Genomic DNA, 133,353 nt, shown 5'->3' with positions numbered 1-133,353 from the left:
TGCGCTGGCTCTGCACACGGGAGCGTGTTCCTCGCCGCCACCCCACCTCCACCCCTCGGCATCCAGCGCGGGGGTGTTTCTGTTCGCCCAACCGTCTTTTCTCTACGTTGGCGCGCTTTACGGTAGCGCAGTCTCAGCAGCACAGGTGCACGTCACGTTGCATTCTCGAGGGGAACGCGTTGCGCGGATGGGGGGCCCAAGCTTTGTTGCGCCGATGAACAACGCTACCAGCCCGACGCGAGAATAAGTATGGCACGAATTAACGGCGGGGCGCTCGTTAACGGATGCTTCGGCGAATTATGTCGCGGGGCTGGGACAGACTTTCTGAAACCCGGTCGAAAAGAAAATGTAGTCCGCGTAAGAATCGCAGTAGCGTGAATTTAATTAACTTGAAAAATAATAGGATCTCGCGATGCGAGCTTAGGTTCATTTAAGAAGAGAATAAAGACGCCACCCTCTTAGTAGATTTATTTACACTGTTTGTCCAAAAAGAAACCGAACTTTTGCTATAGAAAGAAAAAGGTACAAGTAAAGTTTTTACACACTCGCTTATTTACTCAAAATAATCTCCCTCTGCGTCAATACAGCGTGTAGACTGCGTAATTAACATTTCGAAGGATCTTTGCAGCCCTGTTTTGGTACCCCGTTTAGTACGGCGGTTACAGCGGCCTGAATCTCCGAAATATTGCTATAATGTGTCCCTTTCATTGGAATTGGCATTGTTACCTTGGATCATTCACCCTACCCGCCTGATCTGTCTCCCTGCGATTATTTTCTTTTCCCAAAATTGAAAATTCCAATGAAAGGGACACATTATAGCAACATTTCGGAGATTCAGGCTGCTGTAACCGTCGTACTAAACGGGGTAACAAAAGAGGAGCTGCAAAGGTCCTTCGAAATGTTAATTACGCGGTCTACAAGCTGTATTGACGCAGAGGGAGATTATTTTGAGTAAATAAATGTGTGTGTAAAAACTTTACTTGTACTTTTTTCTTTTTATAGCAAAAGTTCGGTTTCCTTTTAGACAGTCCGTGTATATTTATGTTTATTGAACATTGAGGTCGGACTAATGTTTATTAAAAAAGAAGAAAAGTAACGTACGTTATCTTTAGGTGCGGGCATCGCCGGATACTTCGACGAATCATATTACTCGGATGGCATGCGCGAGCCCCGTTTCCGCGGGAAAGACGCCTCCCGCTCGGGCAAAAACTGTCGGGGGATAATTGTTTCGATCCTTTCGTGCCTCCGCGCGCCGTAGTTACGTTTCCGGGCTTCCCCCAGCTTCGATACTGTTGCGCGTTGATTTACGGGGTGTCTCGAAGTTACTAATAGGGCAAAAAGTCGCACAGATACCCGGAGCGTACGAACTTCGCTGGTTAATAGAACTCGCGGACCGAAACAAAAACTACTAGTAAGTAATGCAGTTGGCAAGATCTGGTATGGAGATGAATATATAGATGCGGAGGTTGTTTCGGAATTACGGACGCGGGCTTAAGGAACCGTGTACTATTAGAGCTTTTATAAATTTCTTTCTGGTTCGACTATTATTTTTTTTCAAATTCTTTTTGACTAGTGGAAACAGTGATGGGCAAAAGCCTAGGCTTCGAATAAATCTGAAGTTTGTCGACATGTTTGTCCCGTTTCCTTATTTGGAAAATGTTCAAAAGAGGAAATGAGACAAACATGTCGGCAAACTTCAGATTTATTCGAAGCCTAGGGTCTTGTCCATCACTGAGTGGAAAGTACGTTTCAGAAGGAAGGTGAAAATTGAATTGCCACTACGTTGCGCTATATAAAAAATTATTAATCCATCAAACTTTGTGAATTGCATCAACTATGTCCATCAAGAGTTTTAGCAAAAAATTCTGAAATTTAATTTTTAGATCTAAATACGTATCAAATACACAGAGTTTATCAGAGGAAAGGGCCGAAACAGAAATATCGACGAAAGGGATGCTTCGTCCTCTTTGATTTTAATGGATTACAATACACTATAGAAATTCCGAGCGACCTTTAAAAATGGTGTAGTTTGCGCGTCAGCTTGAATACTCGTACGCATTATCACCGAAGACGGGGTTATTCCGTGGAAAGCAAAATCCAGGGGAAAAATGCGAAGGAACCAGCTGAGGTAGTGGAAAGTCGAGATGGTAACTTGAGAGTGGATGGCGCGTAGATATAGGTTTCCCTGCCCGTGGCGAGAAAAATGTGAAGCAGAGAGGTCTGCGTAGAGTCGAGTTCGTACTATTACGTGAAACTCGTATAAACGTGTTTTAAGGGGGATAGCCACGATTTTTGACCAAAACTCGGCAATTTTTGTCGCATGTTTTTCATAACTTTAACTATCCGAAAACTTATTCCCATAGTTCTATCCTAAAATTTGAAAAATCTAGAAAGTTGCAAAATATTTTCAATACTATACTAATAGTAAATTCTCGGATGTACTGTTCATCGTCCAAACGTGGCTTCTCTCCAAATTACAAACTCAATACCGTGGTTATCTTTAAAAGGATCTGGTTCCTTCAATGGTCTTTAATTTACAAGAAAACGTGAGTCGTTGTGTGTAAGGATGGAAAATACCGTAAACCCCTTTCTGTAACTTTAAAAATTTAATAAACAAAGTATGTGTTCCGTGGAAGATTTGAATTTTTAATTAAAGAATACAAAATTAACGAAAATGAAATACAACGAATACTAGATTTGAAATGCACCGACTTAAACTGGAATTCTGATTCGCGGAATACCTTACGTTCTCCTTTAACACGATAAGAGGAAAATTTAATATTACTTCCCCGTTATCGTAATACGATCTCTAAAACACTGGGTTTTTCAGTTTTACATCTTTGTTGCCCGTGTTCCGCGATATTCCGTGATTAGGGCAAAAGTTGGACGAATATTTTTTAGCCCACGGTGCGGCAAGAAGTCTAGTAAATACTAATAAGGGAGGTGTGTGCTCGGTTCCCGCGGTAGTTAATGCAAAAAGCAAAATTAAAGCAGAATTTTCAGTTCAAGATACTTGTGCGACGAGTAGTTGGTAATTATAGTATGCAGGAAAACTTTCGTTCTATTTAGCGAGCAATTCAAAACTCAAATTCACAAGAGAGTTATGCGAATTGCGGTACTAAACGTGCACACGGTTCCTTTTTCAAAACCACTAATGGCGTCGCAAATTTAGAAACAATTATCACGAGTACACATTGTTGTACTACAATCACATGTATGTATCTGTAAGTAATATTTTTCTAAATCAGAAAAATGGATGTTTATTTAGTTGGATTATCCTTGGGTTAAATCACTTGATAATAAATATATTTAATAATTAAACGCCTACGCAAATATCGAGGATGAGTACTACTGTCCAGTGCTTTATCGATTCGCGTTATCTTAAAATTAGTGAATTGCTATTTCGTCATAAGAAATTTTACGTGTTGCGTTTCTTCCGTTACCTTTCTTCTCTATACCGTGTCTCCCAGAAGCGTTAGGACGTCAGCGAGGAAGATTTTATCTTCGCAGACGAAGATGGAAGGAACTTACGAACGTGAAAGAGTATGGCTTCATCTCTTAATAAATATGGTTTCCCCGGCGTGTAGCATTGCAAACGCTTTGACACACGCAAGGCACAAATGAGAGTCACAAAGGTTGCTCAATATTCCCTTCGTGCAATCAGTCGAATCTCTGCGAAATAAAAATTCGGTGAGCCTTAAATTTATTTGAAAATTATCTGGTAATCAACACTTATTGGTTGGAGACTTATTGGTTCTCGAAACCAGATTTTTAAGTATTTGGAATAAACGAAACAATTGTTTGGATGTTAGACGAAGTCATTTAAGACAATATCCGGGAGTTTCGAGTAAATCCTCCGAGCTTGTCAAAACGTGCAACATTATGTAGATCATCCCCCTCTGTGCCAGCGGGCGAAGTGAAATTAGCAAAAGTGAAAAGTAAAGACACCCTCTGGTATCGCTAATGCCGCGGTCCAAGGGAGAGCATTCCATCGCACAAGGGGTAGCCAAGATAAATTACATAACAATATAAGTAGGCGTCGAGAGTACGAGCCTAGAGGGGTGAAACACCCCCGAAGGAGAAAGAATAAAGCCCCGTGCAAACAGTCCTCGTGGAATCCACTCGCCCCTGACAAAAGTTGCTTCGAAAAAAGGTCGCGTTTGTTTAAACGTGTTCCATGCGGGACAATTTGGAGAAACTTGGTGCTATTTGAGAGAGAAGAGTTTTAAACAATAACCTTCTTCATTGTTGGACAAGATACCACAGATATTGCAAAATAGTCGCTGAATGAAATGAAAAATATTGTTAGCAGCAAGAAGAAATATTAATTAATTATTTGTATATCTAATATAGAACACAATTAATTATTGGATAGTTTTTTAATTATTTCATTTAAGAGTCGTCTCAACGTATTTATATCTAGCAATGTCAGAAGATTTTTTCTATTAGAATAAGTATTGAAAGAGTATTCTGTTAACTGTTCATATTAGTTGCAAAAATAAATACTATTATTATTTCTTCTTATTGCTAGAACTATTTTACATACTAGTACAGATTCAGGCATAAACTAACGCATTATTGATTACTATAGAGAACGAATAGAATAATTGTTGGAAAAAAAATATAATAGAATTTGAAAAATGTTAAAGCTGCACTAAGAAGTATGAAATAATCTCCTTTATATTAAATTATATTAAATAACCTTTCGAAGGCGGCGCAAAACTTAAAATTACAAATGCTCTCAGACAGTATTTCCACGTAGACAGTATACATGTACACCGCCCCCACCAGAAACTAACTCGAGCAGGAATTTAGAACCTTTAATTTTTCGAAATTGTTTAAAAAGTGCTGCACCTTGTACATTTTCATTCCTCCAACAAAAATTTCCGAAACGTCGCTTCATTTACGAAGACTGTGATTTTCGCGGACTTTCGTCTTATAATAGCAAAAAAATGTCCACCTTCGTGGACACGTAAATGCAAAGCAGGGTCGCGGCGGAGAAGTAGCGAGGAAAAGAAGAAGAATCTTTGGGAAATAAATGCGTGACAAATAACCGCGACGTTTTAACAACGGCGGGGCGCTCACGGGAAGCAAAGGACCATTCATTTCAGCCGCATTGTTTCGGTTAATGCGTGACATGTGGTTGAAAAAACACAGTAAAAGTCCAACGGCGCACCAAGTGCCGACCCCTTTATCGCCCGGTGAGGGGTTAGCGATTCATCCCTTCATTATTCGGGAATTAGTAACCCCATTTCGTTTCCCCCCTTCCCGCCCCGCTGCCTCGCCCACCCTCTTGCCGATTTCGCTGCTCCCTGACCCTGTTATCTCGCTGGCCGCGTCCGCCTTTTCTATCGCTGCATTGTGTAAAATAACGCAGAAGGGACATTAAACTGATTTTTACCCCCATTTATGTTCATCGTCATCCTTGACGCGTACTTCGCTTTCTTATTCAAACGAAAGCTCTGAAACAAGAGCCGTCAAACTTCTTCCGAGAAAAGCTTAATGCTAACGGAATTTTGGGTTTTGCCGGTCAGAGTAACAATGTCGTGTAACAGAAAATGTTGGACGCTTCTTCAGGTTCGATTCTTCTCGTGATTATAGATCGAAAAGTCCATTTTCTATTTTAAATGACGCTTCGAGGGAATCACAGAAGTAATGTTTAACTGCTTGTATCTTTGTAACGAAGCTTCAGGCAAGCAACTTTTATCGAAAAGAAAAAGTTTACGGAATCAATCATTAACAATGACGGGTCTCTCCATAAAGTTCAGTTCAGCCATTAGAAATGATACTGACAATGGTAGTTACAAGTTAGCAGAGTATCTCTACCGCCTGCAATTTGTACATTTAACACTACCCAAATTGAATTCCGCAAATCTGTGATCTCTTTGTTACAGGACCCCTCGGAGTCCCTAATTGTCCCTCAATTAAACGCCCAATTATTTACACACAGTATCAATTTAAATGACAAACGAGGACGTCGGGTCTTCGTCTTCCGACTAGAAGCTTTTAGCAAGCTTAACCTACCAATTCAGAGGGCCTAATTTCGAATTCGTAGCGACATTCTACGTTTCTCGATGTCCCATCGACCTGACGTCGAACTGTATAGGCAGTTTGGTCAATGTACTCAAAGATATTAGTGCATGTCATGGATCAGCCAATTATAACCTATGAATTTGAATATAGATCCACAGGATGTGATGTGAACGATCCCTGATGGTAAGAGGACTAATGACCGCAAACGGCCTACCTAGTGAAACAGCTCGTGTATTTAGTCAGACGAGGTGAAAGTAACCGTATGGAGTCAGACAAGGGGAATAGTCATCTGTGTAGACAGACAAGGGGAATAGGAGTGTACACAAACGGACAATGGGAATAGAGGGAATATTTAATCAGATCAAAAGACTAGATATTGTACGTGGTTAGATAACATTCTACTTGTCTGACCGGTTATGGCCCTATTCTACTTGGTCTGACCAGAGCGAACACAGCGCATGCGAGATCTCTTCAATTGATGTATCTAGATAGCGGGCTCTCGTATTACAAAATGAAAAAAGACCGGAAAGGTGAAAGTAACCGTATGTGGTCAGGCAAGGAGAAAGCTGCCGTATATGGTCAGACAAGGGGAATAGTCATCTGTGTAGACAGGCAAAGGGGAATAGGAGTGTACATAAACGTACAATGGGAATAGAGGCAATATCAAATTAGATCTGAAGACTAGATATTGTATGTGGTTAGATAAGATTCTACTTGCCTGACCGGTCATGGCCCTATTCTACTTATTGGTCTGACCAGCGCGAACACAGCGCATGCGAGATCTCTTCAATTGATGTATCTAGAATTTACATGGTGTTATTAATTCTGAAGAAGGGTCCTGTTCCGTTTTTAGAATAAAGCAAAATAATGAATTTCTCATGCCTTAAATAAATTTGATCGAATAATATAATTTGTATCATTATTTATGATATCTTGCCAGCGTGATTGCAATTTCTATATCATTTTTAACGAACATGCGCATACTCGTTGAAACTTGTAATCGAAACGGACAGAACTTTCCGGTAGACCTAATATTTCTCGTTTATTATTCACACTATAATTGTACAAATTTTGTGTTCCATCTTCTAGATAAGTACATACGTAAACTTCATAGGAATTCAAGTAATACATACCCAGATGATAATCGAAATTCCTAGTAAATTCATTTTTGACTCCGTTCGAAACATTTCAATTTGAGATAATGTCAAAAGTGGTCGAAATTAGGTATTATTCACCGACGGTGATATTGCACGTCGAAACGATGGGAGCGAAGATTTCTCAACTAGGTCGTGAACATTTTGGTTATTGACACAGGGGTTAAAGTTACACGAGTCAAATCCCCGAACGCGTCTATCCGCTGCGGATGCCGGTGTCAAAGAGACGCGTTGCCTAAACCCGAGCAGCATCGCGCCGATCAGCGAGATTAACGTCACGCCGAGGCACGACCGAAATTATTTATTTAGATTTAAACAAGCCAGTCGCGGAGCCTGGCGCACATACCGTACATACGTACCCCGTACATAGAGGCAGAGAGAAAGGCCGACACCTCGGCGCCGAACTCACCCTCCTGAGACTCTGCAGACTCACCTCCATCCCCCTTCCATGCACCCTTTCAGCCACCCCGCGGGCGAAGCATCCCAATGGCAGCCCCCGTTTCGCAAACCTACACCCTCCTCCACATCCTCCCAACCTCCTTTCCTCCTCTCTTCTACTCCCTCCTCTGTCTATCTCCCTCTATCCGTCTCCCTTTCTCCCGTCTATAGCACCGTTCCCCGTCTCTCTCGTTCTCCACGCTACTCGTCTCGACCCCGACCCATCCCGCCCGTCCAACCACCCATCCACCAACCTACAACTCCTACGTACCGAGCGACCCTCGAGCTATCTCCAAAATCATCCCTTACATTCTAGAGCTCGGCGCGCTATCCTCCATAGAGGATAGAAGCGAGTGGAGTCGGACGTCGTCGACGAGGCTGAAAGGGGGAGCCGGTGGGAGGGGGAGGGTAGGTTGAAACGAGGGTAGACACTAGCCGGGATATAGGTAGGTATACTGGATACTACCGGGAAAATAAGAGATCTTCCCGCACGACTCGCGATACGAATTACAATGGCCGGCGGGGGTGGCGGCGACCTCGCCGCTCCTGGACGGTTTCGCTCGCCACGGTTATGCTTTCTTACACGATTTCAGACTCCCGATTGCCGGAATTTTAAGCCTGGGAACCCTTTGCTGCGTCACCATCGACCACGCTCAGTTGGGGAATGTCTGTTTCGAATAACGAGTGAATTGTCGACACAGATTTAAAGTATGTAATGGTAGCGCACTCCCTTAGTTGGATAGATGGCTGCATTTGTACAAAATTTTATACAAATTTGTCCAACCGTTCTCGATTTATAGTGAAATAAGTATACGATAGATACGTGGGAACAGAAATTCCATAAAATACAGATGTTGAAGTAATTTTGACTTCTTTTAACTTCCACAAGGAATTTTGCAAAAGTGCTAAGAGCGAGTTGAATTTAGATTTTGATCTTAAAATAATTTAGCTTAAGGCTAACATTTAGCGTGAGGTGAGTCGATAAACATTATTTCTGCTTTTTTGATTTCGTGTATATATGTGTAAACTTTTTGGTGTCCCTACTCTGAATGCGAAAAACATGGATTTCCTAAATTTAATCCGGGAACGCGTAGTAAACGTCAAAAAAGCAGTGCAATACTAGCAACTTTCGTAAACCTAGTGTTAAAAAAAATCATTGAGGCGTCAAGTTGTATTCCATTCGCTTTCTTCGATCGTCCCTTTTGAGTCTGACCAATTCCCAGAACTAGAGATGAGTAAAACCTTAGGCTTCGAATAAATCTGAAGTTTGCTGATATGTTTGTCTCGTTTCCTCTTTCGAACATTTTCCAAAGAAGGAAACGAGACAAACACATCGGCAAACTTCAGATTTATTCGATGCCTAGGGTTTTGCCCATCTCTGCCTAGAACAAAATGTCGGCTGTGCCTTCCTTATTAACCCTTTGCACTCGAGGCCTTTTTTTCTGGTATCTGCCAGCAACTCGAGATGTTTATTAGCATTCTATTGCCCAGAATTACTAAGCTTAGATTTACTTTGAAAATGAGATCTCTAATTTGAGATTTGAAAATCAGGTCACCATTGCCTCAACGACAATCATTTTATTGACACTTCGAGTTCCAAAGAAATTAAACCTAAAGGAAACCTAATGGTGACAGAGTCACCTCTCGAGAGCAAAGGGTTAATATGCGACGGTTTCAATTTGTTTCTAAGAAATGGTTTTCAAGGCAGTGGTTAAGATTTTAAAGTCCCTCGAAATGATCGCTATCGGCTCCTCCGCGCGATCACCCGTAATGGAGTTGCGCGATACGCGGATGCCCGGATATTTGTTAATAACTAGATTTACACCCGGAGAGTGCATTAGCTTTGAGCTTGAGGTCGGAGTTTGTACACGGAACTTCCGTCTGATTCCGTGCTACGAATATACAGGGTGTTGATAATTTTTCCGCGTGAACTGGATCAATGGGTTCTGTCGGCTTCTTCAAAAAGTATTGTATGCTTCATAACTTTTAATTCAACAAATTCACAACACAACACAAAATTTACAAGAGCACAAACTTCAACTAAAGTAACGATTTGTGCTCTTTTGTTGTCGTTGTGAGTGCTAGCGTGTACGTATTATTTAATTTCTTAATTTTAGCTGCGTCGTATAAAATAATATTTTTCCTCATTAATTTTCTCTACGCGTTGGACAGTTTGGTTTCTAAAGGACTCAAATAACAATACCCTTGTATAGGTAAAGTGAAGAAGGCAAAAACGACATCCTAACAAAATGGCCGCTTCCACCCCTCCACTGTTCTCGACTTCCTCTCGGCCTTCCGTAATTTGCGAAATCAATAATTCTACCAAAATAGACTTTATCTACGAGGTTTACTAATCGCTTCCAAATTTCTTAACTTTAGAATAGCCATTGTCTACATCTTTTCGTCCTTTAAATTAGAAATTTATTCAAAATGTCTTCCCCTCGTAAAAAAACACTTAACCCTCAGCTTTTATATTTCCAAGGACAAAATTCGTCGCTCTTTGACGATAACTAAGAAACCGTCGATCAAAGCCAGAGTAGAAGCTCGACGAAACCACACGAAAAGAAAAACAAATTCATTGTGTGGTTACATCCGTGCCATCCCCGAACTTCAATTTGTCATGATCCGTGATGGTGGATCGATGTCGTCGCTTAAACGCCGTCGAAGCCTAATAGATATCCGCGGTGACGAACGAATCGAGCCAGGGTATTGTCGAGCGGCCGAACAATTTGCTTCTTCTTTTTTTTTTTCCACCCGGAGGAAGCCTGACACGGAGATCACGAGGAGCTCCCCGAAGAACAATGGACGTCACGCACGGCTCGCGAGCGGGTCGCGCGAGGGGAAAATGTTAAATCGCCGTTCGATCGAGTTACGCCACTTAAGCCCCGATAATATGGTCACCGGTTGGGGGGACGCCTTAATCAGCGAGTCGAATCGTTGAAAACGAAAGTCAAGAGCCCGAACGCGAAGAATAAACGGTGGAACGGGGCGACCAAGCTAATTGCACCGATAGTCGGCAGTGCGTGGGTGCTGGACACTTTTTTTTAGAGAAATACCACTATTAGCGATTGGTTTCGTAACAAAATACCGTCTGGTGATTGTTAGTATAATTATGGGTTGACACAACCTTACAAATTCAATTTGAAAAAAATACAATTTTGGGATAGGTTCAATCTTGGGATTTTCAACTGTATTTCTGTCACTCGAAAGGGAAAGACTTGGATCTACTATTTAAAAGTGCGTCATAGGAATAAATGATAACTTATCATGCCACTGTTCAATTTTCCAGTCGATCTCTCAGACTTTTTTCCTGTCTATGAACATTTGAAATACCTAAAGTAATTGCAACAGAAGTTTACAAAAAAGGTGTTCTCTACAGGTGCTTTTATTTTACGTTGCAATGGATTCTACATGTATAAATATGCGTACTGCGTGCCGCGAGGAAAGCGTAGCCATTCGTTGAAATCTCCAGTCAAGTTTTGGCGCTTCTTAACGCATCGACTGTCGACCATGAGCGTCAATATCGGATATCCTACTTGGCACGATGCTGCCTTTATAATACTTCGTATTTATGGTTTTCCTTCTATTTCGGAAAATCGATTCGATCATGACTATTTTATTTCGAGATCCGTCGATGTACTAATCCCACGTAAAGTGGTGGATAAATGAACAAGAGAAATCTATCCGTTCGTTAAAATCTCCTCTGAATTTCGATACTTGTTCCCAATCAATCGCATCGCCGTCGGCGAACTCGGCGGTATTACAATCGCGAACTTTACCAGTTCTATAATAGCTTTTAGAATACGTACTCCTACCGACCATAACCATCTGGGCATTTAGGAACTCGAGGAAAGTACTAACTACCTAATCCGTGAAAAATCTCAGCCTGAAGGGATGTTTAATAAAATTAAATATCCAAATTGAAAAACGTTGAAATCATTCATGGATCCAGACCTTGTTTCGCCAGCATTCAAATTGACCATTCAAAAATTGCTGTGATAAGAAGGCAGCTCGACTTTTTTATGGTTTCGAGGTTAGACAGAGCAGGAAGAATTTTGCACTAATTTTACGATTCTTTGTATTCTGCATTTTTCGTTTGCGTTGCCAAATGTTTTAAGAATAAAATAAACATGTGTTTTAAAGAAAATTTTAAGGAAATAAGGCAGCTTGAAAAAAAAATGGAATTGCCTCCTTATTGATGCACCCCCCTCGATTGTTTATCTGGAGATTACTTTGGCATCTGTCCCCAACATATCTCGAATAAAGAAATAGAAGGATCACGATGAGTGAAAGACACATTGTCTTCTGTAACCCAGGCGTTACCTCGACACTCGTCACCCAAACCTCGAAGCCAAAAATAACCAGCGTATTCGGTGCCCCGGGTTACCAAAAAAGCTCTTCGGACGTCGTAGGGGAAAAATAGTGGGTGCACGGCTGTAAACGGAAAGGAAGAGGAGAGACACTCCGGTTTCTTAGAATCCTCGTTATTCCAGATGAGCGAAGCCGCCCGTAGCTGGGGAAAGCCACGAAATATCCGAAGAAAAACACGTTTCCAGGGCCGAATCGATAGCAACAATGCCATGGCAAAAGCTCGGAGTCTCGCAAAAGGACGTTGGCCACCGCGGCGCGGAGGAGAGGAGAGTGCTTCACGGGGGTGCTAGAGGGGTAGAGGGAGTCAACGAACGAGGGTGAGAGGACGAAGAGACCGAGAGTGGAAGCGAGAACTGAGGGAACAGTAACGGGCAGAAAGAGAGAGGGTGGAAAGCGTGGTACGGAGGCAGCCTTATTGGAATCGCGGAGAGGGAGGTTTTCCTAAGGGCAGAGGGAGAGGCACGAAGAAGACAGGTGGAGCGGGTGGAGTGAAGAATAAAGGGTACCGGAGAGGATAGACAGAGAGAAAAGTGGACTTAGAGAGAGAGAAAGAGAGAGAGAGAGAGCACCAGTTGATAGAACGAGGCCGCTACAACGCTGGCAACAGCCAGATGGGTAAAGGTTGCATTACCTATGGTGCCTCGAAGAAACGATCCTTACTGTGAGAGCAGGTAACTTGCCTCCGCTTTCTCCTTCGTTAAAGGGAACTCGATGATTCCGTCCTCTTTGTTCGTGATATTAAAGTACACCGTGGCGCCAGGACGACCGACTCTCAACCCCCGTGGCCGTAGAGCTAGAAGTGTCAATTGCGTTCATTGTTCGTTCATAGAGCGAAGGATCGACCGATCTTTCCACGGTCTTTCTCGTTTTCCGCCATGGACGGCTATATCGAACGACGAATATCCCATTTCGATGCGAAGCTTGTCCTAGGTGCTAGGGTGGTACTCTACTCTCACACTTTTGATGGGACTTCAAAGATAGGAAGATAGAGCTTGAAACAACGAAGCTAATCATGGTTTTATAATCGAGTGAAATTTTCTTTATTTCCATCGTTTACCAATGTATCAACGTTTCAAACCAGGCTACAATCATTAAAATATCAATCAAATGTGAAGATAGGGGTAGAGAAATGAAGCCAAGACCGTACAGATTTTGTGATCTCATATATTTTCCCATCTGATTCGTGTGCAGTTTTAATATAATAAAATAATAATTAATAATAATTATATAGATAACTGTCACAGTGATCATAATAATAATATTAATAATAATAATATTAATAAAAATAATAATAATAATAGTAAATATTATTCGTAATAATATAGTCGCGCGTTTTACCCTTAATAACTAACTGCGCTATGTTACAACGATTTTATGTACAAAATAATAGGGTTCGGTGCTATTCGAAACTCTCACGAGTGTTCTCAACATCTGCGGCTACTTTCACAACGATTATCAAACTTCTAATAGTACAAACACGTCCGTGTGATCACACCTTAAGGGCTATTATGTACCTTGTTGTCCTTGAGGTTCACCGGCTAACGACATGCTATATGATACACGAAAAACTACCTCTAGGTTTAATATCATACACAAGGCTAGACTACACGGTCAAATACGAAAAAGTTTGTCGACGGAACGAGCGCGGCACGTTCGCGACGATAGCTCGAACATCGATAAAACGATACGGTCAGGTTCCGAAAATATGGTCGTCGCGAGAATTTTGTGCCTCGCAATGCCTTTGGTATAATAACATTCGTATCGAACGAGGCCCCACTTATTTGGAAACGTTTGTTCAACGTCGAACAACAACGTACTGTTCAGACACCGGTATCGTTGCATCGGAATACCCAACACGACGCCGTAAAAAATCAATTCCGCAATCGGGATTAAGCGTAATTGTGCGCACAGCGATCGCGACGCAGGAGTAACGAAGTCCTAGGAAGTATAAAGTATAGCAAGTCCCGGTTTCCAAGCGAGAAAATCGGGGCCAGTTCAACATGGAAGCGAGGAAGCAACTTTTCTCTCGAACCGAGATTCATCTTCATTCATATTACGTACACGCAAAGTTGGGTGGTCCTGGCTCTTGAATCGGGGGCAAAAATTCAATCTTGAAAGCGAGAACTATAGCCCAACAAGGTAAACAAGGTTCCTGGACTCAGAGCCCCTTTTAACTTCTCCATGATCTTCTAACCTTCTTCAAATGGCGCTACTTTATAGGCCTAGACTTCTCTCATTCAAATCACCACCTCAGAGATCTTATCGAACTTGTTGAGCTACGTCCACGAATACATCTGGACCGCGATCGAAATTAAATTTACAAAAACCAACGGGCCAATCCTAAACATAGATCCGATAATTACTTGTTTTCTGGGCATCGCACGCAAATTGAAAAAAAAATAAATGACCTTTCGCGACCTATCAGTCAATGATCGAGAATCCACAATGGCCGCGGGTCACGAGGCAATGCGCTGGGCTAAAATCTTGCCCGTTCTATTCAGGAGCTGTCCTGGCACAACGATCGCCTTTGTCGAACCCGTCGTCCATTTCAGAGCCCGTCTCGCGACCGAATCTCTAAATATCGAACGCTCCCCGGTTTGCGGTTGCAGCGCTCCTTTGCAAATCGGTGACGTGCGACGGTCGACCCATATTTTGACAGACTCACGAATAATTCGTTTCGTTTCACCGTCTATATCGGGAGCGCGCAACGATCCGAACCGGCGCGGTCGGTTAACTGACGTGACGCCAGGACGCCGCTGAAGTAATTGATCTTATCCGGTTTAATAGATGATAGCGTTACCCGATAACACGAATGGCAGCTCGGATCGGATATTGGCCGCGCTATCGTTGCCTTCGAAGACCGTGGTCGAGGTTCGCAGTCGGGACCGAATTTCATTATCCTCCAGAGTCTCGAGTAAAAGTTCCAACGATATTTGAGAAAGGAGTAATTTATTAAATATCAAAAATTAAGGTAGACGCGGTCTAGATAGTTCTGTTCCCCGCAGAGTCCCCCGTCGAAAAACGTTGGGAACTTGCTGCGTTAGGGTCAAAGTACATCCAGTATGCCACAGTTTAGTCCGATTTTTTTAAAGCAACAGGTCAGGACGTTGCGTCCACCCGTGTGTCCGTTCTTGTTAGAAGCAAGCATATCCGCGACACGCGTTCTCAAACAGGAGTCAATTGGTCGTTCCGATCTTCTGGTACTCTTCGTAGAGTAACGTCTTTCACGTGTGATGTTCCCCGGTCTGCACTGACACCTCCGAGCCCATCAATATGCCGTTCGAGAGTACGTTGGTCATCGAAGGCAGAACGAGGGGGCTTGGCATCGTCATGGAGGGTCTCAGCCTCTCGGTGAGAGCCAGCATCACTTGGCAGTGCAGGTGCTGAATGGTGGCCAGTAGATTGAGATTGGTGTCGATCAATCCGGTGGCTGGCGAGTATCTGTCCCTCTCGACTGTGTCGATGTCCTCCGCGGGCAAGACGGTGACTTTCTGCTCGTACTCAGCCTCCTTGAGCGCGGCGGCCTTGTTTTTTTCCGCCTGCAGTAGCCTCTGCTGATGCTTCAGGTACGAGGTAGTGATGGGAAGACTGTAGTCGATGGGCGTGTTCTTGGGATCGAGTCCAGGACTCCACGGCCTTGGCAACGGCTGGCTGGGCTGAGGGGATGGCGTTCGCCCCTCTGGCAACATCCTTTTCCTCTTCGACGAGGCCGAACTTCTCGAGCTCGCTCGATCCGACTCCGGGGTTCGCCTGGACTCGGGTAGGGTTTCCGTGCTCGGTAAAAAACTCCCTGCGACTGGCTCCTTCTTCAGCAGATTCGTGATACTCAAGGGATTGTACTTCTCCTCCTTCTCCTTATCGGTTTTATCTATCGACCCGCTACCCTTGTGATGCTTGTGATGCCTGTAGCTGTACAGACCCTTGCTGTCACCGGGCTGATGTCCCTCGCGCGGCTTAGAACTACTTTGCACTGACGCCGTCGTCGTCGTCGTGAGGGCGGCGCCCGCGTTAGGGCTCAACGACGTCGTCGTCGTCGTCGTCGTCGTCGTTATCGGAGTCGTCGTCGTAGACTGCGCCTGGGTGGATAAATTCGTCGGGCTCGGGGTCCGCGGGCGTCGTTGGCATTCCGTGCAGCCCAGCAGAAATCGCGTTACCGCCTCGCGTGGAAGAAAGCCGTACGTTTCCGTGATCTGGAACAAAACATGAGTCTCCCGTTAGAATGGGAATTCGTTCGCCAGTCTGTTCTTCGTTTCATGATTTCCTCTACACCCCTGGAATACCTATTCGTTCGTTACTACTGCGATGCTTCAGCACGGAGATAATGGAACCAGCTACTTTTATTCGGCAACAAGTTTAAAAGAGACCAATTGGGAGGGATAGATCAAGGATGATCCGTAATTCGTGAACGGATTTTTCAACTAGAGGGGCAAGTACTTAACACCTGATTCCTGATAGACTTGTAGCTAAAAGCATCGAACGGAATCATCCTTAAGGTTATTGCCGATCGCTATTAAGTCGAGCCGAAACATTTTCGGTATCCCCTACAATTTTCAATCTGACCCATATCACGAAGGACTCGAGACCACAATTTCCACTTTGATGGAAATGGCATCCGAGTCCCAAGTACCGGGTACGTTCCTCGAGAGGGATTAGAAAGCGCAGAGTGCGACTCAACAGCAAACAGCATGGGTGACCCCTTTTCTTCCGTTGTCAAACGTCAGCGTCACGTGGAGCCGTTTCACGCGGAACGCCCACTGGGGAAAATTCATGAGCAGTAACGGAACTTTGATGTCTTTGCGAGGAGGTATTTAGCCGGAGGGATGTTCTCTGCCTCTTAATAGGAAACGTTTCTCTCTAAGGAGGTGGAGGAGCGGCATAACTTAATCAAGGATGGGAGCCTCCTAGCTGAGAAAGGCAAAGGTTGATGTGGGTGTACGTATACGTCCGTGTGCGTGTGCGTGTGCGTGTATAGCTGCACGGTACAGTGAGGTAATTTGATAAGATTTACTTGAGGCTTGCCTGCAAAACGAAGAAAAGAGCTGTAGGTAAGAAACTGAGATAATGGATTTTGGATCAACGTGACACAGTGGCAAACTTGTGCACGCCGCGAACGACATTCTCGTTCCGAACTTTAATGAAGAAACCATCGGATGATTGGGAAGCGTTAGTATTGTTTCGCTTTCGAATCTGAACGATATAGCGCAAGGTAGAGGTGTAGACTTATTACACGCAGTTGACTTATTTAATGAGCAATGCGATCCAATTCACCGATTCGTTAAAAATGTTACGGCGAAATTTAAAGTTTTCTATTACCTTCCGCTTTAGGAAACTGATACCCCAAGTACCTAAGTATCAATTAACCGCAACTCAGCACCCTCTTGTGTGCGACGCAACCCTCACATTTCACGAGCTCCTTGGGCTACCCTACACCCTAAACTTTGCGAAGACTTCGCACACGCAGCCACTCTAAATCATGTCAAGCCCTCGTTCGCGCCACGAACCTGAATTTTGCGAATACCAACGGGGACGCTTTGTACGAGACCTCGTATTTTCTAGACATATCCGATTTTAAACAAGTATTCTAATCATACTGGCCTATACCTTCGTGGGCGGTGCCCGGCGAAACTGTCGAGTTGCCCAGTATGCCAGCGCCATATCTGTGAACGATGTCGATGATTTTAAAACATTGATTCTCTCGGTCATGCTCCCTTGACTCCTCCCACCAATGCTAACTCGCTCGTTCGATCCGCAGAGGGTCGACATACCCCAAAAACAGATCATCGCGTACAAATAAACGCGGAATGCCAACACGGTTGTAATGTACCAACCCTACTGTTTAAATATTTTCACTCCAACTGAACCTTTCCCTGGGTCATGCAAATACTTCGTTATATGAACCCCGTGGCAACCTAGTCCTTGCTTTACCGAATCTTGATGTAGCACTGTTAATATTTCCATCTGTCTCTATGGATTTCTGTTTGCTTGGGCATGGCGACGATTTTTTTTCACAAACGAAGTCTACGGCTGGGTTTAAATTAAACCTTTATTCTCCACCCCCAGAGAATGAACATTCCAACTCAGGACCATTACGAGTTTGTTTCTAGTTAGCACCGCTGTCGGTTCGTGTCTACAATGTAGACACTATGTACCCACACCCAGCCAGTGAATCCATCACTTTGTTCCTAGTTCAACACCGTTGCTAGTTCTACAGCATAGACCCTGCTTTCATCCTCGACCACTGAATCTACCAGCTAGTTTCTGATTCCATACCGCTATCTTCTTGTGTTTACGGTCTATATCCACACGCAATCACCGAACATACCAGTTAGTTTTTTATCAGCTTTCTCTTGTTCTATGATAGTCGGAACATGCCTCCAAACTTATATTACGACCTAGCATGCGACATAAGACTACAATCCATTTTGTTCAATGTTATCAGTACCGTAACTTCGAAACCCGTCCGTTCTACATCAAATAAATTTACCATCGCGCAACGTCCCAGGGCGGCGGGATACGGGGGTGGGTTGCTCCCGCGAACCGATGAATTGCGACTTGTAATGTCGACTTAAACGTAAAACAGTTTCACGGCCGCACGAACGTATGCGTGCGTGCGTGTGCGCGCCAGTTCTGCGCGCGTGTGTGCGAGTGTACGAGTAAGCAGGCAATGCAACAAGTGTCCTGAGGTTTTGAATCACAAGCAGATCGCGGCGGTTGAGAGAGGAAGAGGACGACGCGGTTTGGGGCGGTGGCGAGGGGGGGGGGGCCCCCCCCGCGGCGAAAGAGCGAGGCGGGAAACAGGGGTGGGAAGGTCGGCGGGGTTGCGAACGGGAGAAAGAGGAACGGACAAGCGGAGAAAGAAGGCGAACCGATCAGCCCGTGAGGGAGGAGGGCGTTGGAGAACAGATATGATACCCCGGAGAGAGCTTTACGCCAACGCGCGGCGGAACACGTGAGATGACGTGTGGTATCGAGTGTTCGACGCTTGAATGGCTCAATGCCTTCCCCTGGGAACGGTAAATATCGTGTGTCGCGGCTGGCCATGCAAGAATTTGGCGTGCTGACGACACCGAACGAATTCGGGGTCATCGATGCGCCGATATATCTTCCCTAGGGAGCTCGTTGTCGGCATCGATTGAATTCAGATGACACCAGATACGTTCTGGAACCATTGTTTTTTTAGGGGAACCAGTATTAATGTTGGCATGTTGGGATCTACGGTTCGAATAGTGGCGGCGCTTCCCGTATTCGTCATTATGGAATAACTGACTGATCCCTTTCATGATTCCTGCTTGTTAGGTACTTTTATTAACGAGGCCACCAGTAGACCCAGAACGAAACACGCATCGTTCTTTTTAAAAGGCAGGAGTGACTATGATTCTCTCAAGGCGGTCGACTGGGGTGTCGGATCCGTCCACAGATCTAGTACCCGGATTAGCACTTGAGAGAGTCATAGTTGAGCAAGTAGTCACCTCCAAGTGGTTCCTGCCGTGAGTACCCACATCTGTGGGGAAACTAAGAACTGCCACTGCGAACCAGGAGTATATCTCCTGGTGTTTAGTGCTGTGCTCCGTGCTACGATGTGCTCCGTGCAACGATGTGACCTGTGCTACGATATCATCTGTGATTGTGCGGTGGTTTGTGCTACAGCATAGCACGAACCATCAAGGTGACCTGTGCTACGATGTCATCTGTGGTGGCGCGGTGGTTTGTGCTACAGCATAGCACGAACCACCAAGATGACCTGTGCTACGATGTCAACTGTGGTTGCGCGGTGGTTTGTGCTACAGCATAGCACGAACCACCAAGGTGACCTGTGCTACGATGTGATCTGTGCTTGCGCTGTGGTTTATCTATGCTATGCTTATTCTGTGATCTGTCTGGTGTTGTGTGTTCTGTAGTATCCGTGATCAATCTTTGGCATATGAAGAGTACAAGTGTCCAAGGGTCCCAGCATTCAGTGTTCGCATACATGTCAGAGGAATGGAGATATTCGTGGCAACAAGGAATAATACAGAAAAGTGGAAAGTGGTTCCGGTCTTGGGCAGATCCTGCAGTCTAATAAGGAATGTGTTTTGGTTTTTCGTGGGAAACTTGAAAATTCCCTTCCTCGCAATCATCTACCAGGTCTACCAATGTTTACGGTAATTGAAGATTTCAGATATGACTTAGAAGTGCTACTATGAGAATTTTTGTCAGCGCCGCTGTATTTTAATATTACAGGAATTTAACTTGAGACTTACCGTCCTGTACGTCCTCTTCTGACCTGCATGCTTTCCTGGACGACCCTCGAGATCAACGTGGACAGCATGGATGATGTCGAAAAAGTTCTCCACGATTGCAACCTTCTTGTACACTCTTCCGGGTGGAACCGTGCCCTCGGCGCCATTTAATGCCTGAAATCAAGGCAAGATTCAATTTAAAATTCAGTTCAGAGTTCAGTTAGACGGGTTAAATGCAGGGAAAGACGATCCGGCTCTGGAAAAATGGGAATACGTCGCGTTATTTATTCAAGTCCATTCAATTTGCAAAATTATTATACCTCAGTCACATTGCTACAGTTAACAATTAATTTTATTGATTTCGCACTTTTATTATCTATCTTTGAGAAGGCTGTATGTACTCGCTTCAGTGACATCTAGGTAGTCACATAGAACTAGCATTGCAGGCAAGAAGGTTCCTATTTTTCCACCAGGTATTACCAGATTCCTGCAATTCTGTTACCGACAACTACTTATGTTATACGCTGTCGGCAATCTAGAACTCTCCGAATCTGTACCTCCTGTCGGTAACGTAGGCCGCTGCCAGGCAAAATACCAACGCAATTTCAAACTTTTCGCTCACTATTACCCGCACATGTTACTACATCAAAATAATTTAAAAAAAACAACAGATGGAAACGCTACATTTTCAAACGCTCGAATATAAAGCGCAAAATTCATATGCTTTCAATTAGTTTAAGAAATAGAAGTTAGATATTGCTATAAGCAATATGATCAACCGCGTGGATGGACTGCAAGGTCGGTTGCAGTCCTCTACCTAGTCTTTTTCGAGAGAAAGAGAAGTATCTCCGGATCAGAACCCTCTCCTGTAAGATATACTTGTTGGCGGAGTCATAGGTCCCAACACAACGCAACTGAGGGTAATACCTCATCGGTTAGACGTTGGCTAGTTGGGTCCGAGATTAGCTTTGTCAACGGAATGCAGAGAGTAGAGGACTGACACGGAAACGTCGATCGTCTTCTTCTTGCATTAGACTAGCCAAGAGGAAACGGGACTGACCCAGTAAGTCCATCTGCACGGTCGCGTTCTCACTTTAGCTTCACTCTCCCCTTTAAAATAATTGCTTGGCATAGTCAGATCAGGAAATCGAAGGAGCTTTGCTTTCTTCTATTTCCTTCTTTTCGTACTTAGTATTAATATTGTAGCTTTGTACAAACTCCAATATCGAATTATCTAGAACATAGTAAAATTCATATTTCTTTGCGATTTATGTGCGAAATAAGTCACGGCGCTCTTTCGTGGGCATCTACATAAAGTTTCCGTCACAGTAGTTCGTCTCGTGGAAAAAATTCAACTTCCTCAGAAACTCAATTAACTCCGGCGCGAATACTGTCACGGTCCATAGGTATGGCCGCGGTCAGATTGTTCGGACGAACTTTGCGACCTTAAGAAGTTTCGAGCGCATGCGCGACATTATTGTCTTTCCCTGAACACCTGTTGAAGGGTAAAGTTGAACTCGTGGGGGCTTACAACTCGGTTAAGTGGCTGCGGTCAGGCAGGATAACAATGCTGATATCTAGGTGACCGCCGCCTTAAGATAATACGGTCCGATCAAACGACCGGGTCCTGTAATTAAACGGAATGTGGGCGACGGTGCCGATACTGCATCTTCGTCGCCAGCAAACGGAATTTGATAAAATGCATTCAAAACCAGGAGGATAGAATCCTAAGTTACCTTGTATGGGCTGTGAAATGATCGCGAATATAAATAAAAAATCGAATTCCAATTTATGATCAATAGATGTCCAGGTTTAGTGGCGATCGTCCCAAGTCTAGTATATTCGTGAAATAGAAAGTTTTAGAGCGGAAACGTATGCATCCCTAAAATCAAAGGTAACGATCGTGACCTCGATCACTCGAACCCGAGGTAATCGTCGACGTTCCAAGAGTTCTCAGTATCAGGCGACGTCCACCCTTCCGAGATAACCGGTTCGATCGAAACAGGTGGAGATTAACCTACTTGGGGGTGTGTGTGTCTTCTCGTGTGCTTACGTAAACGCGTTGGGGTGCGTTTCACGGTTGAATACGCCCAAGCATTGAGCCCGGCATTCTGTCACCTACGGATGGCCGTGTCACGCAATGCGTATTGACATATAACGAGCATATAGTCTAGCCGCATAGCTGTGCGAGACGGGATCTGTCTATACCCGTGTCAAGCTCAAACACCTATACCGGTTTAAGATTCCATTCTATGACAACTAGCATCTCAGGTTCGGTTTGGTACTCCGCTTCACACGACTTTTTACTTGACGAGAGACGTTTGCCGGGTTAATTACTCCAAGTTGCTTGGTACGCGGTGTAGAAGCTGATTACTAGTAAATGGAGAAGCACATAAAGTTAATAAATTGGCAATCTATGATGAGCCAATCAGCGACTGCATAATCAGGAGCCCAAGTGAGGAGTGTCCCAATAGCCTACGGCTTATTATGGAGGGACTGAAATTCTTCTAAGTAATAGCTCCTTAATGAGTAACCACCTAGAAACATTTCTCTGTTATTAACCCCTATTTGAATTATGATAGTTAATCAGATACAGTCTGTCGCCAAAATCTGACCCACCCTAATGATAAATGCCCATAGCTTCAAGGGCCCTTAGTCAAGCGCACGAAACTTGAGATCTGTAATGATCTCTGGCCATCCAGTCCGCAGTACCGAATAAGGATCGACACCGGGGATGACATACGAGAATTCTGGCCACCTTTCGCTTGGAACGGCCGGTCGACAAATGGGACGCGGAATCCCGGACAAGGCGCGTGCGGTTGGCGCGGTTCGTTTGCTCGAGGCGGCCACCTTTTCCTCGACCCCTCGCACACTCGGTGCTTCGTTTCGAACGACCAAGCGGCGATAAATATTCATACTTGACGCGGCGACTTTTGCTCCGTAAATAGATTAAACGAACTGGCGGAATTCTGGGACGTACTCGCGAATCCCTCCAGAGGGTGAAGAGCTTGACCAAAGGACTCCTCAAGGATCCGACTGCTGGCAAAGGAGTTGGAGATAATGAAGAGTCGTATCAAAGAATATCGCTACGAATAGAAGAGTGGTCTTGACTGTGAAGAACGGAGAAAGGAACGAGTGTCCTATAGAACGTCACGTGCGTCGGTGCTAAACGCACAAAAGGCCAGATTTTATGGTATCAAGAAGGGAGATCGGCTTCATCCATAGTCAAATCAAAACTCAATTGGCGTAATAAGGCCACTTACCCGCTACGAATAACGCCAGATAGGACTTCTGCTTTTATCATCAGTATACTGACTTGTTTTTCTGCGAGACGCAGAGGACGCAGAGACTGAAGAAGTAGAGCTTGACCATAAAATTCGCTAGACTTACCAAAACTACACAAGGAGATGGAATGAAGAAATAAATATCATAAAATCGAAAAGCAGTAATTACCTTACGTCATTCATTAGAACGTTGTTTCAGTCATGAAACCAATATTGTACTCTGGTATTCGTCGCACGAACGTATAAAAATACGCAGAAAAAATGAACGGGACATCGCGCGAATTTTCGAGAAAATTAAGATACATTGCCCAGTCGAATCGTGACATTTTTCCGCGCTCCGACGCGTTCGAAACAAGAAAATGTCGACAACGCATAGTCGAACGTTCTTTCTCTCTTCACTTAATTCCGTCCCAACACGATTTTCAAAAAGCCACGACGAAAACAGAGGGAGCAGGCGAGGGTGAAAGGAGAGGTGCGCCGGAAAATCTCCGGCGATGAGCTCCAGAATAGAAGCACGTCAGCGGTGCCATAAATCCGTATGAGGCACGGGACGGGCCAAGTTTGCGGCGCAACGAAATCCGGGTATAGCGGGTGTTTTAAAACCCCGCGGACCGCGAGTTTGCATTTTAAACGAACAACCGGGTCGCGGAGACGAAGGGCGGGGTGAAGGGAGAGGAGCGGCGGCGGAAAACAACGCGGCAGCCACGCAAACGCGCCGGCGAATCGGATTAAAAAAATTCACGAGGGAGTTGCCGTTCCACGAGCGTCGAGGCGCGCGTGAACCGCGTGGGAGGGTGTTAGAGGAATCACGTACCGGGTGGTTCGCTTCGAGCTGGCTGTTCGATTACTCCTGCCGCGAACAGGAAATTTGATCAAGCTTAAATTACGTGGATCTGTAGGAAATGGAAAGAGACTTCGATAGTAACTGCGGCTATAGGATTAAATTGACTGTACAGTAAAATTTGTCAACTTGTAGGCATCTAGATAACTCCTCGTAAATGTAGGTTTCTTGGTTAACGATCGGCATTGGTAGATGCCGATGAGAAACAGGAACAGAACAGAGCAATCTAGAAACGCGTGGGATCAGACGAAAGACCAGGAGACCTAGGGTTAACGAAGCAGCGACAAGAAAGTTAGTCTCAAGTATCGTAACTGCGCCGCCTTTTCGGTAATTTAGGGTTTCGTAACTTGGTGTTCAGGCATCAAGTGTCTCCTTTGCTCTTGCATGTGTGTCTATCAATGTCTGTGATGACTGTGAATATACGGCGCTTGTAGTTCTTTCGCAGCTGTTCTTATTGAGTGGCGAACGGTGAGGACTTCGAAGGAAACTGATAGGAATAAACGCGAAAGACTACACAACTGTTTAAGTGGAGAACAATATAGCGCGTCTCAGCACTCGACCGAAAATTTAGGACTTTAGCAATTGCGAATTTATATTCCTAGTGTTAAGATCTCATTATCGATCAAACTTGAATATTCACGTCTGAATGTTTGTAATTCTGGGACCTACTGCGATTAAACACAGGAGGCTACATACAGACATTAGCTAATATCTTTTGCAAACTCGATTAAAAAATTCCGCGATTTCGAAGGTACTCGGCTTCGTGTGCAATCAAAGCAGTCGTAGCGCGGTCATCTATCAGACTTGTCTACTCCTCGGTGACGCAACGGGGCGACCGCTGACGTCAAAAATCGGGAAGCATTCTGAAAATAGTCGCGTCGTCGGGACGCGTTGTGGGCTGTCCTGGCACGCGGCGCAGACAGGGTTTCTAGGCGACGCGAGACGGGATCTAACGGCTCGTTGCAGTCATTGAAACAGTCCCGAGGTGGCGGCGTGTCATTGCATAACAACGATACTAGGAAGTGTCGCGAAAGTGGCACGGTATCATTGCGGCCAGCCGTTAAATATTCTCAACGAGGTCGGATTACTTCCATTACGCGAAGGAACGACAACTAGGCGGCCAGGAACGAGCCCATGGAGTACTCGGAACTGGTCTGTTCGTCTCGGGACCTACGCGCCGCGCATCGGAACGCGTACACCTCAATCTATCCGGGGGCCGGCTATCAACGTTTGTTTTTCGGGTTCCTTTCTTCTGGTCGACGGCCGCTCGCAGCCCCGTGTGATTGGGTTAGTTTTGGTTTGTTGGGACAGGACACTGCCAGACCCGGGCCACCCAGTAGCCATTTAGATAAATGACCCGGCCCCTGTTGAGTGCTGCGGGATGCCGGTAGGGAGAAACAGAATGAGAGAACGCGACGGAGGAATGAATACCCGTGCGAGAGAAACGGATGTAGGTGACGTACAGGGAAAGGGAGAAAGACTGACATGGTTGTAAACAGCGGAGGTGGCCGCGGATGGGGGAGGGGGTGGCGAGGGAGACGAAGGCAGGAACACCGAGGTCATACTCGCCGCAGACATAAAAAGTGTTTGGGTTTCGGTGACGGAACAAAGAGTCTCTCAGCCGCGGATCCTCCTTTCACGTTCTCGTTTATTTGACGAACCTCTATCCCACCCTCTCGCCAGCCGCCGATATTTGTTGATCTTGCCTCGGAATCCACCACCGTCTGTCGCCGATAACTCCCTGATTCTTTCCCGGAAATTCAACGAGACGCGTTGGTTCGACGCATCGGCTCATGTCGCTCGTAGAAAACTACTTTTGGACTGTTGGAAAAAGATACTTTGCCGATTTTTTTCGACCAGCTTGAAGCGATCTTATTCCGCATAGCAGTGTTCCTTTTACGAACCGATCGGGGGGAAGTTCAAGGTATCGACTTTCCTCCAGGCTCACAGCACTTACGGACCTTCGGATGCGAGAGCATCCGCAAACCGCTGGAGCTACGAGCAGGAATTTTCTCGTAAACCGGCCCCGCTACCATGAAAGGCTCTTCGTGTTATGCGCGAGATTGCTTTCTTCGTTAATTAGACAGTTTTTGGAGGAACGTCTCGTCTTCGTAGTAGATTTGAAAGATTTGTTAAGATCTTAAATTAGTAAAATCGTTGCCCACTAAATTTACTCTAAACAATTACTTCTACCGATCGATAAACTGGTATACCTACTGATCTATCGATCAGGAGTTTGCCAAGAATTACATAGAACCTGGATCAAAAATCCCTAGACGATCTGCAAGTTTTTAAGGAAGTCGTTATAGTCTGGCTCCGACGTCTGGCGCTAATTCGGTGCAGGTTTCTAGCATTTTTCGCAGCCCGTCTCACGACCGACTCTTGTTTTATTTATAGCTGAACGCGCTTCGTTACCTTTTCGTCCGATTATCGATCCCTGAGACGCTAGATACTCGACATACTTCGCCGCTCTCTCCTTCCGTCTCTCGCACGAGCTCCATCTCTCTCTCTTTCTCTTTCCGTTACTTACGGCATTACTTAACATTTTACCTCGATCGCTTGAAACAAAAAGAGGAGTAGGAATTCTTTCCTGTCGTCCAGCCTGTGGTACACGATCCGTCCCCTCGCAGACCACGCTGAGAAAACACGACGAAAAAAGGCGTCTGCGCCAGGGTCGAATTTACCATCGGTTCCCATGGATTTTTTGCGCGTCGGGTCCGCTCGAGCTGCAAATCGCATGGTTTTATCGGGAGCAAGGTCGTCGTGGTCGACACATCCTCGCGCTGAGTACTTAAGAAACCTCGAACGATGTGGATACCCCCTGCAGGAACTGGGCAACTTGTTTATTTCTTCTATCGGTGACCCTAAGCGACTCCTTTCCCGTCACCACCTCTGTTATCCATCGCTCGAGCGCTGTCGGTTCTCAGATCGCTAACGACTAGGCGCGAATCTACTTATGAAGCCTCGAATGACGCAGATCCCCTCTGCAGGAACCGCGCGACTCGTTTTTCCCTCGTCGGTAATCCTAAGTGACTCCTTTCCCGTCACCACGCTTAGTGTCCGTCGCTCGAGTACTGTTGGTTCTCAGATCCCTAACGACTGGGCACGAATTGATAAAGGACCGTTCGTTCCATTCACGGCAGGCAAGGCGACGACCTGGAATTCGGCGTCCCGTGACCGGAAACCGATCGTGTCGGCTGTACTGGTCAGCCAATCATCCGAAAAGCCGCGTCCGGCATGTCTGCAACGCCGATCCCGGAAAACCGGAACCTCCAGCTACTCCCACTACGCTGGACTGCCCCGCCCTACGTCCGCGCCGGTATCAAGATACCACATGAACGTATTCTGGCCTGTCCGCGTTCATTATCGATGCGACGAACGTTTTACGGCATTTCTACTCGCGCTTCCGGGTTGATATCGAGATTTACATCACGGATTTCAGCAACCCAGCTTGATTCGTTCTTGGAACGATCGCGCCCGATCGGTCGATTTCGAGGATGGGTGTCGACGCTCAAGACGCTTCCGCAGAATGGAAGTTACGAAACATATAGATTATATTCAGAGATAGGTTAAACTTTCTCTCTTAGAATTCGCGCAATAACAAATTTTTGTGATCTGTAATCGGTTTAACTTGTGCTAGAATACAACCGTTGCGGATTATCTCAAATAGAACTAATAATAGTGAATTGGGATACGGTTTCTAAAAACATCGTAGATATCTAAGATAAGATATGTCGTAAACCAAGACTGACTAGTTTCGGATTCAGTATCATCCACTTCATCCAACATAATTTCATTTAATGTGTACTAGGGTCACTGTTTTATCAATTTATTTGTGCGCCCTTCCGTTACAAAGATCGATTTCGCGCGAAGGCCAACTTTCATTTCATCTATTGACTAAGAACTAAGCCTGCACTCTCATCTATACCTTTTTGTAAAGAGAGATTCGGTCCGAATTCTGCGAATGCTTAGTTCACGCCACGTTCCGCAGTTTCTCGACTATTCACCTAAGAATTCTTGTTGCGAAACGTGTAGTGCTTAGAAACTACCGTAGAAATAGTATACTGTTAATACACCAACGAGTTTCGTATCCGGACTTCAACAACAGACTCTACTTGACGGGTCTCAGAATTGGCCCTATTAATGTCCTAAAGTCTTGGAAGCTTTACGGCTCATTCTTGCAACACTAAATATATCTAACTTACCAGTAACGATCACCTACAGTGCAGTGGATTCGAAGAAATGAGCCAACCATGAAGAAGAACAAAGAAATCAGCAACTCTTGGAAGTTTCTACATGTCCCTTCTTCAAAGAAATACTTGCCTCGGACTTGGCCGATTATCGAATAACCGTGGTACCCGTTTCCGGTTGGCAACGTCTATTAGAACATCCACCTAGCATCTTTAAGACTACGTTGACCATCGTCTATGAACATGATACAACGTTTAAGACCGAAACTCAAGGGAGATAGGTCCAAGGAGCATACAGAAATGCTTCCACTTGGTGTCCCCCACGTGCGTGATCGGTACCGGGCGACGGCAGCAGTGTATTTACAGTGTGTTCGTCCTTGGCGAACCACGGATACCGAAGCCGCGGCGCACACGCACGCTTACGAAGGGAGCCTGATCCGCCGTCGAAGAGACCCGACAGCGAAACTAAACCGAATAAATTATTACGCAGGCTCCTCCGTCGTCGTCGCCGTCTCTCACCCTCCCTCGCTCGAGGATGGATGCCCCCCTGCAGTTAACCGTCGAGCGCGGGCCGCCCTCCGGGCACAAAGATTCATATCTGACTCGAAGCCTTGCAAGTCTTCCCTCAGCCATGGCTTCGAACGGGACCCCTGAGCCCGGAGCGGGACGGGATTCGGACAACACTTGTCCCGTCCACGATCCAGACAAAACTTCGGCATCCTCTGACTCCCTCTTCGGAGCCAAGCGTCCCTCTCACTCCTCCACCCGTACGGGTGTCCCGTTCCCTCGTGGCGGGTCGAAGTCGCCTGCGGTGCCCGAGAGAGCCCACGGGGGGAAGAGAAGAACAGCCGCATACGTGCGGCCAATGAGACCGACGGAGACGACGTCTGCGTCAAACTGGAAGCCGGCAGAGATACGGTGGGGCCCGTGAGCAAGAGAGAGGGCAGAATGCGTGGGACGAGGAGGTACCCGGCCGATCGCGTGGTGTTGGAGTCAACGGTGGGAAGGGTAAGGGTGAGATTGAGGAGCAGAAGCAGGGAGAGGAGGAATCTCCGGAGATTCCACGCATGGAGAGTCGTGGAGCGGGCCAGACCAGGCTTGTTGGTTGCACGGAAGGCAGCTGCCAGCCGGCTTACTGCCGGCGCGCATTATACCAGACGAGGAAGAGAGAAAGGAAGAGGCGAGATAGAGCACCACGCGGGAAGAACGGGGACGAAGAAAGAGGTAGCGCGTGCAGAGAACCACTAGAGGTGGGGAGCGGGACGCGGATGCCGACTATCCCGTAAAGATCAGCGCTAAAAAGTACACGATAGAAGCCAAGCAGCCAAGCTGAACGGCTGGACTCACTGACGTGGAATCACTGACGGCCAACCTGCGTATCGCGACTAACAGCCACCGAACTCCGCGCAAAACCCGGTAGCGTTTTCCTACAGAATGAGGCCCGATATCAAACCTGACCCACACAGATAGAGCTCGAAACGTAGAGCATAGGCAAGGAGAAAGTGGTGGCCGGATTTTAATTTCCGATCGACGCTAGAGCAAACGTAATTTTGTCGGCTCGAGGCGATTAAGCCCGAAGGGTTTCGATCTTGCCAAAGAGGAAAGGCAAGAGTGCTCAAACGAGCGATCCGCGGCAGTCGGCAGGGTCATCTCGTAGCGGAAAAGGTCGCGAACTCTTAAACCAATGCTGGCAAGGAACGGTTCATGATCTTGGAAGAATACCAGGAACGGCTGAGAAAAGAGAAAACGTGGTTGCCACGATTTCATTCGCGACGTAGTTTCTGGGATCCACTGTCGAAACCCGTCAAAGAAAACTTTCAAATTTCTAATCCGTACCCTCACTATCCTGTCGATTAAACTAATTTGCCGTGTTTTTGACATTTCTAATTTCGTCCATAGAAAATTAGTGATTAATATAATAAATTATTAGGATATTTTTATAGCTGTAAATAGACAAAGCTTTTGGTAGAGCGTTTCAGGGTCTCTCCTTTTTCCTTTCACTAGGATTTGATCATCGTCATTTGGTGTAATTACAGTCTTGATTTGTTAGAAGGGATTCGAAATTATTGATGTCCTGTTCGTAATGATAGACAAGTAAGGATGTGACTAGAAATTTGTGGTTAGAGATCAGGCCTCTGTTCTTTGAGTCTTACAAGGATAAACGAACTACCGTTCAAGAACACGTACGAAATTGTTATCGTAAACACTACGCGTTCACCATAATTATTTTAAGAAATAAAAAAAGATGGTGTTACACCATGTTCATAATGAACGACTGGTATACAGACAAATACCTGAGTTCATCCGAACCCATCACTAGAGGAAACCTCACGATGCAACAAAACTGACCGCGGTTCGGTCCTCCGTGAATTTGTCCTCTGTCGCGCGCGTATACCGTCGCGTATTTCCCTGTTCGGTAAAAAAGGCTTCCATTGTGGGACGAGCTCGCGTTTCCACCCTCGTACGGTGACATGAGAAGTCAGGGGTCACGGGGTTTACCCCCGCGCGCGATCCACAGTCAACACGAACGGCGTAAGCCCACCCCTGTTCCGGCCCGGTCGGTCCTGTCCACCCCCTCGGTGTCTCTCCGACCTCTCTGTCTGGCTGGCGTGTCGGATTTCTGTTTGCGTTACCGTGTCACGCATCGAACCCCGTCGCTTCGAATTCACCGACGCCGGCATCCCCGCGTCCCGCCGCCCCCGCGCGCTTCTATTTCGATCGAGCACCGCTCGTGTAATCTGGACCCTCTCAAGTGTGATTCCGGCTGATCCCGCCTTCGACTACGTGAATTATTAGACGGGCATTTAGGATCGGCGAGGATCGATCGTACCCTCTTTTTCGCCTGGATATAGGTCCGTGAATGATGAACGGGTTGCCGGCTGCTGGGGCCGCGATAAAACCGTCTCGTTCCTTGCCAGAGTTCCGGAGATTCCGTGCCGCAAAGGCTTGTCATGGTATCGCTTTATTTATTTTTTAGCGTCCAATCGTTCGAAGAATTCGTTTAGATTAAATGTGCCCTATTTTTGAGAATAGTAAGTAATTCTCGTATGCGTCTCGTGATTCTGAGACAGTTAGTAACAATTCCTTCTTCAAAATGGCCCCACCAAAAACTCAAAACCCAGAGTTTTCAGTTTCATTTCCTTTCGAGTCGAATTCGAATGCGAGCATCGTGAAACATGATTCCTCGACGAATACAATCTCATCCGGAAGCAGAATTCAACGAATTCCAACCCACATCGAGACAGTCCGGGAGAACATCAAAAAACTACTTTATTCCGCTTTGGTGTAACCGTTCCCGTAGTTTGGTAGGATTATGGTGAAGAACTTAACAGTTCTTGATAGTTAAATACGAATTGTATTATCGCTAAGTATTAGTCTCGGCTAGTTCTATCTCAGTACCTGCGTTACGTCTAAATTAATATTCCCCGTGTATTAATTCAAAGAAAAGTAATGTTATGGGCGACCGCGATATATGCCTCTAATGGTTATGCAGAGACGGGTATAGATGGACTCTTCCTGTACATTTCCTTTAGTCGTTGGGGTTATAAAGTCTTTCCAGGATTTCCGAGGAGCGGAAACTGCATTCCTTCTAGAGGCAAACATTTCAGCTCGGTACCTGGGCTGTCTTCAACTTTCCTTCCTCCATTTTTATCGAGCAAAAAACCAGCGTCGATTTGCGGATGAAACGACGACGCGATGGGAAACGGTTGCGTTTGAACCCTTGGCATAAAGCGCGAGCCCAGGGTGTTGCGCGCGGTTTGAAAACCCCGATGGCCGCGGCTTGGAAAATGTAAAAGGCACAGCAGCGGCTAGCAATACGCGCGCTTCCTCCTCAAAGGTTTCATCGCGCTATCCATCCAGTCGTTCACTCGTTCCACTCTGGCCCATCCCACTTCGGGATCCATCGTGTTTATCCTCGCGCGTTCCTCGTCCGCCGCTCTTATCCCGGACGCTTTGTTTTTCTCGCTTCCCATCGACTTGTTCCGGCTACTCTCGCGCCTGCGAGCTCCATTTTCAGAACTTTCAGACCCGACCGCGTCTAACTCGCTCCAGTCTGGGGATTCCGTTTAAGCTTTTTGCGTAACTTCGAACCTGGTCCACGATTGCCTCTTCAGGATCGCGAGCATTAATGGTACCCCGGTTTTGTATGAAATTCGTTTCTATTTTTCAGCTAATATCTTTATCTCTTGTGGACGTTGTCTACGTAAACAAGATCATTACGTGTTACTATATTTGTCTCCTTGAACAATATAACTCTCCTCCCTACTATCTGCAATCCTAAAAAAAGTACCGTTTTATAGCGATGCTCTCATTACCGTCAGCCCAATCGATTGTGTACTTAGACGCGATGGCGATTGTTTTCCTCGAACCGAGGGTGTCCCTGGATTTTAAATGCGACCGTCGACGTTCGGCCACTTTTGAAACCCGAGACACAGACGTGTCGCGTGGAGGAGATAACACCGAAGCTCGCTACGAGCCAACAGTTCCACGAAGTGGTGGGGATAACTTTTGTGACGGGAATACGAACTGAAATGCTGACGGAACGAACTTTGCCGTACTTCTACTTTTAAGGTGCCGAAAAGTCGATCGTCGTCGAAAATAAAATTCCTACCAAGCTCGGTTCCTCGTTTCCCGGTGCTGGCCCTCTTTCTTGCGTCACCAGACGCGAATGTCGTTCCGCGAACTGACACGCGTACCTTCCACGAACGCGCGTTAGATGGTAGCCGCTGCTCCTGACGGATGTGGAAAGGCTGCGCGCCGACGGCGATTTTTCACGCGCGAACGAAAACACTCGAGCGGGTCGGGCTACGAGCATGGAAGATTACACGCGCTGCTCAAGAGGGGGAGAAAAAAAAAGGCGCGCATACCTGGAACGATAACCTACAAACACGAGTGCGAAGATCGCGAGCGGCACACACTCGCTGCTCGTTCGTTCGAACGAGATCAACGCGACGTAATGAACGGGGATTTCTCTCATCGGACTTCGCCACACCGAGCGGGAAACGTCTGACGAGCGACAAGGAGAGAGCAACGTGGCGAGGGGAAGGTGGCGGCAACGTGAGAAGGAAGGGAAAAGGAGGAAGACGAAGCGAGAGCCGGGTGGAATTAATCTCTCACCGCGGCTCGAGGAAGCGGCGAGCGCGGTCTCAGAAAAAGGAACGCGTTAAAGCACTTTCCGGGCGCACGCGATTTTGAGCCTGCAAGAGAACGAACGACACTCTCCCGCGCGCGCGTTTGAATGAAATTGTTCTGACGGAGGCGCGAGAATAAGCGCGCGACGGAGAAAATTGATACGCCGGAAAGGCGTTCCAGGGAGGAATTTTCTCTACATTTTCTGAACATCGCGGAGATAGCGTTTCTTTCTTCCATTCTTTTTGCTCTTTCGTTCGACTCCCCCAAACGAATCGATAGAATTCGAATTGTGGAGCCTAATTTTTTTCTAACTCTAAACTCAAATTATGTGGAAGAACAGACATTTTCTGCCAAGAGTATGAATTCACTTGGAAATGTTACAAAGAAAACGCACATAGCATTGGAAATCCTCGAATCAGGAAAATAGAAGCGAACCTCAAAAATTCATGAAGTCTTTTCCGCCGTCCTCGCGAATTGAACAGTCGCTCCGAGGCAGCGTCCGAATTACGGTATCAGTATCCTGATTCCATGACAGGATCGGAAAGCGACAGAGGCTGTGCCATGTTTTGGGCATAGTCGAAATTCTGTGGCTACATTGGTTGACTCACTAAGATCCGGCGGAGCTTCCTCGCCAAGCAATCAGCCGCATCGATACGGTAATCGCTGGCTCCGTAGTTGTTGCTAGGTACTACGGTCTCTGATTGCATGTGGGAATATTAATCTGTACGGACCGTGGGGCGAGTTTACATCGATGCCTGCCAGTAACGACGCGCTGCCAGATGGATTTTAAATGCATCTCACCCCCTTTTTCACTAGCGTTAACATTATCTGGCTCGCGCAATTTATGCACATGTCGACCACGGCCAAAATGCACGAGACGAACCTTTTGAGATCCTCCATGTAGCGATTCAGGTGTGACTTCACTGACGACTCGGCATTGTCAATACTAGACAGCAAACCAACACATAACATGGTCTCATGCGATGGAGTCTCCTATACCATAAAACGTATCTCTCTCCTTATATGGTCGCCTACTGTAGTTAGATAGCGAGAACTCGGTTGCGATTAAGTATTTGTCTTTCACCAAGCACAATTTACACATTATCAACCAGGCTCTAAAAGTGTCTTTATTGTTTTTATAGTTGAATAGATATGATGTTATAGAGGGCGATGGACAATGCTTAATGTAGAGTTCGGGATTTTAAGGATAGATAACCTTAATGTCAACTAAGACTTTAGAGTCGTTTAGTTCTTAATGCTTTATTACTGGAATTTACGAGCATTTAAGTAGGCTCATGCTAAATATCATGTAAACACAGATTAGCTTTACTCGCCGAGTACACATTCTCTTGTTGAACTCTCAAAATCGTCTTATCATTGAAACCTTTCCCTCTACGTGGCAAGATTCTACGGGATAGTGTCTTCATCCTTTAAACTATGCATCGTTAGGCCTCTCTCAATACATTGGATCCCACTCTAAACAATCAATCCTATGACACCCAATAGCTACGTGACTCGAGCCTCTCGCCATCGCTAGGAGACCATCTGTGAGGGTACATGGTTTATGCCACAGTCCCATTAACCTCTGCTCCTTGAGGCCATGAACCTTTCGAAACCTAAACAGCGCCGGGCTATCCTTCAAAACATTCGTGAAATACTTTGGAATTAACATTTAAACGATTTTGAACTAATTTTGATGTCTGACGTTAGATAGGAGAACGTCAATTTTAGGCTCTGTGCTGGTAGGTCTTATAAAGAAAAGTGTAGTTCCTTCACTGCTTTTTCGCAGTACTGTCTGCAGGTTGCTTAAAGAAGATGCCGTATAAATCGTCCCTGCCACTCTCTATAGCGCTTCAATGATGATGTAGCTGCAGGATCTGAGCGTTAGGATGTTCTTTCTCCCATCATATATTCCGCTTCCCATTCGTAATATTCCGTTCCTCATATAAAATGGCTGTGTTTTTAAAAATGTACAACGGCAATATTTCCTCGTAGTATCGGTCTAATGAGCATATTCTATTAAACATTTTCGCCAGTGTCCAGTCGTATCGGTTTTTTGGCAGAATTTACTACATTTTCTGAGCACCAACATGCCCAGTTGAATTTCTCGTACGTTCAATTTACATAGCGCGTTTTTCTCGCAGTCAAAGGCATCTCATCAGATTTGTTGGATCTCCGTGCGGACCATAGACCAGAAATGGTGCGCGCAGCAGCTGCCGGCCCGCTGACCATCGGAACCGATGTCGGTTCTGTATTTCGGATTCGACATCGATCGCACAGGGCAAGGACACGCACACGAGCGGCTCCGCTCATGAAAAAATAATTCTCCACGGTTCCGCGGCCTGTTCAATTACGGACGCGGCCGTATCAGGCAGTTTGCACGGTGGCTTCCTGGCCGGACAGCCGGTCGCAGCTGCTTCCGACGACGTTGTCGTCGGCGCTGTTGCTGTTACCGCCGCTGCCGGTCGGCGAAACGGTGTTGGTGTCGGTGTCGATGGTAGTGGTGGTGGTGACGCTCCTGGCGGCGTAGCTGCTACTGCTAGGCGGCACGATATCGGACATAACGTGCATGTGGGAGTATGTCATTACCGTGACGCCTAGGCAGCGCGACGTGGCGCATTGTGTTCGAGGCCGGCGGAGAGGAAAGAAGGAGGATGAGGAGGACTCGACGCGGCGAAGAGGTGCAAGAGGAGGGCGTCGACGTCGAGGGGACACGTACGATGCGCGTGCGCGCGAGCGTGTGTGCGTGCGCCTCATTAACCAGACGTTTGCGTTCGGCTGCCGAGGGAGGAGGAAGCAGAGCCGGAGCCAGAGGAGGAACAGGCGGCGGAGGCCAGGCAGGGTCGAGCACGAGGCTGAGCCGGGCCAGGCAAAGCCAGGCTGCGCCACACCGCGCCGGGCCAAGCTCCAACCTCTGTTTCCCCTTCCCACTCCGCTCGTTGTTATCTCCCTCGCGCGCTATTTCTGTGTCGCTCTCGCGTGCACGCCCTCTGCTCCTCTCTCTCGCTCCTGCTGCGTCTCTTGCATCGTTCTTTCTCTGTCCATCCGTCTCGCTCGCTCTGCCTCTCACCCGGCTTGGCACCGTATCGCCGGCACGGGGAATCAACACACCAGTCGGCCGATTGCGGGCTGCTAAACGCCCGAAGCCACGATCCCGCAAGCGGCGACGTTTATACCGGGTGACCCCGAGGGCCGCGTTCGTTGCACCGTGTGCAGTCTCCATCGCCCAAATCGATCATTCGAAAACTGTTCCGATCGATCTGCCCAACCTAAGTTCCGAAGGACTTTCCGACGTTTCTCGTTCTTCTTCCCGAGGGAACTTGTCGGTGACGAGGTCAGATGCTGAATCCCGCAAGTTCAACGTTGCTGGTGGACTATCTTGTGGCAGATCTTGCGTTTATTCATATGGAAACTCAGGTCCAATAGTATACTTTGTCAGTTACGTATTGTCTACGTTTGTAAATCATTACAATGGTTGAAAGTTAATCACTTTTATGAGTCTGTCCATTGGTATAATACTCTTATATTTAATTGTTCACGAGTTCCTGAAAGGATAGGGGAATTGTATACATTCTTTCATATGTTTAACATTTAAATTTGCGACGAATGCTTAACATGATGCGCGACCTTCCAATGCCAACTTCGCCAGAGATGTCATATGCCTGCAGCGTAGGTATGAAGGGTCTTCGGTATTTTTTTAAAGTGGCTATAGAAAAACAACAATTTACCCTCAAGGGGTTTAGCTATATCTGAATGTACCTGCGCTACGGCCTTTGCGATCCCGAGGTACCCAAGCTTTACGTGGGGCTAGTGGGCCCCAACAGACACATCAAGATTGTAATCTAAGAAGTTAAGGATTGCTGTAAAACAGTATGCACGTGATATAGAAGAAAACGCATAAACTAAAGAAACAACGAGTCCATGCGTAGAACAAAGCATTACTACTTTACGAAGCTGGAAGTTCTATTTAAATTATCAACTGGACTTTGAATACCAGCGATCGGAACTGACAGTAAACCTGTGATTTGTTACCATGTTTAGACGGTTGCAACGAATCTCTAGGTCTGTTTAAAATGTTGAAGCACTCCTACCGTCTATGGTCGCGAGGAAGGAGGATAGGCGATGCGGGTAAAATGTGAAAAAGAATTCAGGAGTCCATTCCACGGTGGCCGCGCAATGGATTCACGGATCGTTGCATTACGCGCCCACGTTAAAGAGCGCGGCACGAGCAATTCCAAGGCGGGTTCCACTCTAACCTTTTACATCCGCTCCGGTCCGGTGCGCGCGGTCTCCGTCGCGCATACGGAGAGACGGCGCCGCGAACGTACACGTCCCAAGCGCACGAGTGCGCGCGTTCGGTGATCGTTGTCGCGCTCGTCGGGCTCCCACAGGCACCTCAAGTTTTACGATCGCGCCGCTGCCGCGGTGGAAGTTTGAAATTTCGCACGTCGGGGAGACCCCGACGGGGCGCGGGGCGGACGGCGGGGAGCCGCCGGGGAAGCCGTCGAGTAGTTGGCCGGAGGAAAGCCAGCCGAAGCGGGGAATGGAGGGGGGAACTGACGTCAGCGAGTACGGAAAAGTTAGGAAGATAAGAGAGCGGAGGCGCGATGCGGGCGCTCGAACGAACGCGTCTAGCCGCGATCAACGCCGCCCCCGGTGTCGTCTGTCTCGTGATTGTGCGGGGTTAATTCAGATGAGAGGAACACGTCAAACACTGGGAGGTTGACTTGAACAAAGAAAATAGTGGAACGCGTAAAGGAAGAACGTAGATCTAAGAATATCGTCCAGGACAAGAGTTTAGGTATCGGATGTCATCTGAAGTATGGAAGAATGACGAGGACCGACATTGAGCCCAGATAGTATTCGATTAACTTTAATTAGAGATCTGAGAGAGTAAGCGAGAATCAAAAATTGCGACCACAGGATTAGAGCATGACGTACCCTTGTACAATAAAACCATGTCATAGAGAAGTCAATGAGAGAAATGATAAGGTTCAGGAAGAGTCCAGGTTGTATCTGAAAACTTTAATTCCATCGCTGAAGCAGTGGTTTGAACTAGAATATGACGTTGAGGCTACTGTTTAGATATCCAACCGAGCTGTCAGGTGTCGTCTGACATTACTTTGAAGAAATAAGGCTACAGAAGAATGAAGAAGTCCGTCTTGTGATTGCGCGGGGTTAATTCGGTTGAGAGGGACATACCAGGTGCTGAGGTGTTGCCTGGGACAAAGAGGTACAACGGGCAGCGTGGGGGATGAATCCAATTACACGCAAACCTCGCACCTACGTCCCATTACGTCTCGCTGTCTCCGTCTCGCAGCGGATTTTTTGCCTCACAGGACCATACGGCTTCTTTCTCCTGGCCGCAGTTTCTTCCCCTGTCCTTTTCTCCTTTGCTTCCGGCTGTCTCGGTTTAGTTGTATTCTAACTCGCTTACACGCACGCGGATTTGCGGTACGCCCCGATTAGCCGACCCCTTCCCCGCTACCCAGCACAATTCCTCGCACACTTGTCCCTTTTTCTCCACGGTCTGGCCGCTTCGTTCTATCCCCTCTTCTGTTTCCGTCTCTCTCCTCGTCGCGCTCGCTCCGTCGTTTCTCCGTTTCCCTCTCGCCGAACGGTCGGGCCGAGAGCGCGCTTAACCGTCGCTCGTATTTCAGCGTCTGTTGGCCGACCTCACACCACGTCGGCGGGGCAACAAATTCCGCGACCCTCCAATTACCCCAGGGCCGAGTTTCGTCCGCTCGTTTTTAGATTTAAATGTCCGTGCGCCGGCTTCTTTCGCGGCGCCACCGTGCCACCGCTCTTCTCTCTCAGCGTCAGACGCCTGTTGAAAATCGATGATTCCAACACCCCCGCTCGCCGTGCCACTCGTTTTTTCGCTCGTCCCGATCGGCGAGAAACGAAACGGCCGCGAGAGTGGCTTCGATTACTCGGAGCTGAGTTTTACGCAGCGCTCTCTTTCTCTATCTTCTTTCTCTGTTCTCCCGCGCTCTCTACTTTTTTTTTACCGCGCACGCGAAAACGCTGTTTCCTCGAAGTCGGCGGCGGAAAGTTTCATGGCTGGTTTTCAAACTATCCGAATTGAGATGGTAATTTCATCTCGCGTTGGTTGACGCGAGTCTCGGGTTCCTACTATTGTACAGTTACTCATATATAGATAGCTCTATTGAGACGTTAGGTATGAATTGTTTTTTGTTTATTATAAAGATAATGCAGCTCACAGTGGGAAAAGCTGTCTTAGTAACCAATCGAATTTACCTCGACCATAACAAAGCGAGCCCTGTCATCGTGTCAGGAGAAAGTGACAGCAAAGTCGAACCGAATTTTTCTAAACTTGCGCTTTAATGGTTTACGCGCAGACCGCGATGGGCTTATCGCCCGGCCGATCGAAGCGAAAAGGAGCGAAACCGAGAATGAAGTGCCGACTCACGCCATGCTATCTGCCAGGACAATCGATATCGTTGTCGAGGGAGATAATCCCAGGCAGAAGGTAGCCGCGTATAGTGGCGATAACTATCCCTGCTGCCATTCATAGTGCCGACGATATTATCGACTACACCTCAGATCATCACGGCGCGGCGTCCGATAACGCCTCCTGTTAACCAGAAACTCAGAGTATCTAGCCGAAGCGACCAGACAACTATATTCGACATGAAATCGATCGACAAAAACAATGTTTAATTTATTCCCCGTTGCGGAACGTAGCAGAAGCGACGGTATCGAAGATCAAGTCCATTTTCATTTTTCATCGCATCCAAATCACAGGCGTGAATAGGGAGCTCTTATCCATCCTTAACAATCTGAAGTATACTCTATAATTCAGGATACCACTGATGTTCTATCGGAACTTTCCAGGAACTTGTGTAATTCGAGTAGAATCATTGTTTCTCGGAAAGGAAGACGAGATTTTAGAATCCAGAAAATAGATCCTACCAGGAAGCTGTTTCCACGCTCCATCGAAATGCAACCAATTTGCCGAGGAACGATATACGCTGTTCAGATTCAAACGATTCTTGGAAGCTGTATCGTCGCAAGCTCCTAACCAATCGTGGATACCAATTTTTAAATTCTCTTGATTTTCCCCAACCATCTACATCTGAAACTGGTCAATTACCCGGGACTCTGATCCAATGAAATCTTAGTTCCAAGATCGATTCAATATTAGTATAAAATTTCCTCTCAATTGAAATGAGATGCGGACAAGGAAAAGGTTACAGAAAAATCTGAATATTCTTTGGTTCCATTGTCGAGGGGATCATTTCCCTGTGAAACGACGCTTCATCAAATTTTCCTCAAGTTCGGAGACTTCTTATCGCCGCACAGCGTCGTCTAGACGATCTCAATCTTACTTTAATCTAAATCGTACCGATCAATCTTCGATTCTTTAACTCTCCCCAAAACGAGAAGGAAGAGACCTTCTGCACGAATTCGTTGCACGCAGCTGTCCTTAACGAAGAGCAAGATGCTTACCGATGAACACGGTTAAATCCTAATACAACGATCACGTGAACGCTGGCAAACGAACTAGGACTGCAATCAATGGATCTTCCTTTTGTTATACACGACAGCAGTTTCCGCCTCTTTCCGATATTGATAATAGATTTCTGTCGCAGTTGCACGTTCATTTGACGTAATCACTTTCGCTCGAGGTTTTCTATTGTTGCTGTTGGCTCACGTCGAACAGGGACTTAAGGGTGGCAGGCGGACACCGAGGATAAAAACAAAACTTGCTACTCGAGAAGACCGCGTGAAATCCTAAATGATTCGCTGTGAAATGTTATACTTTTTTCTGACAGTGCAAACGGGTTTGGTAATGGCAATGATACGCGAAGTTAGCAGGTAGACTAATCGTCGCTAGCATTCGAATCATCCAACTCGTGTTACGCTAGAGATATTGATAATTTATTACTGACAAATAGTGCGCTATTCCCGTTTGACATTCAATATTCACTCTCCGGTGATAAATTCTCCACGTTAAATCGAATGAAAACGAAATCTCGTACAAGCAAATTTTAACCCGTTTTTGGACTTTTCGATTGTGCCATGAATTTGGAAACATACCCCTTTCGATTGTGCCACAAATTGTTGGACACTCCGCGTTAGAAATACAGGAATAACTGCGGCCAATGCGAGAGAATCCTCCCCCTGTCAACGAAGGGCGACCCGACGCGCTTAAAACCGCAGAAATTTGGCCGGCGAGTTTGTCCCGGGAATAAATCGAGTTAAAACAATAAAACTCGAGACTCCGAGCGTACTCTCGCGAATCCACCGTTACCGTATCTGGGCCACCGAAGCGACGGAGCAAGGGCGCCCGTTTCCAGGCTTCATTTTGATTTCCGCTCGTAAACACGCCGTCGTTTCGAGGAATTAGAACGACGTTCCAGCAATCGGGCCGCAAAACATGACGGCGGCGACGCCGCGGCACCGGCGTTCCTCTCATCACGTCCGCGGAAATGAAGAGTAGCGTTCAAAAGATATAATATCCGAGCTTGGCGCAAGTGTCCGAACGTCTTGGGGGTGGAAATTCTCGCGTTAGCTAAGAAGGATGTCGTAGACATTCCACTTGCCGTTCCCGGCGAATTAGCATCGCTTTAAATTGCGCGCGTTAGGAAAATTTGCGAAGTTCGTTTCTTCGCAGTGAGATTGAACTTCGAATTGGCAGGGATATTGATGAGTACTCGAAAGTGACAGATCATAGAATGTTCAACGAACTAGTCGTTACGGGGCATTCTGTGTCACACTGTTTCTTCGCTGAAAAATCAGTTAATTCGAAAGTGTTGCGACGACAGGGCAAGCAACATTAAGTCCTAGCACTGCAAATTGATTTACTAACAGCTTGGCAAGTCCAGGCGATCTCTACGCAATTTCCATTATCTTCGTTGTAATTGAACAGACGCTCTATTTACTCCTAGTATTACTTTCCATTCAATCGCAAACACTCGAGGTAGTTGGAAGAAGTGTTAAATTTTGTTAATTGCGAACTAATTCTTGCAGTGGAGTTACATTGCGAAGATTTGCGCATCCGCAGTGCCTAGGTGACTTGATCTCTACACCTACTTCTGATAACACGTACACACTCATATCCATAAGCATTGGACGGGTCGATACCCTTCCTCGAATCCAGTACAAAAATTATCGCCGAATAGCGGAAGTCACTGTGATTGAAAAGACGAGCGGACAAAACATAACAGCGAAAGATTAATTCATCTCACGAATAAGGGACGTCGCCCGTAAGATTTGCCACGTCGACCGCAAATTTCTCCAGCGACTACGAGCAGGAACGGTTTGACCGTTCTCCGCGAAAAACAACGCTCCACCATCTGTGGACGGGCGAACAACAAAAGAAAGCTATGGGAAACGTTGGAATGATAAAAGAGCGCGGCTGAGGTGAGGCTAATTAGCCGTGGATAACGGATACCAGCCACGAGGAGTTTCACTCGGGCTTGGTTCCTCTCCTTGTGCCCCCCCCCCCCCCCCACTCTGCAACACCCCTCTGTCTCTCTCATCCCTGTTCGACGCCGTCTTTCTACGTCTTTCCTTCCCTTTCTCTGGGCATTCACTCAGTCGCAGCGATCGTCGTCCCCAAGGGGAACGAGGGAAACGTGTTCCGGATACTCGACCGTACTTCTGCATCGATTGTCGACAGGGGTCCGCTCTTGGACAAATCGGAAGGCCTGCGGACGCAGAATTAAGAATCGACCGACGAGACGAGAAGTGGTCCGACCGACAGTGGAGAATCTTAGGAATTTTCAACAAGCCCGGACTCGATGTGCAACGCATTTAATGTTGTGGGTCGAATTAAACGTTTACACACATGGAATAACACCCTTAGCCTTTTCCAGGCAGATATCATAATTGAGATCCTTGGATAGCAAGTTGCTAATAGGAACACGCACCTGACATCGTTGGTGATTTTGAACGTTAATCAGACGATTCTAAGAATCTCCGCACTACATTCGTGTGGAGACTACACGGATCAGATAGCAGCACCCACGGAACACCCTCGACAACAATCCTCTTCACTGTTAACCTCACAGAGTGGGATTTCCGCATAGCAACACGCGGCTGATATGATCGTCACATATTTAATTACGTTATCTAAGTCTAGACACGTTACTCGTAAACCATTTAAAGCATAATCGCTACCTTGCCTATCAAAACCCGACCCTCCTCTATCGAGATAAAAAGATCCCTGTGTCAAAATTCAATCTACCTATCTGAATCAATTTCACGTTATCAGATTGCTGTAAGACTTTCCGATACGCCCTCGAATCGTGGTATACGGGTCGGCACACTTAGCCTGTAGTTCAAACGAGTTGCTAGATCCCGATACTGCTCACACCACTACACTCTGCCTCGATGTATGGAAGTCCATTTTTTAGCGGAACTCGGACCACGGATATTCCGTCACGCGGAATTACGTTTTCCAGAAAACGGATCGTGTTGAATTTCGTTAGCGTGTAAACGGCACCGAACTTTATTTCCGCGCAGTTAGGACACGTAGCGCTCCTTCTTCACTTAAATGGAATATGTAGAATTTCGCCCCTACATATGTGAGTCGCATAGTACTTCCACGTACAGTTGCGTAGAAGGATATTGCTCTACCTTCCAACATTTGGAACACTGAACATCCCGCTTCGACGTAAAGCGAAACACCTAGAGTTCCTTATGCGTGTAATCGAGACATAAAGGGCTCTACAAGAGAAGTGAAAAGGTCTTTTAGCAAAAGTGTAAGCGTAATGACATCACGGCTAAATTTCTTTTCCTTGCTGCATCGACGAACTTACGAATTTGAGATTAGAAAATCGAAACAGAAAACACTGGGGACATGGGAAGACCTCTGCCGCTGACGGGCACATCCTTGTATCGTATAAAAATGTATGACAGCGAGGAAATGCTATTTTCCAGCTAGGAGAATTCCATGCACGAAGAGAACGAATTGCTGATGCTCGACGGAGTTCTGGTATCGATTACTGGGGGAGAGAGTACATGCCACCGTTGGATCGAAAAATTCGCGTATGCAGAGCCGGTCTTAAGAAAGGTCCCTTAGGATTGGAAATTTGCGAGAAATTTTGAGCCGCGTTACTGTACTGCTCAATTTGCATGAGGTCGCGATGATATTGCATAGAAACATATTTTCCATTCGAATAGGTTACTGTTCCATTTGCATGTAATGATGTGCACTTCAAACAGATCCTGTGCTATCCTGTTTAAATGCTTTCCTTGAGTGTAATTAAATTCTTCGTTCGTTATCTCTAAAGAAATACAATTCCGCTCGATTCGAACAGTTGGTTCAGGACCAACGTCCGAACGAGGCCAACAGTTCGCACGGATCGAATGTTTCAAATACTCTCTGACATACGAGTCATTCGAATCATTCGAACGTCCGACACGTCTTTTTGTTCTGCGTGTAGGACGGTACTAGCTCGCAGCACTGCGTCGCGACCTAAACGCCGCCGCTTTAAATCGTGTCGGTGTCAACCGCGGCGAACAAGTGTCAACCGCACCCTGGAACGTAATCCAAACCCTTCCCCCATTCTGGGGTGGCCATCAGCGGCGTTGGAACCTGGATCAGGAGTGACGAGGGGAACTTCGACTATACGCTCCGGGGATCCCGATCGTGGAAGGAGTTTGGGAAGTTATTTGTAGGGAAGGGGGCCGTGGAAAGGGGTCGATACGTATCGCGATTTGCCGGGCGGCCGGGTTATCGGGCAGAAACGAGGGCTGAACGAAGGGGAAAAGCGGGAGATCTGGCCTGTCGCGGGTTGCGTGTAGGCACCTTGCCGCCTACGCCCACGTTACCGGACGCCTGGCAGATAGGGATCATCGAGGCGTGTTCTATCGGCTTCATCTCGGGCACCCTCTAACAACCTCGCGCTCTCGACTCGGGCACGGTCTCCGTGTTCGGGCCGTGAACGACGAGCGAGTAGCGAGAGGGGCGAGGACAAGGAAGAGGGAGGAAAGGGAGGAGAACGAGGACGGAAGACCCGTTGGCGCCATTGAAGCTCGAGATACGAGCCGAGGAGAACGCTTCTATGGCACGCCGGTACCCCGTGCACAGACGCGAGCGGGACTGAGAGGGACGGGGAACACGAACGGGGTCTATTTTTGTCGGGTGGCGGCGGCGGTGGCGGGACAAAAAGCCTGCGGCTTCTACCCTGGTCCGTGGCGTCTCTCTTCCTCTCGACGATTCCACGTTTTTTTCCCTTCGTCCTCTCTTGCTTCGCTCCCCTCGCCGCTCTTTTCACTCCATGCGCCTCTTTTTTTGCTGCCATGTCGCTTCTGCCGCGCTCCGTTCTCGTCGTTCCGCACCGTCCCACTCGCTCCGCCGTGCGAATCGCTTCCTCGCTCTTCGTCTCCTCGTTCCGTCTTTCTCGCTCCCTGCTAAACTAGCTGCTCCCGCCTTCCTTCTCTTCCCTCTCGCTATCGCGCCCGTTCCGGCGACGGCGAAGCAATCGAGCACACGAGTGACGAAGACGCCCAACGCCGCGCGAGCAGGACGGAATGGAGGAAAGAGGAGAAAGGAGGAAGCCCTGCCGGCGAAGCGAGACGGACAGAGGCGAGGAAGAACCTGGCCGAGCCGAGTACGGCTGAGTCGCGTCGGGTCGGGCTGAGTCGAGCCGAGTCGAGTCGAGTCGAATCGAGTCGAGTCGAGTCGAGTCGTGTCGAGTGGAGCTGAAGAAGGATGGAGAAGCAGCCGGCGCGGCGATGGGTACGCCAAGGGCAAAGAGGCGGAAAGAGGAAGAGGAAAGGGAAGCCGCGCGCGTCAAAGAGGGAGTGGGACAGACTGCGGCATGGGCGCAGCGGGTTGGGGAAAAAGGCTGAGGCCGAGGCTCCCTTGGCGGCCCGCTACTAATTGCCGCCGGCCGCTCCTGGCTACGGGCCGCTGAGCATCGCGCCACGCACAACAACCAGCACGGTTATGTTCCGTGGGTTATAGCCGTGACTGGATAGCCTAGGCCCGAGCACGACCGTCGCTCGGTTACACGCTGCTCTTTTGGCACGGCCACGTCGCGACGACTTTCTCGATTCTGCGGATTTGCCAGGATTCGAATCTTGATCTGCATTACCATTTTATTCACCTCGAATCACTGATATTAGATATTTTTGTTTAGGACTTCTTCCTTAATCAGACTGGGACGCACCTAGTAGCTCGAAACGAAGTCCGTGATTCATTACCCACTTTTGTTTGTGATTCTCACGAGTAAGCTTGACAAGTTAAGTGAAATGCATAGACCCGTTTAGACATCAATCCTTGTCACTCTTTCGTAGTCTGTAAGGCTAGAGTGTTCCAGTCACAGAAGCTTAGACAGTTTGCACGTCAACTGACCAGAAGAGTCCTATAGCACCAGCCAAGCAATGAAAGCAAAAGGCAAAAACGCGAAGATCCTGTTGACGAGACGCGGTAGCCGATAAGCGTTACCGAGTGAAATAATTTTCATTGAAGCGGCAAGAGCCGCCGACGAGGCGACGGTTTGCGTAAATAAATAGAAGTATGTATAGGTGAAATATATATAAATCGATCGTTACGTCGGCTAAATTCAAAACGGCCGTCGGCTACGTAAATAGGCGGACGAAATAGCATCGCGCGCGTTCGCACGCCCACGTTTTCTGAACAGTTCGTTCCCGCAGATGGGGTCACAGAACCAGGCAGGATCAATCACGCGACCCGAAGACGACCGAGACCGAAGTTTCCGGCGCGGTAATCGGGAAACGCGGCTCACTAATTGGCCGCCTCGTCGACTGCAAGTTATCAGCGCGAAACGCCGCGATAAGCGGCGTGTCAAGTTGCACGATCGTCGCGTTAATTTGCGGCCTGAGGGTGTCGGGTTTAAGGCTAAGAAACGCGCAACGGATCTCCGCCGCGAGTCAGCACTCTTTTCAACGCATTTTTGTGAATTTAATCTGACCTAACTAGCGATTCGTCAGCTCACTGCTCCCGTTTAAGAACGATTATTTTGCGAAATTGTTTAGGGATTCTAGTTGAATTATTACAAATTCATGGATTACATTAGATTAAGGACTGTTTAATGAACTGTTTTAGTGGACTTTGAATGTTATGGATATCTGGTTGAACTACTAGTTGGCCTAAGTGTTCTAGCCGAGCCGCCGTCGATATGGACAGTTTAAGAACGACTGTTGATCTACATAATTAAACAAACTTCAGTATTAGGAAATAAATAAATTTAGATATCGATCCAATTTCGTCGTTATTTTCTTCGTCGAAATGGGTTCGATTCCCAAGGTGTGTAACGGTAGCGCTTGGAAATGCCAGAACTAACGGTAACGATAACGAGCTTTATCCAACCGCGGAACAGATATCAGCTCGTAAACTTCCAAGCGGCGTTACTGCTCGCGAGCAGAATTTTTCACGGCGGAAAGTCTCGCGTCGTTGACTGCCGAGCGCAGCAAGAACTCGAAGGAATTGCAGCGTCTCCTCGGCTGTCATTCCTCTCGGACCGTTTTCCTGATTCATCTACAGGTACGACAGCAACCGTAACTCTTGGACAATTACAAATACGTAATCGTAACTGCGACCAACATACATTTAACTGAAAGCTCACAATACATACACAGCACTCGAATCTTTATATACGAATCTTCATCCGATTCTCATAAAAATCCGATCGAGCAGAGAAACTAAAGGACGACATCGGAACGCCGAAAAAAAAAAATATCGACGATCCCCGCCCGGTAATGGTTTCCAACCCCTTGCCCTAATATATCCCGTATTCCGGATCTCGCCAGGGCACCCCCTTCGGCCCTCTCTACCGCGGGCCAACGACGGCGCACGATTATTATCACCGACCCTGCCCCGATAATGAAAGTACACGCACGTGCTGGTATTAGTGTCGAGAGCACCGGGGTTCGCCGCCTGGTTGCATTCAGGCCCGGACAGGGCTCGATGGGGGGGAGTGGGATGAGGGGGGCACAATGAGGGTAGCTCCGAGCCGCTGTTTCGGCTACGCTGAGTCACGCACCGAGTAGAAACGCGTGAGGTCTCTCCGCACGGCCTGTGGCCCCTGGGGGAGGAAACCAGGGGCTCGAGAGCTCGGGCTTTCGTGGAGGAATTTTTATTTTTAGTGCGACGGGCCGTGAAAAACTCCAACTGGCCTTTTTCTAGCTCTCTCGAATCGAGTGCTGAAAAATTAATTTCGTGGCAATTTGCCTGTTCTCCCGACGTGCCGAAAAGTTCTGTGTCGATCTGTTGATGTATCATGTGTGATGTATGGTCCATTCCATTTAATATGCATATTTTGCCACAGTATTGCTATCCTTCTCTGAGTGGGTGTCACTAATTTGGTCTCCATCTCAGTCTATCCTCTACCTACATTCTTTTGCGAAATGGCTCCTCCATCCTCGAGGTCGTGATCCATCATAATCGCGCAATTCTCTTACAGAAGCTAACCAGGACGAGCCAGCTTCAATTTCCACTAAAATCCCTTAGTTCATTAAGTCGCCCGATATTTTTCCCTCGAAATCCTCTATTCCACGGCCGATATAGGGGCAAGATATCGATTCTCCTCGAAGCCGTTTTGTCCCTCGGACGACAGATTCGTCGAAAATGTTCTCTTAATGAAATTCTGCGGCCTGTACGCGAAATAAAAGGAGGCGAATTCAATGGCCGATTTCGTCGGTGGCGCGGACTGTTAACAGAGGATTCCGAGCGCCTGGTCAAAAATCCGAGTGCGCTAGGCGACCAGGCGGTTCCAGCGGTGCCGCATTATTTCCTGCTCTCCTGGAGGAGGTCAACTGTTTTATTGACTGAGGGTCGAGGTGCGCGGCCTCGGGACCACGGTTACGGTTAACTGAGCCAAGCCTCTGAAATCGTAGCGACGAATTATCGGTTCAGTTAGTCGCTACGCTCCGTTTCCTCTTTTTCTCAGCGAGCAAGGACGTGGGTGCTCCTTGCTTTCCTCAGAGGGGATACAATCCTCCCAAAAACTGGCTAAAACTAGAAGGAGTTTGACCAACTCGTGTTCTACAAAGTTGTTAGATTTACATGGAAATGTGTTTATAAAGATTTTGTCATCAATTTAACTGTCTCATTGGTTCATCTATAGCAACCATAGACGTAACGACTCATTGTACAGTGAAGCATTCATCTAGTTGTACAACAAGGCTGATTGGACAACTCTGTACACTTTACTGCTATACTTGTTCAATGGTTTTAACAATAGTTGCACAAATTATTTCAAAAAAAGTCGTTACATCTGTGACCTCTACGTGTTTCTAGCTAAATCATAATCTAAAATGCGTAAGGTATCAAGCACCCTGGACCTGGAAAACTGGTGGGACTATCATTTTTGACGTCGCGACCTTCTCCCATTGTATGTCGCTCGGAAAAGATTGCAACGGGTTCTGGCTTCAATAGAAAGCGGTCGATCAGACACCGTAATCGCGGCATCTGTTACCGTGACGATCGACCAACGATTTGCGCCTCTCCTTCTTCATCCCGGGAGTTGGCTAATCGCTGGGACACGTTGTCTGCTTTCCCATTGGAACGCCTCTGTATTTTTCTACACTTCGAACCACTGACGTTCGTCGAAATTCTACTGACGGAGGAATTCTAGACGGGTACTTGATCAATCGCATTTTCCCTTTCTTTGCGACGCAACGTAGATTCCTCAAAATGTAGCTCGAAGGTACTTAAGAAGTGGTTGTATCGTCAAAATACCAAAGATGAGAACTTCGTGTTGCGTCGATCTATATTACATTAGTATGAAGAAGAACTATATAAAAACGTATTACTTACATCACTTTTATACTTACTGGACTGCAGGATGATACGAATATACAGTTTATGCAAATATAAAACGTATGCTAAACGTACAAAATGTATACACTTATGTCAAATTAAATGCGAATATTACGATATTATTTCATGAAATGTATTTCGCATACGTTTTGCATGTATGGTTTCCTCATTACCATGTACCATAAATGCGCCACAAATTGCACCAATTTTCCTATGAATTCACTTGATTCGATTTCGAATCAACCCACTGGCCACTCGGTTTTCCTTCAGCCGTCCTCCCATGTGAAATTTAATTTTTTTTCATTCCAACTTTTAACTACCGGTGAACTGTATCTGCCAGTGCCGCGAAGCAACAAAGAAAAAAAAACATCCCTTCCAGAAAAACGTATGAACAGTCGGCTCCCTTTGGAGGAACCGTCGTCCCTAACAATTCCACCAATTCCCACCCAAAAACTCGGCACCGACCGTTTCTCGAACCGGTCGCTGCGTTTTTCTGGCTCTCGTTCCGGCGCGCAACCGAGCATGCCTTTCCGACGGCAGCAGTGGTGGCTCGTCGTCGGTGAAAACGCGTGCGTGCACGTACGTGATCGTCACGTACACGTACGCCCACACGCAGAGATCCGAGCACGCTCACGGGCCCGTACTTGTACGGGACCTTTAGCGGCTCGTGAGCCGCAGTCGGGACGATCAATGACAACCCGCCTCCCCACCCCACCGCGTCTCGTGTTCACGGAAGGCACGATAAACGCTCTCTCGCTCCGGATCACGGGTCTCCGAGAGAACGTTCCCCCTCTCCCCCGACTCGACCCTGCCTACCTCGCCGCCCACCCTCCTCGCGCCGCGTCCCGCGCTCCCAGACCCCCTCAGTCGCGGTCCCGCTCCGCCAGCGTCATTCCTCGCTCTCAATCAAGATAGACGCGCGAGAGGCTTAGCACCGGGAGAGGAGGCGAGAGCGTCGGCAAAATTTCTCCGTGACTCGAGGGAGCGAACGATAGGACGGGCGAGGGCGATGCGGGGGACGGGGAAACGGACCGAAGCCACAGGCGGCGGAACCGAGAAGGGAGACTTACTGCTTCGAGTCGCGGCCTGGGACGGGGGGACGGGTTCGGTTCACTAGCGATGGGTTGATCCCTGTGCCGTTGGCGGGCTAACCCACGGGCTACAGCGCGGCAAACCCTTTCTACATGTGTGAATAATGCGATGGTCAGGATCCTTGTCAACAATTGGAATTATGGCCATTGCGATTTCAGTGGACGCGTTAAACCCCACACCGGTCCGGTGGGATTTGGAAAAATCAGGACGCCGGACCAATATCTCTAGAGACTTCGAACAATTTCCGTAGGAACCGGCGTTACACTTTACGCTCATGCTATACCGTCGCTAGATCAACAGGATTCACAACGGAAGTAAATTAATGATCAAAGCCAGACTTTTTATAGGAATTGTTTAACCTCGCTTCTCGTTTTCTTATCTTTTATTTATAGTTTGTGTATTGCGTGTATTGCTATCAGCACTTGACAGCCGAGCGTGGCGTAAACGGAACGCCGAACAAAATAGGCTTGGCATTTAACGTGTGAAAAGAATAAAATGAGTTTGTGGTTAGAGAAATTTGAAGGAGGCTTTTTGTGGGAAATGGATGCTTTCTGGTGCAAAAAGGTGTTTGTTCCACGCTGTTGAGCCACTCTTTCCGACTATTGCCTTGAGGCCTCAAACTAATATTTCGTTCTGGCCCCCATGGAGGCGTGTAACGCCCCGTTGAACGCGCGTCTAGTGCGCGCGACTTTTCGAACGATTTTAACGCTGCACGAGCGCGTGATGGCTATCTGCGGGGAAGGAAATTGGCGGTATGGTAATCGCCGGACAGCGGGGATTAATTGCTGATCTCGTTTTCTTGATTATACAGCGTTTACCGGTCGCCTCGACTGCGTTTCTTCCGAGGCGTCGTTACCGAAGCTACGCGGAAAATATAGCTTTTCATCGGAGCTGTGATCTGATCTGGAGTCTTGCACTGCTATCGAGATTGTCATTTACTTCACACCAGATGTTAGTTGCAGCTTGCAGTCTTAGAGCGACAATCTCGTTTGCATCAACTTTTTGTTCCTGTTCTCTGCGTACAGGTTGTAATAACTTATGTAAATAATGTAGAATTTCGATTACCTTCGAATTTAAGTTATAGTATTGCTACTGTTATAGTAATCAAATCGATAGGTTAAGAATCTTTAAAGGAAAAATCTTAAAGGACACACAGATAATGAAATCTTTCAAGACCTCCAGACTTGTTAACTACTCCTTATTTTTGCAAGAAACGTTCACTGCTTTGCTTTTTTAACCGAAACATGATATATTGCATCACAGAATTGAAAGGGGACCGCCTAATTACTATTTAAACGTTACATCCATCATCTTCCACGTCAGGATAAAAATGGTGCTGAGAGGCAGATCGCGTAACGCTCTCGACAACTCTTCATACGTAATCCCAATATTCAACGTGGTACTTGAAATTATCATTCGTACGCTTTGGAACGTTTTAAGACGATGGGGACATATCTGCGATGAGAATACAGTCTCAGTTGACAGGATGGAGAACTTTACCGTACATGCCAAGTTTAAACAAAGACTGAGGTTGTCAGTTGGACGATGTTCATAGTCACTTCCGTGGGAAGCGGGGCCAATCTCTCCGTTCACGTTCTCCACAGAGAACCGCCATCCTACTCGTTACTTTCAAACCTTCCTGAAACCGATACGTCGCGACTCGCAGCCATCGCTAAGGGTGGCCGGTATAGAGACGCGGCAAAACGCGGCCGAGAGAAGGAACGGCGTCGCCGAGGGAAGAGAAACGCCGCGTTGGGCAGAGCAGGCCTGGCGTACACCGTATAGTCCACGGCGTAGACAGAGAGCGGGGTTCCCCGCTTGCTGGAGTGAGAGGCCGAGCGGATGCCGGCGCAGCCTGTCTGTGCCTCTGCTTCGGAAAGTGACTAATGACTAGCCGGCCAGACCTACTCTTCTGCCACCCAACGAGAGAGAGAACGAGGAGCGTGCGCCGGCCGGTCGGGGAACAGATACCAGGAGAGGTGAGCCACTGTTATCTCCCGGCCCTTGACGACGGTCAACCGTGAAAAATGACTATCGCAGGGAAGAAATATTTTACAGAGTGCCGCGTCCGCTACGGCCAGCGTCGTTACGTGCTACAGAGAGGGATGAAATGATCGAAAGCTACACGTTAGCCCAAAAACTTGGCAGTTCTATCGCAGGTCCACCGCGTACAGGCCTACCGTATTGCCAAAAGTGGAGGAAATCTATAAACGTTACGATTGAGTTTCGAGGCCTCGATGGATATGAGGTGTATGAAGACGAAACAAATGAGGTGGAGTCCCTGGATATAAATAAATATTTAGAAGAGTCTGTTGAATTTCTATATCCTGTTGTACTTCGTATCCTTCCTGACTCATGACCATTCCTTGACCATCGTGACGCGTCGTCCCTAATCATTACTCACCCTTTAAAAATAGATAGATTATAAGGCTCGCAAAAACCTCAGAAAATGAGAATTCAGTTTTCACTGGAACAGTGCGGACCGTTACTCTACGAAATATAAATTCTTCAAATGTTTCTTTTTATTATGTTGAACATTTTCCTTGGCTCGAAATCCAACAAGTCTACAGTTGAAGAATGATACTGGAATACTTGGTTCCTCGTTATGTGCGTGTTAATATCTCAATGATAAATGTAGTAATAAAGTCTGATTAATAAAGTTCATATTTTCTGGGCCCCAGAAGCATTTGCACCTTTCCTGTGATTTTAAAAAGAAATATTGCGAGAGAGAGAGAGAGAGAGAGAGAGAGAGCATATCGAGCTCGGCGCGAATCGAATGGAAGGCGCCTGATCGATCTCCCGAGCAGTACGCGGAACTGAATCCGGATCGGATGAACGAGGGAACCGAGCAACTTTATGCTCCTGCTCTTCCTTCCGTGGGAAGCGGGGCCAATCTCTCTCTCTCTCTCTCTCTCTCTCTCTCTCTCTCTCTCTCTCTCTTTCTCTGTCCCTCTTCCCTCCCCCTGTCCCGCCCGCCCCACAGACAGCCGCCGTCGCTCGTTCTCCTCGTTACTTCCGCGCCTGGAATCCCACGCTTACGCCGCCACCGCGGACGTCAGAGGCGTAAATCCGAGAGAGCTTCCTGGGCTGCGAAGCGTCGCGGCGTCGTTAATGATAGCTCCGAGCCGCCTCTGTGCCGCGTGCGCTCTGCCCGTGGCCTGAGAACGCTCCGTAGCCTCTCGGCTCGAGCCCGCAACTCCTACAGAGATGTTCAAATACCGTTGACTTATTCCCTTCCAACCGTTTCGAAATAAATGATTCCGCACAGTTTATTTTTGTCACGGTTCAACGTTGTTTGAACAAAGAGCTGTCGAAGAGAGTCACTATCGTGAAAGTCAAAAAAGATGGGAATCTTTGCCGATCCATACCACTTATGATTTATTGACAAACGGAATCCTTTTAGTTATATTTGTTAAAAATAACACTTCTCGCTCGTGCCAACATTACTACAGTTACTACAGTAGCAACTGGAAAGCGTCTATTAATTTATCTCTTACAAAATACTGACTCTCACAGATTTACTTGAAAGTACCTCGATTCCAAAATAACCGTCTCCAAGAAACTTTCGATAGTTCTATTTTTAAGAGGTTCATCCTCTTTGGATCCGGTCTTAATTGGTCCAAAGTCGGACTGTTCCATGAACGTGGTTTACCAGACAACATATTATCGGTTATTTTTCACGGCGGCCCGTGGCTGAAATTTTTCTGCGCGAGCCGCTCGGGATCCTCCGTTCCACTTGTGACGGGAGCCGAGCCACGAGCGGCGTGAGAAATGGAGGCGGCAACTACACACAGAGATCGAAGGCCGCGTTACGTCGGACCCGTGGCCAGAGAAACGGCGGCGAGCTTGACAAAGCTACGAGATCTGGGTCGAAGCGAGCACCACGGAACCGAGGCGTTCGAAAAAAAATGCGAACGGATGTCGGGAAACTGAGCCATAGACATTTTTATTTTTCCCTATTGCGAAAAGCATTGAAGTCGAAGTAGGCGATGGTGACGTTTAAATAGTTAGAAAGTAAATTTACTGAATTATTGAATTCAGGAATATGATACTTGGAGACGGAAACCACGTCCAACACATTTTTGGTATAGAAGAAAGTTCAGGCTTATTAAACTATCGTTTAAATAGTTGAAAACTGCAATATACGATTTCACAGTTGAAAAAGAAGAGACGATGAATTTTAATTCGTACAATTAATTGGGCTATCGCGAAAACAGTGACTGCAAGAAGCACAGCGTAATTGTACTTTTGCATCTAACAATATATTTCCGTCGAGCATCCGATGTGTAGTAATTGAAAGCCCAAGCGGACCTTGAATTTCTAGTTCTATAACAACAATTAACCCGTTGTCGTCAACAGCCGCCTGAGAAGCAGCCGGAACAGTTAGGTACATTCATTAACAGTTTCGCAAACGCACAGGTATTTCCAATCGATCACTTCTGTTGAAAGTAGACTCGTAAAGTTGTAAGCTTGCCCAAAAAATATTGTAAAATATTGTAAGATATTGTAATTTATTTTTTTCACTATCAAGGGGCAATAGTGGTCAGTTCACTTGAAAGCGAGCACTACTGCACCATCGCAAGCTAAGGAGGTTAAACAAAATTCTATAGTCGATTGAAATACCGTAGCCTGATCGCGCTCGTTTCTCGTCAGCCAGCATTAACTTTCAACGTTTCCGTGACCTCGTCCCTTTTTCGCGCCCAGAGGAACGGTCCCACGGCTTTCGTCTCGCAGATTGTAAAGCCTAATCGGCCCGTGACGAAATATTCTGCCTTCCACGGCTAGAGGTTGCGGTAACCATGGGGCTTAACCGTAGGATTTCGTGTTACGTGAAAGTAGTACATCTTAAATTATCTCAACTCTCCTTAAAAAGAGTTGAATTTCCATAAATTTACTAGAAAACATAACGGATTGTACGTGAGCTTCCTGACAGTATCAGTTAGGCCCAAATTCTATGTTGCTTCGGGCCCCATGAAGGTGTACTGCGTCACTGCCAGGCTTCCTACGTGCCTATGTAATTAAACGTAATTAAGCGGCCACCTTATCCGCGGACAGCGAACGCCTTTCCCTTCTTCGCAGTCTTCTTTTTTCTCCCCTTTTCGCGGCTCGTGCGCGATTCATTTTCCTAGCAGCCGCGCCCGAGATTTCTCGCGGCTTTTCTACTTGCCCGCCAGATAAATTTCCGACCCGTAACCCCGCCGTTTCACTGGCCAGGACCGCGTGAATCCGGTGAGAAATCGTCCGCGGTCGACAGGCGAATCGCGGGAGCGGAGAACGTGCGCAGGAGACCCTGTCCATGTTACCAGAGGTACCTCCATGTTTCCCATTTTGATACGCGTGGACTGACTGCTTTGGCTTATCAGGAAATTGATATAAAATAGCTTGCAACTATGCAATCCATTGTTTTTTCGTAAGAGCTCGAGACTGATGCGAGCATTTAACGTACATGGGACTTTTCCCCTAGTGATTTATATGTATAGACGTTTGAAGTATTCGATGACTTCTATGTGTGCCCTATCTTTGTCTAATATTAGACGAATATAGCCCTCAGGGACTGTAGCACCAGCATACGCAGCTACACTACGGGTTTAGGCGATCCCGAGGTAACCGAGCTAAAGGGGGGCCAGCATGTCCCTACAAATATAAGAATTAAGAGATACTGCATACAGCACTAAGACAATGTAGAAGTTATACAAGACAAAGAAATGTTAAGAAGAAGGGAAATAATTGTATATAAGCCAAGCTAAGGCTATCTTACCCTTTAGTCCTGATAATAAACGATCTAGTCTACAAAAATAGCCAGACAAAGAGAAGCGTCATGTGTATGCTATAACCTGACAAAGTGCTGTTAGCTATAGTCTCTGAAGAATTTATCGATGAATACGGTTAGACGAGAAGGGTGACGAAGTGGCACCGAAGCCACATTTGTCTGGGTATTTGTGACTAGCAATTTAAAAACCATGATTGTATCTGAAACCCGACCGATGCGCGCTGAGCGTGTTTAGACGTGGTCAGAGTATATTCGGCGCATCGTCGGACAAATGTGCGAACTCAATATGAAGTATTTTTAGCACGGCGCGGTTTGGAAACGTTTGGTTAGCGGGAATTGGGTTCGTGGATTCGAATTATTTACTTCGATTCGATTCGGTAGTGATTTGTTCAGTTTGATTCCATTCCATGGGGAGAGCTCTCGGTTAATTCTGTTCCAAAGTAATCGAGCAATTTTGATTAGAAGGATTTCATACTATTTTTCCATCAAAGAATTCATCTTAAACTGGGTCGAGAAAATGATGGCATAAGTAAAAATATTTCACTCGATAAGATTTAAAAGTATTCAGTCCAATTAGATTCAAAATCTATTCTCGTCCACCTCGATTGCAATTAGCAGTTAATTTCATACGGTTCCACAAATAAACAGTCTCTGCCATAACCTAATTTTTAATACCCAATTTTACGGAACCGATCGTACATCCCCGCAGATCTGGTGTCTCCGTCGAATCCGCGCCAGTAACGATCGCGAAAAGCCCGATAATCGACTCAGACAAACTCACCTTGTTGTGGGGCAGCTGCGTGGGCACGTACAGCGGAGGATCCAATCCAGGACTCGTCACTGCATGACGGCCGATAATCCTGTCCGCCGGTTTCGCGTCGTATCCTTCCGGCTGGCCGATGTGGAAGCCCTTGCTCTTCACCCAGAATCGAAACTTACTGTTCTCCGCACTATTCACTTCCTCACCTCTGAGTGTTCTCAGTATACGCGCGTACTTAGTGATCGTGATCGTTTTGGTCTTTGCCAGGTCCCCGTAGGTTTTGATCACCCATGGTTGATACGCGTTAAACATCCCGTCGTTTTGGAACTTTTTGGGCAGACTCGCGCCTTCTGCTTGGCCCTTCTGCATGCCGTACTCAGCCCCGTTCACCGTAGAAGTTATCCCAGGAAAGGGCATGGGCACGCTCTTAGAGTCCATCGCGCTGCCCGCGGTCCCATTAGCGGACACGTAGCCCGAACTGAGGCTGCCGGATCCGTTCGAGCTCAACGAACCTCCGGTCATGTTGGAGATGTCCAAGTATGATACCGAAGAGCTCTTGCCGAGGTTGGTTGCGGTTCCAACAAACGTCGCCATAGACGAGGACATGTATGGTATCGGGGTGGGCATACTGAGCCCGCCGGGGCACAAACCAGCCGCCGAACCGGGAGGCATGTTCAGTCCAGCCACCGAAGCGTACGTAGACATGTCGGGCATGTTCGATGCGGTCGTCCAGGTTGGCAGGACCCCGTTGCTCTCCGCTGCTGACGCCTTCGACTGCGCATTGGACCTCGACACCGACCGGCCTTTCGACGTGGGACTGACGTCAGGGGACGACGAAGACGCGGACGCCGCCTTCGTGGCGTTGGTGGACGTCCCACGGGATTTTTTCGTAGGTGGCTCGTCCCGGGTGGTGTTCATCGAGTTCAGATTGCCGTGGGACGGACTGTTGTTGTTCTCAGACCTGGAACGCTTGCTGGACACGCTGGATTGACCCGACGGGGTTGGTGAATTGTTCACCTGCACTCTGCGACGGAGACCCATTGTCGCGCTGGCCATTATTCCTGGCTATATTTAGGACGGGCGCTGCTAGCCGGTTTCTCTGTCGATCGATTTCACCACTGTCACTAGTTCACCGACTGAATCGTCGTCGATCACCGAAACCGTCGACCACCGACAGCATTATCCTGGCAACGTGTACACACACACACATACACACACCGAGAGGAATACCCGGCAGACACTGAGGCACACACACTGATGCTCCCAGGTTCCCGATGCTCCGACGGGGCTGTCGTCGTAGTCGCTTCCGGGTTGAAGACGGAAAATCAGCCAACTCTCGCGGAGGAGTCTGCAAAAGAAAAAAGACCAGAGGGATGTGACAAGTGGGATTAGCTATGCGCGATTAAGCGGCGGAAACGTTTAAACGAGGGCGCCGCTAATGGACTAGCCGCCAAGTAGGTGGAAACCGTGGCGCAAGCGGGAGGAGGAGGAGCTGGATAATACGTAGCTGAAATTCACCTACGAAATTGGTTTCTCGTGCTTGCACACGACCGCCTTTCTACGCCTGGGAGAATTCTTTCCGCGTGAAATGACGTGCTCGAGCGGGACACGCGTTACGCAATTTCATTTGGTGGGGGAAAGGTTCGGTGGTCCGAGGAGGATCGGTCAAGTCAAGGTAGCAGGACCAGTTATGATTAGGATTCTAGACAAAGTCAGAAGCATCTTTGCAGTGGAATATTCGTATGGTTTATTACAAAACGAAGTGAAACAGCCTGATCAAGAAACAATGAAAGAAGAAAGAAAAACTTCGTGAACTCATGTCGAATTTACACTATGGTGACAGTATTCTTGATTGATAATAGCCTAATACAAATCTAAGTGGCAGATGCAAAGAGAAGTTTCGTAAGGAGCTTTCAACAGTTGCTCCCAGATCCTTTCAGCAACATGTCTGAACATTAGCTGAACCTACAAGTGAACTGGTGATTAATCCACCAAAGTTCCTCGGACAATTTGTCGACCTCTCCAGCTGGTCACTACTCGACTCAAAATAGAAAAATAAGTATAATCCCAGCAATTATCTTCCAACCAGAACACAGATTAGGCCCAGCTATTCTTATTCAGCAGTGAAATATCAGATCGAACTAATTTTCGGTTCGTTCAAGGAGCGTTTCGTAAAAGTGCAATTCCAGTGATCGTCCCAGACACGTATGATCGAGTCAGGGTCGGGGAGGGGAGAAGGAGGAGGACTGTAATCGCGGACCGCGCGTTTACCCGCGACCACAGTTACAAATTTCCCCGTCAGCCGAGTATTCGAGCCCGTGCATGCGCGCCGCTAATGGATTTTCGTAAGACAGGTGTTAGAACGGTGGCGCGACATAGATGGTATGCAATTAGACACGAGCGGGACTCGGACGTCGCGGTGAATTAGGAAACCAGTTATTTAACCATCCACGAACTTCCTTCGCGTATGTCGAGTGCTCGCCGTTTTGAAGTATCGTCTGAAAAAACGGTATGGTCACATGGCGTTTCGAAAATTATTTGGTATAGGAAGATGGAAATATTATGGTTGAATCAATATGTATTAAGAATCATCGGCAAAAAGGAAACCTTCCACTTATGAGAACTATTTCAATACTAACGCAAAAAATATTTCGTCGGAGCAAATCATGAGTTTCAGAGAGCGCACCACGTGTCCCTTAATTGTATTAAACGATTTTTCCGGCGACAGAACTCGCTAACGAAAAAGAACGAACGTGCTGGAACACGAAAATGGCGAAACGAACTTTCAGCTTCCCCTCGGAATATCCCCGCGGGTGGACTCCCTCTACCGTTACGCCCCATGATTCCAGCCCTATCTGAGATCAAACTAACCCCCGCCTGTTATGATCGAGACTAGACCCTCTCTGATCGGGGGATGGATCCGTCGAACACATTGAGGGCGTTCATAACCTCTGCGTTAAATTCTGCGATGCACAGTGTGGCATACTTAATGGTGTTTCAGATAAAACGTCTGAGATTTCCATAATTTCAGCGGGTACCTAACGTGCAAATTTCAAGATTAGTGTAAATAATAGTGTAAATATCATTGGTGGTGATGTTTGGTTGAAAGAAATATTGTTTGTGTGTTTTTATTGATGAGTAATTTTTAAACGCGACGTAATACGTCCACCCTAATCTACACATGGCTTCTCATTTGCAAACACTGAGTCATTCTCGACTGCAAACACTGCGCCATTTGTAGACTGCGGAATCCTGCGTCATCTTAACCTTGATCTATCCTTCCTGGGCGAACCCTGATATTTTGAATAATTTCCCATGCAATGAAATTATTTGTAATCTGTGCACTTCTTGATACCGCATAATCCAACGTCAAAGGCGAAGTAACACGTTCAAGCGGTGTCTGAAATATTGCCTACCGACAAAGTAGTTCTCAGAACAGCCGGCCCGTGCAACGGAACCACATTTCGCTCTCATTATTATCGCCGATACGACAGCCGTAACGAACGGACATATACACAGATAAGCAGTGTCAGATAATCTCAAAGTAAACCCAAGACCGAATACTAATTCAATAAGGCCGATCGAACTATCCGCGGCGATAGCACGGATCGTATAATGAACTCGCCGCAACGTATCCGCGCTCCCTCAGATAACAGAAACTGAGCTCGTGGGACAACGATACGCGTACCCGCCTCGCTTTTACGTGACGCAGATTTCACAAAGAGACTCTGCCAAAACTCTAATCGCAAGCACAGAAACGAGAGATCGTTGTTACTTGAAATCAATTTTTAAAACAGACTCCTATAACGATAGTACCGTGGATGCTCCGAGGTGAAGCCCATGTTCTGCAGACATTTTGATTGCTTCTGAGTTCTTTTCGAGACGTTTCATAAGCACAGTTCAAGTACTTTAAAAGAATATCAGTTAAAGCTAGTCCCCAACAATTTGTCAGAAAATTCTTTGAATCCAAACATATCTCAGAGGCTACAAAATTCAGACATTTGCCAGCTTTCTATAAAAGGCGTGCAATCCTAGCTTTGAATTAGCTTCGAACCTCCTGATCTTTCCACATCGTCTACGCTCAGACGCAATTCCAGCACGAAAGGGACATTTATTCGCGCTGAACGCTGGCGAGAGAGGAAATGAAAAACGAAAGCGCGATACAAGCGACTTGGCCGTGGACGATTTTCGAAGCTCGTCGCCAGTTACGAGGGATTAGAATCCAAGGAAACGATAACGAAGCAAGTCCAAGAAGGGAACCGATGGAATGAGGCCGATAGCCTCGACGCAATATAACCGCGCTCCTTTAGGTGGCAGAAACGAGGTCTTTAGCGCGGCGGCTTAAGACGCCGCACAGCTTACTGTAAATTATCTTCTGCGTCGTTATCAAAGATTGCGCGCGCGACCGAGAATGAAAATTGAGGGAAAATCGTTGCGGCTCGAGGCCTCGCGTCCACTTCTATTGCAAATCTTGGAGACAATCGACTCCATTTCCGTTCTCGCAATCTATGATTGCGATGTGTCAGGATAACATCTGTGCTACGCCTATGTTAGATCCGCGCTGAATCTATGCGGCATCTGGTTTACATTTACGTCAGGTCTGGATGAGCTCGGGGCTTATGATTGTATCTACGATAGATCTGTTATGGTTAAGGAATCTGGTGCATTTTAAGCCTATTGTAGGTCTGAGTGCTCTGAGGTATCAAGAGGAGTTTAGAAAGTACTTAAAATCTCACAAATGGCAGTTGCCGAAGGCTTGATCTTTCATAAACTAAGGTTGTCATTGTTAGATGAGGAAAGAACAATGGCAAGATCGTCAGAGAAAGAACTGGCCATGGTGGTAGCCTTGGTACCCTTCAAGATAATCAGATACTTCTAATCAGAGGCCTGTCTAGGAAAAACTAGAACTCTGAAATGACCTCGCATGCCGCAGAATTCAGATGTCGCGTAGGAATGAACGGAGGAATGCCATCGCTATAGAGCAGTGTGAGCTATCGCCGCAGGTAAAATTGGACCGTTCCAACAAGCCAAGCGATGAGTACTTGATGACGTTAATGACGCCAGGCTGAGAAAATTGATGGCGAGAGCTTGCATTAGTTTTCCTGAAAATTGAACCTGCCGCGCAGATACAAGCTTTCTTGTCCTAAATACACGTTTTCCACGAAACGTCACTTGTACCACGTTCTTACGCAAGTGCCAATTTTCCTGTAACTATACGTGACACGTTTGATTTTCACTCGAGACAAAAGTTTGGTTAATTTTTCTCAGATGGCGAGTCTCATCGATTTTGACGAAACTCCTAGCGATCCTTCAGGTTCCTCCAAGTCCCTTCAATTTATCTCTACCTTGAGGTACGAGAATTTTTCCGACGACACGTCTCGACTCGTTTTCTCCTCAACCGAGTTTGATCAATTTTCACAGCAACTTTATCCTCGAACGGAATTCCTACCTATTTCTTCGAGACCACCCGTTTAATTTTCCTGGGAAATCTCTCGTCAGCTTTTACATTAATGGCAAGTCTACTTATGTGTGTGAATGAATTTCTCGTTCAGAATTGAGGGACTGACAAATAGTGAGTAAGTCAGCCTTTCCTGGTATGGTTCCAGTTTTGTCGGGTTAACTGGCACAGTAGTGGGTTAACAAATGATTAAAGTAACTACCAGAAACATCCATTACTTTTAATTGATAAACTTCTCCTGTCCAACCTGTCTGCCTACGCAAACATCTCAAACGCTATCAATTTACACGAGCCAACGCGTCTCAAGTTTTTCCACGACAAGTTTCAGTGGCTCGACGACGAAAACTCCCGAGCAATTTTCTTCGTCGACCGCGACCAGCACACGGCGGCCTCAATGCGCAATCGATTACCATGGTCGAACCTCGTGGCAACCGATACCGGATACAATAACCCGAGTGCAATAGCGGCCGCGCTCCTTTAGGTGTCAGAAACGGGGTCCTCTGGTCGGCCGCGTCCCGGCTTAAAGCTGCACACAAGTCACGTACAGGCATGGGACCACCAAGTATTATGGCGCGTCCTCTGGCTTGGCCAACCCTCTCCCTAACCTTCTCTGCAGGCCCGCCGTACACACATTACCGAGCGGCGTATAATGTGGGCGCCGCTTGCACACTGAGCGGGCCGGTGTCACGCTACGTGCTTCCTGCCCGCAGGCCGTGGTGTGACAAAAGGCCTTATGTCCGCCCGCTCGTGGAACACTCGTGATCGCAATGTGTAATCAAGCTCGCATGGCCACTGTATTACCACGTACACCTACCGTGGCCCGCGGGCATCCTGTACGTGCACGAGCCACACGCGCGCGCGGGCCATCGCCAGCCGCTTCCCTTGCAGGACACGGCCCCCCCTCCCCTTTCCACGATCGGTTTCGCAAGGCAGGCCATCGGCGCCCACTTTTCTACTCGATTCGTCTCGCCCGCTCCACGCGCGCACGGATCCCAACGGAACCTCTCCTCCGCTCGTGTCTCCGGGGAGCAGAGAATTTTTAACACTTTGACGGCCAGTAGAAACCTAGCCCGGATTGTTTCCTTTACGGGGCTTCTTCGGGACAGATATGTTTAAGGACTGGCAGCAAACCTTGCGTTTAAAATGAAGGTGATTGTGTTTGGCTCGCGTAGGTCCGGATCATAGACGTTTATGGTCCGGACACAACCCGTGGACATAGCTCAACGAGAATGCATGGGGTAGTGGGCAGTGAAAGTATGAATATTTAAGTTACTTCTGAAGATAACTTGAAGTAAGGTTGAAACGTCGCGTAATAATAGTAATGCAAAAGGGATGGAAACTTTGTACCATCCGAATTGAGATAGTGTTGCCATAACTAAAATCCTAAAGGCAAAGAATCAAACGATATTACTAAACAAAGTGAAAGTTAATTTAATTTTCAATGGTCTGTTCCCAATGAAACACAAACAGAGAAGGAGGCAGAAAGTCACGGACGAAAAAGGCCTGTCGTGCTGGACGTAGCAGTTGGCGCGCGTTGCACTTTTGACAGTTGTCGAGCCGCGTTGGGACCCAGCCTGCCTCAAGTAACGTGTTTACCTAGAGTCTAGGTCCTAGACTATTGATCAAAGCGAACGAGATCTTTGTTCGGCGGAGGTGTGCGGGCGCTGGAAAACTTCGGGCCAGGGAGTGACGGGAATTTTTGTCGATTTCCACGCGGATAGGTTCGGATGCTCGAGGTAGCTCGAGCACAGTAGCTATAGAAAACTTGCAGGACCCCGACTCGACAACCTAACGACAGGCTCCACGACTCAGTCAAATTTTTCTATATCCTAAGTAAAGATTTGTCTGGGTCAAAGTTATGCAAAATTTGGAAATTTATGAATAATGAAATGCATGAAAAATTTCTAAAATATTTGGAAATTCATACACTTTATAAATTCATAAAAGTTGCATCAGAAAGTCGATAACAAATTTCTGAAAAAGCGAAAAAATGGTAGAAAGTCATGATTTTTATATGTCTATAACAAATGCATGAATAAAAATACGTATTCTTTCCAACCAAAAACCAAATGTATTCGTAACTCTAACGAATATCTAGCGAAGAAAGCACCTTTTACACTAGAATGACCATCTACACTAGAACTACTGCGTCTTTGAAAGTAGATGAAGAAGTAAATTAATTCACCAGTATAATTAGTTCCCTATTTCAGTATTCGCAACCAACAATCATTTCTGAGGCATCGTTAATAATTGAGTAAATTTAAAAAGGAGTTCAAAATATATTGGTTCAACTTGACTACGGCTCGATAATTCTAATGCTAATTCCTCGTGAAATCGTCGAATCTCTAACGGCACGGCGCATAGAAAAGTCGACGCAGACAATTTCTGCACCAGTCGAGTCTAATCCGCCGCGAACATCCGCCTTTCGTGATACCCGTTAGACCGAGGAGAAAACGTCGAAGACTTCGGTCCCGAGTGGCGGTAAGTTGAATTCCCAAACGGGCGGGTGTGGCGACCGCCCCGCAACGGGCACCGAAACGGATGCCGCTATCTCCACACCACCCCAACTGCCCCGTCGTTCCTGTGAGTCCGTTTTCAACTTTTTCCATTCATTTTTCTTTCTCTTTCTTCCACCGACCGCGAGGAACGATTTTTTATTCCAAGGAAACGTTTCGCGATATGGAGCGTTTCCGAAACACGAGAAATCCCAAAGAGAACGTGTTCCCTAGTAAAAATATCGTGTTGAGAAATATCGAGAAAAACAGACGGAATTGTATTAGATTAACAGACGACGAATAAAAACTTGGTGGTGTATTCGCAACGATTATCATACGAATGGCACATCAAAGATCGTTAATTATGTAAACTCTGTGCCCAGGTAAGAATTTTGCCCGCCTTTATGGAGATTCTCTCGCAACAGAGATCTCTAAAAGAAAATCGACGCGAATTTGTTGGAAATTAGATTGAATCGATCGAATTCATCGTCGAAGCATCACGGAAAATCCTGGGAAAGTGTCTGATCGATCGCGAGAGTCGAGCGTGACTAAATCGCTCGAAGCACTGTCACCGAACATCACAAAGAGAATTCCATGATTTCCAAGTCCGAAATCGGCTGACAGGCATACTTCGACTCGCGAAAGCGTAACACTGGCGTCCTGTCGGCGTCGATCGAACACTTTACCAGTCCGCTCCGGGACACTTTTTTATTGAAACAATATATTTTTCGGATTCCAAAGCAATTGGAACCTCGACACTCGACACTGAGAACGAATTCGAACGACGACGCGAATTAAAAAACGCATGAAAGGAATCGGAGTGCAATATCGGCGACGGCAAGGAGAAATCGTCGATCTCCGTATTCATGGAATGTTGACGATTCCGCGAGCTTCAACGAGCCGTAAAACGCATCGAAAAAAAAGCGCAGCCGCGGTAACGCACGTACAATTACCGCCGCCTTTTGAAACGCGGTGTTATCGGCGGGACGTTTGTCAGCGCAGTCTTCAAAGACAAAAAAAGGAGACACTCACTGTTTGCAGTCGTCGCGACGATTTCAGACTTTGTCACAATAAGAAGAGGAAATCCAACGTTTGCACGAGACGAAGAAAAAAAAAACAAACGCGCACCAAGTCCAGAGGATAAAAAGAACGTGAACACTAACTCGCATAAGCACGAATACTATTACCGACCTGTAGAAGAGCACGGTAGCCAGCAGAATTCTGAATCCTCACGTATCCAGCGTGACGATCCGTGCGTGCCGCGTGTCCACGTTCCGAAAGTGTCACCTCCCTCTCCCAGTCGGCTTCAGGAGACGTGCACGAAGATCCGTGAAAGGAGGAAGAAGAGGCGAGAGATCGGGCGAGCCAGTCGCGGTCGGACGATGTCGGTGGCGCGCACTGCTACTCCGTTTCCCTCTCTGTCTTCCCTCCCAACTCTTTCGTCTTCCTTTTCCTTTTCTTCTCGTTCCCTCTCGAAAACCACCAGCTAGCCGCGCGCACGTTCGACGTCGCGCGGCGGCAACGAGCCGAGTATAGGAAGAGAGCAGCACGACGTGTCCGCGCGAGACGCAAAGGAAAGAGCGCGGGCGCTCCCGTGGAACGAAGGAGGAAGAGGGAGAGCAGGAGCAGATGCCGAAGGAGCCAGCGCGGGAGGGTGGGAGGGAAACCGAGCGGCGGCGGCGGCGGCGGCAGACTCGGTTGACTCGGTGGCCGAGCGGTATCTCACCCGCGAAAAGCGTCCCGCGATCAGGTGACAGCGGGAGTACACACCGGCGCTACCCGTGGAGCGAGAGAGAACGACTGGGAACGAAAGGAGCCGAGCGAACGGGACAGAACGGTGGTGGGGGGCGCGTGGTGGGACGGCGGGAGTTAAACACGCCGACGGAACGAAGAGGGAGCGCCTTGGCGCGAGAAGGAGGCAAGGCGTATGACTGACGGCGAAGAGAAGCACCGAGAAACTGCCCAAAGAAAAAGAAGAGGAAGGCGGACGGTGAGGAACGAAGAGGAACTAGCGTAACGGAGACGAGACAGCGAGGAAGATACGAAGTCGGTGTGCAGCAGGGTACCCGTAGGGGTGGAAACGCGCGCGCGCGCCTCTTTCTCGAAGGGGGACGTCGAGGGAGAGAAGGGCTCCCTGATCGCTTCTGAGTGCAAACGGTTCGGCGTGCGGTGGGACACTGGCAAGCGGGCTGAAACTGCTGTGGATAGCGGGTGGCGAGCGGTGCGATACTCCACGGGACGGGACGGGCCGAGAGCCGGGCCGGGACCCCCATCCACGGACGCACACAAGCGTGTCGCCCCTCGCGCGGCGACTCGACGCGCCACGCAGAGAGCGGGCCGCACACAGTCGTGGCCTCGCACGGACAGTGAGTCAGGCAGGCAGGCAGCCAGGCAGGCAGGCAGGCAGGCAGGCAGGCAGGCGAGCGAGGCAGCGCGTACGAGCCACGACACGTTACTACGCCAACGGCGCTGCCTGCCCTCGGCTGGATTCGGTCTCGCTCGGGCGGCGTTGGTCTGACTTTGTCGTCTTCGTCGGCCCGACGCTCTCCGTCCTCGTCGGACTCTAGTAACTCGTCTTTCGGCGCGATTCTCTCTCGTTTCCATCCCCCCTCGTCTCGTCTTTCTCCTCACCCCACCTCACAGCCGATGCTCCCTTCCGCAAGCTCGCTCCGTCTCTTTTTCTCCTCTCTTCTTCTCTTGCTCTCGGATTCTCGCCTATCGTCTCTCTCTGGCACGCTTCCCGTCTCACTCGGACCGTGTGCACCGCTCCCTCGGTCTCTTTTTCCGAGCGTCGGCTTCTCTTTGTCGATGCGTCCTCGTCTCGCCGCGTCCCTCTCCGTTAGACTCTCCGTCACTTCTCGTTGCGCCGTTCTCGCGTTCTCTTCGGTTTCCCGCCGTCCTTCTTCGACCCTGTCGGTAGTCTCCGTCCAGCGCGCGCGCGAGCGAGCGCGCCCACACCGGAGCGGTAGCATATCGTAGGTCTGCCTGCCTACCGGAACTTTTCAGACACCGTCGAACGCGCGCGCGAGAGAAAGAGAGAGGAAGAGAGAAAAAGAGTGGAAAAAAGGGGCTGAGAGAAGAACGACGGAGCGACGTAGGAGCGAGAGGGAGCTGGCGATGCGACCGCGGGGATGTAACGGGTGTGGATGGAACGTCGGCGCGACGACTGGACTTGTTCACGAATTTTTTCGGATACCCGAGGTGGAAATTGCTTCCAGAGAAATTGGATTTCACGATAATGGCGCGAATCGGTTGCGGAGATTTTCAGGAAACCAAAACACCGGGAAAGGAGCACAGAGGCCCGCCTCACGCTCGATTCGTCCCGGTATCGGCGGCAGTTGTAAGTTTCTTGATACACGCGAGAACTCGTGCACGTAAACTCCGCTCTTCCGAATTTACGGATATCTGGGGACCGTCGTAGCGGAATGGAATTAAATTTTTCGTGTAACTTTAATGCCACCCAGGCATGCCTGCTGGGATGTCTTGCTGTTGGCGTTGAAATTGATGCAAGTGTAGAAAATTCTTTTTGTGACTCTGAATGTCTTTATAGAGGTTCTGTTGAGCTTCCAGCTAGACTCAACACCCGAGCAGTAAACTGTCACTTCTTCAAGCAGATTTATGTAATATTTTCGTCATTGGCTGGCCTTTCGAGGTACAAATCACCGCTAGTTGCGATCGTATTCAGACTTGGAAGGAACATCGCCCAATTAGCAACGTACTATTTTGATCGAACTTGGCACACTGGGTACTGGAAAATGCTAGGCATCGAAAGTGTACATGTCTATTGTTTAATACTTCATATGAGTGCCAAGTTTTGTAAAAACTGGAAGTTCTAAATTGGATGATGTCGCTTGTTAAGGTAACTTGGGGTGGGTGTGTCCTTTGACACAGAGAATCTAGGTACTGGATAAGCGTTTTTCTAGCGCGGTCGGGCGGAAACAATGGCGACCAATGGATGTTAACAAGTATTAACGCCTACGCTTCATGTTTACACTGCGGTTACGAAGGCCGCCAGAGTCAAAGTTATTTGGTCCTAATGCCTATCCCCAACTACTTCAACTTCCCTAACAAGAACGGGAACGCCAAAACCGTTGATCCCCAAGCTTTGCCAGGCGATGGTACGAGACGATAAAGAATAATCGTCCAACTGTCGGGTCTAGGCGGACGGTTCGGTCAGCGCAAAACGCGCGGAAGCTCCAGCCGCTTTCGTCGCGGCGCTTCCGATCGGGGGCAAGGTGCTCTCAGCTATTCCAACAAAGTATTCCGCACAGTGCCGCGGGCGCAGTCGCTGAGTCTCCGAAGTTGCCTTAATCTCGATCCGCCTCTCTCACCCCGCGTCACTGGTAACGACAGACTTTGAGGGTGACTTTGCGTTTGTGGAGAGAGAGACTGCGAGGGCACTATTGAGACTGGCCGCGGCACGGAGGGGGACAGGTATAATCCGCGCGAAGAAAGAACGCGAGGGAGAGAAAGCGAGGAAAGGAAGGCGACGTCGGAGGGAGAAACGGGAATACCTGAGCACAAAGGCGCGCTCGAAATGGCAAAACGCAGGCGTCCACGGACGGACGAATACGTGGGACTCTCCGTAGCCTGGACCCGCATCTCGCGACAACCAGGCGTCCCTTAACGCTCGACGCCGCTCGTCCCAGACGGCAAACGCATTCGTTTCGGGTTACGGAGTGATTGTCGCCTATGAAAGCCGGCCGATCTGTCCGCAGAAGGTTGCGGGGGAAGAGAACAAGCCGGGGAGATGAACACAGTGGGAGGGCGGTACCCCTTAACACCGGGCACGAGGCAAAAAGGGGTCCAGCTGCGCTGCATCCTTGTCCGGGCTGCTCCGAAGGGGGTCCCAGAGATTATTAAAATGCCGGAGGGGTGGGGTAGCGTTCTACTGTTACCGGGGCAGCATAGCCACGAAACCGGTAACCCCCCTCGCTTCCCCGCGGCTCTTTCCGTCTCCCTTCGGCAGGCTGATTCGGTATTCAAGTTTGAGTCGCGGTGCATGGGCCGCTGCATAAAATTCGAACTTCCTCTGGCCCCTCCCCCACAATGATACCAATCAACTCTGAGCCACTGAGCCTACCAATCAGGAAGGCTTTGATGCGTGGCGACAAAAATTTTCGGGGCTAATTCTACCAAGTGTCCGAACAGCACGAGGTGCTGGAGAGTCAGAAAGCGGCTTTGAATGCTTAACGCCTCGGTGCAAATGAATTGGCAGTCACTATTTTGTAACTTATAAGCGGTTACCTGCTCTTTAAATTTTTCGAGACTCTTAGACGCAAACAATGAAATATTGACAAAAAAAAATATTGATTCGTTAAAACTACCTCCGACGAATCATGTAGACATCGAAGATTTGACGCAATTGCGTACGACCCCTGTCATCGTTTAACGACCTAAACGACCGAAGCTTAGGACCTTCCGACACCTTGTAGCTCCTTGGACACCTTGCACTCACCGACACAAAGAATCTACAAGCGCTCGCAGTCCGTCCCCTCGGAACTAGTTACCTGCGAGCTTTAAAGATCCTAATACTTTGTTTAGGGTGGACCCATTGTCGAGGACAGTGCGCTAAATGAGTCTATTACACGAGGACTCGACTGGGTGCCAAAAAAGTATTGCCTCGAGCAATTTTTTTAGCGTCTACGTGCAAGGTGCCCCATTCTAAACTTGCTGGGCTAGTGTGTGTTAGCTCTATGTGTTAACACTTTACCCGGGAGTATATTTAATAGCTGCCTAGGCTCAGTGCCTGCCAACTGGAGTCTTAATTGTGCAACTGAAGTGTTAATTGTGCAACTATTCAACAATTTAGAACATTGCAAGAAATTAATACAAGACCCAATCGAATTCGTGTGCAAGTGGACTGCCAGGTGGAGTGTCAACCTAGGGTTCGTGTTTTAAAATAATTGTTAAGATACTCACACAAGGGTCGTTCGTCTAAGGAAGTCTGAAGATCCAGGCCGTCCAAGTCGTCTAATCAGCTTCAGTGTCCTTCGAAGGTGAACAGCTCTATCTGCAGCAAAAGAGAAATCATCGTCAACCGACTGTCATCTTTATGATGTGGACTAGATTATCAAGTTTCGATGTCATCAGTTTCTTGATGGATTACGACTCAACCCTAAAGAAAACACCGGACACAAGGCTTCCGAGTCTGCTAGTTTTCGCCTGCTCCCAATTTTAGATCCTCTCTCTTACCTTCGATCCAGGAACCGCTTACTCACGGGCCAGGCGCGCATAATCGCGCGGAAACGTTCCACAAACAGCTACGCCCCGGGGTCCATAGATTCCCGCCGAGTTTGTCCCGGATATCGTCTAGGCCAGCTGCGGGGAGGATCGTCGGCAACGTCCCGTCACTAATTACATTCTCCTCGCGCAATCACGGCCGCGTGTACACTTACAGGCGTCCCGTTCCGTCTCTCTGGCCCGCGTCCAATTCCCCGCTGGATCAGAAGCTCCTTGGCTATCGTCGAGTCCTCTCCTTCACGCTCGCGTTCTTTCTCGAAAGCGGTCTCCCCCGCTACCTGTTCTCTCCGGCTCTTGCTCGAGATGCCCGGGCACGTAAGCCTGCACGCGTGCGAACGACTCCAGACCTGGAAATCCTGAAACACCTTGGTCCCACAGGTTATTGAGGTGTCTCGCTGCGGGACGAGCAAGGACGATGTGATTGGTGTTTTTTTGCAACGGAGGTGCACGAGCAGCTTCCAGCTTAGAAAGCTACTGGTCAGCTTGAGACAGAGGGAAAGTCTCTTGGAAGGAGAATTACAATCTCAAGGATAGAACAAATTAATATCTACCAGTAACAATGGAGAATGTAGTTACTTGGAGGAAAATTATGAACTATGTAGAAACTATGTAGAAACTATGTAGAATTATGTAGAAATACTTATGTACACTTTATACAGAGATACCTACCATGATGAATCTCAATAATTAATGAATATATACACACTATATCTATCATATTTTCTGAAACATAAATACTTAAACAATTTATATACAGTCGAAATATATAAAGTTGTCAAGGAAACTTAACAATTATTATCACAGACTAGTCACCCAGCTTAGATGTGTCAGGAAGAAATAGAACTAATTTCGTGTAAAATTCACCTGTCAACCCAATCAATCTCGCAGTCGATACTGGGATAACAAAAAAAAAAAAAAAAATACAAAAACCGTGTATCGACTTCCATTAAAAGGGAAACTGTAATATCCGTAGCGTCGAAAGCGATAAAATTTTATCAGCGTCGGAGTGCGTCGTACACGCGAGCACGCAAAAATCCATACACGCGGCCAACCCCCTAACACACCCTCGCATTACGGGGTGAGATCTGTAAAAGTTGAAACACTCGGGCAGGGAAGCGTCGCGCGTTTATCCGCACGATTGCGCGCAGATATCGAGCCGTGGCGATATCTTCTCGAGTCGTTTCCGGTATCGGAAACTTTCCAAGGAACGATGCAAAGAGGGAAAGGAGCGATTATCCTTGGACAGGATATCCAACCTTCGCGATAGAACGTAGAATCTCTTCACTGGCGAATTTCGCACTGGGGAACTATCGCGTGAGAAAATTCTAGAATTCTTGAGAGAATCGGTTTCAATTCTGGAATTCTTGGTGGGAGTGGGGAATTTTTGAATTCTTGAGCGAATGGGACGAGCATTTGTTCGTAAAAAATGCAAGAATTTCTGGATGTTTTAGCGAATCAGAGAAGAACTCTAAAACTTTCGATGAATTAGAAAAGAGCTATTGAATTCTTAACCAAACTAGAAGAGAATGTTTGTATTTGTAGCTCCTTTTTTTGATAACTACCATTTCAAATTTTATTCTCAGATCATTACATGTCATTTTTTTGTTAGCGATACGTATGGAATCAGAGTCGATTTACGAAAGTCCTGATAAAGTAGTTTTTCGACGATTTTCATGAAAGTTTCGAGGAACAAAGTTCGAAATTACGTCGACACTGGCGAATCGATGCTCTTGGAGTGCCAGACCAGGCCAGACAAGGAAGAAGAATGGTGCCGCGTTAACGACGAGAAATTCGCGCCAGCGAGATATCGTGAACGCTCGGTGCTGGGCAGAGATGGGCAAAATTAAAAAGGAATAAAAAATTCCGGGGTAACTAAAATTCTAAAATGTAAAAAGAAGTATCGAGTAACGCAAAGTCTGAAAAAATGTTGAGTAACGAACATTTTGAAAAAAATACAAAATTTGGTACGACAAAAATGAACGAAGAATGTAGGATTTCGAGTAACGAGTTTTTGAAAAAACTGAGGAAAAGGAAATTTCAGGATGAAAGGTAAATATACGTTCAACCAAATGAAGGTTGCGAATAAATCAATGTACCTCGGATTTTATTCGTCATCCACTGTTCGAATAAAATGTTGCCCACCTCTTGGAGTCTTCGGCAAGTATGGCCGGTTGGAAAACTCCGTAGCGGGAAACGGGTGGACCGTGAATAAAGCGAAAAATCAGTGAGCCGCGAACAGGGTGACGTATAGCTCAAGAGCCACCGCTAACTGCTCAACGTATAACCGAACTAATTACGTTAAGATGGATTACTCGTGGGAGGGGAGCATATTTCAGTCGAACGAATTGGCTTAAAGGAAACGGAGGCGCGCTTTAAAGCTGATGTGCGCGTCGGGGTCCGCGCGACCGCGACGGCCGCTTAATAAATTGCTAATGCTAATAACGAAGAAGGGCTAATTACGGCCGCGGAAAAAGACGGAGGGGATGATCCACGCGGCGGGCAAACACGGCTGGGCAATTAGTTGAGCGACAGAAACGAATGAACGGACCATGAAACTCGCCGTTTATAGGTGTAAATTAAGCGAACCGTTTGGGGAGAGCGAGGATCAGCCCGGAGACGAGGCCAGACATTGAATTCACGCGACGCGATGGAACAGTAAAGCTATCGGTGAAATGCGTGATGGGATACTTGGAATTGTGTTGAGATAAGTGAGAAGTTTTAGGGGCTTTGAGCAAAGCTCAGTTGGCTGATAGGACGGTGTCAAAATTGTAAAGTTCGCGTGTGTTGTGGAATTGGGTGTACAGTTGAAGAAAGAAATGTGACAGTAGCTGAATAATTCTTCAAATTTTATCCTGGATCGCTGATTAAGTTGTGAAGAGTGTGAGGAAGAAATGTAAAAGATCCTAAGGTACTCGAGCTATACGTGGGCCAGTGGACCCAAAGACATGTAAAGAAATGTAATGTAGGAAGTTAAGAAATAATGTAAAGCATGGCAATGTAAAAAGTTAAAGATATGTACAAAACTGGTGAAGTGTAACAAGCAAGACTGGACCAATAGGTGCTATTGTCAATGTAAAACAGATTATGGACAAAGAAAAGTAAGTGATATGTACAGTATTTTAGTAATTACCACGTGCAATATGTACATTTTTATATACAATATATAATATAAGAGTATGTTACATTTTTGTACAATATGTATAAAAAGAAAATGTACAAAAGTAAAGAGATATGTAGGAAAATGTTGTGTAGGTGCACTTTGCAATTTGACTTGATAGTTTTGCATGATTATATTTTTAATTAAGTACTAAATATCAGATAATGTCATCTTTGTACAAAAGTGAATTATATAATGTACATATATACAAAAATAGAATGTACAAAAACAAAGAAATATAGAAAATATTGTATAATATATATAGTGGCAAGAGGTTAATGTACATATATACAAAATAAAATGTACAATATTAAAGAAAAATGACACACTCAATATGAATATAGTCATTAACACTTACCATTTGGTTCTCTATGATTTTACAGAGAAACAAAGAAAAAGCTATTTAAAAGACAGACTGCAATGAAAGTTGGCGTGCTGTACAAAAACTTACTTGAAAAGGAAACGGGAAAATATGGGTGAATATAAATTTAAGATGGTTCTGAAAACCGAGGAAAATTATATTATTGCGAAGCAATCAAATTCAAGTCAAGAAATTGATTTTTGAAATCAGAGACCAGGCCTAAATCAGATCAGAACGAAAAGAGTTTCAGGAAGATAACAGACGAAAAGCAAGAAAATTCTAGATTGATTTTGATCGGTCCACATCGAGTACAATAGAGAAAGTTGTAAGCAAAATTGAACGCAGACTATTGAATCAGGAAATATATTAAAAACTGAATCCAAAAAAAAGTCTCCACAAGTCCTCTTTTCGACAGCAGTCTCCAAAACAGTCCTCCAAGCTCCAGCGGGTCTTGACACACTGGAAAAATTTACGTCAAGCACGCAATGTCCTCTTCAACGCATCCTCATCGCCGTTGGGCATCCCAGGGGCCACTCTCGAACTTCTAGGTTCTTGCGCGGCGAGGCCCCGATAACGCGCTCCGGCATCGAATCTGGGTCAATTAGAGCGGCAATTAACGTAATCGCAACCGCCTTTGGCGCCGTGATCTTCGACTCCTGTGATTATCGTCTTCGGCCTCCGTCTCTGTTGCTCTCTTTCCCACTTCTCTACCCTCACGCTTGATCCGAATGATCTTTCTATCTCCTCCCTTTCCGTTTCACCGAAATCCACCGAACCGATGCGACCCGCGAGATTCTTATCGCGGCACTCTGTTTTCCTGTTCGTAGGTCGCGCGAGACGCACGATCGCGACGAAACTGAACGCAAACATCATTTTTCCTGTGACTGGTCCCCGGGGCTTACCCCCGCCCCTTCACTTATCGTTGGATTCTACGATCCACGTAACTCTGGACCAGTTTTCGATTCCAGGACCGATTCTCACGGGACAGCTACTGGGAGGGATGCTGAGAAAGTGGACAACGGTCAGCCTTGCGGCCCGTTCCAGCTAAAATACGGGAGGGGGGATCTGGTGTAGAGGTCAGATCTTCCGAGATCGGAAGGGGTTGCAGAGTAATTCTTTGATCATGTTGGTGCTACTGTCATCTGGTCGTGCTAGTGGTACTGTTATACGTATTCAAGATGCTAGATCCTCTTGCGTGTTTTATGCAAAATGTAAGAGTGGTGGTTACGTTACTGAAATTTGCATAGACATTCTATAAATTTTATTGGATTTTAAAATGATATTTGGTTGTTATGATTACCTTGATTCTGTGCAATTTAAATGAAACCAAATTAATAGTAAACTAACTGGTAAACTACAACGCATACTTTGATTTTTATATTGAAGATGTTGGAAATAGACCTAAAAAATGGACCTGAAACATCCTACTTTTAAATATTTTATAATTTCCTTTATTCGATCACGCATTTGGACTCAGGCATTCCTTAATGTTGAATTCTCCTAAAGGAACTAAAGAGCCGCTAGAAACACACAGAGTCGATGACCTAAGGCGTCGATGAGTAATCTCGTGTGCGTGCGAGGCTCTACCTCCTCTTATATAAACATTAAACTGAACCTTTTAAAACATGCTTTAAAGGAAACCGCATCTCCTTTGACAAAATAATCGACCGAATCATCATCAACCGATCAATAGTCAACCTTAACCCAGTCCAACCAGCGACAAAGAGTCTGAAAATATAACATATATTCAAACCCATCGAGCGAAATTTGAGGCTACATTCTTAGCAATTACATGAAACAAAAAAAAAAAGAAGACTTGCTACGGAAGGGATGCTGAGAAAGTGGACAACGGTCAAGCTTTCGTCCCGTTTCCAGCTAGAAGAGGGGAGGGAGCTGGTGTAGGGGTTGAATCTTCCGAGATCGGAAGGGGTTGCGGAGTAATTCTGGTTTGATCCGGTGGGATGGCAGCCTCGCGTGAGAAAGGGTCCTCGGATCCGACCTCTAGCGATGCTCTCCTCCACGGACCACCGATTCATGGAGAGCGGAAGCTTAGGAAGAAACTGTTGCTCGAGTGTAATTAGAGATTTTCGACCCCTTGGGCTACCCGTTTTTGCAATCGTTTGCTAGCTTCTTTTCCCTGAAATTTTTCTTAACGTTTTCCTATTTATAAACTCATTATTCTATAATCTTACTTGTTCATATTTTAGTCATTTATTCTAATCTTCGTTCTATTCTAACTAGTCGATTTGTTTTCTTTTTAGATTTCAGACGCCCGAGAGGAGGACTTGGACAACAACGCCAAACTCGGTTCATGCCGTCGGAGTTCTATAACCGCAAAATCAAACTTAGCCAGGGTCTCCATCGAAGCCAGAGAGAATGACTCGCGAAGCCCACTCGTGTCACTGGAACCTCGATATTTTTCAATTCGTTGTACCAGTCGGCGATTAAGCCGTCGCGGATGGAATAAAAGAGAAAAAATGAGAGAAAGCAAGAGCGAGGGAGAGAGACGGGAATTAGAAGTGGTCCTGCGAATTAAGTCGACGCTATGGCGGTGAAAGAATTACCCAGGCATTGTTCCATCGACGGGGCTCACCCCTGGCTTGGAAACAAAGGGAGAACGAGGGGTGGCCCGGGCCACGCTTAATTCTAAGTTCGACACTAATAACGGCCAGCCCGTGTTTCGTTAGTCCCTGGGAGATTAACGGGCCGAGCTACGATGGCCTAATGGCGGCGTGCACGCCGAATTCGAATAATATTTACCTACGCTGCGACGCGTAGCCCGCCGAAAGTCTCCTGGGAGCGGCTAATGCGATTCCATTCGAAACGCACATACCTACGCCATCGATGATTACCCACCATGCATTATAGGTATGTTTGAGGTGCCAGTGCAAACAGAACTGGGTTTACGCGAATCCAGAAGGAAACGAGAAGATATTTGGAAAAATAATGAAGGAAACAACGTTGTAATGGTAGCTGGAAAGCAAAGAGTTTCTCCGAAAGGGACCTGAGAATTTTATTCTTTAATGAAACAGAATTGGAAATCTAGGTTATAGAATCTCTAAATCTAGAAATGTCTTTGTCCTAGGATCTATGAGTCCTGGAAACTCTGAGTCCTAGAATCTGTGAAACCTCGAATCCCTGGTTCCTGTGATGTTTAGTTCTACAACTAGCCTCTGCAATAGGTCCTGAAATCTCTAAGTCTCGAGGACCCAAGAGCTTGAACTCCCTTAAAAGTCCAAAGATAACTAAGGTTTAAATGTATGGTATGTCTCGATTGAAGTCCCAGCTCTATCCCTAGATGATAATCAAGCGCGTGATAACGCGGGGCTAAGAAGTCGTTTGAAAATCAAACGGCAGCACGAACCTGTTAATCGACTAGGAGAATCTTGCATGGCCGCTTGACACCCGCCAGTGGCACGTCGTGTTCGATCGGTCGCTTGTTTTCTTCGCGTGCCCGGGAGGAAACGGTAGTCGAACGAAGGATCCTCCGCCTCCTAGCGGGGCAATCAATCACTGTCGTTCACGAGGAGTCCCGATCCTAAGCGGCGGAGAACGCGCGGCTCTGGGTTAACCATCGATCGCCGATCGAGATGAAAGATTCGTTCGAGCATCACGGCACATCCATAACTTTCGGCCCCGGTTATTATGATTTACGACGCTCCGCGGCCGGGACAATTAATTTTAATTAAAACACGCGCGTACCGGGCCAGAACCGCGCGCGCGATTACCCTAATGGGGGATGATATTTTTCGACGATTCGATTGCTGTTGCATTCGTCCTAATCGCGATAAATAGTGATATCTGTGTGATAGTGTTGTGAACAGAAGCGATAAGTGATCGTGATAAGTTCAAGTTTATGTGTTAGTGATTTACTCGAGGGGTGAAAATGTTCAGACTCCAAATATAATGCTTCACTTAAAAGAATCTCATATGAAATTTTGCGCCACCGTCCAGGAGCAACCAGTTGACAATTTCACAACAAAACAACGTATCAGAGAACTCAAGCCAAGCTTGAGCAACTCACTTCCCAGGAGACCAGCTCGGTTCGGCACCAGGGAAGGAACTCGCTCGTGGAGCACGCATTAGCATTGACCAATCTTCGTCGAATTCTGGAACAGAATTGCGTTGGCGAAACTGTCGTCGTGGACCACAGAAAGACCATGGGGAAGTTGAGCAGATACGAGCGATGGTGGAAAGGATTTCCAAGGAAGCCGAGAACGACTGGTTTCTCGACGGAGGATCGAAAGAATTTTTCCTTGACACAGATGTCGGGATAAAGAATCCTGGCGGTCGCATCGAACGAAATACGTCGAGATATCGATCTTTTTATTGTTGGGGAAGGGAAGATACCGCTATCGGTGGAGATTGCTCTCTCCTTTCGCCAATAACACATCGCGAGTCCCGCGCTCGCGCTTATATTCTGAATTGTTGCCCCCTCACACACGTCCTTCACACCCCTTCTGGAATCGACACGATACGTATCGAGATAGACGTCGGTCGATAAGCGTCTGGATTTTCGCAGAAACGGAGAAATTTCGTTTTCGAGATCACTCGAGTTGCCTACGTGAAAAGGGCAGGGGGTGGTTTTGAATTTATACTGGCATTTTGTTGGAGGAATGTACACGCGCTTTACTCAATTTCAAGTGAAACATGTCGATATATGAGAAGAGATAAAAATATTTTCAAGTCTACGAGGGGTCAGCCGGGGATAACTTTCAAAAAATGTCAATGTTTCTACGATTGACTGGCCTAATTTAAGACAAAAGACAATTAAGTTTGACACTCGAGCGATTCAAATTATTCGCCATTCGAACAGAGACCACAGGCTGTCTTCACACTTCCATGATAACATGAAACAAAGGTTCTTCCTGATAAGTAGCGACGAGTGCAGGCTCCCAAACTGCACAAAGTGAATGTAATAAAAACAGAGCAAAGCAGCACATCATCCAAACAGCGACCTGTGCCCTTCTCTCCAAGCCTCGACCCTAGAGCCCCGTCCCGCTCCTCCAAAAAGTCATAATTTCCAGCTAATCCGAATCCGTCGGGAACGCGATCCCCGTCACCGAGGCGACGCGCCGCGTCGGTAAACACGGCGTGCCGCGTCGTCGGGAGCGGGATTGTCAATTAGCAAAGGACGCGGGCGACGATAACGCCCGTACAGGCATCGCGCATTAACCGTTCACGGCGACGCAAACTCCCTGGCAAAGCCTCGCCGGAAGGAGATCATCGCCGCGGCGGCTTCGGGTAATCCCCGCGGAGGGTGCAGCCGCCGCCACTGTGTGGGTAGTCTTTATCGGGCGCATATTTGCCGGCTCCTGGAAATCCCACCCAGGGATTCCGCGCCGCTAAGGGGGAGGGTATGGGCAAGGGGGGGGGGGACAAAGAGCCCAGGCGAAAGAAGGACGGAGAAAAATTCAACGAGCGAGGCGTCCCACCGCCACCGTCGCCGCCCCGTGTCGCTCGCCACCACCACACGGGCGATCCTCCGTGTGCCACCGGTTAGACTCCACGGCTTTGAGGGATGATGGAACGACGGGGGGTGGCAAATAGAGTGGGACAGCGCGAACAAGGGTGCCGTGACAAAAGAGCGAAGGGCCCGCGAGCCGGAGGCGGCAGAGCCGAGCGACGAAGACGGCTAGAGGGCGCGAAAGAGACGCAGCCAGATGACGCGATAGAGCAGTGATTCTTAACCACTCCGCTGCCGACCGGCGCCATTAGGCTACACGGTACCCCTAACCTTTGGCTGTAAATCTCTCGATTCGGTGAATTTCTGTTTTGTATAGTTTTCAAAATAGCACGAATAATGATTCAACGCTTATAGGCCTTTCTTCTTGAACAAGGCAAGTAGTTCTGGCGGGCTAGCAGTACAATAAAATATAGTCAGTGGTCCATGTCGTCTGAACAGAAGAAATCTCTGGAGACGATCCAGAGTAAAGCGTTTAAATATTGGACTGGCTTCTCGAAGACTGCCAGTATATTTTCCTCTATTATTATTACACTACATTAACTTGTACTAAAACACTGACATCGCAGTGCCTCTATACTAAGCGGCGCTATAAGATATAAAAAATCCGGTGCGAAACTGTGCCGCGAGCTCAAAAAGGTTAAGAACCACTGCGGTAGAGAGTGAGAGCTAGAGGGCGCGACGGAAGGAACGAGACACAGATCGAGCGGAAAAAGAGGACAAAGGGAGCGACGGAGACGGAGATCGACGAGCCAGGCCGAGGATCCGACGGCGACAGAGTAAATGGAAGCATACGAGAGGGGGGATCGGTTGCAGGGGGAAGGCCGACGGGGTTGAAAAGTTCAATTGCGCGTATTTTCGCAGTGACGTCTCGCAAATCCTGTGCCGCCGTCCCCGCTCTCAAGCTCCCCCGTCTCTCAGACAGACCGAGAACGGGAATGACACACCCGGGGACCCTTCTCTCCCCCCCCCACCCCACTCCACCCCCTTTTGAGATATTTAGTTCAACCCGTCGACCGCCGTTCGTCCCAAAATCCTCACAGACGCTTCGTCGCTCGCGCTGATCAGATTAACCCCCTTGACGTCGAGGCCATACGTAATACGGACCCTACGTTTTTCACATGTCATCGGTATACTGGACCCACGTTATTGGTTGATTATAAATCTATGTGGCAGCACAGTAGTATGGCCTCCGTCATACAATGGATGAGAGGACTCGTCGTTGAACGGTGCACAACTATGTATCTCTAAAAGGAGACTAATTTAGCCCATACTTGTCGTCGAAATATAGAGTGTAATTAAATAAAATCACATATGAATTGAATAAATATTCTAGTTGTTACATGGAAACCTCAAACACCAAAATTTGAACTTCTATATCATTAATTAACACGATTGTACCCGTCTCAGATTTCACAGACGCTTTTGTTCTTCTTTTCGTCGGTCACCCGGTTCCCTTTACCCCATCTCCCTCTCGCGGTTCATCCACCTCTCCCACCTCACATTCTCTTCCACCCCGCGCCACTCCAACCTTAGACAGCCTCTATTTTTATTGTCATAACCAATTTAATTAAGTTTCGCGTTTCGACGTCGTACTTGCGGCTGTGTTAAACATTTTAATTAAGCGCCTCGCCCATTTACACCGCCGTCATCCCCGGGCACCCCCGCGCTTCTTGGCGGCCCGTCAACTCTTACCGATTCGCTTCGTCACGTTTGGCTTTTTCGATAGGCATGCTAGCGAGCGTGCACGCGGTTACGTGGAAATTAAAAAAGGGTACGGTGCTCGAGGAGATTCGAATTGGAGGATTCTCTTGGGGTACAGGGTTTGGAAGAGGTCTGAGATACTAAGAAAGTTATAATATTCCAGATACAATTTTTGTCCAATAGCATCTAGAATTAATAAATGATATAGTTCCATTTAATTTTCGAAACTCGTCATGTTAGATCGATCATTTCGAATTTTCGAAATTTGACTTCAAAAAAGTGTCTTGAAAACAACATTTTCTATGTTCCATATTCTTGTTTGCTCGTTCGAATCTTTCAGCATTTTTCAAAACGCTCTTCATTTAGTGCGCGATATAACGTCCTTTTCAGAATTCCCCATTTATAATAATCATTTTTCCGTGACTTCCAACCCTCCAAGCCAGTCCGTTCCTTTCACAAGTCGACTCATCGGCGCGGAAGGGTGCCGTTCGACGATCTTACGAATTAATGAGGAAACGGTTTCGCTCCGGAGCGACACGACTCCCGGTCCGACGCGCAGATGGGGCGCCACTGGGGTGGGAGAGGGACGGTGTCGACAACAAGGACGGCGGGTACGCTCGGGGAGAGGGGAAGGTGTTGATTCTATGATCAGCGAAACTACGGGACGGCGGTTACGAGGTACACGTCATGGTGCCGTGGTTTCGTGGTTAAGGAGAGTCGACGTCATCGGATATGGGTCCCCGTAGACGTCTCCGAGATGCACGCCGCAGGGAATATCAGTTGGGAGAGCGTTTCGACGCTACGACGTCTTCCGTTCACTCGGAGAAATAAGGATACACGCGGTATAAAGGAATGCTCGCTTTCAAGTGAATCGCTGATCCTGATTTTCGTCTCTGAAAGCGAGAAGTAGTGTGACATTCGCTGTATTAATCAATTCAGTAAATTTTATCTTAAACGACACATACTCTGTGGGTTAAACATAATCACACTCGATCCTTGGCTCACTTTGGGGTAGATACCAGAGTCTACTTGAATGACTGGTTCTCTGATGAATGAATATGGGGGTCCAATTGCTTTTCCATTCGCCTCAATTATTACTCGATGAAGTTAATAAAACCTATCGTTTAAGGAGACGTCAAGACGATGCTGTTAATAAAGCGAGGACAATATCAGATAAATAAAGACATGTGTAAACTTAGTCTCGGAAAATTGAAATTTTTCCACCCTCTCGAAAGAGTTGCAAACTGAAAACGCTGATTTTGCTTCCAACTGTAAACAAAGCCACCAATTTTTCCAGTGGAAGGAAAACAGGCGCGCGACAAATTCGAAATTTTACGCGTCCGTTTATTGCGCGCATTCGAATGTTGGTTATGAATAATTTAACGCGTTGTCCATTAATTACTGGTGCCCACCGATAGCCCCACGCCGACAGTACGGAAATAATCCATGGATTTTATGGGACTCGCGCCAGTTTGTGGAGTATTAGTCTATTTTGCTGATACACCTGGTCTTGCCCTTATTTGTCTTTTGCTATTGATTATTATTGATTATCCCTTAAACGCTCCGAAACCCATGATCTGACAAACTCCTTTAAAATCGCCTGAGGGCACAACAAAGAAAATCGAACAAACATTTTTTTTAAATATTTCAATAATGGCGACAATTTTTCGTTAAACACGATAGAAATGATCGACTAGACGGTTCTAATCTCGCATCAATTAATATCGACCTGGGAAAGGATATCCATCGACGAGATAAAGAGCCTTGCTTCCGTTGCAACCCTCGGGCTCGAATAACACGAACTCGAGAAGAGCTAGTTTCAGTTGCAAGCGATACCGGAAAAAATTTCTTCATGCTCGCAGCCCCGGCCAAGGAGAAACTACGCCATGAATCAAAATTAAAGTCGCTTTATCGTAAATTTCCCCCGCCACCCTCGCTCGACTGCTAGCGGCTCTAAGCGGGGCAATTAGTCATTCTCTGAGGTTATGATAAAACATAAAAGTCGGCATCCTCCGCTTCTTGGCCCCGTTACTCGTGAAACTTTTAAGAAAACGTCGCTCGAATTTGCTTCAAACACGTTGACACCTTCAACCACTGCTTCTCCAACGATATTTTGTACTTCCATTGCGTTATACGCCGACCGACTAGTAGTACCTCGCTTAATGATCGAATTCTGACCTCAATAAATGAACAGTGATCATCCCCACTACTGTTGCGCCATCTCGATTACGCAGAGTGAACGAAAAATAGTTGTTCTATCTCATTTACTTTGAGTCTACGGAAAATAGTAATGAAATAGGACTCCTTGGAAGAGGATCGATGCTAAATCAACGAGAAACATGCGAATATACTGTGGGTTGGCAGAGGAACCCAAAAGCTTATCAGTACACTCCCTATAGAAAACGTATCAGAGTCGCCGAGTTGAAGGCTCTCCAGCCACATCCAAGAAACGGTCAGGCCATCAAGTACGTCATCGCTCCGCTTCCGAACTTCTTCTCCGCCTCGTTTAAACCATTCGCCCCCGCGCGCGCCTCCTCATTCACAACTCGTCGGTCCATTAAGCCGTCCATTGACTGCGACGTCCGATTCTTTGCGGCGGACCGTTCGTCGAAGGCCAGATATCTCGTTCGTCGTTCGAACACGATCAGGCCTCCCCATCGATTCCGTCATGCCAGAGGGGCGAGGACGGGAAGACAAGGGCGGTTTCACGGTAGCGTGCCGCACCGTGGAATCGGGGTGGCTTCCCCCTGGGTCTGCCTCTTGATGGGGGTCGCCGCGCTGAAGGCGGAGCACGGCTAGAGGCGAGGGGGCTGGCAGAGGGTCCGTAATAGAGGCTTGCTATAGCGTTATGGGATTATTGAGTGCGGGAGGGTGGCTCCAGCAGGCTGAAAAGTCCCGGGACCCGTTTGCCACCGCAAGGTTTATGATCCCGAGGACGGAGACAACGTGATTGCGCCCCCGTATATATCTCCCCAGCACTTGTTCACTCGTCCCCCTCCGGCACCCTCGCGAAATGGACGAAGGAGATGCCCGCCCCGGGAAACGAATGGGACGCGTCAGCCTGGACGAATTAATGCCACGATTCGTCGCAGGACTATCCGACACCTCGCTACCCTTCGTGTCCTGGCGAATTCGGATAGGTCTAATTTAGTTTCCGCGCATTGCTGGGATTCTGGATGCTGATGAGTCCTGCTATGGAGACCGTGGAACGGGAACAGTGTTTGGGATGAGTGTTCAACCCTTTACGTTTTGAGATTCTCGATTGAATGAGCGTCTTCTACGAACGGACAGTGGCTAGATCTACAGGGTTTCCTCAAACAAAGGAATGTTGAGACTAATATTAACCAGGCGCCAATGTTGAGAGCATCGTTCTTAATGGAACTCATTGCTAGCTACAAACATTAACTAATGACTCATAGCATTATGCCCAGGAGCACTCTTTATAGCTCCTTGCAACAAAGCATGAAGCTCCGGTGTTTGATTCTAGAAGATATGCGGGCTCTCCTGTTCTTTGAAACTTTTAACGTCGTCTACGTAACGCCTACGCCTGAGGGGGATCTATTGAAAGTGTCATTTATTGACTGGTGCGTCGTCCGAGTAACGCACACGGGATTAAGGCGGACAGAAGCGTCACTGACAGACGAGGCATTTGGCATCACATGGCACCCTTCAGAACTGCACATCTGAGCCCTATTTTGAATCAATGCTACGTAATACTTTTCTTACGTTTCGTGAGAAATAAAAGGTACTATCATGGTCTGTAACTCTATAGTTAACACGCGCGATGTGTGGTTGACCTATCCTATAACCTATAATCTTCGTGCAGTGATGTCGATTATGGAAATTGTACTTGATTAGAGTTGTATAAATATAATTAAATGAAAGGTGTCATTTCAGTTTTCAGGATATTTATGGTTTAGTTTACAAAATTCAATAGTCTGCATGTAATAGCGTCGACAGTAAATTTTTAAGACAGTTAATCAGGAATTTTTCAAACTAACGAAATTAAACGCGTTATTACAGTTACCAGGATAGTTCAATTATACTTTGCAACACTGTTACATGAACATAGCCTGTAATCATGCACTGGCGTAGGCAATGGAACTTCAAAATGTCGTTAGTGGATATTTCTCAAAAACGGCAAAGTTAAACTCTGTTAAACGCAGTCACTAGAATAATTAGATAATACTTCACTCGCTTAAAACGATTCTAAAACGACGAAATTAGACATCTTAACGCAATTAGTACGGTATGTAAGTTATAGATTGTAATATTTGTGGTGCAACATAACCTGCGATAATCCTAGTGCAACAGCGTCGGCAGCGGTGCTCCAAAAGGTCACCCGCAAACTTTCTCAAAAATGAAGAAACGTGTTAACGCATTCGCCGCGATAATTAAGTTATAATTTGCAAAATTCATGGATTTATATTCCGGTGTCGACGCGAACCGAAAAGTTCGCGACTGGTAGCACGCTTCATTCTCCCGTTTTAACAATGAAATTCGTCGGTGCGCTGTTTTCCACTTGCTTTAAAAAAGAAAAAGGAAAAAACGCTGGCACAGAAAAAAGGGGGAGGGGAACACATAACCCAGAAAACGATAATATTTCCGAAGGTGAAGCAGCACGCAGGGAAACGCTCCGTCGCGTTTCATTTCCACGCTTTACGCAGGAAATGTGCGATTTATCTCTATGCAGGCAATTTCTATGCACGCACTGCAACGTACGTACATGTTACTGCCGCGCAGAAAAAAAGGTGTTGGGTACGCGACAGCTGTAAGCCCCCAGGGTATACGAGTCCTCGACTTCTACCCCCACGCTTGCCCTGCAACCCTCGATTCACCCTCCCTTTTTCGTTCTCCCTGTTGCGTCCCCCACCCTCCAGCGCCAGTCTCCGTCATCCCTCTCTCCCTCTCTTTCTGCTCGACGTCTGTCCTCTCTGCGGATTTCTCTCCTCGTCTTTGTACCACTGTTTCTCTGGCTGGCTCTAAGTCTGCCTATTTTTTTTTGTTTTATAATTCTTTCCTCTTTTGCGTTGGAGCTCTTATCTTTTCCCCGTGAATCCCTCTGCCTTTCTGATGATTTTTGTCCCTTCTTCGCGCTCGGAGATCCCGCCTCTTTGTATCTTTCAGAGGTGTCTGCCTTTTTTTCTGTTCCGCTGGCTATCTGCTCCTCTTCCTTATTTCATTTGAACGCTAGGATGTTTGCTTCGAGATCGAATTTGTTTTTAAATTCTACTTGTTTGTTTCAAAACAGAAGTGCTACCAACGCGTTGCAGTCGTCCCCGGTTGTGTGACACTCGACGAGGTGCAGTCAGGTTCATATAACCGGGGAAGTTCGTGTTTCTCCCCACTCTTGCATTTCCCCATCACCTATTTCCTTCCTCCCGGTTTTCCAAATACTTAAAATATTTGTTTTCCTAAATTCTCTCAATATTCCTCCCTCATACTGCAGTATTTCTCTCTCAACAGTCTGGTCTCATCCCTTACGTTCGACCAACGTCCCAATGGCGTTGCTACCCCTTCAGGCTAGCCAGGAAGCGCGGGAGGGGTTGGAGGAGGGGTCGCATCGATGTAAGCCCGGATGACTGACGATCACGTTGTTCAGAGGAACATGCACGTCCACGGCAGGTCCTCGTTCGCGTGGCCGTTTGTCCCGCGTTTATTTCACGCGACGCACGGTTCAACAGCGAGCCTCCCTGACTCCCGATTCACCCCATTAAATTTAATTTCGACGCGCCTGCCTGGCTGCTGGTTCGACCCTCCTTCGGATCTTTGGAACGGGGACGTAGATTACACACTCACGGCCTCGTGATCGCCGCTATAATTGCTCGACGAGGAAACGATACGGCGACCGGCTCTTATTCGCCGTTTCACGGATCCCGATACAGTTACGGTAACCGTTTTACAGTTAGCACACGCCTGAGTCGATGCCAGACTCTCGCGTGTCACTGGCAGCTTTTTGGGTAGTTGCCTCGGCGTTGTAATCGTTACAAGAATTTCACGAATTCAATTCTTACATTTCATATTACGCTACTTTAATCCTGCGACTATTCGTAATAATTCCAATGGTATACGAACACTAAAATAAAATGTCCAAATATTTTTCTAGAAGATTTAAAATATGTCGATTTGAAACAAATAATGGTTTCCCAGAATAGATTTGGTCCTGTATGCTTGACTCGTTTCGGTGGATTCAATATAGGCGTCTACCCACGTTTCGTTCTATTCTGATCCAGTGATCATTAGCTCGGAGTCATTTATCATTAGTATCTACAATTTTAGACAGCGTCCAAACAGATCACGTACCTAAATCAAGTTGACTAAATAAAGTTTAACTTTCAACTCAACCATCCTACATTCTACTAGATAGCCTCATCATCATGAATCACAGCAGTGATAATTAACTAGAAGGTCTGTACTCTTAGGTAGAGTTCAAACATTACACGAACCTCTACGACCCATACGGCACCTTCGTTGCAAATATATATTATATACGTAATAATATTGCATTTGCATTACATTGTAATACGTATGAAGTGTAACGTGTTAAATACGTAAATAACGAAATATATTTACTATCATGTAAGTGAATATATATATATAATACGTAGCAAATATACTGCACATGCAGGGAAAATATTTATTTACAAATGCTGTTACATATCATATACTTTTCATAAGATGAATATTAAATAATAATATTTTCATGATTTTTGTCACTCCTTTAAATTGAATCATCGCTACTAAAAAATGTCTTATATCTGTTAATGATATCATCATTCTGTAAAAAATTAATCAAAATCGGTGCGTTTTAATTGTATTTTGTATGGACCACGGGTTCCGGCGAACGCCCTGTAGCCCCCGAGAATATCTAACACAGCTTAATTTGGATGATCCGAGCGAAACCAGTTTTTTAACACCAAAAACAGACCAGATGCATTCGAACGAGACTTCACGCCAAACAACCAGGCAACGCGGAGAATTAATTGCGAGAGATATTCCTGGACCCATAGGGGAATTAATGCACATTATCCACGGGAGCAGCCGCTTTGTTTAGAGTCGGCTGTCTGGAGCATCGACGGAGGATTTTCCATCGATCTTCGGCGCGATATTTTATTAAACCTGTCGAGACGCCGCCGCCGCGCCGATCAGAGACGCGGCAGATGTAATCGATTCGGAATCAGTTCCGAGTTCGACGCTCGCTCAGATACCTGCCACTCACGTTGTCATTTCTATTTTTAATGACGGGACTTCTATTCTTAATTCAGGCCTCCCATAGGTTGCCGCGATTCGAACGATTAATAATTGACGCAGTCGACACGTGCACGATTAACCAACAATTTCTGTGCGGTGCTATTCGACGCCGATGAACCTCTAAATTAATCCTGGATCACCGCAAAGAATCAAGGCTACCCTTTCGCGGTTTCCTGGAGGAATATTTATAGTGATGGAAATTGATAGGGATTCTCTCCAAGAGACGCAGGCTCGGATGCAGTGCATGGCATTTACACGAGGAAGAAAAGGAAATTTAATATCTAATTATCTGTTGTCCCAAAATCTACGAGGTACGGCTGAAAAGCTTATTAGAAGAGCCGAGAAGACACTTAAGGGGTTGGACGAATTTTAATTTCTGATTAATAGGGCTGTTGTCTCGGAATCTCTATGGCGTAGGACAAGAGCTCATTCGTTTAAAGGGCCAATATATTATTTACTTATTTTCCAAATACCTAGAACTTTAATTGCAAAGGTTCCGATACAACGCAATTTATATCTCCCCTCGTACATCGCATATTATAATCAGTTCGATCCAAATTTAGGACTCAATGAGATCCCCCCCGAACGAAACCCAATTAACACGTCGCTAATAAAATTAATCAACCCACTACTGGCTTTCAAACAGGCGAGTGGCTATGTCCAATTATTCAACGCTGCTGGGGAAAAAAAGAAAGGATATATGAAATGAACGAATGACAGTGTCAGCAGACGATACTGCGACGCCAGATTTTTGGCAGGCTATTGCTCTGGCTGTAATGACGCGGTCGCGACTGAGCGTACATAACCATTACCTAGCCGCAAGATAAAATGACGCCGTCATCGATCAATAATGCCGCTAACGGCAGAACAGAGCAAGAATCCAGCAAAATTGGACGCTCGGTGAATTTGCACCCCGCTCGAACAGTTTGTGACCCTCGCAGATCAATAGAAAGCGTATAAAATGGTCATAAGAATCAATTCTCTCAGATTATTCCTAAGCACGATATACAAACAAAAGTGGAATGAAATTTCTAAATTTTGTTTGACTGGAAAATTGTTCCCGTACGTTTCGTTTTCGATTGGCAGTTTTTGCAAGCCTAGCCTCGAGTACAATGTTCCTCTTCTTAATTAAGTTATTTCAACCAGCTCTTTCTTCTGGCCGATGCATTCACTGCCAAGGTAGCATTATGTTAGCATTATGATGCTCTTTTGCCACACTCGCGGTATGATAGCTTTCACAATGACTTTCCATAACCAGTTTTTGCACCGACTCTAAAAGTGCCAAGTGAAGGTGAATTATTTTTTGCGGAATACCTTTCGTTCCGCCATTTTTCGTAATTAACTTAATTATACGTTTTTTACGAAAAAGGAAAAGCCCGACTCGGTGGGCAAGCGTGCGAACGTTCTCACTTGAATTGAAACTCTCGAATTATATTCAAATTACCAGCAAATTTTCAGAACTTGGGCATTACGGAAAGCGAACAAAAGGTAGCTCACAGGATTGCACACACAAAATTTGGGATGCAGGTCCTTTGACTGCCATATTTTCTTATTATCAGCGAAATGTTTTATAAAAGGATAGTCCCATAAGAACTGTCATTCCGCAATTAAACAGACCTGGGACACTTAGATTCTATGTCTTTCTGAAAAATCTATTTTAAAGTTCATCTTAAAAGAGCACCACAATTCATTAATTAGATCAGTGCAACGATATCCCTCCCAAGCGAGTTATTTCGACGCAATTGCTCGCCAGGTATTAACATTTTTCCATCGGGAGATTACCGGCCGCCCTAACGAATTTAGAGGCTGCTTTTAACGAATTTAGCCGCCCTAAGAAATATCTTCGAGCAAGCTCTCTGCTACGTTGCGTGGATATTCAAACGCTTGCCCCGCTCGCTTCCGGCAGTCAGAATAAGGTGGAACGACGCCCAGGCGTCCCTAATGACTGCAGATCCGTCGCGGCGCCCGTACGCCGATGATTATAATCGATAACCCAGGCGGCCTCCTACCCGACACTGGCACTCCCCCGTGCCCGCTAACCGCCCATCCACCGATTCTCAGCATGAGGGAAAACCAGCACACGTGGGTCGTCCCACCGACGACCACCCTTCCTCTGCGCCACCCGACCTTCTGCCCTGCCCGCTCGTGGACGGCGATATAAAGGAGCCTCTAGTTATGTTTATCGCCTCTTTATAAGCTCGTAAGCAGCCCCCGAGCGTCCCCGTTGCCCATTCTCGGACATTTTTTAGCGCATCACAGAGTGGCCTTTCGGCATAGTGGTTTTTTGATAGTTAGATGATTAGTTGGTAGCAATGGGCAGTGTACAAATGGAATAGCGTGGTGACACTGACCTCTAGAGCAGCTGAAGTTATTTCTTGTTAAATTGGTATTCCTGATATTCCTTGCTATCATTATTTTGTGAATTAATGATTCAAAGAGGGTCAGCGAAGATCCGTGGCGAATCTGCTGGGCTGACTGCGATCATCAGCCGATTGGTTGGTGGATAAAGAAAGTCTAAAGATAGGTGGGGATGATGGTATTGACCGCAGAACAGTGGGGTGACTTTGTGCCGGATTGGTTTTTTGACCCTATTACAATATTCAGTCAATAAACGATTTGGGTTGCATCTGAATCTTATTTCGATGTTCGGCCGTTTGCTTGGGAACGAAGTGAAGTCTGAAGACTGGTCAGGAAGATGGTATTGATCGCACGGCAATAGGGTCATTTAATGACTATATTAGAAACGAGTCCGAGCCTCAAAACAACGCATAGCAATTGCTTAATTGTCGATCCTACGCCACTGTAATCTCAGCGCAAAACAGAAATCCGTTTCGCTACAGCAGTTTCAACCAGCGCTAAAACACGCCTAAAGTTCCAGTCAGAGTTTCCACCGTCGAATCAGGGTTCACTTTCGCCTCGGAATGGCGCAAAAGCGTGGCCGCGACGCGACGGACGAAGCGTACTCGATAAAATTACGCCATGACCGCTAATGAGCAGTTATTAATCGCTCGGTTTCCATATTCGCTGACCCAGAAATTTCCCGTCAGGCCCACGGGAATGAAAGCGCCGCAATCGGGACGACGCCCGGCACAAAGCGGCGACAGAATATCGATTATCGAACGGACGCACGAAGCCGTATCCGACTACGGAGAGTAGTCGCAGAGAAATTCGGCATATTTGTACAGCGAACAGGCGGAGCTAGTCTGTCCGTATATTTATGCCTCGCGGTTATCTCGCATAAACAAAAGTCGTTCGGGAGGTGGTTTGAAGCGTGGGCGTGAGTTCTTCGGTGTTCGAATATTCCAACAGCGATCCGACAACTAGAGAAGTTCAATGTCTGTGAAATATAAATTTAAATATTACTCGACTGAGGACTACGTTTAGGTTGCCACTTTCCTATGTTTTTATTATTACACTTCTAAACGAGGAATGATACTGTTAAATGTTACAATGTCCATACTGAACAAAATGTAAAGTTACATGGAAACAAATGAAGAAACAAAAAATGAGGAATGGCCGAGGATCTTCTACAGGCTTTATTAAATATAAATACAGTTTCTATCTGAACTCACTTACTTCAATGTGGTAACGCGAATTCGGCAGCGCTTGCTGATCATAGGAAAAGCGGCCCGTTTGTCGGCAGCGCTGACAATCGTTAAGGAGGTGCCTGTTTGTCGGCAGTGGGCCTTTGATGCCACCTGGAGCTCAAAGTAAAGGCGCGTACCGATGCCTACGTTATCAAATGTGTTCCAGAGTGATGCAATCTGGCCATAGCAAGACAATTCATTTACGAACTGCGTTGATCCTCATGTAGGATTTTCATTGTTAATGTTTCAAGAATTTATAGTCTTAAAGTGACTAATGCAATTCTTCTATTAACTTATGCGAATCAAAAGGTATATCTTAGGGGCTATACGGGGTTTGACGACCCCGTGATACCCGAGCTATAGGAGGGCCAGAAGGTCCCAACAGATATGTAAGTTAAGTACTGCAAACAGTTTTAAGGTAACGTAAGACTTATGTAAGACAAAATGATAATAAAAAGAATGGAAACCTCATGTATGAATGGAGTGTAAAAGCTGAAGTTCAAATCTGTTTCACACTTTAATAAACCAGGCCAAGTTAAGCCAAACCGTATTCTTTTTAGATGACTACGTCAAACTGCGTTGTTTGAACGCCCAATGCAGTCAAATACACCAGAGTAAAATCTAATGTAAAGATATATGTATGAATATACATCTAGGGATGTATTCCGTGGAACCGGAATTCTCGCAAATTACTGATAACAGACCCGAGGGTCTTGGGTCGTGCTGCGAGCCACGAGACGGTCGACAAGGTGATTAGACGATCGGCGTAAACACGCGAGTAGAGACGATGACGTAATTCGCGCACGTTTGGAGTCACACACTACGCTAAAGAAATACTTCACATGGATGTTTACGGGATCCACATTGGAATTGTAAGCTATTCTACGCCGTTGTATTTGAACCACGAGCTTCGTCATAAACTAGCTATCCAACCAGCATGGACGCCTCTCCAGGGTTGCTGGTAATTACTCCGGGTAACTCTGCGCAGAGCCAGGGTTGTTTTCCTGTAGGAGACGATCCCGATCCCAGAGCGCTGATACGATCGATCCCTGGAACGCTCTGGCAACGCGAACGAAAGAGCAGCGAAATTTTCGCGGTAAACGTCGATGCAGTTTGGGCAATAAACTCTTGGTCGCGGCTAGGCGCTCTGCGTCACGCAATAAACCCCGCACTACGTCTTCAGAACAGTAGGACATTCTGGAAGCGTTACACGCAACGCTTGGCATTGCCGCAACGTGGATGAAGCGTTTGGCAGTAACGCTCGCACGGTGTTTTCAAAGAACGCGATCAATCTTCCCTTTTATTCCGCGGCGGCCCGCAAGACGTTATTCGCGAACGCCCGGCGTCGCGACGACGAGGTAGACAGGGACATTTGGCAAGGGATATTTACAGCGGTCGGAGAATCGACTCAGACAGTGTCGCCTGATTGGTCCTGTCAATGACGATTTGTGGCGAGCGTGGGAAAAATTAAGATTCCCTCTGACGCTATAAAAACAAATGAGTGGCTAAAACTTACTTCGTTAATTGGAAATTTGAATTATGAATGTTTCAGAGGGCGCGAAAGTAAGTTCTAAGACAAGAAGAGTGGATTATGTGCGTGTTCTTTGGATCTCAAGCGTGGCAGGAAACAGGAATTAGTCTGAAGAGGAGACACAGCATCTTTTATTTTATCGCAGACAAATTTTTAATTCTAGATCTAAAATCGCTACATGTTCAGAACTTTGACTTGGCAAGGAGATTAAGAAACGCCTTTATCACTTCTTGGTAAAGAAAGTTTAATGTGACTCCCGAGGGTAGAAATAGACCAATTTGCATTTATCACGAACCACACTAACTAAAATATTTCTGGTCACGTTCGACTGTCAGTCACGCTACCTGAAATTTCACCATCTGTCGCTCCGTTCGGTTTATCGCGAGCACCGCTAATTCCTCCTGTGATCGTGGCACGCACCGCGAGGACTTGAAATTTTCGTCGAAAGTTTTTCTGGGTCGTGATTGATCGGGTGTACGCCGTCGGTTTTACTAAAAATATTTCCGTCGTCGGCCGCGGAGTCCCAAACGTTGCAGCTTACACCCGATCATTAACCGTAATAAGTTGTGCGCCGTTCAAGACACCAAAAGACACGAATGGGGATTAATCTGATCCGATGTCTGTATTTAGAAGTAAAAATAACGAGGCATCTCTCTCTTGGCCTCTCTTTAGTTGCTGTCTACGATTACTAATGGCCCGAAATATTTATTATTAATGTGAAAGCAGGACACTGCTCTTCGAGTCTATCGAAGGCGTCTATTTCTGAACTGCTGACATGCATGTGTACAGGGTGCTCCGAAACGAAGGAACGTTAGTCATCTGCTGGGAAATACAATTCCGAATAAGAACGTTCTAAAATTCTCCATACGATTTAAAAAACATTTCTCTGTTTTTACGCTTTCAATTTCGAAGCCGCTTCATTGAGACGCAGAAATGTACACCCTTTCAAAGAAACGCGATCTTACCTCCATTAAATGGCGTGACCCACGCGACAGGGTCACCAGACCGCAAAATTCTCTCGTCGCCCGAGAACGCTTCAAAACCGTGCAAACCCAGCGATATAAATTACTCATATCGTGGCTCCGTGTTCCAGTCGCCACTAAACTACCAGTGCCCGACTATTTCCTCCTCCTCCCCTTGGTAAGCGCGCGCGTCAAGCGTCACCAGGGGTTGTTCGTCCGACCCTCGACGTCACGAGCCGGCTTAGGTGGGCGGTGCCCTTGCCCGAGACCGCGAAAACAAACGAATTTTTAATTGATCACCTGCTAATGAGCCGACAGCCACAACGGAAAGGAGAGAGACGGACCGGTTGGGGAGCACACCTCAAACTGGTAGGATGGGTTGGAATGGGTTCGCGCTAAGTCAGGTCTGGGGTCGAGGGAACAAGACAAAGAAAGGAAAGTGCGCGTGGGCGGCGGCGGGAACTTCGTCATTGACAGTTTCTAGACTTGAGAATTACGGAAATCCTCGTTAAAAGTTCAGATTTATACCTCGATGAAGGCGAGAACAATAGTGATGAAAACCCGTATTTGACAATGAACAATTTTCATGTTTGCCTTTGTATCTTTGTAAGATTGTTTGCAACGGATTGGCGAGGTTTACGCGATTGAAATGAGTATAAACACGAACCCATGAAATGCAACTACCACTGTTTATGTTTCTTCGGCCGTCCAGGGATTGTTACATTTGTTTAATGAATATTTACACCTTTTGAAATACAGAAGCTAGCGATGCGTGCTTTTTGGCGTAGATGGTAATGGGTTAGAAGATATTTAGCGTTAATCTTGCCGGTTCCTGGGTGCAGCTGGAATGGGAAGAGGGGATCGAGTGCGCGATGGGTTACGTCTGGGGTCGAGGGAGGAACGCGAAGGATCAGGGAGACCGAGAAAAGAAAAGGAAAAAGCGCGTGGCAGACGGTTGAAACTTCATCATCGACCGTTTCGAGTCTTCGACGAACGATGGAGGAGGAACTGGTATAACTCGAGAGAGGCGCGGAGGAGAGTGAGGGGGGAGGCGTATAGGCTCAGACACGTCAACCCTTCTGCATCGGTTTCATTTACCACAAAGAATGGTTTCGAATAGTAGACATTCTTTTTTCTTATTGCAGATAAAGGTGTGCTCACCCGGTATATTAATCCCACGAAAAGATCAATACTTTTGAGCGTGGTAAAGCTGGAAAAAAATGAAACTATATCGCTATGAAGCAAGTATGTACTTACACCCAAACGAGGACAGTTTAAACCTCTACAAACCACTTTCAAAATGATGATGACAATAGTGTGAAGCGAATACCTCACCCTGTATATTAATCCAATATAAAGATCAATACCGTTGATCGCTGAGAAGTTACGAACACCACTGTCGCCATGACGTAACACTAAGCTCGCATCCAAACGTGCTCATCAGAGTCCCAAACTCTGGAAAACAAAGTGCGCCACAGTTTTCAACAAACGTCTCAGCAAGTTGTCTCGCCCAGTGCATTAATCCATCACGAAGATCAATACCTTTGAGCGCAGAGAAATAACAAACATTGCGCAACACCACAATGCTCAGATTCAAACGGTCTTATCGGTGTTCCAAACTTTGGAAAACAAAGTGCGCCACAATTTTCAACAAACGTCTCAGCAAGTTGTCTCCCCCAGTACATTAGTCCAACACGAAGATCAATACCTTTGAGCGCAGAGAAACAACGAACATCGCGCAACACCACAATGCTCAGATTCAAACGAGCTCATCCGAGTTTCAGACACCCTCAAACGTCGCCAAACGGAAATCGTTTGAAAGAAAGAAGAAGAGGCATCGAAGCGATTCGCCTCACCCAGTATATTAATCCATCGCGAAACAGTCGGGGCAGGGTAGGAGGAAGGAAGAGTACGCCTCCTCGTGCGAAACTTTTTCCTCGCCGCAGATTTACACGGGCGTGCGTTAACGAGCGGCACCGGTGTAATAATTAGTAGTACTATATACCGTTACCCGGCTGGGGACCACGTTCACGCACACCACGTTGGAATTTCCAGGCCGATTATCAGCGTCCTGTCGGGAACGGGCCACGAGGATCGCGCTCGCCTCGAATATCGATTCCTCGGGCTTATCGGACCGCTTGCATACCCTCCCGTTGCCCCTCCATGCGCCCCCTTCTTTTCCCCTTTTTGCCCCACGACGATGCTTCCATGAGATTTTCGATGCCTCCGAAGGTCCTCTCCAGGGAGAGCTAAAATAACGCGACTTCGTCAGGGATGTTCGTTTTCGCTGGTACACTACCCCTCTACCTTCGCATCTTCTTCCCGCCCAGGTCGCTGCCTCGTCACAGGTTCGCTTCGCTTCTTCGTTTTCTTCGCTTTTCCTTCTCCAGGCTTAGATATTAATACGTGGCTGGCTCCGCAGCAATGAGAGGAAAAACGCTCGGTGAAATACGACGCGGTGCGCGGCCGGGATGCGTGGAGAACTTTCGAAATGCCTCCTTTGAGAGGCGTAATTGGCGGGTAATAGCAGCAAGAAACTGGTAGAGCGGCGAGAGTGTCCTAGGCCTGATGAGTCCGGGTGCCACAGAGGTTCGAGAAACCCAAGTGTGACAACCTGAAGGATGGGGAGGTGAAATGTGATCGATGTTACATATTCAACTCGACTTTCGATTCATTGGAAACGATTAGGAAATACTTGGGATGCTTGTGTGACAACTTGGGAGTTGGCATCGTATTTTATTTCAGTCTAGAGTAGAACCTCATTTTTACGAACGAAATCATACTGAGGTTTGGATATAAGAACTCATACCTGAGCTCAGTACCTCCTACCCCCCTGTAGCTTCTATTACCTAACCCCATGATCGACCTTAGAGGGCTTATGGAGGAGATAGCTGGTGGACTTCTATTATCTGGACTACTCAGTTATCGGAACTGCTTTGTCCCCGGACCTGTCCGAATAAGTGAGGTTCTACTGCGTGTATACCTAGGTAATTACTCAGTTTTACTAATGTATTGGATAGTAGTACTATGCACCTGCCTAAAATATCTTAAAACGTGTTTCTCCATAATGAAAACACTTTCCAAACGTTTCGCGAATACAATACTTTCCTCGGAGGTTATAGCGTAAAATATGAGCAGGAATGTTGTTAGTCTTCGATCACTTGTAACCAGACCGAACGTAGGAATTCCAATCGATTAGCTGCGTGGCAATTTGTGCGAAACGTTGCCCTCCTAAGGCTTCGAGCCATTATCAGGCAACGGCGGCGCCTCGTATCGCGACGAGCAAAATTTCGATTCTGAGAAATCTTATCTGCGTCGGCGAGGGCGACGCCCGCCCTTCCCCCTTTGGAAAAGCGATATTGTCGGCGCAAAATATCGCGTCGTTTCCCGCGGCGTCGGAACGCTAACCTTTGACGGCTAATTATTTCGCTTAATTAAAGTGAAACCCGATGCAACCCTCGTCGGAAATTAAACATCGTTTTCGTAATCGAGCCTCCGCCACCACCACGTGGCCCGTACTTACCTGGGATTTATTTCCGAGAGTAATCGCTCAGTTTGCTAACTCGTCACCACCGCGATGTAAATTTGATCTCTGTTAAAGAATTAGTAGAGGCTAGTATGCGTCATAATGCTTATAGAGACATGGCGATGAGTTATGGCAAACGCGGAAAGAGACGATAATTATCAAAATAAGTTAAGAGAATCCCGTGATAGATATCGTCGGGGTAGCCGATGATAGAAAAATATGGGCGCGGGATAAAAGACTCGATGTTAGTATAAAAGGTAAAGGCCTTTTAAAAATCTGGTTACTGTTAAGAATGTGACGGCTGCTGTCAAATATACGCGATTTTGCCTAACGGTTATCGGCCGCTGTCACGTATACGTGACTTTGACGGTTAATTATTTCGCACAATTAAACCGTGCCCCGATCGTAAATTAAACACTGTTTTCTTAATCGAGCCTCCACTCCCGTCCTGTCGCTCGAACCGCTTTTAGCTTGGACTTATTTGCGAGGGTAATCGCTCAGTTTGCCAACTCGACACCGTAAATTTTCCCAGCGAGAACGTCCGACACGTGCGTCGATCGCGAATGAATTAATGATTCATTTTTTTCCGAGGGGGCCATTTTTTGGTGGCTCGTAAAGCGTTGTTAACGCCGCGAATTTTTACAGATTGTTTCGGCGATGGGTTGAAAACGTGGTAATCGAGTTTCGACCTGTATTCCGTTCCACGTTATTTTTATCGTTTTGGAATGAAATTTAAATCGGAATCTCGCGGAGTCGCTCCGCGTTCTCCTGACGTTCGATTTCGGCGATGACTATTCGAGGTGCGGTATTATGTTCCGCTTAGGCTAAAAGACGGTGGGAAAGTATTTCATTATTGAGGAATGGTTGAGCAGAAAATGAAGCTTTATTATTATACATCTAATCGAGGAATAATGCTGTTAAAATGGAGGATTAATACTGGAGAAGAAATATTGGATAAATTATAAACTTACACAGAGATAAATTAAAAAGAGAAACCGAGGAATGGCCAGGGTCCTTCTCTACTGGATAAGTGCAGGACAGGATTGACTGGATAAATGCAAGATGACTATCCCCACCAATGGGGGGATTCCCCTTGAGAAGCGAGTCCCCCTCTCGGCGAGCTAGGAGTGTAATATGATCCTAACCGATTGATATGCTTCTGCCGACTGCTTTTTTCCTCGGACCTCTTTCTTTTTCACTCTTTGTCCTTTTCTACGTTTGACACTCGACTCGAGCCAAATGTAAACACAGAATAGAAACCTCGATTAGATAACTGCGATGTTTGGGTCCCGAACTTATCCCGCTCTTTCCTGCACTTATCCAGTCTTTACTTCAATATGGTAACGCGAATTCGACAACGCTTGCTGATCATAGGAAAAGTGGCCCGCTTGTCGACAGCGCTGTCAATCGCCGAAGCGGTGCCGTTTGTCGGAAGCGGTGCCAATCACACAGACGCGGCATGGGCCCTTGATGCCACCTGGGTCTCGAAACAAAGGGGCGTGCCGCTGCCTACATTAAGTTATTGAATGCGTCCCTGAATGATGTAATCTGAGTACATAGGAAGGCAACTCATTTACAAATTAGATTGATCCTCATCTGGGATTTTCATTACTAATATTTCACAAATATATGGATTTCTTAAAGTGATTAATGTAAGTCTATTCGCTTATCAAAGTCAAAACGTGTTCCTTTCAAGATTATACAATAAAACACCATGGTGGATGCATCATGACGTTGGCTAGCTACGGTAACAAGATTGTCATGCAACATCCATCTGCCAAATTAATACCACACAGCTATTTCTCGTTCCACTCTGAAGTGCACGTTCGAACTTTATTAATTTCGCGTAAGATATTTTTTTCGACGTCGACGTTCGAGTGCGATCAATTCGACGCGATCGTGCACGTTCGTGTGCGTGCCATGGAGCGGGTCCTAGGGCTTCTCGACCGAAGTCCAAATCCTCCGGAGGCTTTTCCCGGCGTATTTTCCGACCGGAGGAAATCCTGTTAACCCATTAATAACTCGACCGGCATCCAGGAGAACCAAGAAGGGTTCCACGGAGCTACCATCGTCGGCAGTCTCGGGTCGGTGGAACGGTGCATCGTTTTGCTCGCAGGATTAATGGATGAATATCCAGGATCCATGGGCTGCGAGGGAGAGGTCGATGCCTCCCTGTAGCCCGCTGTCTCTCTTTCTTCCGTGTTGGAAATAAATACAGGCTCCCGAACACCGCCAGCGACGCGATTGCGGGCCGGAGGGGGCTGGGGGGACACCAGAACTGGACGTGTGTAATTAAATGCAGTTTATTTTGCGATAGCCCGTGCGCGATTAGCGCGTTCACGATGGCTTTCGCGGCCGGCGGGCCGTGCTGTCGGACGGCAGGACGTGTCAAGGTGTTATTATGCTGACGTATTACGCGCTAACGTGCTCGTCGGTATTTGCATACGGGACGGGGCCAAAAGTAATCGCGCGTTGTTTGCGAATGTCAACGCTGCTGCCTGGATTTGTTCCGCGGTGAACGCGTTGCGTGGTTGTGGAGAAAACGATGCGTGCAGAAACATTAGTGTCGCGGCTTGGTGTAAAGACTGTCTAAAGAGTGCGATTAGGAGCTGAGATCGATTGAAGTATTTTTTTTCGTGTTAGAATACTGTAGTACTTTAATAATTGGATATTCTTTGAAATTTCAATAATAACTACAATTTTATCATTTATATCTAAAAATCTTGCCGACCTACAAAGTTCGCAATTCTTTATCAAGCCTGGCCACGTGTCAGCCCAAGCGAGCGCTGCTTTAATTACACGGAATCGCCGTGAAATTTCAGAACTTGCCGATGAAACCTGAATAATCAATTTTTGGGCGATAAAGCAACGTCCTATACCGAGAATTCATAAATATGTCGTCGCCTTTTTCCGTCTCGCTCGTTCGGAAGCATCGCTTGCTCTGCACATTCAGCGCTATACACACACGCGAACAGACCCACCCACCAACATTCTTCCGCGTCGCTCCCACGTTCGTCCAATCCAATCCAGAGCATAAAAGGTCTGACCGAAATTATCGGGAAGACTGGACGTTTCCGCGAAAAACGGAACGGAAAGGGGGGAGACGTGGATTTGGAGCGAGGAGGGTTTTAGTTATCGCTTTCTAAGCGGCTTCTGTGCCGATTCGAGCCTCCATAGAGATCGGGGAAGCGCATGGACTCGGTTGTTCCAGCTCGCGATCGATATATCGGGAGGCCGCTATTGCGAGAAGCTAATCGTCCGGTCCCGAATGCGCCCCAGTCTGCCCTGGCTCTGCCGAGTTTTGCGTTTAATTCGGAACGCCATGATTTTCTACCAAGTTTAATATATATTCATGAATATAAACGTCGGATGATCACGTGTGGAGTTCAAATGTATATTTTTGCGACTTCGATCGCGAGACCTGAATTTTTTCTCTTGTAATCCACGGATGCGCAAACTTTTATTCGTGTAGTAGATGCCGAATGAAGACGTTATTCCTTTAACGTCTAATTTTTGAAATTGTCATTTTTGTTAAAGAAACGTTAGGGAGTGATGTCATGAGTGGAGCAATTTCGACACACTTCTAAAAATAATTGCTACTTCGACAGTCACGCTTTCGTAAATAACTTTAACGGCAGCCTTCCTATTGTACCGAGTAATTTAAACTTCCTTCTTGCTTCTACCTTCTTGAATTTGAAAATGTAGCAACCTCCGGAAGTGAAATACGGTTTGATCCGTTTCAAAATGGAAGTAGCATTCCTTAAAAAAATATAAACCGGAAATCCTATTCAATGGCCATTCAGGTAAATCGATAAAAAGTTTCAAACTTTTTAGAATAACACAAAATGTTGACTTTACTTCATACTATTTTACAGTGAATGTAAAACAAACGGCAAATATGTTTTCGGTAGGCTGAGAATATTTTATACTTGAAGAGACATGATATTTGTTATCGATTCAACGATTCAGCATGTTTTTGACCGTATTCAGAAACAAGCAAAATTCCAGAAACTAAATATAATTAACATATATTAAAAACAAATTGTACAAAATCAATACGAAGGATGTGTACGTACTTGAAGGTATATTTATACATTAAAACACGACTACCGTCTTGCATTTCCCTACCAAGAACCATCAAATATATCCATAATTCTAAATTATTAAAAAATTCTATTTAAAACAACCCCCGAACGTGAAAAAAATTGATTTATCTTGTGGCCTACATTCCTAATCTTGAAATTCACCGTTGAAAATTTCAGTCCAGATAAGAATTGTCCCCGTGGTTTGGTCATGACGTCGCCACTGTTCTGCAAACGATCTCGAGCCACGGCGGGACTGGTGCTCGACAGAAATAAAACTGAAAAAAGTAAAACGCGTCTCCATAAATATTTATGCAGCGCACGGGTAGCCAGGCGGCGGACCCGAGCGCCTCTCTCATCGATATAATTCACGGTTATCGATCGAGCGCGCCGGAAACGCGGTTCTTCCCCGCAATCCGCTTATCGCCGCGACACCAGATAGGAAGGCGCGCGCGACGCCGACGTCGGAAGACGCCGACCGATTCGTTCAACCTGTTGCAAGGCCATTAACATCGACCCTACGTGTCCTCCATCGATTCACTCGGCGTGCAGCTACCGCTGGGTGTGGCGGCCGACCTCAGGAAACCGGAAAAAGGAGAAAGCGACTGAAACGGAACGAAAAGTGGACCGACCGTGCTGAAATCGGCACGCGACGATTGAAGCACGCCCGCGACACCGTCCAACCGCGATACTGGGAAATCGAATGTGTTGGCGATCAACAGAGTTGGACAGAGCCGCGAGCTGAATAACAATTACTATTGCGATCGTTAGTCGAGTATAAATGTAACCATTCAGCGATTGCAGAAGAGGTTTTATAACTATTATCGTATATAATATATATAACAAATGCATGGAAGTGATGTGAATGTATCAGGTTGCAAAACCACATACCAATACCATATATTTCACACGCAAATACGCCATGAGCACATAAAATGCTACACTAGTCATTCGCAACACACAAATTCAAAAAACCTCGTCTTGCATACATCCATTATTGAAATCAGCTAATTAATCTCATCGAATGATCTACAGACGACTTCTGTGGCCCCGAACCTGACCCTATAACGCTCGGGTTCCCCCTAATCAGTCGTCGGACTGACCGCGGTCTCTAAACGGACAAAAGGCATCGGCTGATAACCGAAACGTGGCCAGCGATCGGGCAGAAAATCAGCGGGTTCTCCCCAACGAGGAAGGGACTAATGATTATAATAATAATAAGAGCCACCCCTGGGCGGCGTATCAGAGACGGCGACCTATTACGCGAAACACGACACCGGCGCCGGTCCGAGCCGCTGGAACCACTTGTAAAAGCGAGCGAGAGGATCGCGCGGCCGATGCGGTCTGGCCAAACGGAGACGGGAAAATCGAGGGGGATATTCCGAGCGTCGAGGGATCTGTCGTTGGGCGAGGGACGCTGCACAGCAGGGGAAGGGGAGGGGTAGCGATAGCGCGAGCGAAAGAGCGAAGTTGGCGGGGGCTGGTGAAGAAGGGGAGGATCGGAGAGGGCTGCGCCACCGGTGGTGAAACAGAACGGGGCAAAAAGAACGCCGAGAACGAGCTGGCTGGCTGGCGTAGGGGGGCAAGACGACGGGGGACGAAACAGCGAGAGAGGGTGGGCCGTATAGCTGGAACACGCTCGTCGGAGCCGGGGGGCGTGCGAGGGGGAGAGGGGAGGCACCTACGAAACGAGAGGAAACGAAATGCATGGGGATATATATCGAGGGTACGAGGAACGTTGAACGAGGCCAGGGGAGAGGGGCCAGGAATTCTGACTCTGGATGCGAAAGAGCCGGTACCGCTCTCTCTGTGGTGTGCAAAACTTCCTTGCATTGCACCGAGAGCACGGCAACTGGGAAGGAGGAAGGGGGAGGAGAGAGGGAGAGAAAGAGAGAGAGGGGGGGTAGGAATTGGAAGAACGTGGAGAGGGGAGGAACGGGAGGGTGTCGAGTGCCAGGCAGAGAGGGAGCGAAAGAGCGAGAAAGGACGAAGGTGGCGAACGGAGACGGAGGATAAAATCGTAACCCGTCTCTGGATGAGAGTCAGCATGAAACCCACGGTGTGCGAAACTCCCCGTGAGAGAATGAAGGGAAAAGACAGCCGCGCCGGTCGAGATAGCCCACGCACGCCGCCAGAAAAGAAAGGAGCGTCGAGAGAGGACGCGGGGTGGGGATGTTCGCTGGTATCGTAATCAATGGGTTGCGAGGATTTCGGTAACCAGCCTCTGTCTCGCAGAGGCGTCCCTCTTCAACACAGGCATCTTTCTCGCTTCCCTCTGCCGTCCGCGAGGATGGGTATTGGCGCATGGGACGTCCCGTTATTGGGTGGCCGTGTGGCGACGCGGCGTTTATTTTATTTATTTATTTATTGATTTATTTGGAGTGATTTCGCTGGTCATTACTGTCCGATTGCAGGATATTATCTGGGTGATAATGGCGCGTACAAACGATTCGGTGGGCTTCGTTCATCGGGGGAGATAATGAACAAGGGTTCCGTGGCTCGATCCGCGTTCGAATGGGACTAGAGGGACCTGCGGAACAGCGCCATCTAGTGGTGTGCAATAGTCTTGAAAGGAGTACAGTAAGATCCTTGAAAGAGCGGCCTGTGTGCTAAAGACCGAGTGCTTGGAATGAGACCTATCACTCAGACCTGTAGTCTAGCCAGCGTTTGTCATCCGATACTGTTTACAAGAATTGGCTCGAAGAATCTTATCTTGTTTAGCTGTATATATTTGTTCCAAACTATCAGCCACTACAGGCCACTATTGACCATTAGGCCTGTATCCTGTTAGAGATCACTTAACACTGTTTCTTTTCTCTGTGGAGATTCTAGGGCATGGAAGATCAATCCTAAAAGGAAGGTCTTTTCATCACCCTCCTAACGGGAGATCTATAAACAGTCGATCTATTGGTATAACCTCACAACAAACACCTATAGATATGGACGCTTAATAAGATCTTAAGATAATCCTTGAGGAAGTGGCCCAAGCGTGGAAGGAGTGGCCTGAGAATGGGCGTTGAAGATGAGATCGGGCGATGAGACTATCTTCTAGATCTATAGCCTAGCTGTTGAGGGTCATCTGATACTGCTCCTTTTTACTGCGTGTATTCTAGAGAGCTCGGGAGAGCAGCTCTGCGAGGAAAATTCTTGTCGTCAGGATATTTGTTACCCACGCAACGCCCATGACCAAGGGAGGACTATAAGCAGTATAATCCAAGTTTAATAAGATCCTAGAAGAGCGGACCGTGAAAGAATTAATGGCGAGTGTATGCACTGGACAACTTTAGAGACAAATGGACTATTGCACGTACTATAAACGGGAACGCGTCATGATTCATCAAAATCAAGATCACGAAGACAAAGCTTTTCGATTCGCGAGCTTCCCATTCATTAATGGCGTCACGTTAACGCCATTCAGGGAAGAGGGTTACAAACGCCTCGAGCAGGGTGGAACGAAATAGCGAGACATCGACCAAGGAACGATGTAAATTTGAATTGGCAAAAAGCGATACGCACGCAAGGATATGACAGTCAAACGTTCGATGTTCCAGCGACCTTAAAGCGTAATGGTTTTACGGTACGTCAAAGCTGGAAGAGTACGGGAACTGTCCGGGGTGAAAATGGGGGTGGCTACAGAGAATCGAGGTTGCTCGTAGAGGGTTTGCGCTCTGACGGGGCCATTACACCCTTGATTTCATTACGGCAGCCTTGCTAGTCAACTGCAATCTCTCCTTCTGCCGCGCTCACACCCTCGTCTTTTCGTTCTACCCCCGATATTTCTCTCGTCTCCGCTTTTCCACCGACTCTTCTGCCATTACTTTCCACGCCGTTCCTTCCTTCACTTTTTCTCCGTCACGCCTTCGCCTCTTTTTCATTTTCTCTTATTACTTCTCCGTTTCCATCTCTGCCTCCCTCATTCGCTTCCTTTCCGTTCTTCCACTGGCCTAGCTTGTCTATTTTCCCATCTGTCCTTCGCTCATCTTCTCCATCCTCTCTTGACATCACCCCTCGACGCGTACACCTGTCCAACCTAGCTTCCTCCTGCCCACGTCACTCTCAGCTCCCCTGCTCAACCTTCTCGTCGTTGCGACGTCTCCGCTCCCAACGCCCCCATCTCCAGTCCGCCAACCTAACAGTATACAGTCTCCATTACGTGATTTGTTTGCCTAGCAACTAAGATCACCGCGCGATTTTACGCCGCGGGTCGGCCTCGTTCCCCCAGGTCCAGAAGCGCAAATTGGACGATGAAGTTTTTACGAGGAGTGTTGACAGTGCCGTCCCGCCGCCAACTACCCCAGGACCGACGGCTTAATTGTAAACCTCGGCTGGAGTCCCGTCGCCATCAACCAACGCCGAGGGAACGATCGGAAATTGGATGGCCTCCGTGGAGGGAATCGGCCGCCCCCGCAGCCCACGGCTAGATTGAAATCATAGGCCACCGCGTTCCGCGTTATCGACGACCTGGGTAATCCGTCGAGCTCCGCTGATATTTATCTTGTCGAATTTGTCGCCAACTTGAGACTCGAACGCACGGTTGATCGACTGCGGCCGAGATGTACGTCGGGCCACGCAGTCGATTTGCATGATTTGGGGGGGGGGGGGGGTAATTGATAGAGAGGGGCGGATGAAGCGTGAAACGAACGCGGAACTTAATCGGTTGCGAGTTAGCGGGGCGTGCGATCTTGAAGCAATGGCTAGGGGGGCCACGGCGATTGCGAACGCTTTGAAGGAACTTGTACTGGGTTAATATTGGGTGGGGAAACGAGACTGTATTGTTGGCGGGGTTTTGGTAGTCGGGATGAAAGATGTATCGAGTTATGAGTGACTGTAATGTGAGAGTGTGCTGTCGCACGTGCGTCGGCTCGGCCGACATAAAGGATGCCGTCGTACGCCTCGACCGCACTCAGCGACATACAATACCATCGCATACTTTGTTTCTCTTTCGGCGAATACCAAGGGACGTATTCGGGAACGATCGGCTTAGAAATGTCAGCCTTTCATCAACTCGCGAGAGAGTCCCAGAAACACAAAATGTACTAATCTGCTGATAACACGGACGAAGAAGTAGTAGTTTTATATCCGATCAATTTTTTGCATCGTAATTAACGATTCTGTTAAATTTCAATCCATTGCCAACGCTGAATGTTACCTTGAATATCGCAAGCTTTTGTCGCGGCAATAACTGTATCATTTCGGTCGGCGAATTCGCGAATACGAATTTCTATAATGTGCATTTTAAACAACTGTAAAAGGTTCGACTTCAAAGGACTGTAATTACGAGCAACGACGTCGTTTTTATGTAAAAGACACATTAATTAATGAGTGTGATTCGTTTAAAACGAGTCCTTGAAAAATTCTAATTAACTACTTAACGCCTCGTGACAAGTCTATCAAAGAGGAAAAAATTAGCATTAATTATCATAAATCAAATTTCGTGAATTATCGAAGATACAATTAACGCGTCGCGCCCCTCTCTCCCCCCTCTTTTGTGCGGAAAAACATCAAAGGGATGTGACACGCACAGGGATCCGAGTTGTGCGAACAAAATGTAACGCAACGCAGTTCTCTGTTGCGGTCAGATTCCAAAAGGAGTCAATGACCAAAGCGAAATTGCATATAATTGCGCTAATTCCGATAGCAACTGAAAGGAATTCGAACTTGGAACGGAGTTAGATAAAACGTGCAACCCTTATCGCCCCCGTCTCCCCCTCAAAGGTTCACCGATTGACCTTCGACCTTCCTAACCACCCTTACCCCTCTGTCTCTACTGCGGCTACAGTTTGTGGGTGACCACAAGTGGCTGAAAATCGCCGCTGCGAGATTGATCGTCTCCCGGTGATTGCCCCTCCGTCTTCCAACCTAGAAATCTCAGCTTCTCTTTTACCTTCAGCGATTCACCCAACCGACAGATTTTCTTGCCATTGTATTCTTCAACAGATTACCATCTGAATACTTCTCTGAAAGAAATTAGTGTAACTCACAGGGGAATTTCAATAACTCGATGACTGAAAGAAATTCGAAACTTTGTAGAGATGAGGCTGAAATGACGCTAATAACGTAAGTAGTTGTTGTAGTTGGTGATATTTTACTGAAATTCAGAATACAGATCACGAAGTGCGATTGTCCCCTTCACGGTAAGAGATTGCGAGATGTATAGCGAATTAAAAATAAAAATCAAACGGAGAATCCTCTCGGGGAGCAGTAACGAAGCGAGATTCAGCCACTACAAAGTCTACCTCGAGCTAATCCAACTTTCGAAACACGAAGCTCCGTCCAGAAACGTTAACAGGAAGAAAAAAAGAAACGCAATAAGGATGAGCGTCTTAGCAGCCCGAAGCCCGAGCACGAAATTAATCTCGCCATCGATCCGAATGCCCTCCCGTCCGCCTCGAAAAAAAAGAGACACGAACGTCAACAACCCCGAGCAGGACGACAGTCCTCGAAAGCCCGCTAGCCACTTGTTGTCCACCCCCGACTTCCTCGAGCCGCGTATTTCCCAGAGGGTGGAACCAAGGACGGCCGGTTGCATGTCGACCACTTCCTTCTCCGCAGCCAGGAATTATATTCCGTCCGGCAACAGAACACCCCCATCCCCCTCCTCGAGTCCTCTCCAGCAGTCACTGGTCGTTTTCAGGGGAGATCTTTCCGGATACTGACGAGGAAAGGGCCTCGTTGGATTCGGAATGAGTTGTCCTGATCGAGTTACCGTTAATTTATATACGCAAAACGGAGACTCAAATCCTGGAATACAACAGGTGCAATCTGAAATTGACGTTTGTTCGTTGATTAATAATGATGTGAGAACGTAACCATTAGTTCATGATGATGCACTCCGTGGATAGTGTAGTGCATTCTGTCGGTAAGACACGGGAATGTAAAAGCCTAAGTGATCCAAGAGTTTACCGATGGAGTGTCCTTCATTGCCAACAGGGCTACCTGTCTTACCGACCAAGTTTTCTACAGTACCGAGCTATGAAGGAAAGCGAAACACTCAACGCAAAAATGCAGTTCAAAATACAAAATGGACATTTGGAACATTCTTCCAGTCTTAGATCGGTTTCGCGTCGACTGCTCGCTTCTCCACAGCAAGGAATTATATTCCAGCCTGCAACAGAACTACTCATCCCATCCACTGGATCCTCTTCGAGCAGCCAGCGGTCGTTTTCAAGGGAAATCTTTCCGGATGCTGACAAGGGAAGGGGTTCGTTGGATCCGGAATGAGTTGAACGACGACTCGGCAAGTAGTCCGGGACGAGGTGAAACGGGTGAGCAATCACATTACCGAGGGAGCCTACCCTAGCCCTATTTCGATGTGCCCGTGTCGCCCGTCTGCACCGAACCTTCGACCCTATCCGCTTCGATCCACCTCCCCCTGCCTGTCCCCCATCCCATTGCACCCCCCCTTCGGCCCAACATTTTCTCGTCCCGCTTACCGTGGCAGCGCGCGCTGGAATCGAGCCGTGCTCGCTGGATTATCAATCGAGAGCCACTTTCGGCCGGTCATGAATAACTCCGGGGGCCGATGGTGTCCACGGGAAGGGCGGGGGGACGCGGAGGGTACAAGAGGGGGGCGCGACTCCGCTGCGGGCCAGAGGAAATCGCGTCGGGGGAAAAACACAGCCGGAAGCGTCGATCGATTTTGAGAGACGGTTTTCCGCTTGAAGTGTTTCGAGGACTTCCTCCTCGAGGGAGGGGAATTTACGTGATATTAGAATGAAAAAATAAATTAATACACTTGACTATTCGCACTTTTATTTCCCCACTGTGGAGGTATCGTTCTTTATGGGGTGACAATATCGCCAACATTAACTTTCTCAAGGGACGAAAAGTTTTTAGAACGGGTCCATTGTACCATTTACTTGAATTAAATTCCCCGAAACTGCTTACTTCCCAGGTAAAAGGACACGACTACCCCCTTAGATTAATCATTTTCCTTTGCACTGATCAATTCCATCTCTCGTAGGTTTCACAGTTGCACAGAGAGTCGCGAAGTTCAAAGAACCTCCGACTTTCAGCTGGCTCGATAGCTCGTAAATCGAGGTCGCAAGATTAAAAAGGCCCGCAGAGTAGCTGTCAGGGATTAAGTAATGGAAATCGCATTCACGCGGCTGCTCGCGAAGACGAGAAAAGGTGTTTCTTTGAGTTCTTCATGGTACTTCCCCGAAGATCGTCGAGATTGCTGGGTGGTGCTTTCTTCCACGGTGAAAATATGCCGCTCTAAATAATTAAGGATTCCACGATATTGCCAGCCTCGAAGCGAAAATCATGTGGCAAGCATGAAAAAATAAAATGCAATTAATTCGAGATTGTTTACTAAACATTTAATTGCTTCAGACTTGGCTGAGTGAAAGTAGTCTCGAAGGGCTCGAAATGTGTTCAAGTTATAATATTTTCAACTTCGTACAGGTACGTAAGCACCTGTTATAATTCTTTCTTGCAAAACTACAAGCGAGGAGTATATCAGATTGAAGAGAAATTAGAATTTGGAGAAAACGAACCCGAATAAAATGGACAAGTAGTAGGAACAAAATACAGCACATATTTTACATTGTACCAGCCAACATTTACGGGAAGTTTCACCAAAATTGCAGGCAGACAATTTCGGTTCCTGCCCCGCAAGATGCAAACAAACCCGTGAACGAACTTCCCCGTCCTCCCATCAGCGAGCGCGATAAACAAGCCCCTGTACGCGTCCACCGGACATCCACGAACGTCCCGGTCCAAAGCATAAGGTATTGGACACGAAACGTCAGAGCAGCACGTGAAAGCGGCCCCCCTGTCCCTCCCACCGCGTTCACTATCCTCAACACTAGTCGCGGCGTGTGCACGGACGAGTGGACACGCACACGGGACGCGCGAGCGCGCTAGGACGGTGTCAGTTTGAAAGTGCGAGCAGGCATCGGCCCGCGGCGCGACGCATCGATCCCACTTTCCATCTCTCACCCTCCCCATAGCGTCATATCCTCTCCAGTGGCTCGCCTCCACCTCCGCTGTTTCCACCCTCTCTAACGGCCCTCTCTCGCCCTCCCGCCTAACCCCCTTCCCCGTACCCGGTTTTCCACCATATCCCGACCTCGCGCTCGCAGCGACCATTTATACCACTCCACCCCCGCGTTACGTACGACGGCTAACCATGATACAGATACCAGAAATCCACTTCCACCATCGTGCAGGAATGAACGAACGAACGAACGCGTGGGCGTGGGCGCACGTTTACACGCGGCAGCGTTACCCGCGTGTTACACGCGCCGCCTCATTCCACCGCGACCCTGATCCACCCCCTCATCTTTCCCCCCCCCCCCCCCCCTGTCCCCTATGTACCTGGCGCCGCTGCAACACGGCTCACCATCATTTTAATGAAGATGTAATTACGGCCGTTTCGGCGTCGGAATCAGCAACGCGGCCTCGCCGCGACGCGACACATCGACTCGCGTTATTGGCTGCCTTATTAACCGGCGCCGTGCACACACGTTACCTGCTCAGCCAGGTGCTCGATCCTCCTGGGGGCGGGGAGGGGAGGGGGGAGCACGCTGGGAGCGCAGGTGGTGCGCGATAGGGGGGGGGGGGCACGTGGAACGGCGGGGAAATTGAGTGAAGCGGCGGTCTCGAAAGTAGATTTGATTTTGTGAGGGGAAAAGTAGGAAACGGTTGGAATTAGTCATGGGTACGTACCTACTTTGGTCATCTGTGGAAGTGGGGTCACGTGTTCCGAGTGGGAGTGTGACCCAACCAGTTTGTGGAGGGAGATCTGTAGATTCCGATTGCTAGAGACTTGCATCCCACGATTAGTGTAATTGACGATTGAAACTTGATACGACACCATCAGTGGTTTAATCCGTGCTGGTGGCGCCACAGGTAGCCACCAGGCACCACACGCCGTAAACTAGTGGCGCCATAGTTTAGTGCAAAGTTCGCGTCTATCACTTAAGGTTCAGAGGTTATTATTTTCGTCAGATGGTGTTTAGTTCGATCCCGAAGGTTTCGAACTTTAGTTTGACTATAGTTTACAACAGCGTCGAGGACGTTTTCTCTTGGGTTAGTTCTTACTAGTAAAGTCTAATACAACACTACTAGATGTCTAACCATACATAACTTCTGTAGTTTCTTCCATGCTTCTATGGTCGATGGAGCAGACCTCCTTGGGTGATGAAGCCTGACAAATCGATTCTGTTTGTGTTCTTGAATAAAATTGGCTCGGTTTGGACGTGCAGAAGGAGTTGGATCCTAAGAGAAAGATGCATTTGAGGCCAAGGAGAAAACTGGTAGAAGCAAGACATGGGTCGAGCAGTAGAATCCTATAAACGGTTCTACTTGAGACGGTAGGAAAAAGTTAGAACCGGTAAGGCGAATGGTGTCTAAGAAACGGTTCTGTTTACCTCCAGAGGAGAGGAGGGATACTTTAAAGTTAAAGACAGAATGGAGCCCTGAGAATCGAATCTGTCTGAGCTCGCCAGGGAGAATAGGAAACGCTAGAATTAGGTGTCTGCGAGACAGGGTGTCATATTATAAGAGACAAAACGTTTTAAAAGGAGGGTAATGTCGAACCTATTTTGGTATGAAAATAATCATGGTGACTAGACCCTTGAAGCCTTCACTTTCTCCAGCTGCACGTGACGCCCGAAGAACAGTACAGGATTTTCCATCTGAAGGTCGTGATGAATGTCCACAATATTTCTGCTTTCATAAAAGTGGAAGTCGCGGCGTCGATATTGCGCCGCGGCAGACATTTGTCATCATCGGGACGAAGATGTAATTACGGATTTCGGTATCGGGACTGCCATCGCACCTCCGGGTGCGACATATCAGTCGCATTATTGGCTGCTTTATTAAGCGCTGCCACGCACACGTCGCCTGTCGCTCGATTATACATTCCGATACACGCCGGAATTTCGATCATAAAATGTCCGCGAAAGAAAAGCAATCGTCAGAGTCGAAATAATTGTCTTCTCGAAGACGCTCCTCAGTCGTTGTCCCCATTCGACGAGACTTGTATTGTAATAACAGTAACGTCTCGAGTTGAAAAAAATTAAATCGTACTTTCGATAAATTTAGACTTATATTTGTTGTCTGGACTTCGCGACGGCAAGAAATACTTCTCACCGCATGGGGGTTAATTTGTGACCAAAATTACCAAGCTCATGCATAATTGCAACGTCTCTTCCAAGATAAATCGACCAGTCTATTCCAAGGTATATTTTGAAATCAGATCTTAGGTCCCCAAGGCAACTGCCGCGGGCAGCCTTCTACTAACACCGGGGGACCGAAAGCCAATCGGATACTAGGCGTACGTGCGCGCGTATATCCCGCGAATAGGGGCGCCCACAAACAGGGGATAGCACGCGCGCGCGCGCCAGAACCGATGTGTATAGACGGGATTGCATAGCAACGCCAAAACCTCGCGCGCACGTCCTGTAATCCCGTTAGGGGAACGAATCAGGCAAAGCACATTAACCACCGTGAAGGGGATAGTTGCCCTTAACTGCTCTAATTAATATAAGGGTTTCTTCCCGGTCATTCGGCTATCGAGAGCATATGTGAGTTACCTGGCGTGTTAAACTATTACTAACTAAACGGGCTGGTTTTGCGTATCGCTTCGAACGTTTGACGTTTTCATTCGTTTTGTTTCTCGTGGCTTTATCCGTTCATTTGTGGCGCGGAGAGCACAGTAATTGCGTTTAGGCATTCATAATAGGGAACATCGAGAATGTTAAATAGGGAATAAATTATGCTTGATGTAATAATAGATCCAGTTAGTGAAATAGGAACCAAACGAGCACGGTAAACGTAGATCTGAACGTATAAAAGTTCCGACCTTCGCGTTTTAGCTCCTCCTCTGTTCCGGCGCATGGCAAGAAGCCAGTTGATGCTGCCACAGGTGGCGCCACCGCTGCGTGTGCCTGTGGCGCCATTAGTTTGAGCGCTCGCCACGTGCCGAAACCACCGTCACGCCCAGCCCTGTTCTTCCACACAGGCAGACAGCTATGTGTTTAGTCTAGCAAAGTACGGGGAACAGAAACGACGAAAGGGATCGTGGAATACTAATTTCGCGGCTCGCACTTGTACCGCCAGATGGTGAGTGCATCATTAGAGTTCTCGAAGAGTCCCATCGTGGAAGTATTTTGAGGGAGTGAACGATGCTCGTGCCAGAGACTCGGCGGCATTGAAGAGCTTACAATGCCTGACCCTTTTGCAACTTTCTTTATGCCCTGCCACCGACAAAAAAACCTGGAAAATGTAATTCGTTAAATCACTTCCATTGTAAAATTCTTCGAGCAGAAGGAAAAAAATTTAACAGTTTTAATGACGCTGGTAATTCCTTGTTTGAAGCGTCTCGGTTCGATGATGGGGTGTTATATGCACGGATGCCTTTACTGAAGTTATTCCGTGAGTTCCTTTCAGCTAAATGGACCTTGATTTTTAAAAATACGCCATTGTTAGACAGCTAGACTTTAGAGAAATTCTATCACAAAATGTTTAGTATCAAACAATTATTTTTCATTGTCGTTATACAGTGTCCTTCCTACTGTATAATCAAAATTAACTCTAGTTCTATTTTAAAGTCTTCCTACTCGATAATTTTCTTCATCTTCCTCTTAAACTCTATTTTAAGTTTATTTTCATTTTAAGTCCTTCTTGTTTCGTGGTGTCGTTTATTTTAAATTCTTCTCGTAAACGTTCATCCTGAGCGTACAGTTCGAAACAATGCGTACAATCTCATAAAACCTCAATCACGTCAAACGCGTCGATTGTGTAACTGCACAGTCGCCATTGGAAAAGGCGATTTTTGCGTTGAAGGAACGTCGCTTCGGGCGAACTGCTCAACTTAGAATAGAGAACAGCTCCCATTACTCTCCCGAGATTTCGTCCCTCGTATCGGGGACCAAGGGGTGGAATCCAGTGAGCCCAGTGACGGGAACTACCCCATCCAGTTCTGGGATGCTGCGTGGTCCAGCGCGAGCGACGCAACCGAATCTTGATCTCGCAGAGGAGGTCAGAAGGTCGTCAACGAACTTTCAACGGTCTCTAGCAGATCACCTTGCTCTGCAAAGCAGGGGTGACTCATCCACGACCACGGTGTCAGCGATGACAAATCAACCTTACAAAACTGACAAAAGACAAAATTGAATCGAAGAGAAATATTAGTTTACAAATAACTATTTTAAGTGGGTGACACGTTTGTTTTTTTAGGTCGTCGAAGGCATCGGCAAACGCCTTTACTTTGAGCACCAGGTGTTATCAAGGGCTCATGCCGCCGGTGTGTGATTGGCACCGCTGCCGACAAACGGACCGATCTTCCTGTCATTTCGCCGCCGAATATCATCCTACATTCTATAATTTTATGTATTTAAAATTCTTTTTGCTTTGTGTGTCTAGAACTCCTTTCAGACTCAATCCAAGAACTCACAAACATTATTAACGATCATATTACCTTCCAGTACTAATTTAACAAAAATTTGTAATGTTTCAGTCTTATTGCATCTACGGTTTACATTTCTTGTTGGATTATACAAGCCTTCTAGTAGAAGGCTACTATGCTAGATACTTCTAGACAGAGAAAAAAGTTTCTGAATAAAACTTGCATGCGTTCCACTTGTACGTTACAGTGGGAGGCACCACTTGAATTTTGAATGATCCGCAAGACTACTGCAGTCGCCATTGATATCAACACCCACGCCATCTCTCTGTTCGCGATGTATTCGCCCCATCAACTATCGCCACTTCGTGCTGCTCTCTTTCGTTTCCTGTCTGACGGCGCTCTCCCGAGGAAATTTCCAGGCGCCTTATGCTTTTCCGCGTCAACTATTATTTATTTACCTAATTGCAACGCGGTGCTGCAACGTCGACCGCCACCTACCCTCCCCCTCCCCGGGACAAAACGATTATTTTCTGCGACGCACCACCGTTTCCGGCTACATTAATTATCAGATTAACGTTGCGAAGTAGCGTCGTCTGCACTTCGAATTCGCTGGCGTTTTGGATTTCCTAAAATTGAAATTGCACGGTTGCCTCCGGTGCAGATAATTCTTTAGTCGGCGCATTATGTTGGGAGACTCGATAGTGGTCCTTTTCGTTATTACAAAGAGATCGCTAATAGGACAAATTTATATAGTAAACCACTGGGTAATGTTCAAAACAATGCCTGACCTATCAAACGTTCTTTTCTCGAACATAAATTTAACTTTATCATCTGGTTTATCCAATGAAGCGATAAACTGCCATTAAATGATCTAATAAACGGGAACATTAAATACCATTACCTCGTCAAATTTTAACTCGACTGGAAACGAAGAAATTAATACGTGAAAAATAATTCGTCCAAAATGGAAAAAATAGTAATTTTTTAATAATTGATATCGTCATTATATTGTGCGTATATAAAACTCAATTAACTTGCAACGGAGCTTCAAAATGTTCAACGCGCTCTGTATCCGAATAATTTATACGAATTTCATTGGACTTCATTCGTAAGCTGAAGCATAGTGTCCCGCGACTTCATACATTGCAACAACAAAAAATTGACTCGATAAACTTTATATCTGACCCAACAGAGAAATGAAATTAACGACAGTCGCGATGATTGCGCCAGAAATTGTATTCAATAAATTTTCATTCACAGTGGTCCCCATATTTCTTATCAAGAGTCAAATAAAAAGCTGAAAAATTAAATCCCCTCGCATTACGCGCACCAAAAAATAATCGACATTTTATCTCGTGCAGTACTATGAGATATTTGTGTGCTGTAATATAATTGGTTATAATCGTTAATTGATACATGGTCTGCTAATAGGCCAGTTGTTGCTTCATCTCTTCACCCAAATGAATTTATTCTTCAATTATACGTTAAAATGACACTTGCTTCTGCTCCAGTCGCATCACAGATCTGAAACTGCTGGTCGAAACGTTTCCACACGTGGAAATCATCCATGCTCCCAAAAACCACGTATTTCTACCTTTTTTAGCAGTAAAGTAAGGAACATCGATGCAACTGGGCGAACTTTGTTCGCGCTAATTCGCAGCGTAGCTAATTGCACCGCGTTCCAGCCGCCTCGTAGATCCCGGGTAGTCGTGGTGCTAATTCCCGCGGGAGCAGAATTTTCTGGCGACACAGCGATCGCGATTAATTATTAAATGCGTCGGCGCTCGCCGGCGCACGGTGATTAGCAATCGTAAAAGACAAAACGGCCGACGAATTGTTCATTGATTTTCGACGGTCGCCCGAGGTGCCAGTTTGGCGCGCGTTCAGCCAGGTATGATTATCGATTATCGCGTCTAACCGGGTCGAGCAGCCGTGACGCTTTCGCCCACCGATCACGCCAGATAATTCGAATTGTAAAATCGTGTTTCTGTCATTCTTTCACCACCGGATGCAGTTCTCCAGGCCCTTTATTGGTGCACGGTTTGCAATTTTTCTTCAAGAAAAACACGAATAAAGAATAAAATCGAACATATGTTTGATCGAAGAGCTATTCGAACATATCTTTTCGTATTGCATTCATCGGTTGTTAGTATTAACATGTCGAGTTGTAACGTAATCGACTTTCTTCGTAATTCCGTGAAATAAAAACCACGCGTGTCGAGTTGCCTCATAAAATGTCAGGGTTGTTTGTCAAGTGGTGAATTTTAGCCAGGTTTTTGTCGATTTCACCCGCTCTGTGGGTCTCCGCGCCGCTGTGATGATATCCCCAGCGGTCCCTTTTGCTCCCATTACACGGCCCGCGGCCTCGAAATTATGTAATTCGAGTAGCTAGACTTCAGAGGACGGCGCAACGCGTCGAATGTACAGGCTGTTGAAAAATATGGGATCACTCTTCGGCACGAATCCTCTGCGTAAAAAGAAAGCGAAAAGTGCTTCATAATTTTGCAATCTGAAGCTTCGTTAGCTCGATACGAGTAATTAAAGTTCACCTGTGGGACTCCCGGTGCGCGCCATTTTTATCCCAGTCAGCTGATTGCGTAGCTGCGCACGCGCGCATCCGTCTACACGTGTAAATCTTTAATTGCTAGTATCTCGTTAACGAAGCTTCGAATTGCAAAATGGAAAGGGACTTTTCGATTCATTTCAACGCGAAGAATTGATTTTAAAAATAGGTCTCCCATTTTTAGTGACACCCTGTATATGGACGTTGCTGAACATTACCATGAACGGGCTGGAAGCGTAAACACGCGAGCCGCGGATGAATGGATTTCGTTAAGCTTCCATTATTAGCAGATGGTAGATTGCATTGATCCTTTTTTTCCTTCTTCTTCGATCCTGTCGCTCGGCTCCTCTGTTCCTGTTCCCCTCGTGGCTGCACTTGGACACCACCCCAGGGGCATCCCTTCCGCAGTTTATGCGCCCTACGAGGGCGTCGTCGCGCTGCCAATTACTCCGCGACGCGGCCCGTGCTTCGCTGCTAATTAATTTCTAGCGCGCCGAGCGGAAGCTGCCACGGGTCGGGCGCTGCTCCAAGATATAAGTGGCTCCCGTTAAGCGATACCAGTAGTTCGATTTTCCGTCTCGCGAACTTTTCACCGATACGCTCCGACATTACCAGTTTTTTGCCAGCATAGGACAGAACGTTAACGCGAGACTTGACTATCAGCGACGTCTAACATAAAATTCTGTGAAATTTGGATTTTATCACGTTTGATCACGTTCGTCATGCCGTCATGACACTTTGATCTAAACTCGCGATGTCGTCACGTCGTCGTTGCATCAGGTTAAACATGCCATTGAACACTTTTCCACATTTAGAAATACGAAGACGAAGCACAGGTATTCAGTGGTCGAGCAGAGAAGGCGGCTTATCAGCTTTCAAGCGGCTTTGCTAAGCGTTAACGGAATTTATGTCACTCTCCGACTCCGATGAAGAACGCTAAAAGGCCCCAAAGGCGGGTGGTCAGGAACTCGGTGACCTGTATTAGTGGGATTTTAACGGGCTCAGGCCTATCCACCGGGAACCCCTGATATCCGCTTTTATCCGTTTCCTGTGAGAAATTATAATTCGTTTGACGTGAAACGGGATCGTTTACATCGCTACCACGCTATCGTTTATCTTTTCAAGCGCCATGGATTGTCGTTTAGATTTACTCCTATCTTAATTAACCGAACCGATGTTGAGCTTTTAGACATCGCTATTTCTATGGTACCACGAAATCGTTTGTGGATGCTTCGGACCAGAAACCACTGTTTCCAGGTGATAAAATCTTTCTTCATTGCAATCAGCTTGTGAGCCAGCTCGGGTAGTTACACCAAAATCTCATAATTCCATAAACTTCAATCATTCTTCCGACACGAATGACACAAAGATCTACGGTTAAAGCGAACGAGCCAGAAACATGAACTCAACCTCCCCCCTTCCTCGGACGTCATTCCACAAAGCATACGCCCGGGAGAAACGCCTAAACACCGTCGCGATCGTAACCAGGCGTCGCCAGGGAACGGATTCCGCCGATCGGTCCAGCGATTAACCCCCAGCTCCCCTCGGACGATATCTTCCTTTTTCCGAACGGTTGCTAACGCTACCGAATCCCCCAGCTCTGAGAACACGCATCGCGTGTCCCGAAAAAGGCTTAATCCTAGGCATTCTGCGGGACGGGTTGAGTCACTGTGGACTGGGGAAGATAGCCGTAGCGATAACAGGATTCCGAGAGGGCCACGAGGAAGACGGGGAGACCGCCGGGACGGGACCAGTCCTCTCCTGGAACCTGCCCGACCGGACGTCTATCCTCGAGGTGATTCTCCGAGGGGAGCGACAGCTATACGGTCAGGGAGAGGATCAGAGAGAGAGTCACGACCCAGGGAGCAAGGAAGAAGCGGTAGAGTCAAGAGAGGAGCGAGGAAGAGACCCGAAGGAACTGTAGGAAGAGCGAGAAGGAGAGGGTCCAGCGGAGCCGAAGAAGCAAGAGAAAAAAGGGGAGACGAAGAAGAAAGGAGAGGAGAGATCGAACTTGGGAGGACCGAGCAGTGAGAGATGGGTTACGAGTTGCGACCGAAGGTGAGGGGGGCTTAAAAAGAAGGGCTGAAATGGAAGAGGGACTCGAGAGGAAGCAAGCCTGGCCGCGACAACGATAGAACTGTAGGTTAAACGAGGAAGCTGAAGATGGTGGGAGTATCCAGTGGGAAGAAATAAGGGTAAGAGGGATTAAAGGAGTGAGAGGTCTAAGTAAGCCAAAGACCTGGTAGGAAACAGTTGACCTATTAGGGCCTGAGAAGAGTGACAGGGCCATAGCATGAGAAAGCATCAAAGAGGATCTCAGAAAACGTGAGAAGATTAAGGACACTAGGAAGTGGCGACGCAGACAGGGATTCTTGACGGAATGAAGAAGTTTGGAGAAGTTAGAGACATGTACGTCGATTGCGATGTCTAGGACGACACAAATCACGTAGGTACGAGACATGTTTGCGTCTGTACTGTGACATGTAAACCAAGAGTGTTTGGAAGAGAGAAAATGGATTCGAGCGAATGTTTAGGGTATGGTGTCGGTTGCGAGCTGTCAGAAGAGGGATTGGTTTCTACGAAGACAACCAGAGATTAGGACGTCCAATAACATATGGCAAGTGTTACTTGAGGAAGAAAGGAGAATTGAGAATCGACTGAAAGTGTCCAGGGCTAGAAAAAAAGAAGTGCAAAAGAAAATCCATGAAGCGTGAGAAGACTAAGCAAACCTACGTAGAAGCGACGCGGAGGGAAGAGTTAAGCTACAAGGATTGGAGCAGATGAGAGATCAGTTTGCCTCAATCATCGCAAGTTTGCTGGGATTAGAAAAATATTCTCAAAGAGGCCGCCGGACCAAAACATCGCATTTTTGACAATTTTTAGACGTCTACATTAACGTGCATGTGTATCTACATGTATATAGCATACGGCTCTAAGGGTACCTATGGAAGCGAAAAAAACGAACTCCATCGTCACTAACAAGCGCCATTTGACGCAGGTCTACGCTGATTCAAAAGGACTGACAGTCTTCCTCAACCTGCCTCTACTGTGGGTACAGTCTCGCAAGGATGAAAAATTCAGGAGAGGGGATATGCCAAGGCTCTGACGGAGAATGCAACTGGAAGTTCCATTGAAAAGGAGGAGGAAGAGTGCGCACCGGATCGGTCGGGGTATCTTTACTTTGTGGCCGAACGATTCCAGCCCGATTCCCGAACGGTTCGTTTGCGTCGCGAGCCTTTTCCTGGTATTTAAGCGAACAAGTAGCAATTTCAGCCGCGATACTCTCCCAGGACCCGGGCATACGGAGGATAGGGAAGCGAGGATGGTGGAGAGATATGGGAGGGGCGGCGGAGGAGGGAGAAACTGGCAGAGAGAATTTCGAACGAGAGACCTTCAGCCAAGCGCGAATTAATTCAACGCGTACCGTTCCCTCTTCCTCGCCCCTCTCTTTTGCTCTTCCTACGATTTCCCGTCGCAGTCTGCCAGGTCTCGCAGTCTTCGTCGCGCACGCATACATGCGAGACACCCTCTTCGCTCGTAAATTTGCCCTCGCCGCACGTAGGGCTTCGGGGAAAAAGAGAGAGCCAGGATGACGGACGCCCGGGGATCCTGGCAGCTCGCGAAATGATACAAAAAAAAAAATGGGACGAGATAGTGGGAGGAGCTTGGGGAACACCAGTGGCGAAATACCATACGTCGAAGGGTCAGCGGGAGCGCCGAACCCATAAGACCGACCGATGACGGGTTCAGAGGGGTCCGGGATCGGGCCCCTTATTCGACGACACGTGTTTTTTCTGATTCCACATCGAGAAATACTTTTCAACCATGGAAATTGTTTCCATCTGGAGATAAATGAAGTGATTTACGACTTAAAATGTACGAACGCCACAGAACCGTTTCGTAGAAGGTTCTATGTGCAAGAATTAATCGAGATGTGGGGGCTAGATGTGGACCCAGTTAGTTTTGTAACAGAAAATATCAAACAGGGACATCAAACATTGTCGATGAGCAAAGGTTAGTCGTATACATGAGATTCATAGTTCGTACACCCCAATGGTATAAGGAGATCTTTACTATAAAAATAACATTATTAAATAATATAATACTTCCTAGATATATTCTTTGTTTCAAGCGTTCACGTCGCCGTTGTTCCCCGTTGGGTGCCGAACATCGAGTGTCCCCTTGTCCGTCCCAGTCCTTTCCCATTCGTCTCTTGTTAATACGACGGCCGCCTTATCGCTCAGCCTTTTTGGTTGAAGCCGGCCGCCGAGTTTTGTATATGCGATCCGCGGCTGCTTTGACTAAACTTTCATCACAATGGTGCTGTTTGTTATTAAATTTCATTTATTCCTATCTAAGCTTCCCAAGTGTCTCGAAATGTCGCGTCGTCAATATCGGCCGCCGAAACAACCCCCCATGGCCACGTCCCCAGTCGCGAAAAAGGAAAATTCCCCATAAATTGCAATCCGCCTGCGGCCTGGTTCCGCTATCGACGGCGCGGTGGAAAAGGCGTCGAATAAGAGAAACGACGTGCTAATCGGCTCGTTTACAGTCACGTGCACGCCCACCGTCCGCCTGTGACGTTCGATTTGCATCGGCCATTTAACGGGTGTACATAATATATGTATCGTGGCTGCGGCGACCGCAATTCCGATGTCTCACCGCTCGGACCCTCGTCGATTCTCACCCTTCGCCCTCTCTCTCTTTCTTTCTCTTTCCCATCAGTGTCTTCGTCGCTCTACCCCCTATTTTTCTCACCCACGTTTCCTTCTTCGTCCCACGCTCGAGCCCCTCCGCTTCTTTACTTCGTCGTCGTTCTCTCTTTCCGCAACCTCGCTCTCCCAGTCTGATGTCACTGTCTGGCCTGCGTTTTTCTCGTTATCCCGTCTTTGTCTGGCTCTCGCAGCGCGTTTCCATCCTCTCCGTCTGCGCCTCACCCTCTCTATCGGTGCCCACCCACACTCGAGAAAGCATTTCCACCCTCCTGGCGGCGAGAGCAAAGTGAGTTGGCCCGGAGAAACAAAGACGGGGGTGGGTCGCGGCGCGAGTGCCAGAGGGCAGGGGCAGGCCACCCCCTACCTTAACAAGCAACAAGGGTGGAGAATTAATGAGAGAGGGCGCTCTGGCAGACACTTGTGGCTACCGCCCAACCCCGGCCATCAAACCGAGCAACGATCCACAGAAAACCCTCGAACTTAACGCACCATGCCTGCCGTTTTTCGATCGCGTGCCCCGGAAGAACCAACCAGAGGAAACCCGCTGGATGTACCGGGTTTTCGGACCGCTTTTTTCCTTTCTGTACCTCTTCTTCTCCGCCAGGACGCGGAGCGGGTATTGAGTTTCTGGACGTAGCCGGAATGGAAAGGCTGCAGCCTGATGCAAATTGCAGTCGAGGGAGGAATTAGTGGGACTCACGGTGGCGGAAGAATTGACAAAAGGTGACTTCGACTTGTTCTTTCTATATTTAACAGGCTGCGAACGACGCGAGCCTTTGGGGAGCTAATTCTAAGTGCAGGGGTTTCGAGGTTTGCATTAGAATTTATTTCTCAAAATAGTTTATAGGACAGGTTGCCTACTAGGTAGCCAGGGCCACTGAACACTTGGACATCCTGGTCAAGATCCTTGAAACCAAGTATACGTACATCAAGAAGTCTAGGAATCTTAACTAATAGCCTACAGATATACTACCAACGCCTGACGATCACTTTGCCTTCCTGCCATGCTAGACGGGAGTGACATCTATAACTGACTCCTCTCCATCAGTCATATCCCTTTAACAAGAAAAGGGCTTTCACAGAGACCCAAATTATTAAAATTACCATCTCTTTTAATTTTTACTTTGGCATCCACTACATCCCAAAAATCGTCGGTCCACGAGACTCCTCTCCTGTTTAGAATACCTCACCGGAAGCGCTCGACGAGAACCGGCCAGAGGAGATCAACGAACGCTGCGCTCCTGCTGCTTCTTCTTTCCCTGTAAACCGAAGCCGTGCCGAGGTAGAAAGAGCGGTACCGTTTCCTTTCTCGTACGCACGGAAACATTCGAATAAACGTGCCTACGCATTCCTTCCCCCTCCCCCCTCGTATCCCGCCACTTCGCTGGTCGCCACCCCCACACCCTCCCTCCCTCGCGGTGCACCGATGTCCCGACGCGCGGCATGAATTTTAATTAAAGCAATTAAGCATGCGTCCATAGGTAGTCGCGTTAACCAGCGCGTCGCATTCATGGGCTCAGCCCGGTTAAAAAACGCGACGGCGATGTGTCACGCCACCCGCGACCTGGAGAGCCCGGACATCTCGTTGTTCGTTCGCACTGCCTTCCGCGACAGCCCCCTCTCGCATGAGAAACAAAAATGGGGAGCTAATTTGTACTAGAGTCTCAGCATGTAGGTCACCTGTGCAGAGACCGTGGAAGGGTGCTAAGCCTTCACGAGTCCTGGGTCTCGAGTGACCCAGTATCCGCCATCTGACGGGTAATTAACACTAGGGAGATCAGAGATCTTCCCCACTCTCCCTATCCTGTCCCTTCATCTTACCTTTGCGGGGGCGGTTGAACGAACGAGTCTCCCCGTGAGAGCTTGAACACTTTCCTCCTCCTTACGCCATATGTCACTTCGCGTTCAACATATGTAGAAGGGGTTGTCATCGACGGATGACTTCTTCCTTCAAATCATCCAATTCGATCATTGGAATTATATTTTGAACACTATAAAACTTAGCTTAACAAAGGAGAACAATGAAAACCCAAATAAGTTAGCAGGAAGAGGCCAAAACTCTCCCGCCATCTGGCTGTCCACCCTCACCCTGTTCCATGCCGCCCAGTTGCCCCCTGGAAATGCAAAGCCAGACGATTTCCACGGGGCTGGGGCAACCACTGATGCCGGGTAACACGGTTTCTCGCGCGAGGAACGCGACACCGTCACACACGCTCTTAGTCAGGTAGACGACGTCGTGCTCCAGTATCGCCATTTTTCTAGATTCCCATCCTCGTAACTTAATTCCTCGATCAAGTCGGGGAAACGAAGGCGACACGGGGGGCATGAGGGGGCGTGCATTAGAGCCGAGGAAAAAGGAGAAGAGAGGCGATTCCGTTGGAATCGGGAAAGGGAGGAGGACGTAAAAACGGTGGCAGGTACAAGGGACGTACCGGGTTCTCTGCGCGTCTCGTATCGTAAAAATCGAATATTTCCACGAGCGTGGGTAAGAACACAGGCACACGCGAGGCGCGCTAGAGCCACCTTTATATCTGTAGACGTGACTCCGCCGCCGCCACTGCCTTTAGAAATATATGGTGCCATAACGGTCGCTGGTGCGAGAGCTCGTGCATGGGCCGAGGGAGGGACAACGGGGGATGGGGAAGGGAGCGCTACAGAGAACACTCGAACAGAGACAGAGAGAGCGAGAAAGAGAGGCGAGCTTATACCTTCCTGTCCGTTGACCCACGGGACCCTCCTGGCTCTGGCAACCCTCGCGACCCTGTTATTTGCATACGCTGACCTCCTTTGCCGATTTCCATGGACAAACACAGACATCCCGCGGAATCTCTGGCAGTCCTACCTCCTCCCACCTCTCCGCCCTTTCGTCGCCGTTTTCGCAGCCCGTGAAGTGTCGCCCGACCCGTGGAAAGTCTGAACGGCGTGACAAAGTCGCCGTGAAAATACGCGCGCGGCACACTTGCGGGACCGTCGGTGGGAAACCGTGGCATATGTTTGGAAGGACTTCCGGAGAAATTGTATTGGAAAGTGTGAACATCGTGGTCCGCACCGCTCGCACATCTAGGTTCATGGCGAACCGCGCCATGGTTCATTTGCCCTCGGGAGACGGGGTTTAACTACCCGTGCAAGCTATCTGCCCGGGAAAAATAGAGAGTGTCCGGTGCGGACATTGAGTTGGACACGTCGGATCTACGTTCACACGTCCACATTCGTGGCAGCTCTGGTCATTTCCACGGAGCAGAGTGAGGACTGGAAAGAGGACCGGACCAAAATGATTCGATGAATCATACTGGTACGTGAGCATTGACGTTCGACTCCTTTTACAGGGACATCAACCAAGCCCACAACCCAGTCATCATTCGTCATCAGTCAGGGCTCCATCCACTAGATTGATCACCTAAAGGATTAGGGTCTCTACTAGAAGCTAGCATAGCAGTATCCCCAATAAAAATCGTCACCTCCACAATAGAGGAGGAGGGCTGGAAGCGGGACAAGCTCTAAGGATTCGATGAGGCGAGAATCTGCGATTTCTCGTCGCGACACGAGACTCCTCGTCCCGGAATCAGGCCGTGGTGCTCGTGAGCCCATTGTCCCAGGCATGGACAATGAATTAGCGGTGCCATGATAAAGGCGCCGCAAGAAGACGTTCTCCGTAACGAGACGGCACGATGGGAATATGAAATTGGCCGTGGTCTGGGTGTCTGCGTTCGTACGGACACGTACGTATCGGCGTGTCGTCAGCTTTTTGGCAGTCGCGCCATGCCTGATATCCCCCTCGTCGCCCCTTTGTCATCCGAAAGTCGTAAGCGGAATGCACTTGACAATAAAGGAGCCCGCATGTACATACCACGCAGTTAGACGCTATTGCTCCGCATATCGCCACAATAGGCCCGTGCGCATTTACGCCAGTCCCTCCTCCCCCCTACACTTCAGCACTGTCTACCTTTCGGCTCTTACCTCCGTCTCGCTATCTCTGTCTTTATCGTCGTTCTCTTTCCTTCTCCACTGGACTCTCTACGTCGTGAATCCTCTCTCTTTGAGCCCCTTGGTCCCTCGGGTCTCTCCTTTTCTATACGAAGTCTCCCTAGACTTGTCCGTCCCTCGATCTCTATCTACCGATATCACTCTTATTTGCGGTTGCTAGATCCGTTCTACGGATTCCTTGTGTGGTGGCACCTCCTGTCCTCGCCACTAGAGGGACGGAAGCCACGAGTCTTCCCACAAGTGCTCGGTCCCGCCTAACGTCCGTATATAAGCTACTCCCGACCGATCTCTAAACATGACTAGCAGGCCCAGGACGAAACGCTCCCTTTCTGTTCTCCTCTCTCGCTCCACAGGCACAACCTCCACACCTTGACTTCGTTCGCCAGGACTCACTTCCACCGGGCCTTCTTTCGAAACGTTTTATTGTGCGTTCCCTGGTTTCAATGTCTGTTTCGTTTGGCATGGTCCACTTCTCTCGGCAACTCTACACTTGCGACGAGTGTCATATTAGGTACTTTGGAATCTCCTTTTACATTCTGCAGCACTTCAGATTCCCTGGTTTCGGGATAACCAGTTTCGAAACAAACCTTCCCCTGAATGAAGTGTCCCACAAGATCATCTATGTCTTGGAATGGTCACAGCCACGAACTTGGTGATCCAAGCATACCGATTGAGGGTCTAATTAGGGAACGCTAGTAGGAGTTAATTGATATAGTGCCCGAAAACTCTCAAATAATCCATCAAACGACCAATACCAACATTTTTTGAGAACATGAAGCTACTCTGCAGCACTCCTTACTTCAATTAAAGGGGGACCGATAAAGTAGACTCTCCAAGTTTCCATGGCGCGGTTTAAGTGGCCAGACGCAGTGACACGCAGTCGTAAGAGCGATCCAGTTCCTGGAAGGAGGCCAAGGCGCCAGGAAGCGCGCGTGAAAAACGTGGCCGAGTCTGGGACGATTTTCCTCGAGATCCTGAAGACGTTCCCGCAGAACGGTGCCCTCCTAGTCACCGATACGTGGCCTCGATCCGGCCCGGAGGAAATTACATTGCTTCGAGTTTACAGCCAACCGAGGACGATCGTTCCGATCGCAGCTGTTTCACGAACGCGATGCAATTTTCAGAGTTGGGGTCACCAGGTAGCCAATCCTCCCGCGATCCAATAATCGGCGCATGTCAACGCCGAGGAGTAGATGGCGACCGAGTGACGACCACGGGGCCGCTTTTTGTTAACCCGGGGATTGTTATTCGCCTTCCGATAATGATAAAACGCCACACCCTTATTGACAGGACACTTTTCATCCGGGTCTGGAAGTTACTGGAACGGAATAAGGTCGTCCCAGGTGATTGCAGAAACTGGGACAAGTCGTACCTCTTCTTTGGCCGCTGATAGGGAAAAAATAGTGGTGGAAAAAGTCGAACGACTCGAGGAGTTCTAACTCCACGTGATCCCCACTTTCGCCGCAAGTGAGGCGGGATCGATTCTTCTCATTCTGGTGGTTGAGGAATGAGAAGCTGAAAGAGAGAAGGGAGTGGAAAGACGAATACGTCCTGATCGGTCAAAGCAGTTAGGGTCCCATCCGCGCCACAACATTCGGCTGCCACATACTATAGCTTGGAAGCATACTGTGAAATACTCTAGAGTATTATATTACCTATGACTGAGTGCTACTACTATTGCCAATTTCATTGGTTGCCAAGAGAGCAGCCTGCTTTAGATTTATGGATTTGACATGTGAATGCAGCATAATTATTTATTTAAAAACTATGTCAGAAACCATGCATATCTGTGAAAGCGATCGACGACGTTCGGCGAAGTATGCGGCGCCATAATCGACGATAACATGCCGGGAGCCGACAAAGGGCCGATCGAGGTCAAAAACAAAAAATGGTGACTCCAACAGTCGTCACCGCCATAGCGAGTCAGTCTGGTGTCGGATCTCTAGCAGTGACGACGTTAACATCTGTTTCTTTTAAGATATGACATTCGGAGTGAAATCTAACCCCTGAAGCTAGGAGAGCGAGTATTAGTATTACAGAACCGTGCGTCTCGAGATAAACTAAATGACTGCCGAAAGAAATGTCAACAACTGCGAACAGAGGAACTGGTTTGGTAGTCTCGTGAAGAGACAATCGACGAAGTTGAGAGCTAATCGAGAAACTTAACGGTAACTGCACGCAGAAGACGCAAGGAAAACGCGCGAACAAGGACCGTGTTAGTTCTTTAAGTGGCGTTAACGATCTTCCGCAATTTCTGGGACGATTGTTCGCAAATTCGATGCACTCCCAGCAATTGCCACCGATAATCCCCGACAAGAAGCCCCGACGACGGTCCTACTTGGACGCTTTGACAACTTTCAGCAGCGGGCCGCCGTGATATCCCGTAAAAGGATAGCCTGCTCGCTGGAGAGGAGCCAGGTCTCATTCAGAAGAACGTGCCTGGCCGGCTACCAACTTGCTAATGCGCAGCGAAACCCCAGAGAACAATGTGACGTACGCGTATGCACATGTCGAAGACAATTTTTGAGGATTTGATAACAGTTGCATCCTCCTGACAGGAGATCTTAATTAATGCCCATGTAACACCAATTGGAGATGCCCATGTTCATCCAATTTGCCTCTTTTAGAGGCAATTGGGTCTTGACAGTGTTCCCTGCACTTAGAACAACGCATAGCGTTTCAACACTTTCCTGTTGATACCTATGGCAGATCTATTCTATTCAAACAGTGCATTTATAATATAGTTGTAAGTAAAGAAGCGAAGAATGCATATGGTAAATGGTACTTAAATTAATGAAATAGGTGCTCGTTGAGCAAATAGGACAATGATTAAGGATATAAACACTAATAGAATAACTTATTTCTATTAATTGAATAATAAAATGTAAATATGGATGTTTTTAGGTTAATGCGTTTATTGCGTCTTGATATGTTATTGTTCACCTTAATGATCGTTTATAACTACAACTAAAAACTATTTAAACAGTTGCACAGTTGCACATTTTCCTTATTTTTATACTCTTACACACACATACAGATTTACATTATGCTTTAATGGTGCTGCCATCTAATATAGAACGCCCAAGCTTGTTGAGAAATAGTTTCAATTTTTCACCGCTACCTATCGGTAAAATAATTGAAAGTCGAAAAACCTTATCCCAAATCAACTTTAATATGTATTAAGATTATGTTATTCTTGCAATATAATCAAAAATTCCTTATTTAAGCTAATGATGCAGTTTATGCGAATATGCAGAAATGTCGGTATCTTTCGTGGCACCATCTACGACAGAACGTGCAAGTTCAAAAAATCGTTCTAACTTTTTACCACTAGATGTCGAGAGCTGTTTAATCTTTCTATAAAAAATGAAGAGTCCAGAAATCTTGTTCGAAGTCAATTTTAATATGTCTTAACACCACGTTAGGCTTCTAGTATAATCACAAATTAATTATTCAATGTAATAAAGCAGTTTATGTTAAAAACTATAATGTTGCAATTTATACGTGTAATTTGTACCATCTAGTGGTTAGATGATAGATCTATTTCTCGACCAACTTGGACGTTCTGTGATAGATGGTGCCACTAAAGTTTATGTGTACCGACATCTCTGTATATTCGCGCAAACTGCTTTATTAGCTTAAGTATTACATTTTTAATTATACTGCAAACATAACATCGTCATAATACATATTTATATTGATTTGAGATAAGGTTTTTCTACCTTTAATTCTTTTACCGATAGTTCAAACTATTCTCGACATCTGTTGGTGAAAACTGTAACTATTTCTCTACAAGCTTGGGTGTTCTATAGTAAATGGCAGCACCATGTTATTCCCCAAAAACCGCGCGTAGATTTCGATATAATATAATTCGATATTTAAATTTAATTACTTAACCAATAGAAAGGAGTTCTTGTAACGAGTTTATATATCCTTAAATATTATTTTGTAACTTAGAAAATACTTCTAACACCGAAAATAAATGGAAATTTGTGAAATTGCAACGAAGTGCATAATAATTTTTTATGAGAGATACAAACTTGATTCAAAACTTATTTATTTACCAAAGACAGGTTTTACTGATCTACCATAATATCTATAATGCCAGAGTATACTTTTTTTAACAACCCACTATAATAAAAGTTGTTCCATAGTGCATTTTATGTTGCCATTCATTAAAATTTTCGCAAGATCAAAGATAAAAATTATTTTTTGATGATCATATAAATTGTTATAAATTCATATATCATATTTAAAAGCCTATAATATTTACTTTTATAACTACGATATACTCAATGCTAATCTTTCACTGTTCTCAGGACCCATACCACGATTGTTCTTTTAAAAAATCATTCGAACGATTGCAGCTTCGATTTTTTTTCCATTTGAAAGTCCAATTTATCATGCTCGGTGCGAAACTATTAAACAATAATCGTGTGCAAGAGACGATACGCCTCTTCGGACCGAGGCGCTTCTAATAACATCTGTCACGACGAGTTAAACTATTTGCCATGTGCGTCAGCGCCCCACCGGACGTTATTAACAGACAATTATTGTCTATCGGAACGAACGTACGAGCACGGAGCGCGACCGGATCTCCGTCTCTTTTCAGGACAAAACTTCCTCGACCGCTGGCACATTCTGCCAGGTGTCGAGGCATCCATGGGAATTCTGCTGATAACTCATCGCCTATTCTCACGGTGGTCCAACATACGACATCGTATGTTTATGCGTAATCGTCTCTCGTTAATTGCGAATTAAATTTCATTAATGTCGTATTTGCCAACTTGCCGACCTCGAGAGATGATACCTGGCCTTTTTCGAGCCTTTGTCTCGCTATGGGAACAAGTGGATACCATAAAGACT

The 133,353-nt window shown here is 47.0% G+C and overlaps 1 protein-coding gene across 3 annotated transcripts; it reads right to left on the bottom strand.

Moving 5' to 3' along the window:
- Window positions 1-13,142: 13,142 nt before the first annotated feature.
- LOC128878360 (uncharacterized) lies at window positions 13,143-72,504 on the bottom strand. 3 transcript variants are annotated; one of them, XM_054126497.1, is made up of 5 exons: window positions 72,399-72,504; window positions 71,923-72,013; window positions 58,069-59,395; window positions 20,237-20,389; window positions 13,143-16,186 (listed from the first exon to the last, which is right to left on the bottom strand). In XM_054126497.1, exons 3-5 carry the CDS (start codon window positions 59,101-59,103, stop codon window positions 15,221-15,223), a joined length of 2,154 nt encoding a protein of 717 aa, XP_053982472.1. In that variant the 5' UTR covers window positions 59,104-59,395; window positions 71,923-72,013; window positions 72,399-72,504; the 3' UTR covers window positions 13,143-15,220. The 3 variants fall into 3 exon arrangements, with proteins under 3 accessions (XP_053982472.1, XP_053982471.1, XP_053982469.1); XM_054126496.1 differs by lacking the exons at window positions 71,923-72,013; window positions 72,399-72,504 and adding an exon at window positions 67,033-68,633; XM_054126494.1 differs by lacking the exons at window positions 71,923-72,013; window positions 72,399-72,504 and adding an exon at window positions 67,192-68,633.
- Between the last annotated feature and the right edge of the window lie 60,849 nt (window positions 72,505-133,353).

This window comes from Hylaeus volcanicus, chromosome 6, assembly GCF_026283585.1.
Source record: "Hylaeus volcanicus isolate JK05 chromosome 6, UHH_iyHylVolc1.0_haploid, whole genome shotgun sequence".
Lineage (NCBI taxonomy): Eukaryota > Metazoa > Arthropoda > Insecta > Hymenoptera > Colletidae > Hylaeus > Hylaeus volcanicus.
This window is presented reverse-complemented; position numbering and strand designations above follow the sequence as displayed.

Excerpts from the sequence above, each read along its gene's own strand:
- LOC128878360 (XM_054126497.1), bottom strand. The coding sequence starts at position 59,103 with ATGGCCAGCGCGACAATGGGTCTCCGTCGCAGAGTGCAGGTGAACAAT. Across the intron at positions 20,390-58,068 it reads CGCAGCTGCCCCACAACAAG|GCATTAAATGGCGCCGAGGG; the intron begins GTGAGTTTGTCT and ends CCTTGATTTCAG. Across the intron at positions 16,187-20,236 it reads AGAAGAGGACGTACAGGACG|ATCACGGAAACGTACGGCTT; the intron begins GTAAGTCTCAAG and ends GTTTTGTTCCAG.